This window comes from Petaurus breviceps, unplaced genomic scaffold (genome assembly GCF_028583685.1).
Source record: "Petaurus breviceps papuanus isolate PSGF00001 unplaced genomic scaffold, PetGlider_PUasm1.0 140, whole genome shotgun sequence".
NCBI classification, from domain to species: domain Eukaryota; kingdom Metazoa; phylum Chordata; class Mammalia; order Diprotodontia; family Petauridae; genus Petaurus; species Petaurus breviceps.
In genome coordinates, this window is record NW_027185698.1 from 1,248,586 (window position 1) to 1,392,764 (window position 144,179).

General features: G+C 37.2%; 3 protein-coding genes across 5 annotated transcripts in view; 1 reads left to right on the forward strand and 2 right to left on the reverse strand.

Moving 5' to 3' along the window:
• The window catches only part of KLHL5 (kelch like family member 5), a 149,741-nt gene extending 134,716 nt beyond the window's left edge, over window positions 1-15,025 (reverse strand). Inside the window, exon 1 of one of the 2 annotated variants that reach the window (XM_069068427.1) lies at window positions 14,810-15,025. The gene's annotated coding sequence lies outside the window, so the exon portion shown is untranslated. Of the gene's footprint in view, window positions 1-14,601; window positions 14,644-14,809 lie in introns of those variants that run through there. The other variant, XM_069068428.1, reaches the window with a different exon arrangement.
• Window positions 15,026-44,782: 29,757 nt separating this feature from the next.
• TMEM156 (transmembrane protein 156) lies at window positions 44,783-102,900 on the forward strand. Its single transcript, XM_069073530.1, has 6 exons — window positions 44,783-44,923; window positions 67,900-68,172; window positions 71,537-71,794; window positions 74,665-74,784; window positions 82,832-82,918; window positions 102,239-102,900. Exons 1-6 carry the CDS (start codon window positions 44,824-44,826, stop codon window positions 102,241-102,243), a joined length of 843 nt encoding a protein of 280 aa, XP_068929631.1. The 5' UTR covers window positions 44,783-44,823; the 3' UTR covers window positions 102,244-102,900.
• Window positions 102,901-116,467: 13,567 nt separating this feature from the next.
• The window catches only part of FAM114A1 (family with sequence similarity 114 member A1), a 73,858-nt gene continuing 46,146 nt past the window's right edge, over window positions 116,468-144,179 (reverse strand). The window contains exons 7-14 of one of the 2 annotated variants that reach the window (XM_069068475.1): window positions 141,687-141,839; window positions 136,561-136,684; window positions 131,715-131,797; window positions 128,844-129,005; window positions 127,372-127,511; window positions 124,832-124,904; window positions 120,385-120,438; window positions 116,468-117,893 (exon numbers count right to left, since the gene is read on the reverse strand). In XM_069068475.1, coding sequence (XP_068924576.1) covers window positions 117,792-117,893; window positions 120,385-120,438; window positions 124,832-124,904; window positions 127,372-127,511; window positions 128,844-129,005; window positions 131,715-131,797; window positions 136,561-136,684; window positions 141,687-141,839 — 891 coding nt within the window. In that variant the 3' untranslated portion in view covers window positions 116,468-117,791. The remainder of the gene's footprint in view (window positions 117,894-120,384; window positions 120,439-124,831; window positions 124,905-127,371; window positions 127,512-128,843; window positions 129,006-131,714; window positions 131,798-136,560; window positions 136,685-141,686; window positions 141,840-144,179) is intronic. The other variant, XM_069068483.1, reaches the window with a different exon arrangement.

Below are 144,179 nucleotides of genomic sequence, written 5' to 3' on the forward strand. Positions count from 1 at the left end.
AATAGTTTCCTGGTGGGGTTTCCTGATTCAGGTCTCGCCCCCACTCCAATTCATCCTCCATTCAGCCACTAAAGTGATTTTCTTAAAGTACAGGTCTGATCATGTCATGTACGCACCTCTCCCCACCCCCACCATATACATGTATATATATATATATACACACACATACACACATACTTACATCCACACACACACTCTGTCTCCATTTCTCTCTCCCCTCCAGTGGCTACCTATTGCCTTTAGAATCAAAGAAAAATTTTTCTGTTTGGCATTCAAAGCCCTTCATAATCTAGCCCCCTACCTTTCCAGTCTTCTTACCACTTACTCCCCAACACATACTCTTAGATCTAATGACACTGGCCTCCATGAACAAACACTCCATCTTTCATCTTTGGGCATTTTATCTGGCTGTCCTCTCTGCCTCCTCTATTCCACCTACTGACCTTCCTGGATTCCTTTAAGACTCAAGTAAAATCCTATTTTATACTTGAAGCCTTCCCCAACCCATCTTAATTCTACTACCTTCCCTCCATTAATTATTTCCTATTTTTCCTGTATCTAGCTTGCTTTGTATATATTTGTTTTCATGTTGTCTCCCCTATTAAACTGTAATCTACTTGAGGGAAGGGACTTTTTGTCTCTTTTTGTATCCCTAGCACTTAGTACAGTGCCTGGCACATTTAATAAATATTCATTGATTAAGACAGGAAAGAATTGTCAGCAAAACAAACTTTAACTCTAAAGGAGGGTCATAAAGTAGGATTAAAAAGAGATAAAAGTGTTAAAAAAAAAAGACATCAGGGAGAAAGCCATATGAGTATGAGTATAAAGAAATTATTTCAATTATAGATTATGCATTGACTAAATTCCTCCCTTTTCTCCACCCCATTAATTATAAGGAGAAGAGAAAAGAGAAGAAAAAGCACAAGAGGTTATAGCAGAGGGAAATAATCACAACAGTGAATGGGAAAAGGATGAACTCAATCATAAATAGGAAGAAGGAAGCAGAATGAATTAGAAAACATAATCCAGGGGATAGCTAGGTGGCACAGTGAATAGAGCACCGGCCCTGGAATCACAAGGACCTGAGTTCAAATCCGGCCTCAGACACTCAACACAAAAATTAGCTGTGTGACCTTGGGCAAGTCACTTAACCCCAATTGCCCTCCAAAAAGCAAAAAAAGAAAAGAAAACATAATCCAACAATATATTGTCTATAAGAAGTAGATTTTAAAACAAAGAACTACAAAGAGTTAAAATGAGATCATTTGCTCGTGGTTGGGACAAGCCAATATTATAGAACTGTAGTTCAGGAGAGAAATTAAGACTAGATACATAGATACACTAGATACTCTGGAAGTTATCTGTTATAGATATGAAGAGAGTGTAGAACAAAGCCTGAAGAAATATCCACACTAATGGAACAGAAGGTATAAGATCATCCATCAAAGAAGACTAAAGAAGTGGTCAGATAGGTAGAACAATTATTGGCAAGTAATGCCATTAAAGTCAAAGAGAAGTATCTAGCTGATGCAAATCAGCTGGCATTACCAACACTTATCTATCCTTATTCCAATAATACACTCAAAATATGCAAAAATATTTACTTAAAGGATTCTTGAAAGTAAAATTAATTCAAAATTACTTTCTCCTTAAATTATGGTATTGTGGAAAGGGTATCAAATCAGAAGTCTGGAGACCCAAGTTCCTATTCCTAGTCTGATTACAACTGGCTATATAACCTCAGGAAAGGTACAACTTCTATGGGCCTAATTTTGCTTAGAAACCACTCATAGTTCAAAAATTCTTTGATGTGGAGTCATGAATAGGATAAAATAACAAACTTGATAACTAAGTCTTCAACTGATAAAGTCAGTTCTTCACATTTTGAAAATTCTGCTTTCACTTTAAACATCATTTTAAAAGACTCATTGAAGCAGTTCTATTTTAGTCATTTTCCTATAATACCTCATTGAGTACTTCCTTGAAGCAAAAACAAAACAAAACAAAAACAAAAAAGCAAAACAACCTCATGTGACATTGTACGAAAAATTCTATACTATTATACTATTCTATACAATATTCTATACCTCTCTAATAACATGAGTAAAATATGTTTCATCATCTGTTCTCTGGGACCAAAATTGGTTCATTAAACTTGGGTTCAGCTGACTTTTAGTATTATGTGACATTCACTATATTTTTTTTTTTAATTTTTAAATGTTTATTTTTAAAAAGTTATCCATTAAATTTTAACCACAGTGCTTAAATGATATTATAGTTCAGAATAAACATGAATGTTACATTTTCTCACAATTGCCCAGGATAGCTATCTTCTCCTTATGAACTAAAAATCTCACCTGTAATAATGGATGATACTTTCATTTTTAGAGGTGACATAATGCAGAGAAATAATTCAGAGAAAAATGAAGTGTTCCTTCACTTTTTTTCTTAGAAAACATGCCCATGTCAATGGAAAATCAGAAAACAAAGGAGCAAAAAATTCATTTCTGCCCTCTGAGTTATCTACTTCTCCTCCCTCTTCTAGTGTTTGTATTCCTGCATTGTCTATACTTTTCTTAAAATGTAAAGTTCATCAGAATTACAGAAGCCAATTAGGGGTAGGGGTGGGAAAAGACACAAATGATAATAATAATAACCTCCTCAAAGTAAAATCCATTGTTCACACCATGAGGAGTGGGAGGACAATGGCAAAGTAGGGGAATACCAACTAGGATGATGATTGTACAGCAGAGACTTCATGTGTACTGAAACCATTATGGCAGCATGAAGACCTGGGAAGAACACTGAAATGCTAATGAACTGGATTCTGACAAGACCATTAATTATGTTAGCACTCCACTTTTTATAATACCTGAGTCCAAGAAAGAAACAGGGCAGCACAAGGTTATAGGCTAGCCCTATTAGAAACCTCCATAATGATCAGCATGACACAGGAGATGGAGGAATAAGCAGTACCACTTTATGTTCTGGCATCACAATCAATCAATTAACAAACATGCATTTAAAAATCACCTACACTAGAGCAAATCATAAATACTAATACTCTACCTGCTAGAAATGAAATGCTTCAGTGCTAGTACTTAAAAGGGGAAAACCCACAGGTACAACCGAAATAGATTGAAGACATGAGTATTTTCATTTTGTGTCAATATTATATCATAACAAACTTGGCAAATCTCACATTATATCTGACTTTTGATCAAAGGTATCTTTAACTCTAAGTCACCCTGAAGACCAATCATGAAAAGCATGAAAGGATGATCATGAAAAAATAACTTCATCCCTAAATTAGACAAAATAAGAAATGAAACTAAACTACCAAAACTTAAAATATTCACTTAACACAAAATTGAGAAATTACACCTAATAAGAGAAAGTTATTTTATTCACCTATGTAATAATTTGTAGAAAAAGAAACATGAAACAATAATAGCAGGTAGTGGCTTGTCCCTGGACCATTACTATTGAAATCCCATTGAAAAAATGACGAGAAGAATGAGATTATAGTTATAATGACAATGATAACATTCTCATCATCCGAGTAAATAAAACTCTACTTACAACGTCTGTAACTAACAGATCAGAGACATATTTCATTACATTGACTTCATTCTTACAGGCATAATATTATATTTCTTAAAATGTCTTAAGATTTAGATATCATTTGCTTTCTACTCTCTGAACCATTTGGTTAGAGTAGTGGTGTGATGTATGGGAAAGAGTGATAAATTTGGATTCAGCCAAGACCAGGGTTTAAATACTACTTCTGTTGCATACTAGCCCTGTGACTTCGGATAAGTCTCTTGGAATCAGTTTTCTAAGAGTAAAAATTTACAGAGCAGATGCTGACCTCCATTGGTAACAGAATTGGTACTTAATTGGGAGTTCCCTACAAGTCTGGTACAGAAATAAAGGCAATGATAATAAAGGCTGACACTTATACAGCACTTTAAAGATTACAAAACACCTTATAGACATTGTCCCATTTGATCTTCACAAAAATGAAGTCTTGTTCTGAGCTGGGCCTGATTCAGGCCAGTCTCCTGATGGTATAGTTTCAATATCAGAACAAAATAAGATATCTGTAAGTCATTCAACAGTTAACCAAAAGAGATTTTACTTAGCCATAACAGGAGGATATTCAACAAGAATAGGCACTGAGAAGACCTTGAGTTGATTCATCTGAGTAAAGCTGTCTTACTTAGGGTACCCATTGTGCCCTAGCAACCAAGAATCAGAATACCCCTGGAGTTCCTAATGTCTGCTTTGTCGTTAGGTGACTGTACTGTCTTAAAAAAAAAAAAAACATTTGTGGGAGTCAAGATGGAGGAGTAGAAACGACTTTGGCAGGGATCTGGCTTTCACCTCCTCCAATTCATGTAAAAGGTGACTCTAGACAAACTTTGGAGCTACAGAACCCACAAAATGACACAGACAAGCTAACCTCCCACTGAGGACAGACCGGCAGGCTGGCAGCAAGTGGCCAGCACAGCGCTCTCTGGGAGCCGACCCCAATCCTGCTGGAGGTCTTAGCCCCAGGGCAGCCTGACCAGCACTGGCTGGAGGGATTTCAGATCACCAGCAGCTGTGGTAGTTTCCAGAATTATCAACCCATAGATGCCAAGGACAAAGTGAGAGGTCAGGGCAGTGTGGACTTTGGGAACTTGGAATTCAGAGTGCCTCTGCTTTTACCCTTGGGGTGAGAAGTGGCTGAGGTACAGAAGCCTTGCAGCCTCCATCAGCCTTCACTTCAGCTCCTGGCCTGCAGAGTGTAGGGGGACCAAGCGACCAGTCTGAGGGGTAATTGCTCTTGCTTTAACCTGCTTGGATCTGGATTGTGGTCCAGGGTGGAGATCCTGGGGGGTGTGACCAGCTTGCCAGAGCATGTGGAGGCTTCAGAGAGGGCACCCAACTAATACCTTCGGCAGCTGAGAAAACCCCAGCATTTGGGATGAAGCTCCCCTGTCTGGTGGCAGAGTCCTACTGTAGCAAAAAGCTCAAAAGTCAAGTAACTGAGTGACAACACGAACAGGCAAAGGAAGAAAACCAAGCAGAGAAATCCAATTTTACACTCCTATTTTGGGGACAAAAAGGATTAAAGCATGGAACAGGAGGAAGACAGTAAAGTCAGAACTCCTGCACCAAAAGCTTCCAAGAAAAATATGAGCTGGTCACAGGCCATAGAGGAGCTTAAAAGGGATTTTGAAAACCAAATAAGAGAAGTGGGGGAAAAATTGGGAAGAGAAATGAGAATGATGCAAGAAAATCATGAAATAAGAGTCAACCTGACTGAAGAAAATAACACCTTAAAAAACAGACTAACTCAAATGGCAAGAGGCTCAAAAAGACAATGAGGAGAAGAATGCTTTAAAAAGCTGAATTTGCCAGATGGAAAAAGAATCTCAAAAACTCACTGAAGAGAATCATTCCTTCAGAATTAGACTGGAGCAAATGGAAGCTAGTGACTTTATGAGAAATCAAGATACTATTAAACAGATCCAAACAAATGAAAAAATAGAAGGCAATGTGAAATATCTCATTGGAAAAACCACTGACCTGGAAAATAGATCCAGGAGAAATAATTTAAAAATTACTGGGCTACCTGAACGTCATGATCAAAAAAAGAACCTAGAAATCATCCTTCAAGAAATTCTCAAAAAAAATTGTCCTGATGTTTTGGAACCAGAGGTCAAAATGGAGGCTGAAAGAATCCACTGATCACCTCCTGAAAAAGATCCCAAAAAGAAAACTCCCAGGAATATTATAGCCAGGTTCCAGAATTCCCAGATCAAGGAGAAAATATTACAAGCAGCCAGGAAGAAGCAATTTGAGTGTTGTGGAAACACAATCAGGATAACCCAGGATCTGGCAGCTTCTACACTGAGGGATCGAAGGGCTTGGAATATGATATTCTGGAGGGCAAAGGAGCTGGGATTAAAACCAATAATCACTTACCCAGAACTGAGTATCATGTTTCAGGGGAAAATATGGTCATTCAGTGGAATAGAGGACTTTCAAGCATTCTTGATGAAAAAACCAGAGTTGAATAGAATATTTGACATTCAGATACAAGAAGCATGAGAAGGCAAACAGGGAAAAGAAATCATAAGGAACTTATCAAAGTCTAACTATTTACATTCCTACATGGAAAAACAATAATTGTAACTTATGGAACTTTTCTCAGTATGAGAATAACTGAAGGGAATAGAAACGTGTGTTTGTGTGTGTATATATGTATATATATATATATGTCTATATAGGAGGGTATATGGGTATATGAATACATATGTGAATGTGTGTATATATGTGTACAGGTATACATAAACAAGAGGGCACAGGACCAGTTTAATGGGAAGGGATGATACTTAAAAGGTGAAACTAAGAGGTGAGAGAGGAATTGAGAGGAGATAGGGAGAGACAGATTGGGGTAAACTGTCTCTTATAGAAGAGGTAAGGGAAAATGGTTACAATGGAGGGGAAGAACAGGAAGTCAAAAGAGAATGGGTCAACCCTATTCTCATTGAATTTGGCTTAGGGAGGCAATGACATACACACTAAATAGGGTATCTCTCACCCTACAGGAGAGTAGGGGGGAAGGGGATGAGAGGGAGGATGATGGAAGGGCAGACAGGTTGGGTGGCAGTGGGGGAGGGAAGGTGGAAGCTCCCACCTTTGAAAAAGGACAGGATCAAAGTAGAGAATAGAACAAGTGGAAGGTGGGATAAGAGGGAGGGAAATATAGTCAGTCTTTTACAATATGTCTATTATGGGAACGTTTTGCATAGCTACACATGTACAACCTATATTGAATTGCTTATCTTCCCAGTAAGAGTGACAAAGGAGGAAAGGAATGAATCTGGAATTCAAAGTTTTAAAATCAATGTTTAAAATACACACACACACACACATACATACTATTATCAATATTATTTTTCATGTAACTGGGAAATAAGATATACAGGCACTGGGGCATAGAGATCCACCATGCCCTACTGGAAAGTAGGAGGGGATATGGGAGAAGATATGGGAGAGAGCAGATTGGAGGAGGGGATATCCCGTGGGATCGCTATTTTGGGGTGGTGGGTAGAGGAAAAACGGGGAGAAAATTTGTAACTCAAAATCTTGTGGAAATGAATGATGTAAACTAGAAGTTGATAAAGCATTTGATTAAAAAAAAAGAACCCATTCGTATCAGCCATGAATTTAGATTATCTAAATTCTACTGCCTTTACCTCATTGCTGAGGGTGAAAGTCCCCTGATACATATAGATAGTTAGAGCTCTGTTCTGTCATTCAATAAGAGGATAATTAGAAAGTCCTTTAAATAAGATATTCCAGGCAGAATCAGTGCCCAATTATTGATTTCTGAGGAAAATGACCTTCTATCTAAGCACAAAATTAGCCCTAATTATCTATATGTACCTTGATGGTATCTCCTCTAGTCTTTTAGTACTTTTGGTCTGTACCTGATGTCACTCATGAAATGTAGCACCAGACCTGCATATCACTGTGGGAATATCTGGAACCATCCAACATTTAGTAGGAATGAAAGACAACAAGACAATGATGGATATTAACAAGGATCCAGAGGCCCCAATTTTCCAAGTGGCACACTTGGATATTGTTGCAGATTTATTTAAGGTAGTTCTTAAAATGACTGAGATCTTGAAGGAGAAATGATGAAACCTCTAAAGATAATGTTTTAAGATGAGAAATTACCCCAAATCATAGAATTCATCAACACTGCAGATGTCACATGGAAAGCTTTGACAAATGATTACAGGCAATTTTTTTTATTATTCTAAAAGGTGTCAGAATGTCTGTGATGGGAAGATTTTTTATTTTCCTAGGTTAACTCTTGGTTCCAAACATCATCATTTTTTAATGTTTTCTAATTCTATAATAAAACCAATAATAAAGTACTGACAATCTTTAAAAAAAAAAAACCCAACAAGTGTTCTTAACAGGAAAAACAAACAAACCACAACAGACTCATGTGCTTGACAAAGTGATTATGACCTGGTGTTTTGGTGATAGCAGTGCTTTTTCTATGACAAAGAACCAATGTTAAGGGATAGCAGAATATGAATTGAGTTCCAAAACCTTAGAGAAAAGGATAGCTGAAGATAATAAACAGTATAATTACTTCTAAGTCATCAAGGAATAATGAAGTTTATAAAAAGTTTGGTGTGAGACCCAATTCAGCCAGATCAACCCAAGAACATTTAAAGATAAAACTTGAACAAGAATAGAAAAGAGAGTGGGGCAGTCAGGTAGCACGGTGAATAAGAGCACCGGCTCCAGTGTCGGGATGACCTGGGGATCAAATCCGGGGTCAGACACTTAGCACCCACCCAGAAACACCTGGCCGTGTAACCTTGAGCAAGTTACTTAACCCCAATTGCTTAGGGGCGGCCAGGTGGCTCAGTGAGTAAGAGCACTGGCTTGGTGTCCAGATGACCTGGGGATCAAATCTGGGCTCAGATACTTAGCACCACACCCAGAAATAACTGGCCGTGTAACCTTGAGCAAGTTACTTAACCCTGATTGCTTAAAAAAAAAATAGAAAAGAGAGAGAAAACTGAATTTACATTGATAACATCAGTATATTTGTACTCAAGTATTTTGTGTGTGTGTGTGTGCGTGCACGCATGGGCACATACCTGAAGAAGTAGAAATTGTGGTGCTAAAAAAGACTAAAAGATAGGAAGAATAGTTAGAACAAATCCATGTTAGAGGTGACATAACTTTGAAAGCATCAAGGGATCAAGTCTAAAGATACCTGAAAAAAAAGAGAATATACCAAATTTGAAAAAATTTTGAAGTAGTATTAGTACCTCCAAAAGACAACTGGGACATAAATAATTACTGACCCACATGTCTACTTTCTCACTTCTCCAAAAATTTTCATGAGAATGGGTTTACACACAAATCTAGGGTATCTATGAAGCAAACATGGGAAGAGAAAAGGCAGCTTTTTTGCAAATGATTATAACAGACTACATCCTCAGTGTTACACAACTGAAGAAAGCTATACAAGATAACAAACTCCCATCATATTTATTGTTTATTGATCATAAAGAAAAAAATTGGCTCAATACAGTAAAGTACAGGTTTAAAGGCTCTCCTCTAAGAAAGTATCTCCTTTGCACAATATTGGTGCTATCCTTGATTCCTCACTCTTCCTCAAACAACCCACCTAATCAGCTGCAAAATCTCAGTCATTTCTACTTTCCCATGTCTTACATCAGCTCTTTATCAACACAGCTACCACCCTAGTTTGGGCTCTCATCAGCTCTTACACAGACTACTTCAGTAGGCTAAGTGGCTTCTCTGCCTCATCTTTCTCCTGTCCAGTCCATCTTGCATACAGCTTCTAAAATGATTTTACTGAAGTATACATTACACCATGGATATCAAGTCCAAATAGAAATTGGGCCACTAAACCATATAGGATTCCTGTGGGGCCAGGTTGACTTAGAAAATTACAATAAACATTATCTATGTGTTATTGTGTTCTTACTTATATTGTTAAGTATTTCCCAAGTATAATTTAATATATCAGCAATAGTGAATGTTGTGGGCCACATGGAGCCTATGGCCTGTGAGAGGGAGAAGAGTAGGAAGGAAGGGTACACCTGATACCTCTGGGTTAGAGGATGTCACTCCCTTACATAAGAAATTTCAATGATTCTATTATCTCTAGGAACAAGTTCTCTTTTAAAGCTCTTCAATATATGACTAAGATTTATCGTTCCAACTTTATTCTACCTTACTCCCCTCCTTTCATTCCACAGGTCCAGCCAGACTGTCCATTGTGCTGTTTCTCACACTCCATCTTCCATCTCTACACCTTTCACTGGCTATTCTCCACAACTGGAATGAATTCTCTCTTTACCTCTGCCTCTTAGAAATCCTTTGTTTCCTTCCAAATTCTGCTCAAGGACTTTTTTCAACATGAAATCTTTCCTGATTCCCCCCCAGCAATCAGTGCCTACTATATGAAAAAGTTACTTTTTGCATTTGTCTATGCTGTACATATTTATTGTGTACCTGTCATCTCTCCCAATGGAAAATAAGTTTCTTGAAGGCTGTTTCATTTCTGATTTTTGTTCCACAGTGCCTCAAACAGAGTAGGCACTTAAAAATACTTGGAGATTGATTTACAAGTTGCAACAGATTGAATGACAGAGATAATACTGTTCAACAATCATCTTATCAGTATCATATAAGACATACAACAAGGAGCTATATGCTTTCCAAATATATTTCTCACAGTTATGGTGATTAGCTAGAACAGAGTATACATGTAAGAGCAGTCCTATAGATGTGCCTGCTTGCAAATGACACTGAAGTTATTTCATCAATCCCCAGAATACTCCAAAATCTCCTTAATAAAACCCACAACCACTTAAGAGTTCAGTCTGAACAATCTGAAGCTGGGCATGGAGGTTTATGCCTATAATCCCTGCTACTTGGTGGATAGTTTGAGTTTAGAACTGCAGTGGGGCTAAAGATAATAAAGTGGTCATCCTTGGGAGTTACAGGCTGCCAAGCTGCCTAAGGAGGAATGAACTGGCCCAGGTGAGGATGGAAGGAAAAAAAGAATGAAAGGAAGGAAGAAAAGAATGAAAGGAAGGAGGGAGGGTATGAACAGTCTATATATGCAACTGGATGATCAATGGGAAATATATCTTGAACAGGCACTACAGATTGGCAATGAGCTAGACCCCTGAAATAAATAGAACAAAGAGGGAGCTGGACTGCATTTGGGAAACTATGCTTTCAATGATCCCAAGCTGCTCACTAATACAAAAACATTAAAAAAAAAAAAACCACTCATAGTTTTCTGGGGATGCCATATGGTTATGAATTGGGGAACAACACAATTTCAAAACAATAAAAACTGTGGGTATCCAAAGGGTAATGAAGAGACATGGAATAACTGTAAATAGGTGCAGCATAATGACAACAAAAACTTGTTCACTAGAAGTGGAATAAAAAAATATATGATTTGTAAAGAACTAAGTTTGGTCATAAAGCAAGAGCAAAGGATAACAGATAGAAAGCCTGAATGAATTTTGTACTGGCAACCACAGAATGTTAGAAACCTAGAAAAATAAGTCTTTACCATGTTGAGATGAACCCCTATGGAACATTTATGGGTAAATGTGGGGAAAAGTCACAATGGAGGAGGTGTAGATAGATAAATTACAATCTACACTGTTGGCAAAAGTATTCATATCAGTTAAATCACAGATTCACTGAAGTATTTGAAGGTATTTCATAAAATAAATAAACTTAAAAAAAAGTGAAAGGTGAAAGAGCTCCTTTAAAGTTAATGCTTGAAAGCAATCATGCAGGTAATTCTTTTGTGGGCTTATTTATTCAATGGTTGAAAAGAGAAGGATTGCCATACTTGCTTGGTACTAGCTTAAAATTGTTCCTTTACCACTTTTTATCTCCACTGCTTAGTACAATGCCTGGCACATAGGTGGCACTTAATAAATGTTTATTGACTGTCCCCAAGTATGTCTGCAAAAGCTTTAGCTAAGGTGTGGCTAGGTGGCAAAGTGAATAGAGCACTGGTCCTGGAGTCAGGAGGACCTGAGTTCAAATGGGACAGGACACTTAACATTTATTAGCAGTGTGACCTCGGGCAAGTCACTTAACCCCAATTGCCCTGCCTTCCTCCCTCCAAAAAGCAAAAAAAAAAAGCTTTAGCTAAGATGTTACCATTTTAGTGATATCTTGAACTTGCAGATGTCAATTACAAAACATCTTTAATGTTGAAATTCCCCCTGTAGTAAATATATTCCCTACTCCTGGTAAGTGTGACTCTTCAAGAATCCCTCCTAAAGGACTCCTCTATCAGAGTCTCCTCCTTCTCCTCTGTAAGCTCTTCTTAATGTAAAAAAGCAATCTGGAATATTTAAAAGGGTTTGTTTTTTTTTTTTTCAGAATATAACACAAATTCTGATGTTTGATTCAACAGTCATTGTTTGTATTGCTATGATGTAGGCATAAAGAGGGAAAAAATGACAGTTCTTGCTTTCAAAGAGTTCAAAATCTACTGTGTACATACAAAGAATACAAATAAATACATACAAATAAATATGTTAGACTATAAGTACATGAGACAAATAGTATTCTGGGAAATTTGAGGAGGGAATGATCACTTCTAGTTAGAGAGATCAGGAAAGTCTTCACAGAGACTATCTGAACTATCTTGAAATATTTCAATAGCATGTATGTGTGTATGTATATGTATAAATACATATATAATATAGATACATATATGTAGGGGTATTATTAAGAGTAGGAAGGGTCAATTTATAGATGCAGGATTTTGTATATACAAATACACTGAGGTGGAGAGGCATGCCAAGATTAGTGAACAATGAGGTGATCTAGTTTGGCTACAACATACAGTTTGTGAAAGAAAGTACCACAAAATAAAGATGGGCAGGAAGACTGAACCAGTTTGTGCCAGCAGTCATTCATGTGTAGTGGTGATATAGAAAGCTACAAGAGTTGATACCACCAGGACAGAGTATAGAGAAAAAGACTAAGGACAAAGTCTTAGGGAGACAATTACAAATTACTTTTTTAAAAAAAAGTATTTAAAGTAATAATTGAAAAATATGTAAATCAGTTATACCAATGTTTCTTTCAAGTGTGACTTTAGCAGGGAAGTAGGGAGGAAGTGCAGAGGAGAAAACTGAGTAAGCTGTCAAAGGAATCTAGACACTAACCTCCCCTCTCTGTATCCACTAAAATAGGCTTTAGTTTCAAAGAGTTAGGGGTGGTGGTGATTTTTTTAAGGAGAGAAAAGTTAAGGGGTTCAGGAGAATGGGGAGACTAAGAGGTTGATACTTGAAAACCAATGATATGAAACTTTTTATATATATATATATATATATATATATGTGTGTGTGTGTGTGTGTGTGTGTGGATATAGACATAGATAAAGTTCTGGAAGTTTTCTGGTTAGTAACCATGTCCAGTTTTAAATTAAAAAAAAAAAGCCAATCGGCAACAGTATACATATAAACACATTAAGCTGTTTTTTCCTCCACTTTTAAAAATACATTGTTAATGTTCCCTAAAAACATACAACCTAATTGTATCACTTTGTCTACTGGAAGTATATCTCAAACAAAAATGAAATTCATCTGATCAAAAGTATTTCACATAATTAGAGTTTTCTAAATCACTTCACCCAATTAATGTGAATTTCAAAAACATGGTTTTTGCTCTTATCCTTAGCAAAGATCTATACAAGAAATAAAGGAAATACTGTTGTTTGCCCAATCCCTTAAATCTAATACTGCAAAAACAAAACCTAATTAATTTAGTCTCCACTGATGCATTTGTGCTGCCATGGGATTGGTGAAATCTGTTTAGCAAACCCTTTTCCCATCAGGGGGGTAGGGATGGGGCAAAGGGAAATCAAAAGGATGAAGTGTTTAATTAACTTAAAACAATATTTCAAAGTACTTTTTTACATACAAAATTGATATGCTAATTACAAATTGTTCAGATATTCATTAAAGCAGTCCTGTTAGCCACTACTAGTCAAGGTGCTAGCCTAACTCTGAAAGTAATATGTGAACTTTACTTATTAAATGAATTTTGACTTTCATTATTTTAGAGTACTTGTCCCCAAGTCCAGTTTCACTGTATTTAAAATATAAAAAACAAATCTTACATTTATAAAGAATTTTATCCAATAGGTGCCTAGAAACAAGAACTAATAATGTATTTGATTTTCTCCCAGAATAACTGAGAACAAAGTTATTCATCTGCTTAACAAAAAGTACCTAGCAGCTGCATGAAATAAAAATAGCAGTAGTGCAATTACAGCTAACTACTTCCCTTTATATTTTTCACTCCAAAATTATGTATTGAAAATTTTCTAAATACATTTCAAGTGTGCTGTAAGATACAAGGTACCTTAGAAAATAACCTTTTTGGGAGGGGAAGGAAATTGTTAAAAAGAAAAATGTTTAAAACTACTAAAAAGAAAAAAAGACATCCCATCTGTGCACAGGTGTCAGATTTTTTTTTTTTAACACAGTGCCTAGGTGTATAGGAGATGCTTAATAATTTTAGTTGCCTTGTGGAACGTGAAGAAACTGGGAAAGGGTTGCAGCTTTTTAAGAAGATATTTGTAAGGGCTGGGGGGAAGAGCCGGCAGCCCCCCTTCACCTTCAGTCCGGCAGCTGCCCGCGAGCGCTCACCGTATTCAACTTTGAGTAACTTGAGTGGACTTTCCAGAGCCCCAGCCCGCCCAGGGCAGGAGGATGCTTTGGACACTGGCTTTCTCCTCCCAGCAGGAGGTTTGCGTGACGATCTGGGGAGCCCCTGGCCCGGGAGGGGGGCGCGCGGAGAGAAGCTTAAGGGGTCTCCCGCCCGGTCCGCCCACGTGGAGTCCTTTCCCCGCAGCGAGCGCCCCCGCCTCGCCCCCTCCCGCCCGCCCCCGGGTCCGAATCTCTGGAGGGATGGAAGCTAAAGGCGTCCCGGATGCAGCTGCTGCAGCTGCTGCTGCCCCCGACGGGAGGCTGTCACACTTACCCCAAGTCCTGCTCCCGAGGCAGCAGGGGGACTGAAGAGGAGGGGGGCGGGGGAGGAGGAGCAGGGGGGGAGGGGGGTCAAGGAGGGAGAGGAGGAGGAGGGGAGAAGAGGAAGAGAGGAGGAGGAGGGGGAGGAGGAAGGAGAGGAGGGGGAGGAGTTAGGCAAGGGGATGCTGTTCCACCTCTCCTCAGGGCCCCCCCACACACACCTGGCCCGGGAGGGGAGGGTCCGGGGGCTGACTCCTCGACAACTCCTTCCTCTCCAGGAAGCCTAAGCCCCCGGGATGGGGGACAGTGGCGCCACCGCGGCACCCCCTCCCTCTCCTTTTCAGGCGGACCTCGCGGAGACCAGGGAGGGAACGCTATCAGCGGCCCAGAGGAGGGAGGGGGAGGGGCGAGGAATTCGGTCCCAGCAGAATGGGCCCCTCCCCACCCCCCCACCCCCGCCTGGCCCCTCCCTTATCCCGTCCCGGCCCCTCCCCCCTAGCCATGGCGCTCCGGTGGGGCGGGGCTGAGGGCTAGGCGCGAGGCCGGTTGTAGAGCGCGCGGGCGGCGTTCTGTTTACCCGTCAGGCCAACCGCCAGCGAAGGCGGTTTGCGGTGGCCTGGCAGAGGGGTGGGGGGAGTAGAGTTACAGGGGAGGGCGGAGGAGGGGACGTCACGCTCGAGGCCCCGCCCCTCTTGAACTAGCGCCCGTTTCTCCCCTCCCCCAAATCCATTTGGGTATTCCTAAGGGGGAGGGGCCGAAGCTGGAGGGAGAAGGGAGAGAGAGGACCGAAGGGCATGGGGCTAGGACTGGGAAGAAGCCTTCTGATTTCGCGATCACTAGTGCCTTCCCCCTACCCCCAGGTACACAGAGGAGAAAACCGAGGCCCAGGGAGGGGAAGGGACTGGTCCAAGGTCGCCAGGTAGCTAGTGGGCGGAGCGAGGATTGATTCCACGCGGATCCTGGAACTCGGAACCCAGCTGTTTCTCCACTGGCTCTCGGCTTTCCCCCCTCAATCGTCCATTTCCACTGAGGTCACCAAACAATAGCCTCTCTGTCCTAACTTCCATGGCACTGAACTTGGGCTTCTTGAATTTGTAATTAATTATGAAGTTCAGTTCAATTTTTATTAAGCAGCTGCTCAGTTGCAGGGCTCTTTGCTAAGTTCTAGAGCAAACCTTAGAAGTTAAGGTAAAGGACTGTCCCTGCCCTGGTGAAACACATCTGTGCTCTAGTAGCAACATGGTCATGGGCATGATTGTTTTTAGGAGGCTGGCATGAAAGGCAAAAAACAAAAACACCCGGATAGAAATAAGTCAAAGGTTACCTTATTTATTCTCTATATTCTTTTTGTGCTCTCTCAGGCACATCTTTGGCATCTTTATGATTAGTGTTTGCAAAATCAGGAAGTGCAGGCTCTTGTGCACATAACTCGAGGAAAGTCATTTCTAGACCTCATTTTACTAATTGATAAAATGAAGAAGTTGGACCAGATGAACAATAAATCCCTTCCAGCTCTACTCTGCTACTTTACTTCTATGCTGTCTATGAAATGAAGAGGTTGGACTAAAATATATCTTCTAGTTCCAAAGTCCCATGATCTGTGCTCACAAAGTTCCACGAAAGAGAAAATCAGCACTACCTATTGGAAATAACATTGAACCAGAAGTCGAAAGACCTGAGTTTTAGATTGGTTCTTCTGCCAGCTAGCTGTGTGAACTTAGGCAAACCTTCTTATCACTTCAGGCCTCCATTTCTTCATTTGTAAAATGATGGAGTTGCACTAGATGATTCCCAAGAGCTCTTCCAGTTCTAAGATTCTATGAACTGGCTTAGGTGTTCCTCAATGGGTCTTAAATACCAAAATCCCAATGCAAGCAGGTGAGCCAGGATATTTATTATTGAGTTACTCAAAATTCAGCCACGCCATTTAGTAGTGGCACCCTGGGTTCCTGAGCAGACCTGTTTCACTGTACTTGAGGAAATGGTCAAACAAGACTAAAACATGGAAACAACAAAACATAACTATTAACTGCTAGGAAACAACAATGGCAGATTGAGTGCTTTGGTGTGCTACCATTAGAAATTGGGGAGCCAATGGAACTAAGAATTGGAAAGCAGAACATGCTAGATTCTACAAAAAAAAAAGCTGCAGCTACAAAGTGAAAGTTATGCTATACTTGTGTGGTGTGAAAGACACTATTATGCATTTGTCTTTTTCTATCACACCTTATATACTCAGATGATTACTTCAGTTGCATCATTATTAAACACAAAGGATGGAGGTAAAAGATCACAGTTTTAATTGATATTACTTTTCAACCATATTATGATACTACTATTTAGCCTCAGTGTCAGTATGTGTATAGGACTAACTTCTATACTCAGAGGGATCAGGAATTTTATTGATAGGAATTCTCTCCAGCAATGCAGATTGAACCCATTCATGCTTCCCTCTCTTGTGCAATAGATTCTTGACCATATTCTTCCATTGGCACTCCACAGATGGTCTACCCAGTGTATCCACTATGTATCTTTCCATTGTCCTTTATGTTATTCACAACTTTTAATTCCTTAGGAATTGTAGTGTTCCAAGATTTGCAGTCAAAAATTGCTGCCAGGAGAATATCTGTTCTGAAAAGATTGGTCTTTGTGCTCCATTTCCCAAGTTCAATTTATCTTGCTCTCTCTCTTCTGGGCCATTCTGATTCCAGTTCGTTATCTATATGTAGTTCTCACCCAGATATTTGTATAGTAGTAATATACTAACCCATTAGACAGGCTATCTAACAACATATATAGTCTAAACAGTTGGCATTTTTATCCATTTAGTTTTCCTACAGGGATTGTAGGCTACTTTCTTCTCATTGATTTCTTCATTTTCCTCATTGAACAGGTCCTATAGTCGTCTAGGAATTGATGAAATGTGCAATAGTGGAAAAAATACTGTTCATGGAATGAAATATTCCATATTCAAATCCTACTTCCAATAACTTATCTCTGTGGCCTTGGGAATGTTACCTTTTTTAGGCCTCAGTTTACTCAAATATTGAGAATGAGGGGATTAGACTAGCTGACCTTTAAGGTCCCTTCCAGGTCTGGGTTGTGCTTAATAAGTGAATACCTTTTGAAATTAACTGGCTACAGGGAAGCTTGTGATTCCTTGTTAGAGGAGACCATTTTTGCTTTTTTGTAGTCAACATAAAATAAACAGCAGGATTTTGTATTCCCATCATCTTTCAGTCAAATGTACAACTGTAAAGATCTGGTCTGCTATCCTGCTGAAAATTCTTCATGAAAGCCTGTTTGTTCCCTTTTCATATTTTCATCAAGGATAACCTTCAAAAAGGACAATGATAAAAGCAAAAGAGTCTGATAAAAGTAGTTTGCCTCAGAATATGACACATAATTACATACTTTATACTTTAATATTCCAAGGATGTATGATTTTCTTGGTCTGCACCCCTTTGTAATAGGGGCTTCCTTTGAGGCAACTGCTTCTAGGAGGAAACATCTTCCAGATGTTCTCCTGCCCTGTAGGTGGGAATAGCTTCTTTTGATTGGCTGCATAGCTGAAACAGGCTGAATATTTTAAACTGCCAGATTGGGACAATTCTGCTCTCTTTCATACATATTCTTTCCCACTGTGTCCAGAGAGGGAAGATCATACAAAGTTCACCCACAGCATGGGTGTCATGAACCAAACCGAGAAGATACCTGCCCACCCCTCTTTTAGGCCTTCTGGCTTGGTATATATATTTCTATTGTTTCATTTGTCCTTCTTAGTGTCTTGGTGCAAGTGCCCATGGGACCTGAGAGTTTGAGCCTCAGAGATGGGTACCCAGGCAGGGTGTTGCAGCCAGCTAGCCCAGGAGGGTTGAAGCCCTGAGAAGTCAGGGAACCTGGAACTTAAGCCTAAGGGGGATTTTGGACTTAGAGCTGGGACTATGCTGTATAGGAAATGAGCTAAGCTATGAATTTAGTTCCTTTTCCCTCTCCAGAGACTGGGGTGATATGGGGATAGGAAAGGGAGATTATGCCTTCCATGTATTGTGGAGTATGTTGTATATTTTTTATTATGCCTTTGAAGTAAATATTTCTTTGTAAAAATGAATCCAATTAATAATTGTTAAATGGAACTAAAATGCAGCAGGGACCTACTCCTTACACTTGAGGGAGCACCATTAGAACCCCTGGAAGAGCCTAGACATCTCAAACCTTCTTAAGGGTACGGAGATGGGGGATGGATGAGAAGGAACACACCTTGATTCCAGGAAGAAGGGACACAAGGTAGTCTTAAGTTACACCTCATTAAATGTAGGTTGCAACCCTCAATATATAGCTCAGGAGATAATCATAAAGAGAGAGTTGCTGTGTGTAAAAACTCATCATCCTTTGGCCACCCTGGTGATGAGCCTCTCTGAACTTAGCTAGGCTTATCCTTAGATAATAGATACATTCTGTTGACAATCTCATAGTTAAATCCTTTGCATTTTGATAGGATATTTCAGAGCATGAACTGTACTGGCATAACTGTTAGGAATCCAGGTTCAACTTCCATCATAATGACTTATCATAACAGTGGATAAAAACCTTTATTATTCCATGGAATTTAAAGGGTCTGGAGAATATATTATCATATTTAAATAATTTTTATTTTTACACAGAAAGTATCATGTTCATGTAGTCATGTTGGATATATTGGAACATTAAGCAGATCAGCAAAAGTATCTGAAAAAAAAAGCAGCAAAGTCATATGTCTATCACAATTTGCCTGTTGAGATTGATAAGTGTGAATTCACTAGTTATACATAGAGAAAAATTAATATTTCTTATTATCTCCTCATAAATGAGGGAGTAAAAAGAAGCAATTGAATATAGCATGATACATTCATTTTTTGAAAATTCCCTATTTTTCAAAATTTTAAACCCAGATTCTGTTTGTGCTTCAGGTAGTAGGATAAATAAGATCATTGTTTTTTTTTTTTCATCAGTGCAGACCTGGATGTTAAATTATGGTTAGTTTATGAAGTTCATAGCTTCTACCTCCCACCCCCCAATCAGAAGTGGGGAATTTCACTATGAATACCATATGGCTTTTCATTGATGAATTGCCTTGTGCCTATTGCCCATGGCAAACCTTAAAATGTATGAAACAATGCCAAAGAAAAGTACAGAAAGTTCCCAATTTGTAAGTGGGTTTTGTTCCAAAAGTTTATTTCTTTGTATTGATAGTTACTCAGCTATAAGATATTATATCAGATATTCAGCAGAATATCAGATAGATATTCATCTACATCATAGGTTAAATAAGTAATTGTAAATAAACCTTGGAACCTTATCCCCATTTTAAATATTATTTATGAAAAATGCATTCCTGAATTATTTAAAACTTGGGATGCTAGAAATAGACTTCTCCTTCTCATTCCAAAAATAATAGAGAACCTCATCCCTGCTATCCTGATTTTAAAAAATGGGAGACTCCACACCTCTACTGATAGCATGAAAGGGGAAAAGGACCAACTTCTCCTACCATGAGCCTGGGATCAGAATGAGAATTTTTGCTACCCCTTTATATAGAACAAGACTTCCTAAATGACTCTGACTGGGGCTCCAAAAATGATGTCAGCATGATTCTAGGTTAACTTGAGAATTAATTATAAGGAAGTGTTCAAAAGTTGGAGAATGCTTGTATCACGAACTCTGAGTGTTCCAATAATTTTAATTTTTAATGATGTTGATTATGAATCTTTTTATGTGATTAAAGAGCTTTATTGACAGTTGGCAGAACTGGCAAACAGTACTGCCTCTTGGTGAATGGGTACTCTAACAAATAAATGGTTTGGCACTGGTCCCTTTGTCTTGTTTCCCAGACAAAAAATATGTAGAATATTGTTATATCAGTTTTATTTGCAAAATCTAAATCCTAAGAATTGAGGCCAGCTGAGGAAGGGTGCTACCATTTCCACTTCCTGCTTAGGATTTGATTTAGTAGGACCTTTCTCATTCAGATTCAACCTCCAAAAGACATTTACTCAGTATCTAGTTTATAGAGAATACTGTGTTAGCCACTAGAGAAGATACCTGTTTCTGCAATTCAAAAATATATGATTCCATCCATTTGGATACTCACTGATTCAGATTATAACATTTATACCCATAACAGATGGTTTAAAGAGTTACTACAGCAAAAAAAAAAAAAAAGGATTTGTGAATAATGAGCCTTTCTCAACTTAGCTAAACTGGTTTTTGGACAGTAGATATATAGTCTACTATCTGGACCTGTACTCATTAGAGTCTTTGCATCTTGGAAAAATCTTATCACAGTTTGTGCTCCAATAACATAAGTAACTCATATGTCAGTAGAATCTCTTGATCCCTCTCGTTTGACAGATAGACCGGATTCAGTCTTGATGACTCTTTTGATAATAATCTGTATAGATTTTATTTACTTCTACCAAAAGCTTACATTCTGGAAACATTAGAATCTGATTCATCCCCAACTTTCCCCCAAGGATGTTCAGTCCCCTTGCAAATATCTAACATTACCAATTCAGCACATATAACAAGTTTATTATATAAAACAGAGTACCAAAAGAAATCATATCTCAACAAGACAGACCCCCTCTGAAGCATATCTCGGATAAGACTGCATCAGTCCTAAACCCCTCTACCAACTCCTGCCAATGATTTGGGCTGTAGGGCAATGTGTTGATCCAGACTTATAAAGCTTTATTGTCCCAGGCAGTACAAACCATCTCAACCCCGAAGAGGTTCACAGGACCACTTATACCCTGTGATACATAAAGGCATTATTTTGTCCAAATCTTCCCTGAACTAACCCTTTTTCTCTCCCCCAAAAGCCTTTTCTTGTTCTTTTTTTTGTAAATTGTATTTTTTCCAGTTACATGTAAAGATAGTTTTCAGCATTCATTTTTATAAGATTTTGAGTTCCAAATTTTTCTCCTTCCCCCCCAAGACAGCAAGCAACGTGATATAGGTTATATATGTACAATCCATGTTAAACATATATCTACATTAGGTATGTTGTGAAAAAAGAATCAGAACAAAAGAGAAAAACCACAAGAAAGAAAAAAAAACCAAAATGTTAAAATAGCATGCTTTGATCTGCATTCAGACCCCATAGTTCTTTCTCTGGATATGGTTAGCATTTTCCATCATGAGTCTTTTGGAATTATCTTGGATCATTGTAAAGGCTGAGAAAAGCTAAGTCTATCATAATCATTATACAATGTTGCTATAACTGTGTACAATGTTTTACTGGTTCTACTCTCAGTTCACTCAGAATCAGTTCATGCAAGTTCAAAAGCCTTTTTTCTCAAGGACATCTATCCTAATATATGACCTCCCTTCCCAAACCCAGCATACAAATATTATGTAATTAAGTAATGCTAACATTAATTTTTTTGAAGTCAGGTTAATCCTTCTATACTCTAACTTCTTTTATCTCTTAGCAATAGGTATCATTCTTCTTCCCCATTTTTCTATTTTTAATCTCCTGAGTAGGTCCCAGTTTCCAGATAACCAAGTCAGGAATACTAAGCATGTAGTCATCGCTTACCAAGTAGTGGTGGTGAGGGTAGGGAACAGAACAGTCTTCACAGCTTCCCCAAGACCACTACCTGTGTAATCAAAATGTGTCCTTTGCTCAGAGCTGGTTCTTAACTCATCTTTAATCATTTGACCAAAATCATAGGTTGCTGTAAGGATCAAAAATAATATGTGTAAAATAGTATATTTAATTAAATACTTAAGGTTCTATAATTTCATAAGTGTAGCTACTTTGTCCACCAATGTAGATCCCAAATCCTTTATGCCTTAAGTCATTGAGAAATAATGTGTCTGAAAAAGCCACTCTGAATTTAGCTAGATTGGTGCTGAGATGATACAGGGACATAGTCAAAAAACCTCTGCCATAGGAGTACTTCTCCGAGCTTGTACTATGCTGTGTACTATGTTGGCATGGTTTTTATAAATGCAGGGCACCACAATGTGGGATCAGAAGAGAACTTTAGTGGGGCATTATGTATGTGATGAGGTACTAACCTATAGGAGTTCAGTCCTTTGAATGTTCACAATTTGCTCTGCTTGGTGCCAGCCAAGGAGAATCAAGGAGCTTGATTTGGGAAATGTGTAAGCATGCATAGGTATTCTATGACTGCTTCCTTTCTACTTACTACATGGTGAAGAAAAGCTTTTTAACTGGTTTCTGAATCTGAACTGAGGGTATATTAAAAAAAAAAAAAAAGCTGTAAATGAGAAAAGAGATAGGTTTCCTTTCCAGGCATTATCTCCCACTAAGGTTGCCATGAAGCAGGGTAGGAGTGGGAGGTAAGGTGGTGGTGCAGAGATCTGCATCATGTTTCATTCTTTCCTGCTAAGAGCAGGAAAGTATAGAAGCACATGAGACAAAACAGAACTTGTGAGCTTCAAACGACCAAAAGACACAATAAAAGTCCAAGAACTGGAGTCAATGGCAGAGTTTGATGGCAGCTGAGCCTATGAGGAACCAGTCCTGGGGAGAGACCAGTCCAGCAATGAATCTACCTGACCACCAAGATGCCATTCCCTGAAAGCAAGGGAGTATCTTATTTGTTTGTTATGCCTTACCTGAAAGTCATCTTAGTGGGATGAATGTTTTATAGCAACCAATATAAACTTGAGTTCACTCTCCCTAGGGAGTGAGAAATTATGGGAAAAGTATGCTTTGATTCAGGGGAATGTTTCTGTGATTTGGTTCTTGCTATATCTTCTCAGCAAATATATCTTTGTAAAAAGCTTATTGGGGGGGGAGGAGCCAAGATGGCGGAGTAGAAGCACAACCTTCCCGCAGCTCAGGCTTCCACCTTCCCCAATCCATGTAAAAAAGGGGACTCTAAACAAACTTTGGAGCTGCGGAACCCACAAAATGACACAGAGAAGCTAACCTCCCACTGAGGACAGCCCAGCAGGATGGCAGGAATCCAGCCCAGTGCTCTGGGAGCCGAGCCCAGCCCCACACCTAGGCTTTAGCCCCAGGGCAGGCCTGACCAGCCACAGGCCTGAGGCACTCCAGATCAGCAGCCGCAGTGGCTGTTTCCAGATTTGTCAACACATAGACACAAAGGACAAAGTGAGAGGTCAGTACAGTCTGGACTTTGGGACCCAGTAAGTGGGAGTGCATGGTTTTTACCCCCAGCGAAAAGCCGTTGAGACACCGGCACAGCCAGCCAGCACCACTGACGGCTTCAGCTCCTGGCCTGCATAGCTTAAGGGGACCAAGCACCAGTCTGAGGGGTAATCACTCTTTCTTTAACCTGCTTGGATCTGGATTGCAGTCTAGGGTGGAGGTTCTGGGGTGTGTGTCCAGCTTGCCAGAGCATGTAGAGACCTCAGAGAGGGCACCTATCTAATACCTCTGGCAGCTGAGAAAAACCCAGCATTTGGGACAAAAGCTCCCCTACTGTGGAGTCCTACTGTGGCAAAAAGCCCAAAAGTCAAGTAATTGAGTGGCAAAATGAACAGGCAAAAGAAACAAAGCAGACAGAAGATTCCAACAATACACTCCTATTTTGGGGACAAGAAGGAGCAAGGCATGGAACAGGAGGAAGACAGTGAAGTCAGAACTCCTGCACCAAAAGCTTCAAAGGAAAATATGAGCTGGTTACAGGCCATAGAGGACCTTAAGAAGCAGATAAGAGAAGTGGAGGAAAAATTGGGAAGAGAAATGAGAACAATGAAAGAAAATTATGAAATGAGAGTCAACAGCCTGACTGAGGAAAATAATACCTTAAAAAACAGACTGACTCAAATGGCAAAAGAGGCTCAAAAAGGCAATGAGGAGAAGAATGCCTTAAAAAATCGAATTTGCCAGATGGAAAGAGAATCTCAAAAGCCCAATGAGGAGAATCATTGCTTCAGAATTAGATTGGAGCAAATGGAAGCTAATGACTTTATGAGAAATCAAGATGCTGTTAAACAGATCCAAACAAATGAAAGAATAGAAGGCAAAGTGAAATATCTCATGGGAAAAACTACTGACCTGGAAAATAGATCCAGGAGAGAAAATTTTAAAATTATTGGACTACCTGAAAGCCATGACCAAAGTAAGAACCTAGAAATCATCCTCCAGGAAGTTCTCAAAGAAAACTCCCCTGATATTTTAGAACTGGAGGGCAAAATAGAGGTTGAAAGAATCCACAGATCACCTCCTGAAAAAGATCCCCAAAAGAAAACTCCTAGGAATATTATAGCCAGGTTCTGGAATTCCCAGATTAAGAAGAGAATATTACAAGCAGCCAGGAAAAAACAATTTGAATATTGTGGAAACACAATCAGGATAACCCAGGATCTGGCAGCTTCTACACTGAGGGATCGAAGGGCTTGGAATGTGATATTCCGGAGGTCAAGGGAGCTGGGATTAAAACCAAGAGTCACCTACCCAGCAAAACTGAGTATCATGTTTCAGGGGAAAATATGATCATTCAGTGGAATAGAGGACTTTCAAGCATTCTTGCTGAAAAAACCAGAGTTGAATAGAAAATTTGACATTCAGATACAAGAAGCAAGAGAAGCATGAGAAGGTAAACAGGGAAAAGCATGAGAAGGTAAACAGGGAAAAGAAATCATAAAGAACTTATCAAAGTTGAACTATTAACATTCCTACATGGAAAAACAATAATTGTAACTTATGAAACTTTTCTCAGTAGTTGAAGGGATTAGAAATATATATATATATATGTCTATATATGAGGGTATATGGGCATATAAATACATATGTGAATGCATGTATGTATGTTTACAGGCATACATAGATAGGGGGCACAGGACCAATTTAACAGGAAGGGATGATACTTAAAAGGTGAAATTAAGAGGTGAGAGGAATATAATGAGAGGAAATGGGGAGAGACAGATTGGGGTAAACTATCTCATACAGAAGAGGCAAGGGAAAATGGTTACAATGGAGGGGAAGAATAGGAAGGCAAAAGGGAATGGGTCAACCTTATTCCCATTGAATCCGGCTTGAGGAGGGAGTGAAATACACACTAAATAGGGTATCTCACCCTCCAGGAGAATAGGGGGGGAAAGGGGATGAGAAGGGGAATAATGGAAGAGAGGGCAGGCTGGGGGGGAGGGAAGTTGGAAGCACCCACTTTTGAAAAGGGACGGGATCAGAGTGGAGAGTGGATTGGGTGGGAGGTGGGATGGGAGGGAGGGAAGTGTAGTCAGTCTTTTACAATATATCTACTATGTTGTTGTTTTGCATTAGCCACACATGTACAACCTATACTGAACTGCTTGTCTTCCCAGTGGAGGTGGGTGACAGGGAAGGAAGGAAATGAATCTGGAATTGAAAGTTTTAAAATCAAATATTCAAATATATATATATATATATATGTACATATATATATGTGTATGTGTATATACATATATATGTATATACTATTATTAATACCATCTTATATGTATTTGGGAAATAAGATATATAGGCACTGAGGCATAGAGATCCACTGGAAAAGTCAAAAGGGGTATGGGAGAAAATATGGGAGAGAGCAGATTTGAGGAGGGGATATCCTGTGAGACTGCTATTTTGGGGCGGTGGGTGGGGGAAAAGCGGGGAGAAAATTTGTAACTCAAAATCTGGCCGAAACGAATGATGTAAATCAGAAGTTAATAAAGCATTTTTTAAGTAAAAAAAAAAGCTTATTGATATTAATTGGACATTAAGGATATCAACTGGTCAAAATTATATTGGGGGGGGGTGCTAATCACCAGTTAGATGATATTGAGAAGATACTAATTGGGCAATTGATATTGAGAGGAATATGTAGATTTAAGACAATAACAGAAGAATCACTTCAATCCTTTAGTTACCTCTACAATTCTAAGGGAGAGATATAGTTGAACTCTGGAGACCTAATTTGCCAGTGCAAGTTGAGCTGGTGTTGAAAGAGGGAGCCCTGAGCCTATACAAACTGCATATAAATTAGTTATTCATTATCTTAATATCTTTTTTCCTCACACATAGTCAGTCCTAAATAGATGTTTGTTAAATTGATTTGAGCTTTAGTTGACTTTAAAACAAGGAGAGTTGAATTATCAATAATTGTTATTTTCCTTTTATTGAAAATACTGCCTCTTAATTTATAGCCTAGTAGGCAAAACCTTTCCAATATCTGACCCATTTCTTAGTGATTCAGATGTTAAGTGGTAAGCCTCTGGCAAATTAAAAATTAGACCAGCACTTTACTGATGGTTTGTGACTCCTTGTAAAGAAGATATGAACTAAAAGATTTCCTAATCATACGTCTAGTTTTTTTCTCCATTTTATTAATTTTTAAAAAAATAAACACCCCTGTTTCCCCATTTAAATTATGGTCTATACTGTAGCTAAACTTAGCCCAATATGTTTGCTGGCCCCATTTGCATATAGTGGGAATGATTCATGGCTGAGTAACAAGCAGCTGACCTGAAATGGAAAGGCACTGGGTCAATAGGAGGTGTCACTCATGATACACATGCTAAAACAAAGAGCCACAGTCTAAACACCACACTGAAAAAAGAAATTTGGAGTAGAAAGTTTAATCCAACATTGAATCTTCCACCTAGCTAAGAAAAATCAAGAAATGCTATTACCCAGATCCTGTGTTTCAACTGTATCCAAACTTGATAGTCACTTTCCTTTGACAGAAGATTTTTAGTTAGTCAATAAGCATTTTTTAAATGCTTACTTATGTATCAGGCACTATGCTAAATTCTAAGATACAGAGAAAGGCAAAAGACAGTCCCTGCCCTCACAATTTTAATTTGACAAGAGGCAAACAACTACAAACAAACACAATACAGGATTAATTCAAGATAATCAATAGAGGGAAAGCATTATCATTAAATGCCATCAGAAAAAACTTCTTAAAGGCTTGAAGGATACTAGGAAAGCCATGAGACAGTGATTAAGAAGGAGGGCATTTCAGACATGGGGGACGACAGCCAGGGAAAATACCCTGAGCTGAGAGACAGTGACTTCCTTTGAGGAACAGCAAAGAGGCCAATGTCACTGGATCATAGAGTACTTTCAGTTTCCTCAACTATAAAATGGGGATAATAATAGCACCTACCTCTTTTGCAATTTTTTTGGTGGAGATCAAATTAGATAATATTTGCAAACTCCATAGCACAGTGCCTGGCACATAACAAAAGCTTAATAAACTCTTAGTCCCTTTCTTCCTCTTTCCCTCCCCCACTTGTGGAAGGGAGAAGAAGTAAGAAGACTAGAAGAGTAGGAGGGAGCCAGGTTGTAAAGGAATTTGAATGCCAAATGAATTTTACATTTGTTTATATTTATTAAATATCATATGTGCAATTTATATATAAAGTTGATGGGGAGCCATTGGCATTTATTGAATGGGAGGAGGGAGGTAAGAGGTGACACATTTAAATCTACACTTTAAGGAAGATTAATTTGACAATTCAGTCAAATTCAAGTCAGGACTGAAATGGGGATAAAATTGTGGCAGGGAAACCAATTAAAAGTTATTGTCCATGTGTGAGGGGTCAGGACCTGCACCAGGGTGGTGGCAGTGTCAGAGGCAAAAAAGGAGGATATAAAAGAGATGCTACAAAGGTAAAACTGACCAGATTTGACAACAGATTGGATATGGAATATAGGACAAAGAATCGAGGGTGACACCTAGGTTTTGGGCCTAGAAGATTAGGAGGATGGTGTCATCCTTAAGATGTATTTTGGGCTCTTTGATTGATTAGTTTAACTTAAATCTCAATTGGATTTATAAATTCATCAGAAAATGTGATAATTACCTTAATATGTTTGTAAGATTACATCTCTATTGTTAGAAGGATGCATTCTAAAGTCAAGTTAACTGTTGTTATTCAGAGATAAAGAGAATTATGAATCCCTAGGCCTCTAGACAGATGTAAATATATTCTCGTCTCTCAGGATGGATTTGAAGGTCATATCTGTCCAATTCCCAGGAGCCTGAGTAAACCAAAGGTATAGCCTCCATCAACTATATTCAGGCTCTGGCTCCTACCTGTCAGAAATAGTACGACTACTTACTTCTTTTCAGTTTCTACTGCCATTGGTCTGTCATTAAGGTCTGTCACTTCATTAAAATGTCCATTAAAACCAGAAGACTTTGTTAAGAGAAACTGTTCCCTGAGGATTTGTTAACCAAGGTATCATTATACGGTCAAAGTCAACCATTCCTGAGCATATAGCTTAAGGAATAATTAGGTTTGTGTTATTTTTCCAGTAATGCAAATATCCAGGCGGTTTGCTGATATATATTTAACAACTGGTTCTCTGAAAAAAATGTAACCATGACACATGTAACATGCTACTATACACATACTCCATAATCTCTTAACTCACTATAGCTCTCCAGGATTAAGAAATTGAGATTCCAAAACAGGTGGCAAATTCCTATGTATGATGGACTGTTGCTTCCCTCTCCATCACCTCTTGTTCTAATGGGGAGGAAATCTGTAGGATGGAAGGTCTTACCCCAGTGATGTTGCCATCACAACCACTCATGTTTAAGTTTAATCCATATTATTTTAAAGTTTAATCCATATTATTTAATGTTTCCATCACTTTCTAAGGCTATACAACCGACAAAATGATAAATCAAGTCCTGTTTTGTAGAATTTGCCAATTTCTGAGGTGTAAATATATTGAAATTTTGGTTATTGTTATCTGTCTTAAGCTGTCTCCAGCATAATCCTAGAAAATATCTCACCTTAGTTTTCTCATTTTCCAAAGTACTTCTCACAACAGTCTCATGCCATAGATAGCCAAGCATTTTTCCCATTTTATAGGTGAGGAAACAGAGACTCAGATACGTAAAATGATTTGACCCAAGTTTTCTTGACTCTGAGTTCAATATTCAACCACTATTCTAAGAATCCCACAAAATAAAATTCTTTTGGAGAAATCCCCTAAACAGGGAGGAGCAATTGTTAAGAATGAAATCCTGATGGTGTAAATAATAATAGTGAGGAAGAAAAGGGGATGCTAACAAAAGAGTTGTATGTAGATACACAGGGAACTAATTAACCATCTTTCATTTAAAGACATGCATAGAAGATGGAAGTAAGGGCAGGTAACGGAGGTTAAAAAAGTGAGTGGCATAGTCTTGTGAGAACAATGTCAGGAGCACTAAAGTTTAGAATAAATTAAGTCAAGAGAGAATAGTTAAAGATAACAAAAAGGACTTTAAAAAAATCTCTGTAGAGGATGAGGAAAATCCAAGAAGGGATAGCAACATCGCTGGGAGTAGACAGAACAATAATAACAAAAGCAGAACTATTTGACTGTTATTTTGTTTTGTTTTCTCTAATAATCTTTGGCTGAACCGAAGAGGAAGGATGGCAGAATTGTTTGAAAAGAGTAGGTCACTCATAGGAGGTGTAGTTAAAAGGAAACTTAGAAGTCATCTTGTTCAACTCTTTCATTTTAGAGATGTGGAAATAAATCCAGTGAAGTAAAATGATTTAATTAAGGTCATAGAGATAATAAGCACTTATTTTAAGCTTGTGCTACAAATGATCCTGGGTTTTTGCTTATGTATCTATTCATTTATTCAACGATATTTATTTGCAAACTAAAGTATATTACACTAATGGGTTTAGTAGGTTCTGGAAGAGAATAATGTGTGTGATGAAAGAGTTCAGAGTCTGAGTCTGAGATCAGAAAAGATCTTTATTCTTTCTCATGAGAAAGGGCCCCCTGCCCCTGTTGCTCAAATGGCATCTGCCAGGGAGAGAGCAACATGTAGAAGCAAGCCTATGGTTATGTAATCTTCTAACGCAGAAACCCAACCCCCAACTGGCCTTCACTCTCATTGGTGGGAAGGTCTGCTGTATCAGCAATGCCATATTCATAATGCCTATGGAGATTACAGATATGCTGATATAATTATCCATCACAAAATACATCATGCTTGCCATATGGGGGAATAAACTAGAAAATTTATTAAGATACCAAAAGACTGAGACCCAAAACCAGAAAGTGAAAGCCATCAGAGTAGTTATGACATTGGCACAGGTAGATAAAGTAGAAAGCACCCACATTTTTAAGCCTTTAAAACAGAACAGGCTACCTCAGGCAAAGGTCCTCCTCTCCCCACTCACAGCAACCACCCAGCGTCCGGGAAGCACGCTCCCAGCAGCTCCAGCCCCTGGCAGTCCTCAGCAGGAGTCCTTAGCAGAAATTCTGGCTAACTCAAAAAGGGCTTTGCGCTGCCGCTGCCTCTGCTGCTGCTGCCACCATCACCATCACCACCAGCCACCGCAGGAACTCTAGTTTTGCTTCCACTTCCTCTTGCTCCACCCCTTCCTGCTATGTCAGCAAGTCCAATGGAGCATGGAAGATCTTTAAATCCCATAACCCTTACATCTGCCCACAACCTAAATGCGGGAATCTATCTTAGAGTCAAAAGACACAGAAACATGTGGGTGTCCAATGCAAGGCCAAGAAAGCAGTTTTGTCCTTATTTGGCATATCTTGTGCTGAGGTGGCACTGTCACCATTGCTCTAAGTCCCAGATTCCTGTAAGGTCAAGTATCTTCTAAACTTAGGCCTACTAGATGCTGAAGCCACTCTAGATTTGATTTTTCAGAATGGGGAAACTTCACTGCAAGTTATCCCTCACAATAATAAATCTGGATGTCATAAAAGAGTTTCACTATCACTTTTTCAAATTCAGCAAATAAAAAAGATTGTCCCATTCATTTCCCCCTGCAATTTTTATGGAATTGTTACCTTTTTTCAAATCTTTCTTTCTGGGAAGGTTGGAATACTAGAACTGTATCGCACAAAGATATCATGTCAAATACAAATTAGAGTAGTGAGTTCCTGGTCTAGAAAAATCCAGGTCCAGAATATATCATAGTGGGGATTTTTTCTATGACCCTTTAGGCTTTAGAGGGTGGGATGGGGATGGGGCAATAAAAAAGTTGATCCACTTGAGCATGACCAAAATCTCTGTCTAAACTTCAGTAGAATAATTTTAGACCAATTATGCATTCTAACAGCAAGAGCAACAAATGCATCAATAGAATCATACAGCTGAAAGGTCCATTAGAAGTCATAGAGTCTAATCCCCTTCTTTCACAGATGCCCAGAGTGACCAAGTGACTTTTTCAAAGGGACACATCTAATGAGTGACAGAGCCAAGACTTAGAACCTAGGTCTACTGATTCTTTATACTAAATTAAGAGGGGATTCCTCAGAGAAAGAATATCAGGTAAGGAAGGAGAGTACCAAATAAAACTCACCTACTTCCTGGATTTTCCTAGGGCAAAACAATTCATTACCTACCTAGTAGAATATATGTTTACCCTTCTCTCCACTCCCGTACATGTAAACTCTGAGAGCAGAACCTGTTTTTAACTTTTTATCTTAGTATCTTCAGTACCTTACACATAATGACCTATTATAATGGATATTGAGTGAATTAAAAAACCCTATTTATTAAGCACTTACTGTATGCTAGGGCATTATACTAAGCTGGGGATATAAATGCAAAAATGAAAAAAGTCCCTGTCTTCAAGGAACTAGTATTCTAATGGGGGCTACAACACATATAGGGGAGTGCTATCCAGTGAGAAGCATTTAGGAAAGTTGCAGGGATAATGAGTGGAGCCTCATGGGAACAGGTTAACACATCCCCTTCAGTAGCAACAGTGGTATCACTTTGATTGTTATTCCAGAGCTGGAAAGTAGGAGAAAATATTGCAGAAAATATTCTAGCAGTGGCAAAGAACAAAGTTAATCATAGCTGGAACTGGTCTAGATATAGTGAGCCATGTGAGGCATTTGTCAATCAGGATAGTGGAGACCGAGGAAAGAAGTATTAGAATTGAAAGGTTAAGACCTTTAGGGCATATTCTCTGATGCTGGTGGCAGGGCAAGATGGTGCTGAGAAGGAAAGTGAATCTAACCCCTTGTACTTGATTTGCACCTAATTAATATTTATTGAACTGAATTTTCCATGGATAAATTACATAAACACATCACAATAAATTAAATATCTGATAACATGGTCATTACATGTCAAAGTGTGAATCGTCAAAAGATTGAGATTTATTGGGGGCAAGATAATGCAATAGTTAACTTCTATAAATCACAGAAAAGTTATCTCTTCACATTGTAGCCATATCACATTTAGATCCTAAAGTTACATAAAACTAGAAATTGTTTCATATGGAAAGCAATGAAAGACAAATTTGCATGTAAAAATTTAATAAGCTATTTTTAGTTTTTTTTAAGTCTCCATTATTTGTAGTTCTTATTGGATTTTCTACAAGAATTTTGTAAAGCAATGAAAATAGCATGAAATAATTTCCCTACTAGTCATAAATACAGCAAAATCAAACGTCTTCAATATAATTCAAGCAAAACACTGATTAAAATATTCGATCTAGAACTTTATGGTTTCTGATCACTAGAAAATCTTTATTCCCCCTCCCCCAAAAGGGCATGTGACTCATTTCAACTATCACAGAAGCAATATTAGAAACCATAAAATGTCACTTGATTTAAACCTAGATTAATAAAACATGAGACAATTGACCCATACTCAAAATTCCCATTCATTTTAATGGATACTTTATCAAATATAGAAATCAATCTGATGAAGTAAAAATTGCTGCAGATTTGGACCTTATACATCCTCAGAAAAAAACCTGAAAATTTATTAAAAACTAGGAAACTAGATATTTAAAATAAAACACCTCCTTATAAAATGGTGATACTCTCATGGTTAAATTTGTAGCCAAAAAAATAACTTTATTTATGTAATAGTATAAATGAATATATTGCTAATATTTTCTTAGACATTTAACACTGTACCATAGGATTTAAAGGTAGAAGTTTTAATTAGAGTGAGATGGCATCTAGTCCAATGCCTTAATTTTACTGAAAAGGAAATGGGCCCAGAGGAGTGATAAGACTCACTAGCCAAGACTGGAACGTAGATCCTGGTGTTATGTTAGAAAGAACATTGCCTCTGGAGTCAGAGAGCAGATTAAAAATACTACCTTTAGTGCTTATTACCCATATGACTTCCCTAAGCCTTTGTTTCCTCATCTTTAAGATGAGATGATCAGACTAGACGGCCTCTCAGGTTCCTTACAGCCCTAAGTCAATGATGCTCTGACTCCCAAGGTGATACTCTTTCCATTACTGCAAACCAATAGGTCGTCCTTTAAGGAGCTCTAAAGAGAACTAGGCTTAACCAGGTCCCTCAGTCCTGTGGGAGGGTTGTGACTGACCCCAAAGAAAATCAAGTCCTCTAACTTTGTCCCCACTCTAAAAATGCTCCATGGAAAGCTCTAAAACAAGACTTAGGTATTACACATGTCTAGGGTCCTCTGATTGGTGAGTTCCTCCAAGAGCCTCAGTTTGGAGGACGTGCCAAGGCCAGCCTTATATTCACTTTTTTTTCTCCCTCTACTGGCCCCACTCCTGACTCTGTATTTTTCCATACTCAGGCAGCTTTCTCATCCTGGAAGATCCTTATGCTCCTGCAGCCCCATCATCTGCATTAGTGAATTCCTCTGGAAACTTCAGTTTTGAAGAAGCACCCAGGCTACCCCATATTCATTCCTTTTCTCCACTCCTGGCTTCATTCAGGACTTTCTAAACATTTCCTCTATTTCTCCCTTACCTTCTCCCCCACTCTGCTTTTCTATAGTTATCTTCTCCCATTAGAATGTAAAACTTCTTGAGGGCTGGGACTTTCTTTTTACTTGGATTTCTATTCCCAGCACAATGCCATAATAAGCACTTGCTATGTTGACTTTTTGACTTGACATATAATATGGGTATTATGGGTATCAATTGGAGTGTGCTGATAAATATTTAGTCTGCATTATTAATATTCCCATATGACTTTCTTAAACCTAGACAATCAACAAAATAATAAATCAAGCTCTTATTTATAGCATTTCCTGATTTCTAAGGTTAAATGTTCATGCTGAAAATTTAGCAGTTGGTTCTCAGGTACCTGTTTTACCTTGGTTCTACCACATCCCTAGGTGTAGGACAGTTGTTTATTTTTTTCTACTACCAAAAGGCTTGTGATTATGAATCACATTAATACTAATGAGAACCAAATTACTAGTTAAAATATAATGAAAAATTATCAGCCAGGATCATCATATATTGGTGAGCATTAAAAATTTAATCTGAAGCACTAAATACAAATCAATAATAAAATTTTAATTTGCACTAGGTAGTTATTCTTGTGGAAGACATAAAGGAGAATGTTTTCCATTAATTTTAGGATCAATGTGTGATAAGCTAGTTAAATTGCCCCTTTAACTTTGCACTTAATTTGAACATCATTTCCATTCTTTCTGCTGGAGTCTCAAGTAAATGACTCATGACTCCAGATGGAAAAGATCTCACATTTCCTTGAGATTACTGTTCCTAAGCATTGGAAGCTAAATGAATGGGCAATATCAATGGTTTCCTAGGACATTATAACTAAAACTTGGAAGAACCCTGAATTGGCCATACTTCTTAACATTTAAGTGATTTCTTGTTTGGTGTTTGACCAAACTTGAGCTATCAAGAGAGTCTGGTGGGCTTGGCATTCACAGTTTTTCTTATTTTTTTTTAAATCAAAAGCTTTATTAACTTCTAGTTTGCATCACTCATTTCTGCAAGATTTTGAGTTACAAATTTTCTCCCTGTTTTTCCCCTATGCACCACCCCAAAATAGCGATCCCACTGGATATCCCCTCCTCCAATCTGCTGTCTCTCATATCTTCTCCAATACTCCCTCCTACTTTCCTGTAGGGTGCAGTGGATCTCTATGCCCTAGTGCCTCTATATCTTATTTTCCAGTTACATGAAAAATAATATTGATAATAGTATATATATATATATATATATATATATTTTTTTTTAAGCATTTGATTTTAAAACTTTGAATTCCAGATTCATTCCCTTCCTCCCTTGTCACCCATCATTACTGGGAAGATAAGTAATTCTATATAGGTTGTACATGTGTAGCTAAGCAAAACATTTCCATAGTAGACATATTGTAAAAGACTGACTATATTTCCCTCCCTCCTATCCCATCTCCCACTTCTTCTGTTCTTTACTTTGATCCTGTCCCTTTTCAAAATTGGGTGATTCCAACTTCTCTCCCCCTCCAGCCTTCCCTCCCTTCCATTCATCCTCCTTCTCATCCCCTTCCCCCCTACTCTCCTGTAGGGTGAGATACCCTATTTAGTGGGTATATCATTCCCTCCCTAAGCCAAATTCAATGAGAATAAGGTTTACCCATTCCCTTTTGTCTTCATGTTCTTCCCCTCCATTGTAACCATTTTCCCTTACCTCTTCCATATGAGATAGTTTACCCCATTCTGTCTCCCCCCATCTCTTCTCATTATATTCCTCTCTCACCTCTTAATTTCACCTTTTAAGTATCATCCCTTCCTATTAAATTGGTCCTGTGCCCTATATCTATATATACCTGTACATGTATATATATACATTCACATATGTATTAATACACCTATATACCCTCCTATATAGACATATATATGTATGTGTATATATATGTATATATATATACATATACATTTCTATTCCCTTCAATTATTCTCATACTGAGAAAAGTTTCATAAGTTACAACTATCATTTTTCCATGTAGGAATGTAAATAGTTCAAATTTGATACGTTCCTTATGATTTCTTTTCCCGGTTTACCTTCTCCTGCTTCTCTTGCTTCTTGTATCTGAATGTCAAACTTTCTATTCAACTCTGGTTTTTTCATCAAGAATTCTTGAAAGTCCTCTATTCCACTGAATGACCATATTTCCCCCTGAAACATGATACTCAGTTTTGCTGGGTAGGTGATTCTTGGTTTTAATCCCAGCTCCTTTGACCTCCGAAATATCATATACCAAGCCCTTCAATCCCTCACTATAGAAGCTGCCAGATCCTGTGTTATCCTGATTGTGTTTCCACAATATTCAAATTGCTTCTTCCTGGCTGTTTGTAATATTTTCTCCTTGATCTGGGAATTCTGGAACCTAGCTATAATATTCCTAGGAGTTTTCTTTTTGGGATTTTTTTCAGGAGGTGATCAGTGGATTCTTTAAACCTCTATTTTGCCCTCTGGTTCTAAAACATCAAGGGAATTTTCCTTGAGAACTTCTTGAAGGATGACTTCTAGGTTCTTTTTTTGATCATGGCTTTCATGTAGCCCAATAATTTTTAAATTATCTCTCCTGGATCTATTTTCCAGGTCAGAGGTTTTTCCAATGAAATATTTCACATTTCCTTCTATTTTTTCATTTGTTTGAATCTGTTTAATAATATTTTGATTTCTCATAAAGTCACTAGCTTCCATTTGCTTCAATCTAATTCTGAAGGAATGATTCTCTTCAGTGAGCTTTTGAGATTCTTTTTCCATCTGGCAAATTCAGCTTTTTAAGTTATTCTTCTCCTCATTGTCTTTTTGAGCCTCTTTTGCCATTTGAGTTAGTCAATTTTTTAAGGTGCTATTTTCCTCAGTCAGGCTGTTGACTCTTCTTTCATAATTTTCTTGCATCGTTCTCATTTCTCCTCCCAATTTTTCCTCCACTTCTCTGATTTGGTTTTCAAAATCCTTTTTAAGCTCCTCTATGGCCTGTAACCAGCTCATATTTTTCTTGGAAGCTTTTGGTGCAGGAGTTGTGACTTTGCTGTCTTCCTCTTTGTTACATGCTTTGATCCTTTTTGTCCCCAAAATAGGAGTGCAAAGTTGTATTGCTCTGCTTGGTTTGCTTCCTTTGCCTGTTCATGTTGCTACTCAATTACTTGACTTTTGAGCTTTTTGCTACAGTAGGACTCTGCCACCAGACAGGGGAGCTTCGTCCCAAATGCTGGGGTTTTCTCAGCTGCCGAAAGTATTAGTTGGGTGCCCTCTCTGAAGCCTCCACATGCTCTGGCAAGCTGGTCACACCCCCCAGGATCTCCACCCTAGACCACAATCCAGATCCAAGCAGGTTAAAACAAGAGTGATTACCCCTCAGACTGGTCACTTGGTCCCACTACAGTCTGCAGGCCAGGAGCTAAAACTGCCATGTAAAAGTGACTGCAAGGCCACTGCACCTTAGCTGCTTCTAGCCCCATGGGCAAAAGCCTACACACTCTGAATTCCCAGTTCCCAAAGTCCACACTGCACTGACCTCTCACTTTGTCCTTGGCATTTATGGGTTGATAATTCTGGAAACCACCACAGCTGCTAGTGATCTGAAGTCCCTCCAGCTGGTGGCTGGTCAGGCTGCTCTGGGACTAAGACCTCCTACTCGAGCAGGGTCTGGGGTCAGCTCCCAGAGCGCTGTGCTGTCCACTTGCTGCCGGCTTACCAGGCTGTCCTCAGTGGGAGGTTAGCTTGTCTGTGTCATTTTGTGGGTTCTGTAGCTCCAAAGTTTGTCTAGAGTCACCTTTTACATGAATTGGAAGAGGAAAGAGCCGGAGTCCTGCAGAAATCCTGTTTCTACTCTGCCATCTTGATTCTTGCCCCCCCACAGAGTTTACCTCTCTGATTTCTTCTTTGCTATCTCTTCTTCCTTCTTCTAGTCATTAACTGAGCATTCTTGGAAAATAAAGTATTACATTTTACTGTTGATAATGATCATAATTATCTGACAGTTATATAATAGAAAGAACTTTAAAGTTTTCGGAGTGCTTTACATATATTATTGGCTCTGATAACTGTGGGCAGCTAAATTTCACAATGGATAGAGTGCTAGGCCTGAAGTCAGAAAAAAAACTCATCTCAAATATGGCCTCAGACACTTAGTAACCAAGGCAAGTAATTTAACACTATTTGCTTCAGTCTCTCATCTGTAAAATGAGCTAGAGAAGGAAATGGCAAACAGGCCCAGTTTCTCTGCCAAGAAAACCCCAAATGGGGTCATGAAGAGTCAGACTGAAAAATAACAGCAGAATTGTGAGGTATATACTACAGGGATTATTCCCATTTAACATAAGAGGAAACTGAGGTGAAATGATGAGTCTAGGTCATATAACTAGCGAACATTAGAGTCAGGTTTGTAACCCCAATTTTTCTTGACTCTGGGGGTATATATTAACTCTTCTTTCTCTTATAGTCTCTCTTGGATGAATCTGGGCCCTAGAATTTTGAGCTTATATATGTGTTTATGTTCCAACAAAATCACTGTGATTGTATCTAGCCAAAATTATTCCTTAACAGTTCCCAAAATCTGGCCATAACATTCAGCTGAACCCCTTTGCTATGGTCTGACTACATAGTGGTGCAATCAGGAAAGAATTATTGGTCATCCTAATCATGCAGTAGTGAAGACTTGCTGAAAATGATTGACTCAACAGAAAACTCAGGCAAAACAGTTTTGCAGAGTAAGTTCTGCCACAAAATAAATAACATATAGAAATAGCCCTTCAAGGTAATAGTAGTTAACATTTGTTTAGCTTTTTAGAATCTCCACAGTGCTTTCCTAGTAACTTTAGGTTTATGAAACATGAATATTATTGTTCTCATTTTGCAGATGAGGAAGCAGATAATAAATAAATATTTATAATAATAAATTAATATTATTATTTTAAATAAATAATATTTATATTATTATAAATAAATATTTATAATAATAAATTAATATTATTATTTTAAATAAATAATATTTATATTATTATAAATAACTGTATAGTTAGTATAATAAGTGAAAGAATTGAACCTTGAACCAGGATCACTTCAAGCTAATAGATTTCTTGCTCTTAAACCCCAACAATCATAGTCAAGTGAGTAGTGCATGTGTACTTAATGTTCATTAAATATGACATATCTTGTTATAATGATCTTCGGACAACGAAGAAAAGTTAATCTCTAAACTAACTGAAGTGTGAAGCTGCAAAGAGAACAGAACAGTAATTTCCAACTTGGCATTAGTCTACATTTAAACTAGGTCCACAACTAGCAATTTGGGGCCTGGAGGAAAATCAATACCACATGAGTCCTTCAAATCAGCTTTGCAATTCATGATAAGAATATAATATTAGATGTAATTAAGACAAATTCAGTTGAGTGGGAGGGGCAATTGGCTATGAAAGTAGTTCACAAATGAGTGCTATTGACAATGTGCATGCCATCTGGTAGCTTTGTAACTAGATACTAGGTTCAGTTGTTTCAAGCTGTTGGAGTATGTGTACCATCAACATGTAAATATAGCAAACCAAATTTCATAGTTTAAAAATGTTATTTCAAGTATTTGCATTTTTTATATTTCTGTGCCCTAGGACAAATTGTCAATTGTCTCATCCTAATTTAGTAGCTAAAACTAAATAACCCAGTTCCAGAATTCACAAAAATAATTTTCAGTTCATATAATTTATACTTTGGTAAACTACAAGTATAATCTCATTTATATTCATACTTAACTCACTGCAGATGCCATTGTATAGAACTTACAAATTCTGTTCTCCCTTTGATTTCCATGATGCTGAGATTTTAAAAAATTTCCTCCTATATCCTTTATTTTTTGCATTCCATATCTTCTTTCTCTTCCTGATGGGGTGCTTGGGTGCCTGTGCTTGATCGCCAGTTTGTAAAATCACATCCAGTCCCAAAATCACATTTCTCCCTAGCCTCAAAACACTGTCTCAGCCAGTTTCTCTCTAGCTTAAGGGCAGCATACCCTAACAAAATACGTATCTCTCTTTCTGATACGGTGGCCAGCTGCACTTATAGAATTTAGCAGTTTGACTCAACTGTGTACTGGCTGAAGCAGCTGTGTACTGGGTCACACCTACCATATATATCCTAGACTCAATCACGTGTATATTCCCTAGCTCATTATACACATCCTAAATCCCTTGTTAGCTTGGAATATAAGTTTATTCCCAACATCTATCTTGCCTAACAAGACATTGATGGGGACCACCTGAATTTTCTCAGTCAGCCCTGACCGCTAGCTGACTTAGTGACATTTCAAGCCTAAAACCACACCTCCATGCAGTCCCCGCCTTGGGCTATTTCCTGGTAAATTCTGGGCAATATGCCTGCATAGTAGACATTCAAAGTGCATGTTCCTTTAAGAACTGACCACTTCTTAACTCCTCCCTAATCCCACCTTGACTCACCTACTTAGCATATTTGGCACAGGTTTCACTATAATTTATCCTATATAAACTTTAACTGTACCTCTCTAAGGTTGCAGGTTCCTTAAGAACTCTTGCCTGCTATAAAGTGTAATAATAAATCTTTTCCACCTTGACTTAGAGAATGCTTGCATCTGTGAATTCATTCCAGACTGCTTTCCAGGGACTCTGGTTACTGGACTTCCTGGACTCCCTGAACTCCCTGACTCCTTGACCCTGTGTCACGCCTACTTCTTAACTGAAAATCTCCCAAATACTCTGTCCTTGTATTTTCTGCCCTTCTTATTCTACATTCTTTTCTTTACTTGAAACCATAAGACAGTGTTAGTTCAGCATCACCTATATATTGATGTGTCAAAGATATATCTATAGTCTCGATTGACATTTCATCCAAGTTCCATTCCTATAACCCATCTGATGTGACACCACTTACTACTACATCATCAATTTAAATTTAATATGTCTAAAACTGAACTCATTATCATCCTTCCCAAATAACTTCCCTAACCATTAGTTCTCTCAGTCACTAATGTTTACATCTTTGACTTTCCTTCTCTATCATTTTCTATGTCCTATCAGTCAGAAAAATTGTCCACTTTTTCATCAAAATTTAACTTCAATACATTTCCCTACATCCCCAACACCATTACCAATGCCATCACATACCACTTCAGGCCTATAGTACTGCCAGTCTTCCAAATGACCTTCCTTTTTATAGTTTCCCCTTCTCTAGTATCTAATCATCCATCATCCATTGCTACCAGATGTTCTAAAAGTCCACTATCATTATAATACTTCCCTCCCTTAAAAATTTACTAGGTAGTGCAGTAGATAGAGCACTGACCCTGGAATTAGGAGGACCTGAGTTCAAATCTGGCCTCAGACACTTACTGGCTGTGTGACTCTGGTCAAGTCACTTAACCTTGATTGCCTCTAAAACCAAAACAAACCAACCAAAAAACCCCAAACAAAAAAACAAAACACACACACACACAAAATCCCCAAAACAAAACCCTGCAATGGCTTCTTTGTACAGGTTAAAAGTCCAAACTTGCCAAATCAACATTCAAAACTTTCAATAATTTGGTCCATCTATTTTTTTTTAAGCAATTGGGGTTAAGTAACTTGCCCAAGGTCACACGACCAGTTATTTCTGGGTGTGGTGCTAAGTATCTGAGCCCAGATTTGATCCCCAGGTCATCCTGACACTGGAGCCAGTGCTCTTACTCACTGAGCCACCTGGCCGCCCCTAAGAAATTGGGGTTAAGTAACTTGCTCAAGGTTACATGGCCAGGTGTTTCTGGGTGGGTGCTAAGTGTCTGAGCCCAGATTCGATCCCCAGGTCATCCTGACACTGGAGCTGGTGCTCTTACTCGCTGTGCTACCTGGCCGCCCTGGTCCATCTCTTTCTAGTTGTTCCTTTCTCTCAGCAGTCCCAAACATGAATCTTCTACTTTAATGAGGCTAATATCTCTCCTCGTTATACTCTGAACATGCTAATCTCCTGAGTGTGCCATAACCATCGTTTTTGCTTTTTCCTCAGCTATAATGTTCATTCCCCCTGCAACCTATCCAAATTTTACTCATCCTTTATAGCTTTGCTCAGCATCTACCTCTTTCATGAAGTTGTCCTCAGTCACTGAAACCTATAGGGGTTATCCTTTCTTTTTAATACTTATTGCCTGTAACACTCATTTGGATATTTATAATATAGCGATATATTATTTTTCATTGTTACTTAGAAGCTCATGACTTTAGTTAGTGCAAGTCAGTTGTAGTTGGACCTGGTGAACCCTGTATGAACTAATAAAATTAAAGACCCTGGAGAACTGGAACCAGGAATTTTAGCAAAGTTTGAAGTTCTTAAAATATCTTACCCCAAAATTGGTAACTAATAAATTCCAGAGCCTATAATTATGTGACTATTTTTATATCACAAGATTAAAGGCCAAGAGCTAACTGTCCATTGATAAAATATACATGACAAATATGTGAAGTTTAGAATTTAATATAACACTCATTCCTTTGGGATAGGGGTTCTTAACTTCTGTATTGTGTACTCTTTTGCTAGGCTAGTGAAACTATTTTAATCCCTTCTCAGAATAATGTTTTTAAATAAATAAAGCAAAATACATAAGATCACAAAGGAAAACAACAGATGCATAGTTATAATTATTTTTTTAAACCCGAGTTCATAGACCCCAGATTAACAACCCCTCCCTAGGGGTCAAGTATATTATTAGTCTCTTTGAAACAAGAGGATATTAATTTGTGTGTTTTTGTTAATGCTACTGGGAGGATTTAAATACACTAGCAGCCAATGTGAAGGCAACTTCTTGATTACTTTTCCTCAAATTCTAGTTGCTCAACTCTGGCTCCAATTTTTGTTTGTGTTTGGCCCCTTCCTGAGCTCTACTAGTAGCATTACTGCCATATTAGTGGGGAGGAATTTCACTGAAGTTTCAGATGTTTGTGAGCTAAGGGTAGAACAATTGGCTTTTCCTCACAGTCCTTTCTCCAGCACTTGCTGCTGGACCTTGCCTCTAGTTTGTCCAAGGTTCCCAGTAGCCTTACTATCCCTGTAGAGAAAGATTCCCACGGTTATTTCTCTCTTAACCCTCACATCTCTAATAATAATGTTAATAGCTGACGTTATATAGCTTTTTGAGGCTTGTAAAAGACTTTAGATATATCTGATTTGATTCTCAAACAATCCCAATAGGTTATATTATATTATATAGGTTGAGGTTTTTCCATTTTATAGATGAGGAAACTTGGGTGTAGAAAGACCACTGTTCCATGGTCACACAGCTAATAAGGGAGAGAGACATGCTTTGAGTCAATCTCTCCTGACTCCAGATCGAGTATTCCTCTCACCATACTGCATTCCATCCTTCTCTCATTGACCCTGGGCCCCTTAGTCTCCTAACTCTTCATTTCCCAAACAAGATTGCTGCCATCTCCCAGTCCATGTGCTTTATTCCAGCAGAAGAAGCCTTTTCTCCTTGATCACTATACACGGGCTGTTGTTGTTAGTCATTTTTCAGTCATATCTGACTCTTCATGATCCCACTACTGGAGTGGTTTGCCATTTCCTCCTCCAGCTCGTTTTATAGATGAGGAAACTGAGGCAAATTGGGTTAAGTGATATAACCAGGGTCACAGAGCTAGTAAGTGTCTGAGGCCAGATTTGAACTCAAGAAAATGAGTCTCCTTGACTCTAGGCTTGGTACTCTATCCTCTGTGCCACATATCTGCCCTACATGGACAGAGGGGAAAAAAGATACTGCTACCTTCTAGCCAGAAATCAAAAAGAAAGAAAATCAAATCTCCCAAAGAAATAAAGTCTCTACACTAAAATAATGTGAAGTACTATGAGATAAACATTGCCAAAGTCAAAATATTTGTTTTTACATATGCATTATTCACCATGCATTTTCCCCGCATTCTCATTTGTAGTCCATGAAGATGTATATGATTTCACTGTGCTTGTCATAATGAAAGATCTATCTTGAAATGAAACAGAAAATGTGAACTGTGTGATGATAACTACTTCATTTACAGGAATAATGGAATCCTAATTGTATTATATCCTAATCCTACTGTTACCATGTATACTTTGGCAAAATATCACTAAAATTCTGCTTGCCTCTTGAGTTTTTCTTACCACACTGTTTACTGGCTTCTGAACGTACTGTTTCCCGGATCATGCATGCTTCCTGGGACATTTGCAGGCATACATTACTTTCCCTTTGGCAACTAAAGAGTGGAATTATATTTCTCTACACAAATTGATAAACATGAGCAAACATCTGCAAAACAAGACAGGAACAAAACCCCTTGGCTATGTATTTATTTAAGGTTCACATTTAGATGTCTTGAAAGTGCTTATTAAAGGATAGTTTTCTTAATGAAAAAGCTACCCAGAAAAATGAAGTCTTACTTCAGAGCTTCTTTGTAACAACAAAAAAAAAGTCTTAGCCTCAAAAGGAAGTCTGAAGTATGTTACATTAACCACAAAAATGAAACAAACCAGGAAGAAACACACCACCGCTGCACTAGATGTGAGTTATTTCATGCCATGTGCTTGAATATGACAAAGCCAGCTCTCCTGAGGCTATTAGTGGTGATAATGATCATGTTCATTCTAGTTTTACCAGAGTATTTCAAGACATCCAAAAGTAAGTAATCAATTGAAATAAATGACCTTCCTTTTCTTGATACCAGTTAATGGCAAAAAGTATTTTTTTTTTACTCATGCAGCTTATAAAAATGGTTATGCAAGACATGCTCTAACAAAATGACATGAAGTTACAATCGATATATTATCAAATGAGCTAATCGGCATGAAGTGCTTTGCAAACCTTCAGTATTATATAAATGTTAGCAATATAGTATAGTAACATTAATATTATGGATCAATTATGTATTATATATTGATATGCATGAAAATTAAAAAAGAAAGTTTAAAGTAAATTTTCTAGTTTGTGAAAGAAAGTTCCTAGGAATCCTTTCCCACTTATTTTGTGCTTTAAAAGCTAGTTTTGTGTTATTGGGCTATGATATTTTATATAAAGAGATTTATTGGATGGAAAATGTTTCTGAACTTTCCATCCCCACAATAAAATGCTGCACATACACTTGATATGTACTGTCTAAATCACACCTAAATAATCTGTTGCTTTAGATGTTTGAGAAAAGTGACATTATTTATGTATTTTGGAAATGCTACTAAGATAATATATATATTTGACTGAAATAAATTTTTTAACATGAAAGAGAAACAGAACAAATAAAAAATTTGGATACAAAAAAGAATTGCAACATTATGATAATTAAAAAGTCCTTGATTGAGATCAAATTAATAGAAAAAAATATTAAAATTCTTTTTATGTGTGGTAGTAAAACAGAGAGAGATCCCCTGAATATTAGTAATTTCTTAATATTTGTTGCAAAATAGGACTTTAAGAAAGAGTACTTCTTTGTTACCTGAGTACATTTGATTAGTGCCCACTGAGAGTGGAAAAAAATTCCAAATATATAATGTTTTCAGTTGTGTCTGCATATTTCCAAAGCCACTAAATAAGAGATGAGATTGATCATAAGGATGCTTTTCTCTATATCACCCTATGTGAATAAATGAATCTTTCAGTTTTCTTTTTTTTATTTATTAATTCTTTAATTTATTAATTTGTTTCCTTTTAGTTTACAGGATTCAATTCCACAATTCCTTGAATTTCACATTTTGTCTCCCTCCCTTCTCTCCCGTTCCCCCCATGGCGGCTTATAATCAAGTATAGGATCTGTAAATACTTTCACATTATACAATGGTCAGGTTATAAGGATGGATTGTACCAGCTGGAATGAAAAATGGTAAAGAGGACATAAAATCAAAAAAGAGAACGAAAAAGATCAGGTATTTTGCTTCCACCTGGATATAAGTTTAGTTCTTTCTAGTTCTTTCTCTGGATGTATGTTTTTCTCTCCATCATGAGTCTTTTGGGATTGACTTATATCCCTGCATTGTTGAGAAGAGTCCAGTCTATCAAAGTTGGTCATCACACATACGTTGTGTCTGTAATTGTGTACAAATTTCTCCTGGTTCTACTCTTCTCACTCAGCATCAGTTCTTTTAAGCCTCTCCAGGTAAATATGAAGACTGTCTGCTCCCCGTTTCTTATAGAACAATAGTATTCCATAACATGCATATACCACAACTTGTTTAGCCATTCCCCAATTGATGGGTACCCCCTTAATTTCCAATTCTTTGCCACAACAAAAAGAGCTGCTATAAACATTTTTGTACATATGGGTCTTTCTCCCATTTCTATGATCTCTTTGGGATATAACCCTAGGAGTGGTATTGCTGGATCAAAGGGTATGAAAGAATTTATAGCCCTTTGGGCATAATTCCAGATTGCTCTCCAGAAAGGTTGGATCAGTTCACAACTCCACCAACAATGCATTAGTGTTCCAGTTTGCCCACATCCTCTCTAGCATTTGTCATTTTCCTGTTTTGTCATCTTAGCCAATCTGACTGGTGAGATGTGGTACCTCAGAGTTGTTTTGATTTGCATTTCTCTAATCAATAGTGAATTAGAGTATTTCTTCATGTGCTTATAGATAGCTTTAATTTCTTTCTCTGAAAACTGCTTGTTCATATCCTTTGACCATTTATCAATTGAATGACTTGTATTCTTATAAATTTGACTCATTTCTCTGTATATTTTAGAGATGAGTCCTTTGTCAGAGACATAGGTTGTAAAGATTCTTTCCCAATTTCCCACCTCCCTCTTAATCTTGGTTACATTGGCTTTATTTGTAGAGAAACATTTCAATTTCATGTAGTCAAAATTATCCATTTTACATTTTATAATATTCTCTAATTCCTGTTTCATCATAAAGTCATTCCCTCTCCACAAGTCTGATAGGTAAACTATTCCTTGTTTTAGCAGACTGCTTACAGTATCAACCTTTATACCTAGATCATGAACCCATTTAGACTTGATTTTGGTATATGGTGTTAGATAGTGGTCTATGTCCAGTTTCTGCCATACTATATTCCAGTTTTCCCAGCAGTTTTTGTCAAATAGTGAGTTCTTATCCCAAAAACCAGGGTCTGGGGGTTTATCAAACAATACATTACTGTAGTCGTTGACTTCTGAATCTTGTGTACCTAATCTATTCCATTGATCTACTCTTCTATTCCTCAGCCAGTACCAAGTAGTTTTTATGACTGCTGCTTTATAGTACAGATTGAAATCTGGTAAGGCTAGTCCACCTTCCCTAGCATTTCTTTTCATTAATTCCCTTGATATTCTGGACTGTTTATTCTTCCAAATGAATTTTGTTACTATTTTTTCTAACTCTATAAAGTAGTTTTTTGGTAAATTAATTGGTATGGCACTAAATATATAATTTAATTTAGGTAAAATTGTCATTTTTATTATATTAGCTCGACTCAGCCACGAGCAATTGATATTTTTCCAATTAGTTAGATCTGACTTTATTTGTGTGAAAAGTGTTTTGTAGTTATGATCATACAGGTCCTGGGTTTGTTTTGGCAGGTAGATTCCCAAATATTTTATAATGTCTACAGTAACTTTAAATAGGATTTCTCTTTCTACTTCTTGCTGTTGAATTTCATTGGAAATATATAGGAATGCCGAGGATTTATGTGGGTTTATTTTATATCCTGCAACGTTGCCAAATTTATTTATTGTCTCAAGCAGTTTTTTACTTGATTCTCTAGGATTCTCTAAGTATATCATCATATCATCTGCGAAGAGTGATAGCTTGGTCTCTTCTTTGCCTAACTTGATTCCTTTGATTTATTTTTCTTCTCTAATTGCTACTGCTAACATTTCTAGTACCAGATTGAATAAGAGGGGTGATAGTGGACACCCTTGTTTCACCCCTGATCTTACGGGAAATGCTTCTAGCTTCTCCCCATTACATATAATACTTGCTGATGGCTTTAAATAGATGCTACCTATTATTTTAAGGAAGGCTCCATTTATTCCTATACTTTCTAATGTTTTTAATGGGAATGGATGTTGTATTTTGTCAAAAGCTTTTTCTGCATCTATTGAGATGATCATGTGGTTTCTGCTAGTTTTATTGTTGATATGCTCAATTATACTGATGGTTTTCCAAATATTAAACCATCCTTGCATTCCTGGAATAAATCCTACCTGATCAAAGTGTATTATTCTTGGGATAAGTTGCTGTAGTCTTTTGGCTAGTATTTTATTTAGAATTTTTGCATCTATATTCATGAGGGAGATTGGTCTATAATTTTCTTTCTCTGTTTTATCTCTTCCTGATTTAGGTATCAGTACCATATTTGTGTCATAAAAAGAATTTGGTAGGACTCCTTATTCACTAATTTTCCCAAATAGTTTGTAGAATATTGGAATCAATTGTTCTTTAAATGTTTGATAGAATTCACTAGTGAATCCATCTGGCCCTGGAGATTTTTTCCTAGGGAGGTGACTGATGGCTTGTTCAATTTCTTTTTCTGAGATGGGATTATTTAAGTAATTTACTTCCTCTTCAGTTAATCTGGGCAACTTGTATGTTTCTAAATATTCATCCATTTCCCTAAGATTGTCAAATTTATGTGCATACAATTGGGAAAAATAATTCCTAATTATTGTTTTGATTTCCTCTTCATTGGAGGTAGATTCACCCTTTTCATTTTTGATACTCATAATTTGGTTTTCTTCTTTCTTTTTTTTTTATCATATTGACTAAGGGTCTATCAATTTTGTTGTTTTTTTCATAAAACTAGCTCTTGGTTTTATTTATTAGTTCAATAGTTTTCTTAATTTCAATTTTATTAATCTCTCCTTTAATCTTCAATATTTCTAGTTTAGTATTTAATTGGGGATTTCGAATTTGTTCTTTTTCTAGGTTTTTTAATTGCATGCCCAATTCGTTGAGCTCCCTTTTCTCTAATTTAATCATGTATGCACTCAGGGATATAAAACTTCCCCTAAGAACTGCCTTTAATGCATCCCACAGATTTTGGTATGTTGTCTCATTATTATCATTCTCTTGAATGAAATTACTGATTGTTTCTATAATTTCTTGTTTGACCCACTCACTCTTTAGGATCAAATTGTTTAATTTCCAGTTAGTTTTTAGTCTGTCTTTCCCTGGCCCTTTATTGCATATAATTTTTATTGCATCATGATCTGAGAAGGATGCATTTAATATTTCTGCCTTACTGCATAGAATTGTGAGGTTTTTATGCCCTAGAACATGGTCAATTTTTGAGTATGTGCCATGAACCGCTGAGAAGAAAGTATATTCCTTTTTATCCCCATTCAGTTTTCTCCAGAGATCTATCATACCTATCCTCTCTAAAATCCTGTTCACCTCCTTAACTTCTTCTTGTTTATTTTGAGGTTGGATTTATCAAGTTCAGATAGGGGGAGATTAAGGTCTCCCACTAGTATAGTTTTGCTATCTATTTCTTCCTCTAATTCCTTTACCTTCACGTCTAGGAATTTGGATGCTGCACCACTTGGTGTATATAAGTCAAGTAGTGATATTGCTTCATTCTCGATGGTGCCTTTTAACAGGATATAGTTTCCTTCCTTATATCTTTTAATTAGGCCAATTTTTGCATTTGCTTTATCTGAGATAAGGATTGCTACCCCTGCTTTTTTTTACTTTAGCTGAGGCATGATATATTTTACTCCAACCTTGTACCTTTACCTTGTGTGTATCCCTCTGTTTCAGATGTGTTTCTTGTAAACAGCATATTGTAGGATTATGATTTCTAATCCATTCTGCTATCCGTCTCCGTTTTATAGGAGAGTTCATTCCATTCACATTTACAGTTATGATTGTTATCTGTTTCTTTTCCTTCATCCTATTCCTGCCCCTGTTAATGTTCATATTTTCCCTCCCTTCTCCCTTCCCCCCCTTAATAGTTTTCCTTTTGACCACCGCCTCCCTCAATGTTCCCTTTTCGCCCCCCCTCTCTTTTCTTCCCCTTTTCCCCTTACTACTTCCCTCCCCACAAACTACTCCCACCCTCCTTTTGTAACCCTTTCCCCCTCCTACTGCCTGTAGGACATTGTTATACTTAATGAAGTATGCTATTTTTTCTTCGCATCAAGAATGACAGGAACAGATCTCATGCGAAGCTCCTCTCCCTCCCCTCTTTCCCTCTTAAATGATTCTTTTTGCATTCCTTCTCTATAGCGTCCTATGCTTAACTGATTGTTAATCCCTCCTTGTACCAGAACCAATGAGGGAAAAGCTCATATGCTTCCCAACACCCTCCCTTTTTTTCCTCTGCTATACAATTTTTATGCCTCTATAAGTGGCATAATTTACCCTTTTCCACTTCACCCCGTCCCTTTGTAGCCCTTAACATGATTTTTTAAAAATCATCACTTTGTATATTTTATACTCATACACTGTACTTGTCTCTTACCAGTTTGCTCTTATCAAATAGCAGGGTGTGTGTGTGTGTGTTCTCCTTGTTTACCTTTCTAAGTCACTGTTGCTTCTCATAATTGGAAGTTGAATTTTCCATTGAGTTCTGGCTTTTTTATCAAGAAGGTCTGGAACTCTGTTATATCATTGAATGACCATCTCTTTGCCTGGAAGAATATGCTCCGTCTCGCTGGGTATGTGATCCTTGGTTATAATCCGAGCTCTTTTGCCTTCCCGAAAATTGTATTCCACTGCCTCCGATCTTTCAATGTAGAGGCTGACAAATCCTGTGCAATCCTCACTGTGGACCCTCGATATTTGAATTGTTTCTTTCTGGCTGCTTGAAGTATTTTCTCTTTTATCTGGTAGTTCTGGAGTTTGGCCACAACATTTCGAGGATTTTTCAGTTTGGGATCTCTTACAGCAGGTATCTGGTGGATTCTCTCGATTTCTATTTTCCCCTCAGGTTCTAGTATCTCAGGGCAGTTTTCCTTAACAAGCTCTTGGAGAATGTTGTCCAGGCTCATTTTTTCATCATAATTTTCTGGTAGGCCTATGATTCTCAGATTATCTCTCCTGGATCTGTTTTCCAGGTCAGTTATTTTTTCTTTGAGGTATTTTACCTCTTTTTCTAATTTTTCATCTTTGTTGTTTTGCTTGGCTAATTCTTGGTTCCTCATAGAGTTATTTGTTTCTATTTGTTTAATTCTGGTTTTTAGCAAATCATTTTCCTTGGTTAATTTTTGAAGCTCCTTTTCTTTTTAGAGAGATGTTTTCCTCATTATAATGTTTTTCGAATTCTGCTATTTTCGATTTGAGAGAATTATTCATTTTGTCTTCTATCTCTCTCATTTTGCTTTCAAAGTTCCTTTTGATCTCATCTAGGAGAGCCTTCTGTGCTTGGGATCCATTCCCTGTTGAAGTTTCAGCTGTGGGTGTGGAGTCCACATTGTCTCCCTCTGAGGTTGGTTCCTCCCTCTGAGGATAGTAGGACTCCAGAGTCTTTGTCTTTGTAGTCTGCTTTCTACCCATTTTGTGGCAGGGTCCTAACCACGCCCTTCCTCTAGGATCCCAAGCCTTTACTGTAGAGGGTTTTGCCCTGGGCAATAGTTACTATATTTTCAGGGTCAGAGGGGGGCGGGTTTGGAGCAAGTGGGGTTCACTCTGTCATCCTCGTCTTTGGAGGTCCTGAAAGGGGCTTTTTTAAAAAAAGATTTCTGGGCTATGAAGTGGTAGCCCCAGGAGTGTTTGCTGTCCAGTACAGGGGCCCCTGTATTTGCTTCTTACCTTGCTCTTTCCAGTCCCAGCCCTTTGGTGATAGGCCTGGTAGTGGACCTTGTGGTTGGTGGGAAGACTTGCCCTCCGAGTTGATCAGGCCCCTTCCAGGCCTGAGTCTGCCGGCCACGCTGCACCTTCCCGGCCTGCGTCCGCCGTGCCGCCGCCGCACCTTCCTGCAATCTTTCAGTTTTCATTGGATTATTTGCAGTTGTGTTGACAGAGTATGAGACTGAACAAAGTATGTATTTAATGCTATTAAAAAACTGAGATGGGGGTGGCTAGGTGGCACAGTGAATAGAGCACCGGTCCTGGAGTCAGGAGGACCTGAGTTCAAATCCAGCCTCAGACACTTAACACTTAGTAGCCATGTGACCTTGGGCAAGTCACTTCACCCCAATTTCCCTGCCCTCCCTCCTCCAAAAAGCCAAAAAAAACCCCAAAATTGAGATGATATTATATAATAAGCATAATGAAAAGATGGATAACTCATTTCAGTTGTGAAATATTGTGAGCAGGATGGTAAAATATGAACAAGTTGACTTAATACATCAAGATTAGGGCATGATAATATTCATAGATCATAGAATTTAGAATTTAAAAACTTAAGTTAGTATCTAGCACATTTACAAATAATAACTGACATTTATATAGTTGTTTAAAGTGTACAAAATATATTCTATCCATTATCTTATTTGAGACTCATAGCAGTCTTGTGAGGTAAGTACTACAGTATTTTTGTTTGCACTTTATAGATGAGGAAACTGAAGCTCATTATTTTAACTGACTTGCTAATAGTCACATAGGTGATAAGTGTCAGAGATAGGCTTTCTATTCAGGTCTTTCTGACTCCAAGTCCAATTCTCTATTTACTTACTGCTGAGAAAGTTTAAGTACTTACTGAGCATCACACATTAAATATCAAAACTAGAATTTAAAACCAGATCCTCTCCCAAAGTAGTTTCTCTAGGTCTAAGGAAATCTCCTGCAAATACCTCAAACTCTAATGTGTATGGTGCAGTGAATGTTTTGGATTCAGGAAAACAGGCCTTAAAAGAGTTTAATTAACTCTTTGTCAATTTAGCATATTATTTTGGTTAGATTTTTCTCTGAGTCAATGACAAGAATGGTGCAAAAAAAAAAGTGTCATGTGAATGTAAGCTCCTTGAGGGTAGGCATCGTTTTGTTTTAATCTTTGTATTCCTATCCTCCAGTACAATGTCTAGCACATTGTAGTTGTTAAATAAATGCTTGTTGAATTGAATTGAACATGTAATTATGTTGCTATTTTGGGTAGTCAACTACACTTTGGCATAATATGTGGATTCAACTATCCATTTATTAGATAAATGACCAACTTTTCTCTTTGGGCTGTATATTTTTTTATTTCTGCATGACACAGATGTTAAGTAGGATACTTGATAAAAATCAATTTTGGCAAAGCATTCTTTGTGACACAGAAAAATCAAGATGAATAGTATAATTTGCAATCATGTTTATCCTGAAGCACCATAGTACATGCATTTTAACTTCTAATAAGCTTCTATATTAAACATTTTTGTTACTCCCCAAACCACTAACTAGAAAAATACTAGATTATAGTAAAATGATATAACATGGAAATTATTATATAATTGTGATAACACAGTAAAATTTTGTTTTTCTTTTAAGTTTCTCTATTTCTTTTTTAATTATTTAGTATTTTTTCTCCAATTACATGTAAAAACAAATTTCAACATTTGTTTTTAAAAATTTGAGTTCCAAATTCTCTTCTTCCCTTCTTACTGTCCTCATTAAGAAGACAAGCAATTTGATATAGGTTATACATGTGTAGTCATAGAAAACATTTTCATATTAGTCATATTGTAAAAGAAAACATACACCAAAAATCCCACCCCAAAATAAAGTTTTAAAAAGTATGCTTCATTCTGTATTCAGACTCTATCAGTTCTTTCTCTGGGGATGGATATCATTTTTCATCATAAGTACTTCAGAGTTGTCTTATTGTATTAGATCATTGTATTACTGAGAATAGCTAAGTCATTCATTGTTGATTATCTTAAGATATTGCTGTTACTGTGTGTAAAATTCTTCAGGTTCTACTCGTACTTTACATCAGTTCATGTAAGTCTTTCCAAGTTTTTCTGAGAGCATCTTGCTCATCATTTCTTTCCTTTTTTTCTTTTTGGAGGGCAATCGGGGTTAAGTGACTTGCTCAGGGTCACACGGCTAGTTTTTGTGTTAAGTGTCTGAGGCCGGATTCGAACTCAGGTCCTCCTGACTCCAGGGCCAGTGCTCTATTCACTGCACCACCTAGTCGTGCCACTCATCATTTCTTATCCCGCATTTTTTTCATATGGCTATGGACAGTTTTGATTACTTCATCTGAAAATTGACTGCATATCTTTTAATCATTTATCAATTGGGGAATGGCTTTTATTTTTTTTTATAAATTTGATTCATTTTTCTATTTATTTAAGAAATGAGGCCTTTATGAGAGAAACTTGCTTCAAAATTTTTTCACAGTTATGATTTGCTAATTGTATTTCCCTCCATCCTGTTTCCCACCCCCCATTTATTCTATTCTCTCTCTCTTTTCACTCTCTGCTTCCTTCAAAGTGTTTTGCTTCTGAGTACCACCTCCCTCAATCCATCCTCCCTTTTATCAGAACCTTCCACATCTTATCTTATGCCCTTCCCCTCTTACTTTCCTGTAGGGTAAGATGGTTTTTTATACCCAATTGAATGTGTGTGTTATTCCCTCTTTGAGCCAATTCTGATGAGAGTAAGGTTCAAACATTCCCCACACCTCCCCCTTCTTCTCCTGCACTGTAAAAACTCTCTCTTGCCTCTTTTATGTGAGATAATTTACCCCATTCTATCTCTCCCTCTCCCTTTCTCCCAGTGCATTCCTCTTTCTCACCCCTTAATTTTATTTTTAAGCTATCATCCTATCATATTCAACTCACACCTGTACCCTCTTTTTATATATACTCCTCACTGCCCTAACAGTGAAAAAGTTCCTAGGAGTTATAAGTATCATCTTCTCATGTAGGAATGTAAGTAGTTAACATTATTAAGTGCTTTATGATTTCTCTTTCCTGTTTGCCTTTTTATGCTTTTCTTTAGTCTTGTATTTGAAAGTCAAATTTTCTATTCAACTCTGGTTTTTTCATTAAAATTCTTGAAAGTCCTCTATCTCATTGAATATTTATTTTTCCCCATGAAGGATTACACTCTGTTTTTCTGGGTAGGTGGTTGTTGGTTTTAATTTTACTTCCTTTGCCCTCTAAAATATTATGTTCTAAGACCTCTGATCTTTTAACATAGGAGCTTCTAAATCTTGTGTTATCCTGACTGTGGCTCCATGATACTTGAATTACTTCTTTCTGGATGCTTACAACATTTTGTCCCTGACCTAGGAACTCTGGAATTTGGCTATAATATTCCTGGGGGTTTTCATTTGGGGGTCTCTTTTAGGAGGTGATTGGTAAGCTCTTTCCATTTCTATTTTACCCTCTGATTCTAGAATATCAGGACAGTTTTCCTTGATAATTTCTTGAAAGATGATGTCTAGGCTCTTTTTTTGATCATGGATTTCAGGAAGTCTAAAAAATTTTAAATTATCTCTCCTGGATCTGTTTTCCAGGTCAGTTGTTTTATCAATGAGATATTTTACATTGTCTTCTATTTTTTTCCTTCTTTTGGTTTTTAAAAAATTGTTTATTGATGCCTCTTAAAGTCATTAACTTCCGCTTGCTCAATACTAATTTTTTTCAAATGCTTTATTAACTTCTGATTTACATCATTCATTTCTGCCAGATTTTGAGTTACAAATTTTCTCCCCATTTTCCCCCTACCCACTGCCCCAAAATAGCAGTCCCACAGCATATCCCCTCCTCTAATCTGCTCTCTCCCATATTTTCTCCCATACCCCTTTCTACTTTTCCAGGGGATCTCTATGTCCCAGTGCCTGTATATCTTATTTCCCAATTACATGTAAAATAGTATTAATAATAGTATCTATATCTATATTTAAACATTTGATTTTAAAACTTTGAATTCAATTCATTCCCTTCCTCCCTTGTCACCCACCCTTACTGGGAAGATAAGCAGTTCAGTATAGGTTGTACATGTGTGGCTAATGCAAAACAATAACATAGTAGATATATTGTCAATACTAATTTTTAAGGAATTATTTTCTTCAGTGAACTTTTGTATTTCCTTTTCCATTTGGTCAATTCTACTTTTTAAGGAATTATTTTCTTCAGTAAATTTTTGTGTCTCTTTTTCCATGTGGCCAATTCTGCTCCTCAAACTATTCTCCTTGTCATTGTATTTTTGCTTTTAGCTCCAAAAATTAACTGTCAGTGTTTGAACAATGCCCACTTCCCTATACTAGCTGATCTGCTTATAGGTCTTCTTACTGGTAGAAGAAGCTGTTTATTCAGTTTTGAGGAAAATATTCTTTTAAAAATATATCTGTATTTAATTAAAGTTCACAAACCAGAGGAAATAGTTTCACTTCCAGTTCCTGAATGGCATTGACAAATGATACCACAGACAGTATCCCTGAACCAGTTTGTCCATTTACTTCAGTTTCTTTATAAATTTTTAAGAGTAAAATTGAAATATTGATCTGGGCTTATCAGCTTCCATTTCTTGTCCCATTTCACACCCTTTTCTATCTTGAATTTATTTATTTATTTTATCTTGGATTTATTTATTTATTTTTAGCTTTCAACATTCATTTCCACAAGATTTTGAGTTCCAAATTTTCTCCCCATCCTCACAACCTTTTCTGAAAATGGGACTGTAACAATCAGTGAAATAGAGGAAAACAGTAACAAAGGACTCAGAATACTACCAAATGATTAAACCTTTTTATATTTGAGTACTGATTTGTTATACTTCTTAATATCTAATTATCTATACCCAGTAGAGAATATGTCAACTGTAATGATAATTAATTAAAAAGTTTAGACAATAGAATGTATTTAATGGTCTGGATGATTTTCTGAACCTCCTATAGAAGAGTCATCCTCCCTTTCTCACTAGCAGTTTTAGTTCCATGCCAGTCCTCATTGTTTTATTGGGCACCTAGGTGGCACAGTAGATAGAACTCTGGAACTGGGGTCTGGAAAACTTGAGTTCAAATCTGACCTCAGACAATTACAAATTGTAATTTACTCTTGAGATTACTCTTCATGTTGCCCTGAGTAAGTTCCTTAGCCCTGTTTGTTTCACTTTCCTCACTTGCAAAATGAAGATAATATTAACAACTATCTCCCAGGGTTAGTATGAGGATAACAGTCAGATAATATTTGTAATACACTTCCCAAACCTTAAAGCTACCTTTACAAGCTAGCTATTAATATTATTAATAAATTCCAATAATGTTTGAGCTTTTGATATCTTATAACTAGTTGAATTAACTGGTGTAGCATAATATTTTTAAATTGAATTTTAATTTTTTAAAAAAAATTTATTTTTGCTTTTTTTGGAGGGGGGAAGGTAGGGCAATTGGGGTTAAGTGACTTGCCCAAGGTCACATGGCTAGTTTGTGTGTGTGTGTGTGTGTGTATGTGTGTGTGTGTTAAGTGCCTGAGACCAGATTTGAACTCAGGTCCTTCTGACTGGAGGGCCAGTGCTCTATTCACTGCACCACCTAGCCGCCCCTGAATTTAAATTTTTAAATTGAATATTGTATAAAGAATTAGAAAATAAAAGTCTCAGATAATAATTAACTTTGCTATAAGAACATATTTTGTACTTCCCAGTTAGCTGTGCTTTAAGCTCTTTATATTTTTAATCTTCATTATGTGATAGAGGATATTTCTAAACATGTGTTACAAAACAAAGAAATAAAAACCAATCTTGCCAAAGACTGCTATATGAGATGCATTTTTAACAGCCTCAGTATGGTAGACCATATCCTCTCACCCAGATGGCAGCAGAGCCAATTATTGCTTGTGATAATTTTTTAAAAATGATTGCTTCACTGCAGCTATAGAAGAGTGCCCAAAATGTGATTTGAAGGGTCCAACTGGGAAGGAAAAACTACTCACTTTAAAACAACATCACTATATTATGCCCAATAGGTTGTCATATAGTCTACCTTTGCAAAATGATGAATAGAACTTAAAAATTCATGTGTGCAAAAGGGGAAAGAAAGCAAAGATCTCTGAAGGAAACTCATCTCTATGAATATTTTTGGATCTTGAATTCTCATCACAAACCTATGGCTTATTGAAAATATCTGTTGGATGAAATCCAACTCCTATAGGACTTGTTTCCTAAAACATTTGGTTGTTTCCTTACCCATATATAATTCTCTCAACACTAGCCCTGAAAATTCTCTCTCTTTAGGGGTTTTATGGTTCCTAAAATATTTTATTTCCCTTTTTTTAAACAGGATGTACATTTCCCCTCTTCATGCCCCCTACTTGTCTTTCAAATACTGGCACATTCAGTTAGAAGTTTCCAAATCTGCTGGCATACACTTAAACTGCTTTTCCTTTATGTTCTGTTTATAAACCTCTCTCCCTTCAGGACTCCCAGGCTTCCAATCTGGTTTATGGCATCAGTGCATTTATCATCCACTATCCATGATCCCATGGATCGGTTTCTTTTTCACATAGTGCTTCCCTGGGATGTTTCACCTAATGGAGAGACAGAAAATGAAACTATGAAGACACAAGTTTGAGCTTTTGCCACTAGATTTGGAGTGAAGATTTGCTTTGGAGCCCATTGCTAATTATTTTCTAGGCTGACCAGGTGTGGTCTGAATGAGTCATAACTTGAGCACCCCACTTGATTAGCACAATGAATTTGTGGCCAAGTGGAAATGCATTCATATCAACACCTGTGAAAATCAGTAACTAAATAGTGGAGTTACTATATAATTTGGACAGTTCTGGCTTTAATTGCCAAATTACTGCCTTGTGCAATAAATGCCCATAAAGATAAAAGACATTTCAAAATTTTTTCCTAACAGCAATAGTAAAAATTTCTCACTAATGGTAATAGTCATAGTGAGGCTTCTCAATTATCTCTAAGATAACACTTGATCCCTTAGTCAGAATTTTACTCTCTCACCTTTGAAATAACATAATTCTTTTTTTTCAAGAAATCTTGTATAGTTCCTGACATGTACATAAGATACACCTTGTTGGCAAGTTTTGCTTTACTGAATCAAATGCTTTTTAAGATCAGTAAACAATAAACATACTGAGATAATGGTTGGCACATATTAAACCCTTAAAAAAGCTTATTGATTGACTGACATAGCACATATCATTAAGGTATGAAAACAGGAAATATACTTATTTATTTTTAAAGGAAAACATTTAATATTTAATCATAAAGTACATTATACAGAACACCAATAATTAAACTAATGTTTATAGATAGTCTGGGAATATGTAATTCTTAGCCTTAGCCTTTTCCCTACTCTGGCACCATTACTGCAGCAGCTAAAGAGAACTGACTGCAGTGTTGAGGATGAATTTATATATATTTATTTGTTTCATGGGTTGTCAGGGCCATGAATACATACTAAAATGGCTAGTCTACTGGTGTTGAGTCTCTATGTACCTTCCTAGGCTGGTCCTAAGAAAGTGGAGAGTCTAGTAATAGAGCTATACTTTAAACCTTTCTGGAACAATAGAACCAGCCAAGGCTTGCACTCTGCTGTCTTTCAAGAACCGTAAGGTCACCTCTGTGCCAGGATGAGACAATGGAAAACTGTTTTTAATTGAAAGTGAAAATGATTGTTTTGGACAGGAGTCACATAATATCTTTTTTTCTTTTTAACTTAATGTCCTTCATTTGGGTAGTCACTATATTCTAAGAAATACTGAGAAGAATATTGACAAGTTGCAGTCCAAGTTCTAGAGTATTTATGGGATATTTCATCTCAGTGAGGGAGGACTTAGGTACTTAGTTGACTATTATGTACCCATTAGGTACATAAATACCTGTTTATGGAAACAGGAATATGGTCTTATCCTATGCGCTGAATAATTGTATTAGAGAGGGAAGCACTCTGTGGGTATTTCTTTTCTAATTGAAGAGTAAAATCGAATATTTTTGTATTATCATGAGGCAAGCTCATAGTTAAAAATAAAGCATGTATCATCAGTTCTGGAAAGTCTATTATTTATTCAATTAGCAAGACAAGGAACAATGGCATTAAAAATCTCAATCATCCTCCTTAGTCACATGATAGCAAGAAATATTAAAGAAGTTGGAAATGGCATAAGATGAATAGTGTCAAAGGCAAAATGTAGAATGGCAAAGAATTATTGGTTTCTTTGCATGTATTTTAGGGACACATAAAACTCTGGACTGTAACATTCTATCGATGAATATTCCCATCTCTTTAACATGAACATTATCCCTGGAGATGAGTTGAGTTTTGGTTACCATTATTTTCTACAATAAGTAATAGACTATTCGAATTAGTTTTTGGTAATACGCTCAAATGTTTGTACCAGAGGATGAGGAGCTAGAAGAGATCTTTACACAGGTGTGTCCAGCGTGTTTGTGTTAGGTTGTACACGCAAAGGGTTCCTTTTGAGGTGAAGATTTATTGAACATACAAATATGTATTAGTTTTATGTCAGTTATAAAGGATATTGTTTTCAATAGTCAAACTAAAGAAACTAAGACTTAACTAAATAATTTTTAAGAATTACCAATCAGAGGCAGCTAGGCGGTGCAGTGAATAGAACACTGGCCCTGGAGTCAGAGGACCTGAGTTCAAATCTGGCCTGAGACACTTAATACAAAAACTAGCCATGTGACCTTGGGCAAGTTGCTTAACCCCTATTGCACTATCCACCCCCCTCCAACAAGCAAAACAAACAAACAAAAAGAATTACCAATCATCTTAAATGTAAACTCTAAAAAGGAGACAAAATACCATTTTTTTTTTGAGATGGAATGTGGTGGGGAAATACTTGCTTATGCACCTTAGAAATCAAACAGTCCAGTCTCTTTATTTGGCATACACGAGGAAAATGTGGCCCAAAGAAGTAGTATGGCTTAACCAAGATCACAAAATACTTGGTCTATTTTTATCATGATTATAGTTTCCCATTATAAAATCAAATATGAAATATTAAATGGAAAATAGAATGATTTGATGAGAGTGATGAAAAATAAAAACAAAATTAATATCTGTTATTAAGTACTTACATTTACTGCTGGTTAAAAATGCAAACTCAACAAATTTAAAAAAAAAACAACTACAGAGTCTGGATTTGTGTATAAATGGACAAAATAAAGATCTAGAGCTTTTATCAGAGCATAAGCTAAAAAAGACACAACTTGATGTTCTTATAAGTGTAAGGCTAGGAGCCATAAATGGGAGTATGTCTTGTAAGAAATGCAAAGTAATCTCTTCTACTGGATTCAACATTGCCTAGACTTTTAAAAAAGCTGTATTGTTCAATCTGAGCATGTGAGATAAGATATGGCAGCAAGACATACACAAGGACAGAACCAAGAGCCCTTGGTTCAATTCTTTTCCTGTAGCTGAGTCACCTTGATAAGGCTTATGAATAAACTAAAAGAGAGGTCACTTACCTCATAGTACTTAGCACTGCTGTGCTGGGACTCCCAAAAGGCTTGCAGTCACCTTTTGGTTATTCATGCTAATGGAATTGAACAGAAGGATGAATACTGCACAATTGTAGATAATGAAAAATCTTTTACTTGTTCCATTTGGAGGATGAATTAGTACTTACATTGTACTAATAATCTTTTAATTGCACAATGCCTTACCATTTTTGATTCTTATTTTTCCCCGGTTACATGTAAAAACAATTTTTGCCGTTCATTTTTAAAACTTTGAGTTCCAAATTTTCTCCCTTCCTCTCCCCCCATCTGCCATGTCCTGACCTTGTCATTGAAAAGGCAAACTATTCAATATAGGTTATATATAATGTAGTCATGCAAAACATATCTATTATAGTCATATTGTGAAAGAAAACACAGACCAACATAAAACCAACTCAAGAAAAATAAAGTTTAACAAAAGTATGCTTAAATCTGTATTCAGACACCATCAGTTCTTTCTATGGGGAAGGATAGCATTTTTCATCATAAGTCCTTCAGAACTGTCTTGGATTATTATTATATTCCTAAGAATAGCTAAGTCATTCACAACTGATCATCTTACAATATTGCTGTTACTTTGTACAGAGTATATTTCACTTTGCATCAGTCTGTGAAAGTTTTTCCAGGTTTTTCTGAGAGCATCCTGCTCATCATTTCTTATAGTACAATAGTATTCCATCGTAATCACAAATCACAACTTATTTAGCCATTCCCCAATTGATAGGCATCCCCTCAATTTCTAATTCTTTGCCCCCAGAAATGAGCTGTTATAAATATTTCAGAACATACAGGGCCTTCTCCTTTTTTTAAAAAAAATCTCTTTTGGGAAACAGACATAGTAGGGGTATTTTTAGTTCAAAGGATATGCATGATCTTATAGCCCTTTGGATATAGTTCCAAATTCCTCTACAGAGTGGTTAAATCAGTTCACAACTCCACCAACAATGCATTAATGTCTCATGTTTCCCACATCCCCTCCAACATTTGTCATTTACCTTTTCTGTGCTATTAACCAATCTAATAGGTATGAGGTAGTACATCAGAATTTTTTTATTTGCATTTCCCCAATCATGGTGAGTTAGAGTTTTTTTTTCCATATGGCTATAGATAGCTTTGATTACTTCATCTGAAAACTTTTCATATCTTTTGATCGTTTATCAGTTGGGGAATGGCTCTTATTTTTATAAATTTGACTCTGTTCTCTATATGTTTGATAAATGATTCCTTTATCAGAGAAACTCACTTCAAAATCCTTTTCACAGTTACTATTGTTAACTGTATTTCTCTTCATCCTATCCCCTCCCCCCACACTTATTTTATTCTCTCTTTCCTTTCACCCTGTCCCCCCTCAAAAGCATTTTGCTTCTGACTAGCCTCTCCCCAAATCTGCCCTTCCTTCTATCATCCTCCCCTTCTTGTGTCCTCTTCCCCTCCTAATTTCATATTGGGTAAGATATATTTCTATATCCAATTGTGTGTGTATATGTTATTCTCTCTTTGAACCAGTTCTGATAAGAGTAAGGTTTACACACTCTCCCTCACCTCCTCCTTCTTCCCCTCCAGTATAAAAAGCTATTTCTTATGTCTTTTATGTGAGGTAATTTATCCCATTCTACCTCTCCCTTTCTCTTTCTCCCAGTACATTCCTCTCTCACCCCTTAATTCTATTTTTTAGATATCATCCCTTCACATTTAACTCATATCTGTACCCTTTGTTTTATATATATATATACATATATATATATTCCTTCTAACTGTCCTAATAATGAGAAAGTTCTTAGGAGATATAAGTGTCATCTTCCCATGTAGGAATATAGTTTGACCTTATTAAGTGATTTCCCTTTTCTCTTTACTTTTTTATGCTTCTTTTGAGTCTTGTATATGAAAGTCAAATTTTCTATTGCTGGGTGATTGGTGGTTGTAATCCTAGCTCCTTTCCCCTCCAGAATATCATATTCCAAGGCTTCTGATCCTTTATACATGAATGCAGAAATTGCTAAGTCTTGTATTACCCTGACTATGGCTCCACAAATTTCAGGGATTTTATGTAGATATTTTCAGAGATATTTCTATGGACCTGTAAGTTTTCAGTTCTTCCACGGTGGTGTGATCTAAGGAGAGGTGTTTGCTGCTCTCTTGGCTTGTGCGCTGGTCTGTGAGTCACCATAAGTACTCTTTTCAGCCCTAGAACTGTCGGGAAGGTTCCCCCTTCACTGTGGCTGCAAGCTCTGCTGTGCTGTTGGTCCTCCTTACCCTGGGACTGCCACCTAGGACTGTGAATCAGATCTGAGTATGGGCAAAGCAACAGAGTCCTACCTCAGTGCTAGCAAAAGAGCCCCCTGTAATATTCTGATCAATTGTTCGACCCCCTTACCAGCTGTGGGTTGAGAATTTCAGAAGCAGCCACTGCTGCTGCTGATTCAGTCACTCCCAAAGTCTGCTCCTCATGTCCTGGGGCTGTGGCTGTGCTGGCATGACCTGCACTGGACTGTGCTCCACTCTCACCCACGTGTGACAGACCCTTCCTGCTGATCTTTGAAGCTGTCCTTGGTATCTGTGGGCTGAGAGATCTGGAAACTGCCACTGCTGCCAGTGATTCCGTTGCCTCAAGGTCTGCTCCAGTTTGCTAGAGTCCAGTCTGCACTGGTACCAGCCTGCTCTGAACCATGCTCCTCTATCACCTTGGTGCAACAGACCTTCCCTGCCGATCTTCCAAGTTGGCTTGTACTCTAAATTTTTTCATTCCAACTTTTTGTGGGTTTTACTGCTCTAGAATTTGTTTAGAGACATTTTAAAAAGGTATTTGGAGGGGTGTAGGGGAGAGCTCAGGAAAGTCACTGCCTTTATTCTGTCATTTTGGCTCCACCTCCCTGCCTTACCATTTTCAAAGTGCTTTTATATATATTCCCTTATTTTATCTTCACAGCAATTCTGTGAAGCAGAAAGGGAAAATGATATCCTTTCCAACTTATATATGAGGAAACTGAGGTTTAGAAAAGATGTGGCTTTATACCAAAGTCATACAATCACTGTTGAGATTTGAAGCAGCAAGCACCCTAGCATACCCAGGATGGCTGCTAGCACAAGTTCTTTGATCTACTTTTCTAAAGGAAAGCAACTCAAAAAGGGTTAACAACCTTACTTTAATCAATCAAACATATATCATTTACCTAGTTCAGGGAAAAAAAGTCAGCACCCTGAACTTCAGAGAATACAACCAGAAGGTACAAGAGAAAATAACACAATTTAGCAGGCAGGGCTTCTAGCTACCTGACCATTGCATCCATACCTAGTTAGTCACCAGAGAGAGAAGTACCAACATCTGGGTTTTCAAAGCTGGGGGCTCAATGGCTGCCCAGACTCTCATCTGGTCAAATCATACAACTCTTCCCACAAGTGAGCCCTAAAGCAAAACCTCACCTCAGAGCCCTCTCCAGGGTCAGAGAACATCACAACCCTCCTTACCCACTTGACTGCAAAGTAACAAAAGTTTTGCCTTCCTGAAAAACAAACCTCCCACCACAGGCTCCAGGTGAGCACAGGCAGCCTATTAGGGGGCAGAGTATGTTTTCAAATCAGGAAAGGTCCTCAAGTTCAGCTTAGGCTTATTAAGCGTTAGGGAAGATCTTCAAATTTCTTTTACCATTATAAGATTTTAACCTGGCACTTCTGACTCCCATCCATTGTACTTTTCTCCCACATTGTTCTACTTCCCATTAATTTGACTGTATCTAATATTTGGTTAGTTATATTCTCAGAGGCTGAAGAGACCTTGGAGATTTTCTAGTCAAACCTATAACTAAATGGGGATTCCCATAAGCCATCTAGAACAAATGTTCATATACTTTCTCCTAGAAGAACACCAGATTTTTTTTGTAGAATTGTTTTTTAAAGATCTCATCTCCATGTTGTATTTGTAAGGTGGATTTTCAGAACACAAGTGAAGGAAATCACATTTATTCCTAATAACTTTCATATTAGAAATTACACAAGATATTTTTTAAAATACAACCACAAAGATAACTCTGATCAATGAGCCTCTTATTATTGCAAAAAGAGTCATAAAACAAGGAGATATATTTTTGCCAAAGATGTTTGCCACATTCATGGGTGATACTCTGGACAAAGTCTACACAGAGGAGTACTTCCTATAAAAGAGATGTCCTTTGGATGTTTCTATTTGAGGATGATCTTATGATTTCAATAGTATATTATAGGGTCTTCTCAATGAAACCCATGCCAGGGAAAGACAAAGCTGAGAAAGAAAATAACCAATGTCCTTAATGTAAATGAACATAAAATTATTGAAAAAATATTAACAAATCAGCTAGAGTAACATATTAAAAATATACATTATGGCCAGGTTAGATCTATGCCATGAATGCAGAATTGGTTCATTATTAGGAAAACTATAAACATAACAGACTATATAAATATCAAGTATAAATATCACATGATTATACTTATAGATGCAGAAAAAAATTTTGACAAGATACAATACCAATTACTGTTAAAACATTATAAAACATAGAAAATGGAATTTTCCTTACTAAAACCAAGAGCTAAAATTGTATGTAATGGAGAAACACCAGAGCCCTTTCTAATATGAACAAAGGTAGTTCTATTAATGCTAGCTATAGAAACAGGGAAAGAAGAAACTGAAACAGGGGTAGCTAGGTGTCACAATGAATAGAGCACCAGTCCTAGAGTCAGGAGGACCTGAGTTCAAATCCGGCCTCAGTCACTTAACACTTACTAGCCATGTGACCTTGGACAAGTCACTTAACGCCAATTGCCCTCCAAAAAAAAGCAAAAAAAATTTTAAAAAGAAGAAATTGAAATAATAAGCATAAGCAAGAAGTAAGCAAAATTGTTGCTTTTTACAGATGACATGATAATTTTTGTAGAGAACTCAGAAGATTCAATTAAAACATTAATTGAAATAATTTCAGCAAAGTAGCAGTGTAATACTACATAAATCATCAACTTTTCTGTACATGATTGACAGAATTCCTCACGACAAGTTAGAAAGATTTATTCCATTCAAAACAACTGCAGAACATATAAGATACTTGAGAGTATACCTATCAACACATATGGGAACTACAAAACATTCTTTATAGTAATAAGACACACCTAAATGATTAGAGATGTTAATCACTTATCATTGGGTCATGCCAACACAATGAAAATGACAATGCTACTTAAATTAGTTTACCTATTCAATGTCATATTAATCAAACCATCAAAAGATTACTTTACAGAGTTTGAAAAAATAATAACAAAACTCATCTGGAGGAACACAAGATTAAGGCTCTCAAAGGCAATAATGAAAAACATTTAGGGAGGGAACCTAGCAGCACCATATCTTAAACTATTCTACAAAATATCAATCATCAAAACTATTTGATATGAATTAAAAAATTAAGGAGTTGGTCAGTGGAACAAATACAAAGCAAAAGAATCTAGTAACCTACTGTTCAATAAACCCAAAGATGCTCATCACTGGAGTAAGGATTTTATCCAACAGAAACTGCTATGAAAACTGGAAAGTAGAATGGAAGAAATAAAGTTTACATTACGATTTCATACAATATACCATAATAACTTTCAGATGAACCAATAACCTAGATCTAAAAGGTCACATTACATATGTGAATGAAGAAAATACCTGATACAACTTTAGGGGAAGCATTTGTAACCAGAGAAATGATAGAGGATGATAAAAGGTAAAATGGATAACTTTGACCTCATAAAATTGAGAAGCCTTTTGCACAAACAAAATTTAACTACAAAAATGTAGTTAAAATTAGAAAGGAAATAGGTAACTGGGGAAAAAATCTTTGCAACAAGTTTCTCTGATAAAAGTCAGATATTCATGATTTAAGAAACTGATTCAAAATATAACAAATATATAATATTCAAATATATAATATATAATAACAGTACCCAAACATCAATAGATAAATGGCCAAAGGATACGAATAGGTAATTCTCAAAGGAAGAAATCCAAGCTATCAAAAGCCATATAAAATGATCCAAATAACTAATAATCAGAGAACTGCAAATTAAAAACACATATGAGTTCCTCATTCACACCTATCTGGTTGTCAAAGTTTGTCAGCAAAAGAAATAATTAAGTAGAGTAAGTGCTGTCAGTCAATTTGAAAGATTTGCTACAGGTAAGCAGCAGTGTTTATAATCTGCCTGGTAATCAGTGAGAGTTAACTATATATTTATTTAGATGTCACACTCTCTGTATCTGTCAATACAAAAGAAATTTTCTTTCTTTTTTTTAATGCAGGAAATATTGTGGAACTATCCTGTCTTGATGTTAGTTTACTAAATAATTTCACTTATCCACTCCCTGAATTCAATATTTCTTTTGTGAGTTTCCTGCAACAAGGAAGGGAACATGAGGTTATTGTTCTGGGAATTTCTGCAGAGTACTTCCACTTTCATAATACGTCTAAGATCTGTCCATTAATTCCCGGTGAATTACAGCTGTATTCTTCATGTTTGGTGTGTGCATCCAAAGGAACTAAGGATTTTATTCATCAGGAATTAACAACAAAAGGTAACAACAAACTTAAATAAGAATGGAAAATGGAAAGAAAAGTGATCAATGGTAAATTATCCATTATGTTAAATATAAGTTAAAACAACAGAGATGAAAATAATTTCTATTTTAAGGACAAAAACACTAAGTCAATAAGTTAAATGCCAACTATCAGAAATAGACCTAACAATACAAATTCTGACCTTAGAACAGAATCTGACAATTGGAAGTTACCATAAAGACCATTTAAGTCAGTTTCCTGCTCAGGGAGGTATCAGGAGATTGTTCCCTGCAGGACTAAAAGGGGAAGAGAGATACAGGTCTCTGATGCTTCGGGAAGACTGCTAGGAATTTCTTCCCTTCCTTTTGCAACTGTGAGGTTATATACAAGGATGAGTGTTCATTTCTCTTCCATAAGAAGTAGTTAGGGTTATTAGAGAAGATGCAAAGGATGGATGCATGTGGCATTAGGGTGGCTTAAAGTTGGCATGGGTATTGTGAGTGCATTAGTCTGAAAGAAAAGGCAGAGGTTATGGTGAGTATGCATTTTGGCATGGGAACAGTGACCAGTGTGAGTGAATGTGGCATCATGATCCAATTTACGTAAGGTAAGGGTGTGAGTGAGAGGAGGCTAGGAACTTGAGCCCTTGGGAATGAAGTAGGGAGTGAGAAAGAATGAGTAGAAAGTGAAAGACTAAGTATAGAAGTGTGTGTGTGGGGGGGAAGTGGGGGGAATGTGGAGGCTGGGAGGATTTAGTACTAGAAGGTTTGTCATGGAACTGCTTTCCCTATATGATTATCATTGTGTTTGTGCATAGGTAGAATTTATAGCCTGATTGCCAGAGCACACTGTACACAGTATATATACTCTTTCCCTCTCCTTTTCCCTCTCCCTCTCCCTCTTTCTCTCCCTCTTCTTCTCCCTTTCCCTTTCCTCTCCCTTTCTCCCCTCCCCCCTCCCCCCTCTCTAACCCTCCCCTTCTCTATACACACACACAGACACACACACACACACACACACACACCCATTTATATACAAACACACAGAGTACAGAGTGAGTAATGATTAAGCCTGGAAGATCAGCCTTATAATGGTGCCATAAGTTATATGCACAATACAGTCCTGAAAAAGGTTGCTTCTCTAGTGACCCTAAGTTCTTTCCTTCCTAAGGGGCTTCAATCCACACTCTATCTGATGTAATTAAAAGGTCCGTGGGAGATGATGGAGGCCCTTGGAGAGCTTGAGTGGGATTGTTTGACTCTCTAGGACACAGGAAAAGTGTTTATTTACTCTTTAAAGTGGCCCCACTCAATCTCTAAGTAAAGGTATAGAGACACATTGGAGGAAAGTGAAATCATCTTGACTTTTTATGGGCTAAAATGTGAGTTCTTTGTGAGTTACTTTGTTTTGTTGCTGTTAAACAAAGCCTGTCCTATTTTCAGTGTTATCAAGAATACAGCCAAAACAATCTTCAAAGACACAGATGTGGCCATGTCATTCCCCTGCTCAGAAGCTTCCCTATTGACTCTTGGATTAAAATGAAGTATTTCAGCTTGAGATTTATGACTTTCCACAGTCTGGCTCCAACATGCATCTCCAGTTTTATTTTGCTTTATTCTATATTACTTCAGTTTCAGGGGAGCTAAGTGGTGCAGTGGATAGAGTGCCAGACCTGCAGTCAGGAAGACCTGCGTTTAAATTCAGCCTCAGACACTTAATACAAAAACTAGCCATGTGACCCTGGCCAAGTCACAACCCCAAACTGCCCTCCAAAAAGAAAAAAAAAGAATATGCAAGACAAAATAATTTAAAAATAAATAAATAAATCCAGCCTAGCCATGTGACCCTGGATAAATCACTTAACTCTGTTTGCCTCATTTTCCTCATCTGTAAAATGAGCTGTAGAAGGAAATGGCAAACCACTCCAGTATCTTTGACAAGAAAACCCCAAATGGGGTCATGGGAGTTAGATACGACTTAAACGACTGAACAGCAATCCAAACTGATTGAGCAGCACCTCTTCCTTGCTCTCAGCGTGCCATCTTCTGCCTCCTTGCATTGTCAGGCTGACCCTGAAGCCTCGGCATGTTCTACCTCCATATTTCTAAGTTTAAAAATCCTTAGCTTATTTCAAGGCTCAACTGAAGTACAGCCTTGTCAGTGGAGCTTTCTGATTCCCCCAGATGAAAATGTTCTCTTTCTCCTCAGGATTTTCCTAGAGCATTTTGTTTGGTTCTTTCCTCTGCCCTACTTTGTCTCAAATTTATTTCTGTATTGTGTTATCATACTTATCAGTGCATGAGCCATTGTCACTCAAGTAGAATAACTCAAAAATTTTTGTCTTTCTATTTCCAATACCCAGAGAGGCAGTGAAACTTACTGGACAAAGAATTGGCATCAGAATCAGCAAGACCTGTGCTCAAGTCCTTTTACTGACACATACTGGCTGTGTGACTCTTGGGCAAGTCGTTTGATCTCTCAGTGTCAGAGGGAATTTTAAGAATATAACTAGTTATAGATAAGTTGGCACTCTCTACTGGTGAAGGGAGTTTCCACCTCCAGGAATCCATGTGCTGACAACATCCTAGACCTAGTCTTCTTTATCTCCTCCCTGCCTTGGGTTAAATAAATGCCGTGAAGCAAATTGGACAGAGTCCCATGATATCAGGCCACTAGGCAGATTTTCAAGGTTGACTGGTCACAGATACTACTCTCCCTTCTTAAAAATGCAAAAAGCATTTCTTACCCCAGAGAACATCAGGCAAATATGGTCAATTGCTCTTTGAGGAAGGCCAATTCTGCTCCAATCCTACAACTTTATTTTATATGTCTTTATTATCTTTTCCTTCTATTCTTTCTCAATTGAATAATTTGAAAAAGTAAAATGAAAATAAAGACTTTATAATGGTCATAGTCCAGTAAAACAAATTCCCACATTGGCAATGTCCAAAAAATGTGTATTTCATTCGGTATTTTTGGAAATGAGTAGCATTTTTACCTTTCTTTGTATTCCAAGTGTTTAGCACAGTACCTGCCCCATGGTATCAAATAAGTTAGCATATGTAAAGCTCTTGGAAAACATCAATGTGTTATATAAGATAGGTGATGGTGGTAGTAGTAGTAGTAGTAGTAGTAGTAGTAGTAGTAGTAGTAGTAGCAGTAATAGTAGGAGCAGCAGCAGCAGTTGCAGTAGTAGTAAACACATAAGAAATGCTTATTGATTGATTGACCAACTGGTTGTACTATCTTAAAAGCTTAACCTCCTTTAGATAAATTTCCAGGGAAGATCATTTATTCAAACTTCTTTCTTAAGGAGAAATTAGGTTGTAGGAGTTTTCACATGTAAGTCCCTTGTAGAACATAATTCTATTCTCCTTCTAGCTTCTATAATGAATGACTCAATGGAAATGAAAGCTGAGAATTTTCTTCCACTTTATGTAATTTTCAACTTCACTGTGGTTCCTGTAATTGAAGACCTGGGAGGATATGACACTACTTGTGTAGTAAAACTCCACCTTACAAACTCAACTGCTGGAAAAGACCCAAGGAAGGCAACTTTGCTAAATAGTTCTCACAGAAGTGTGCAAAGCCTGAACAGCTGCAATCAGGTTTCTCTGCAACTTGAAATGGAGACAGGAAGTAAGTTTTCTAAGGGAATTAGAAGGAAACTTGGAGACATGGTTTGTAGTAATATTTAAATACAACTAAGAAATGAAAGTTCTCTCACCATTTTCCCATTAAAAGCCAAATATGAGAACAAATTCATGAATAAAAGAATAAGGCCTGAGATTGAATATTGCCTTCATTTCTTTTTTCCTTCAAAATAGACTTGCCTATGACACATGCATTAAACATAGGCAGAATGAGCCTTCTACCTGGTGTGATTAGAGGACTCTGGGAAAGTCCTTTTTGCCTAGACTTAAAGGAAAATATCCTTTCTCTTATATTATTGATGCTTGAAAGTCCTCCATTAGAGATTTGCTCCTTGTCTATACTGACTTCAATCTTTTGACCAACTTGAATTCCTTCTGTTGACACTGATACTTCATCTCGGCTGCTCCTGTCCATATCCTCCCATATAAACTGCACAGGGGTTTCCAGGGTGTTCTGGGGACCTCTTCCTAGATCCCTCCATGTAGAGATTGAGGGATCAGTGACCCATCTGTGCTGTCCATTGGTTGTCCTTATGCTTGCGGGACAGTAGTGAGGCCTTTACATGCTTTGCAGCTTTAATCTTTTGTAAACTAAAACCAGGCTCCATGACTTTTATTGTCCCTTCTCTATTAGAACGGAAGGTTATGGGGGCAGCTAGGTGTCTCAGTGAATAGAGCATGGGCCCTGGAGTCAGGAGGAACTGAGTTCAAATTTGTCCTCAGACACTTAACATAAAACTAGCCATGTGACCTTGAACAAGCCACTTAACCCCAACTGCCCCTCAAAAAAAAAAAAAAAGAAAAAAAGAATGGAAGGTTAGGATAATGGGTAATCCATTATTATACATGAAACACATGAGTGTATGTAACACATTAGTTGGAATTATTTGGGCTTCTAGTTTTCCTTCTCAACCAGCTGTGATCAGAGCATTGGAGGCATGAATGCGAGTTTGGATGAGGGGAAAGGAAGGAAAGATTTTTAAGCATGGGGCAACATTTGAGGAGGAAGGTAACAGGCTTGGGTGGGATACCACAATGGGCTTCCAGAGGGCACTGATTGCCATTGGGAGAAAGGTGCTGAGAGAATGAAGATATTACAAAGATACATTTTGGCTACTTTATATTGCCTACCTAATTTATATATTGCCTACCTAAGCAAAATGAGAAACCCTTTATTCTGGGGAAAAAACATGCTTTGCTTCATACAGAAAATGGTTTTATCTATCTAGGAAGTGCATCAGTCTTTTAAATTAGGAAGCAGTCAGAGAAGGCTGAAAGATCTAAGAGTTTGGAATATGGACATAAAAAAATTACATTTTTCAATGTACATTTATGTATAACAACATTGATTTTTGTGTTTTTCCAAAGCATAAGAAACAAAATAAGCCTTCCTATTGTTTCATATTTTGCTATAAAGAAAAAATGTATTTAACATTCCTGGAGGATCTATAAATTCTAAGCCTATATGGAGTGAAATGGTTGTCTACTTGTCTCCTTTGGCCCCATAACTCAGAAAGATAATAATGATTTACATAAAGGATTCCAGCATACTGGGAAAATATAAGTACATTTTTTCATGTTTTGAGAAAATATGTGCATAAATGAACTTTGGCTAGCCTCTGCTTAAGGGACTTGGCAATAAATATTCATTTTTTTAAATGGAAAAGTGAATTTAATCTGCAGAAATGGAGTTTTATCTATGAAACAAGGTACTTATTTTATTCTGTGCCCCTGTCCTGCCCAAAATTTAACACCTTGCATTGCCCAACCTTCAAATAGAATAGACAATGAAGTACTTGTCCTGGGGGGGGAATACTTGCTCCCATGGAAACAGAACTTTTTATAGTCTGGGAGTCTTTTCTCTTGGATCTTGAGATTTAACTCTACCCATATGATGTGTGTTGGGGCATCGAGGTGTCATAGTGAATAGAGCACTGGGCCTGGAGTCAGGAAGAGCTGAGTTCAAATATGATTTTAGAAACTTACTAGCTGTGCAAAGCTGGTTAAGTCACTTAACCCTGTTTGCCTTAACTTCCTCATCTGTAAAATGATGTACAGAAGGAAATGACAAACCACTTCAGTATCTTTACCAAGAAAACCCCAAATGGGGATCATGAAGAGTCATTACACAGCCAAACAAGAAGAACAAATATGATGTATGACATTGACATAATTGTAGCATTCAGAATTTAAGAGCAAAAACAGAGTGAATCCCTCCCCCATTTGGGGAAGCCATTTTCCCATAGACTGACTCATCAGTCTATTATCATTCTATTTTATTGGTTATATTACTTTATTTAAATACTAGAAATGTTTTTAGTACTTAGATACTAAAAATGTCATCATGTAAAGCTCAACAATAGAGTTTCCTGTCTTGAGAGCAGTATTTAGCATTTGCCTTATGATAATACTGTTCACATTAGGAATCTTACATTGGGGTTTCAATTCAATTCATTTCACATCTGTGAAGCACATACTATGTACTGGCCCCTGTGCTAAGTACTATGGATATGACAAAAACAAGGCAGTCCCTGCCCTCAAGGATTTTACATTTCTATTTCCAGTGAAAGAAATGATAGTAAAATTGAGTATTAAGTTCAAAGCAAATATAATCATAAACTTTTACAGGGAAAAAGAATATAGCTAGAGATCATCAGTTCCAGTTACTTCATTTTACAGATGAAAAAAATCTGGCATAGAAAGAATTTGCTGGAGATCACACCGCTAGTTGGTGGCAGAGTTGGGAATAGAGTTTTAATTTCTTCATTCCAGTACAACATATTAGTACTTCTTAGCTCTTGATTCATTTTACTGTGTTTAAACATATTTGTTTTCTAACCCCTTCCCTCCCAACAGATTCTACTTGTACCATGAGAATCACCTGGTATGTTTTAGTTTTATTAGTTTTCATATTTCTGATCATCTTCATTGTCCACAAAATATTCCGAGAAAACAGAAGAGTTCATATTTGGCAGAGTAAGTATTGAAAACTAAATCCAAATTATGCTAAAATTCACTGATTTTAGGAACTTAGTCTTTAGTCATGGATTTAATTTCTATTTCAATTTAAATCTAAATAGTATGACAGAAACTAGTTACAGACCAGCATCTCATATCATATACCAAGAAAAGGACAAAATGAGCACATCCAAGAGAGCATGGAATAGCTTACTTGTCAGATCTGTGGATAAGGGAAGATTTAGGACCAGACAAGATATTTAGAGCATAACAAAATGTAAAATGGACAATTTTGATTATATGAAATTAAAAAGGTTTTGCACAAACAAAACCAATGTAACAAAATTAGAAGGAAAGCAGAAAACTAGGTGAAATTTTTTATAGCAAGTATCTCTGATAAAGGCCTCTGTTCTCAAATATATAGAAAACTGAGTCAAATTTATAAGAATAAAGGTCATTCTCCAGTTGATAAATGCTCAAAGGATATGAACAGGCAGTTTTCAAAGGAATCAAAGCTATCATATGAAAAAATGCTCTAAATCACTATTGATTAGAGAAATGGAAATTAAACCAACTCTGAGGTACCACCTTGCTCTTATTAGACTAATATGACAAAAAAGGAAAACGAGAAATGTTGTGGGCAATGTTTGAAAACTGGGATACTAATGCATTGTTGGTAGGTTGTGAACTGATCTAACCATCCTAGAGAGAAATTTGGAATTATTCGCAAAGGGTCATAAAACTGTGCACATCCTTTGATTTGCATTGCTAGGTCTGTCTGTATCTCAAAGAGATAAGGGAAAGAACCTGTTTCTAAAAAAAATATTTATAGCAGTTCTTATTGTGATGGTTGAGAATTAAAAATAGAGGAGATGCGCATCAAATGAGGAATGACTGAACAAATTGTGGTATATGAGTACAATGGAATATTATTGTGCTATAAGATATGACAAGCAGGATGATTTCAGAAAAATCTGGAAAGATTTGCATGAACTAATACAAAGTGAAGTGAACAGAACCAGAACATTGTACACAATAACAGCAATATCGTACAATAAAGAATTATGAAAGACTTGGCTACTCTGATCAATACAATGATCCAAGATGATCCCAATTAAAAATGCTATCTGACCCCAAAGATAAAGCTAGGCATGCTATTTTTCCTTCCTTCCTTGCTTCCTTCCTTCCTTCCTTCCTTCCTTCCTTCCTTCCTTCCTTCCTTCCTTCCTTCCTTCCTTCCTTCCTTCCTTCCTTCCTTCTTTCCTTCCTTCCTCCCCTCTTTCCTTCCTTCCTTCCTATTCTTGCACAAAATGACTAATTTGGAAATATTTTACATGATTACACACATATAACCTATATCAGATTAAGGTTAGAATTTGGAACTCAGAACTTAAAGGTTAAAAATTATTTTTACATGCAATTAGGGAAAAAATAAAATATTATGCAAGAAAGCATGTAAATATAACCTACTATTAAAAATTAATCAATATGTCACTCTGAGCCAGCTTGAGATCATTCAGAATAAACTATGTAAGTTAAAATTAAAAAAAAATTAAAGGTAAAAATGTTTATGGCTTTGCCATAAATTTGTCCACAAGTAATGGGCAGGTATGGATTGTGATCGTGGAGGAGCTACTACCTGGGGAAAATTCATATTATGCCATATTATTTGATAATTAATATTACTCTGTAATCCTTCCTTTTTTCCCATTTGGTCAAAACCCCCTCTCTTAGCCTAGTTCCAAAGGAGAGCTTTCCCATTTAGAACTAAAGCTGGTTGAGGAATATGATTACTCCTAGTCCCTGGGGCATCTGCTCACTAACCTTCTTAAAGTGAAACAGCCCCCCTCCCCTTCTGTTTACCCTTTAAACTGAGAACCAACCCATGCTAGGCCTGACCCAAGGGCGACTCTGCTGTCCTTGAGTCTCCTTTTTCAAAGTTAGAAGTGATGGTCTCCAAGGGGGAGGCCAACAGTTGGGGGTGGGAGGTGGGAACCTCACTGAGATGGTTTATGGCTTTTTCCTAGTAGTTTTTTCTCCATTGTTGGAGAAAGTTGGCTCTTTTAAACCAATTAGCATTCCTTAATTGCCAGAAAGGGGCATGATCATACCTGAAGGTCAACCCACTTTCCCCCAGCTGGAAAACTAATTCTATCCCTTAAAAATTACTTAACTTTCAACTCATCTCATTTAAATATCTACCAATCAGGATTGTCCTGTCTTGGGGGGATGGCATTGGGGGGTCCAAATGGTGTACTGTTAGGTCAATCAGAAGGAAGACACACCTAGGTTAAAAAGACCCTGTAGACCCTCACTCTGGGTCTTTGGCCATGGAGAGAGAGACTACTGACCTATTTTATTGGTTACTGTTAGACTAGCTAATAAATTAACCATGCTCAGGTCCCTGGCTTATTGCTGAGGTGTTCATGGGTCACTGTTAACAAAACAATATCTTGCCCTGGAGAAGACTTTGCTTCAGTTTCATTTTAATGCTACATGCCATTTGTGAAATAACAGATCAGTTAGAGTCCTGTTGGTCAGACTGATAAAACCTGGACAGTTTACTATAGGTGATTTTTGGAAGTTTTCCCCAAATTTCTACCAAATTGGAGCTGTGTCAAAGCCACAGTGGGAAGCCTAAGGAGAACTAGACATATCAGTATGGATATGTGCTGCTTTCCTAAAAGCAGTTTCCAGAGTAAGAAAGGAAAAAAGAAAGGGAAATCTGTGGGCCCCAAAGCTTTGAAGGCAAATTCAATGACTTTGCCGTGTTATGTAGAGTTGGTTCTCACTCTAATTGTGTGGAAATGACATGGCAGATGTTGGGATCAGTTCTACTGTAGAAAAAGCATTGGATTTAAAAAAGGTCACGAATTCTTGTCGTAGACATAATCTCTAACATTTGAATATTAGTAATCACAGTAATCATAACCACTCTTAGTCTTCTTTTCCCCAGGCTCAATATCCCTATTTCCCTTAACTGATCTTTGAATGACATAGTTTCCTATTTCCTCGATTTCATTATTGCCATCCTAAGGATTTGCTTCCACTTGCCATCTTCTTCTTAACATGTGGCGTCCAGAACCGAACACTTCATATTTGGTAACAGCAATGCTGCCTTCTCTTTTGTGCTGTATTCTAAGCCTCTCCTAAAATTAGCTTTTGGGGGCTGCTGTGTTGTATGGTTGAGCCTACAATTCTCTAAAATCCCTAGAACTTTTTCACTCAAACTTTTATCTATCCTATTTCCCCCATTTTGTACTTACAAAGTTGATTTTTGGAACTAATATTTTTGTTAGTTATTTTTTTAATGATGCCCAGTGATAGACATAAGGACAAGGGAAGTAGGGGAAGCAGGCATTTTTAAAGCACCTACTTTATGCCAGGCGTTGTGTTAAAGGCATTATAAATATTTTCTCATTTGGTCCTCACAACAACCCTGGGAAGTAGATGCTTTATCCCATTTTTACAGTTGAGCAAACTGAGACAGACAGGTGATATGACTTGCCCAGATCACATTGTAATGACCAGGTTGCAGCACATAGCTGGTCTATCTGAGCACAGGTCTTCTTGACTCTATTCTCTGTATTTCCTAGATGCCTACATAAATAGACAAGTCTCCAAAAATATATCACACACAAATATTTTTATGTTAAGCTGTTTGGCCAAAGAGATCTGTTTGATAAATATTTCCTTGTATATCCATGACGATTTCATATTACATCTATATAGAAACTCAACTTACTCTGGCTCTCATTTATTGGCCAACAATAGATCCCAGTCCAAGCCCCACCTAGTGCTCATTGTTTGGGCCCCAATTGACTCAGAGTAAATGTAAATAGAAATTATTCCTGTTTGGTCAGAAACCCAGAGGGTCTTCCCCTCCCAGATTGATTTTTTTTTTTTGAGTAGGTAAGAGAAGCCATTCTTTGCTTCATTTCTTACCTAGCCTTAATCACTGAATGCATTGCTTCAGTCAAACTGAGACCTGGGAAAGACCTTAGCTTAAAAGCCCAGGGTCTCCCACTATATCAGGGCTATTTCCAGTCTTTCTGATTTTTATCTTGTGAGCAGGCCCTGGAAGAGAAAGTGAGGTTGGTGACTTTGCACAGTCCTCCTTCACTTAAACCCAATTCACTTGCAAGTCATACCATCACCTTCCTGATGCCATAGTCCTCTTGGAGAAATGACAAGGATTTTGCAGACTTCAAAAATTATCCTTAGAGTGGGTGGATTGCCCTGGGCCTTATAGTATCTAAAGATGATGTGTTAAGAGAAGCAAATGAATGAGAGAGAGGTGGTATGGGGCAACCTTCTAGCAGGGGTGGTGAACTTCAACCTTGAGGCCACAAGTGGCCCTCTAGGTCCTCGAGTACAGCCCTTTGATGGAATCCAAATTTCACAGAACAACACTTGAGGACCTAGAAAGCCACAGGTTCCCCAGAACTTAGAGTCAGAGGACCTGGGTTTGAAACTTGTCCATAATATTTACTACTTGTGTGATCTCAGGAAAGAAGCTGATCTTTTCTGGACCTCAGTTTTATTATCTATAAAATAAGAGAGTTGGACTAGATGGCTTCCAAGAATCTTCCAGCTCTAAATCTATGGTCCTGTAGCAATATAGAGGAGGGCAGCTAAGAGTAGCAGTGGATAGAGGGCTGTGCCTGAGGAAGAACAACCCTGGTTCAAATCCAGCCTGAGACACTTAGCTGTGTGACCCTGGGCAAGTCACTTAACCCTGTTTGCTTCAGTTTCCTCATCTATAAAATGAACTAGAGAAGAGAATGGCAAACCACTCCAGTACTTCTGTCAAGAAAACCCCAAAGGGAGCCACAAAGCATTGAACACAACTGAAAATTTTCTAAAAAACAACAACATAGCATTATGTTTGTGTTTTTATATGGATATATGCACATACGGTATCATTGTTATTAGATTCAACTCATTGTTTTAGCCTATACAAACTTTTTTGGGAGGTCCTGATTCCAGTGTCCATGTTAGCTATTCCTTCAACTTCATGTAATCTGAATATTTATTAAGCTTGCCATCTATGCTTTCATCCAATTAATTAATTATAGATGTTAAACAGCACAATTGCAAGGAATCAACATGATAAAATGACTAGAACATTGGGTCAGAAGTCAGGCAGACCTGACTTCCCATCCCACCTTATCCTAGTCAAATCATTTAACTTCTCACAACAACAGTTTCCACATCTACTGGGTTGTTGCAAGGCTCAAAAAAGTGCTCTGTAAGCATTAAAGCAATATATGAATGTCAATAATTATTTTTGTCCCTAGAACACTCCACAAAGGGACCTCCCTCCAAGTTGAATTATTTTAAGGGTATTTTTTTCTATGTGAGGGAATGAAATGTCCTTTACACATAATGAAAGATACATATGTATACACACAAACATACTTATATATGATATATTAATATATACACATATTATGTAGACATGTATGCAATGTACATGATATACATGTCCATGTGGTATGAGATATACATGATGTATACATATATGTGTGCATGTGTGGGTATATATATGTATTTCTATTATATATAAAGGGATACTTTACTCCTTTATTTGAGGAAAAACTTAATAATAATTCCATTTGGAGGGAAGTTCTGGTAGAGTGCACAAAAAATAAACTAACAACTGTCATATACATTTATGTATAAATTATGAAGACAAAGTGGTTTTGAGTAATTATTACTATTAAAGTTAACTAATTATTATTATTACTATTTTCGTCCTACCCCAGAACAAGAAGGTAGCCAAAACAAGAAAGATAAGAATCTTTTGAGGAGTATAACAATTCAATTCCATTCAACAAACATTTATTAAGTACTTACTTTGTTCAAGGTATTATTCTACATGTTAGAGATATAAAAAGAAAAAATGAAACATAATAGGCATATCTTATTATGCTTATGGTACTATATGCAAAGGCCTAGGCTAGCTATGATTGAATACTACTAATAGGGGAAATTTAAATCTGTTTAAAAACCAAATTGTGTTCTGTTTAAATTTCTTTCTTTCTTTCTTTTTTATTTTTTGGAGGACTGTTGGGGTTAAGTGACTTGCCCAAGGTCACATGGCTAGTAAGTGTGTCAAGTGTCTGAGGCTGGATTTGAATTCAGGTCCTTCTGACTTCAGGGCTGGTGCTCTATTCACTGCGCCACCTAGCCGCCCCTGTTTAAATTTCTAAAACATGTTTTATGGGGAAAGAGTGTCTGGTCTTGGTAAGAAAAAAAAGGTACGTCAGAAATTCGATGCAGAGATTGGATGGCAAAAATTGTGGAAGTCTTCAGCAATTACTAAAGATTGGCAGCAGAATGTAACATAAGACATACTGGAATAGAAAATTAGGAGTCCTGTTCTCTATACTGTGATTAATAGTTACGTATATAACTGTGGACAAGTCACTTCAGCTTTCTGAGTCTCAATTTCCTCATCTGTACAATGAGGTAATTGTACTATGTGATCTCTGAGGTCTTTCCCAGCTCTGAAATTTTGCGATTTTCAGAGATTATATGCCAATTTCATGTACCTTCTAGATGGGACAAAAGCCACTATCTCATGATTGGAAGGAGATCAACCCTGGGGAGTCACACTACCATTTGCATATTCATATGATATTTAAAATCTTTTTCTTTTAGTTTGAGCTAAGATGAGTAGAACAAGAAACTAGGTGGGGCAGAAAGCTGCATTCAGCACAAATCCAGTTTCTCCCTTGTGCATAAAAAGACTGAGCAGTACTGCGTAAGTACCCAATACTAGCTAGAAAAGTAAGAACATGAAATATAGGGCAAAGCATGTAAAGGCTTTTTTAGTCTAAGTTTATCTGAGACCCTTTCAATTCTAGATTCAAAAGCCTTGCATCCAACTTATGTTCCTTTGATTCTAAGATAAAATTTGGGGAAAACTGAAGATTGTTGTCTACCTGTCCCTAAGAGGATAGACTAGAATAGATGGTGTGATTGCAAATAGTTGAAAGCTCATGAAAAGATACCAGATTGTAAGTAATTTTTTGTATTCTGTTATATATAAAAGGAGGGAGTTGAATTAGCTTAATATTTCCCAACACGAGCTGTATTGTGTACCATTGAAATATCAAAATTCTCTGCTATAGACCCTATATAGAGGATAAGTAGAAAGAAAGAGGAACTCAGAGTGGGATTAGCAGGATGAACAGGGAGAAGAACAAGGAGGATTTTAAGTTTATAGGTTTTATCGGTAGGTACCTTTGATAGTAAAAGTTTTATGTACTGGTAAAAATTTGTTGTAGGTCAGTGCCATAGGAAACCCTGAACTAGGGAATCTGCAATGTCAAACCAATTCAGCAAATACCTGCTAAGCATTTATGTGCCAAACAATGTCCCTTACTGATCTAAGACTGTTTGATTCTAACTTGATCTAAATTGTGCCTCATTTTGTTTCCAGTTTTCTCTAAGACTCCAGAGAAGTAGTCATGATTAATTAATGTTTGGCTTCCTATCTAATAGTTTATTTAAAAATTTAATTACCTACAAGTATATATCATACACGCCTTGATTCATATGCCTAGACATCTACAAGAAATCTAGCAATTTGGTTCAGTCATAGACGCCACTGTCCAATTGGAAACCACTTTATGAATTGTACAGTGTCGAGGATGAAGTTAATGGCATCTGAATCAGGCCCAGTAGCTTGAATCTGAGACTACAGAGTAATGCCACCCATTTATTAGCTAGATTGATATTATTAGGTAACAGAACTATTAGGCATACTGAGCATAATAGCTAGAGGTCCTTATTAGATTGAACCTATCTATGTTCATTAGTGTTAGTCAAGAAAGCATTGATCTCAGAATGAATAAATGTTTGCAAATGAAAAATAATGTCTTAGGAGAGCACTGAATTTCAAGTTTCCCAGGTAATTATTATAGACTACCTATTTTCCCACATATTTGTTTGGGGGAAAAATATATATATGTGTGTGTGTATATATATATATATGTTTATGAATGTGTTTAGATATATCTCATTTAAATGCTTAGCAATTTCTTTCTTTGAACAGATTGTAGATATAAACCTACTTCCACTGTCTTAAAAGGAAATTATTCTGGGAAATCTAGAAGAGTGCTAAATACCCGTGTTATTTCAGGTGAGTACTACATTGCATATTAAGGAACCACTGCTAAATTAATTCTAAAGTTATCTCCAAAGATTAAACCATAAGAGTGAGAACTGATTAGAGACCTGAACTCATCTAAATTGGCCTCACATCTGGAAGAAAAAAGCTGTGGGCTTGTGAAATTTAGTTTAATTTGTCTAGCATGAGAGGACAGTTAAAATCAAAACTGCCTTCTTAAAAAATGGTAAGTTTGCTTAATTGGCAAGGAGAAGTTTATGTGAGTAGGCAGTAAGGAAAATGCAGTTAAGGAAGGAACTTCAGATTTATTTTTAAATGAGACAAGATACCATTACTTCTGAGAATTGTGAGAAGTAATTGTAGAGTGGGCATAGAATTCTTTAGATTCTCTATTAATGGAAGGCATCATTGTTTAGAGAGAGCTCGTAATAGCACCAATTAAAAAGTCTCCTCTGTCCTCTCCTAAGTGTCATTGTATTGGAATAAGAGGCACCTAATGAGAGTAAATGAGAGGCTGTCAGCACAGCCTCTGCTGCCTGGCTCTCCTCACAGCTCTTTGAACTAATTAGGAAGGTTCCTTCAGATCCACTGTCCACAGTCGTGACAGTCTAATGCAGAGGAAAGCTCTTCTGCATTTGGAGCCAGAGAACTATGGTTCCCATCCCAAATTTCCCACTTATTATCTGTGTTTCCCTAGGCAAATCACTTAACTTTCTTTGGGCCTCAGCTTCTCCATCTATAAAGTGATGGTGTTGGACTAGATCAAAGGTTATTTTTTTGGGGGGGGGTGTAGTATTTTATTTTTTTACATTACATGTAAAGATAGTTTTCAACATTCATTTTTTTTCAGTACTCTATTCACTGAGCTGCCTAGCTCAGTACCTAGCTGCCCCTACAACATTCATTTTTTAGAAGATTTTGAGTTCAAATTTTTTCTCTCTTCCTTTCTCTCCTTCTTCCTCCCCAAGACAGCAAGCAATTTCATATAGGTTATACACATGCAATCACATTAAACATATTTCCACATTAGTGATGTTGTGAAAGAAACATCAGAACAAAAGGAAAAAACCATGAAAGAAAAAAAACCCAAAAAAACAAAAAGTGAAAATAGTCTGTCTGCTTCGATCTGCATTCAGACTCCATAGTTCTTTCTCTAGATGTGGATAGCATTTCCCATCATGAATCTTTTGGAATTGTCTTGGATCATCATATTGCTGAGAAGAGCTAGGTCAATCATAGTTGATCATAGCATAATGTTGCTGTTACTGTGTACAATATTTTCCTGGTTCTGCTTACTTTGATCAGCATAGAGCAGAGATTCTTAGCCTTTTTTGTGGCATGGACCCCTTGAGCGGTTCTGGTGAAGTCTAGGGATGTTTTTAAAGGCATAAAATAAAAGCCATAGGGTTACAAATTAAACCAAATTAAAATTTAAAATATTGATACCAAATTTTTTTTTGGAGGGCAATTGGGGTTAAGTGACTTGCCCAAGATAACATGATTAGTTTTTGTGTTAAGTGTCTGAGGATGGATTTGAACTCAGGGCCTCCTGAATCCAGGGCTGGTGCTTTATTCACTGCACCACCTAGCTGCCCCTATTATCAAGTATTTTTTTTTTCAAATTCTTTATTAACTTCTGGTTTACATCATTCATTTCTGCCAGATTTTGAGTTACAAATTTCTCCCCATTTTCCCCTACCCACCTCTCCAAAATAGCGGTCCCACAGTATATCCCCTCCTCCAATCTGCTCTCTCCCATATCTTCTCCCATATCCCCTTCGACTTTTCCAGTAGGGCATGGTGGATCTCTATGCCCCATTACCTATATATCTTATTTCCCAATTACATGTAAAATAGTATTAAAAAAAAGTGTATATATATTTAAACATTTGATTTTAAAACTTTGAATTCCAGATTCATTCCCTTCCTCCCTTGTCACCCACCCTTACTGGGAAGATAAGCAATTCAATATAGGTTGTACATGTGTAGCTATGCAAAACATTACCCATAGTAGATATATTGTAAAAGACTGACTATATTTCCCTCCCTCCTATCCCACCTCCCACTTGTTCTATTCTCTACTTTGATCCTGTCCCTTTTCAAAAGTAGGTGCTTCCAACTTCCCTCCCCCCCAACTTGCCCTCCCTTCCATCATCCCCCCTCTCATGCCCTTCCCCTGTACTCTCTTGTAGGGTGAGATACCCTATTCAGTGTGTATGTCATTCCCTCCCTAAGCCAAATTCAATGAGAATAAGGTTGACCCATTGCCTTTTGCCTTCCTGTTCTTCTACTCCATTGTAACCATTTTCCCTTATTTCCCTCTTCTATATGAGATAGTTTACCCCATTCTGTCTCTCCCCATCTCCTCCCATTATATTCCTCTCTCACCTCTTAATTTCACCTTTTAAGTATCATCCCTTCCCATTAAATTGGTCCTGTGCTCTATAGCTATGTATACATATACACACACACACTCACATATGTATTCATATGCACATATACCCTCCTATATAGACATATCTATGTATGTGTGTGTGTGTATATATACACACACACATTTCTATTCCCTTCGATTATTCTCATACTGAGAAAAGTTTCATAAGTTACAATTATCATTTTTCCATGTAGGAATGTAAATAGTTCAACTTTGATAAGTTCCTTATGATTTCTTTTCCCTGTTTAGCTTCTCTTGATTCTTGTATCTGAATGTCAAATTTTCTATTCAACTCTGGCTTTTTCATCAAGAATACTTCAAAGTACTCTATTCCACTGAATGAATTTTCCCCTGAAACATGATACTCAGTTTTTCTGGGTAGGTGATTCTTGGTTTTAATCCCAGCTCCTTTGACATCTAGAATATCATATTCCAAGCCCTTCAATCCCTCAATGTAGAAGCTGCCAGATCCTGTGTTATCCTGATTGTGTTTCCACAATATTCAAATTGTTTTTTCCTGGCTGCTTGTAATATTCTCTCCTTGATCTGGGAATTCCAGAACCTGGCTATAATATTCCTAGGAGTTTTCTTTTTGGAATCTTTTTCAGGAGGTGATCAGTGGATTCTTTCAACCTCTATTTTGCCCTCTGGTTCTAAAACATCAGGGCAGTTTTCCTTGAGAATTTCTTGGAGGATGATTTCTAGGTTCTTTCTTTGATCATGGCTTTCAGGTAGTCCAATAATTTTTAAATTATCTCTCCTGGATCTATTTTCCAGGTCAGTGGTTTTTCCAATGAGATATTTCACATTGCCTTCTATTCTTTCATTTGTTTGGATCTGTTTAACAGCTTCTTGATTTCTCATGAAGTCACTAGCTTCCATTTGCTCCAGTCTAATTCTGAAGGAATGATTCTCCTCAGTGAGCTTTTGAGATTCTTTTTCCATCTGGCAAATTAGGCTTTTTAAGGCATTCTCTCTTTATTGCCTTTTTGAGCCTCTTTTGTCATTTGAGTTAGTATATTTTTTAAGGTGTTATTTTCCTCAGTCAGGCTGTTGACTCTCATTTCATAATTTTCTTACATAGTTCTCATTTCTCCTCCCAATTTTTCCTCCACTTCTCTTATTTGCTTCTTAAGGTCCTCTATGGCCTGTAACCAGCGTATATTTTTCTTTGGAGCTTTTGGTGCAGGAGTTCTGACTTCACTGTCTTCCTCCTGTTCCATACTTTGATCCTTTTTGTAGCCAAAATAGGAGTGTAAATTTGGGTTGCTCTGTTTATTTTGCTTCCTTTGCCTGCTCCTGATGCCACTCAATCACTTGACCCCTGGGATTTTTGCCACAGTAGGACTCTGCCACCAGACAGGCGATCTTCATCCCAAATGCTGAGGTTTTCTCAGCTGCCGAACATATTAGTTGGGTGCCCTCTCTGAAGCCTCCACACACTCTGGCAAGCTGGACACACACCCCAGGACCTCCACCCTAGACGGCAATCCAGATCTAAGCATGTTTAAGCAAGAGCAATTACTCCTCAGACTGGTTGCTTGGTCCACCTACATTCTGCAGGCCAGGAGCTGAAGCTACCATGTGGGGGTGGCTGCAGGACCAAGGAGGCTCAGTGGCTTCTTGCCCAGGGGCAAAGGCCAACCACACTCCCAACTACTGGATCCCAAAGTCCAAGCTTCACTGACCTCTTACTGTGTCCTTACCATCTATATGTTGATAATTCTGGAAACCGCCACAGCTACTGGTGATCTGGAGTCCCTCCAGCTGGTGGTTGGTCAGGCCTACCCTGGGACTAAGACCTCCAGCACACGCGGGGCTGGGCTTGGCTCCCAGAGTGCTGTGCTGGCGGCTTGCTGATGGCCTGCTGGGCTGTCCTCAGCGGGAGGTTAGGTTCTCTGTGTCATTTTGTGGGTTCTGTAGCTCCAAAGTTTGTCCTGAGTCCCCTTTCACATGTAGTGGGTGAGGTGGAAATCGGAGCCCCTAGGAAGTCCTGTTTCTACTCTGCCAAATTGACTTCACTCCCCTGTCTCTACTTGTTTACCAGGGTACATATCTATGAACCCTGGAAAAGAGGAAGATCTATTACCAAGTATTTTTAAAAACAAGTCCACAAACTCCATGTTAAAAAACTCTGGACTAAATGATGTCTAAAATCCTTCTATCTCTGTGAACTATGATCCTATAACTTTGCCATAAATTTCATTAAATCCATGCTTTTCAAGTGCTTACTATGAATAAGGCATTGCATTTATATCTAGGGAAAGTCCTGTATTTGATTATTAGAGGGCAGAAGAATTATGAATAAAATGACTTAAGTTTCTTATTTGCCTTCCCATATTTCTGTAACCTGAGAGAGGGAGAAAAGGAATTTCAAGTCTGGTCTGAAGGGGACTTTGGGTTCTTAATAGCTATAGAGTAGACAATAAGTTCTGACAGGTCTTACCAAGCTGCAAAGGTGGGTCTGACAACAGATTGTGCCTACTGTCTGAGAACCAGCCTAAGTTCATCACAATCAGTTTAGTCGGTAGATTATGAAGGCTCTGGGCAGTTCAAAGGGTGCCCTAAGTGGGGGATCCTGCATGGCCGAGTGGATAGAGTGCTAGGCTTGGAGAGAGGAAGACCTGAACTCAATTCCCTTTTCAGATATTTATATGCCTGACAGTTGGAAAGCTGTCCAAACCAAACCAAATCCAAACCCTCAACTGCATTTGTAGCTGCATCTGTATCTGTTTAGAGATTTGCAGGAGATTGCTACTTTCAAGTGAGACCAAGACACTTCTATTAGGCCTCCCAATTAGTATAGACTCACAGATTCTACTCTGCCCAGAGGAAAGAACATTAAACTGGGCCTAAAAAAGATCATACAAAGAGGCTAGCAGGAATGCTAGTAAGTGAAAAACAATTCCCCTACATTGAAAGAAGATTTATGAAGCTATTTATGAGAGGTGGCATCATGTAGTAGAAAGAGCACTGGCTACAGAGTCCAGAAGCCTAACTTGGAGGCACATGACCTTGAGTTTGAATCTGGACCCTGCTACTCATTACCTGTGTCACCCTGAGAACTCACAACCTCTCTGGGTTTCAGTTTCTTAATTTGTGAAGCTGGGAGTTAGCCTCAAAGCTCTCTAAAGTTCTTTCCTGCTCTTAATCCCATGATAGCTACCAAGAGCAGATGATCAGAGTACAGCAGTGATGGGAGAAGAGAGTGAGAGTTTAAGTAGTGCCCAGTTTGTGCCAGGCACCATGCTCAACACTTTGTACAAATATTGTCTTATTTGAGCCTCACAACAACCCTGGGAGTTGGGCATTATTATTATCTCCATTCACAGTTGAAGAAACTGAGGCAAATAGAGGTTAAGTGGCTTGTCCAGGGTCACATATCCACTAAATATTTGAGGCCAGATTTGAACTTGGGTCTTCCTGACTTCAGGTTCAGTGCTTTATCCTTTGTGCCATCACCTGCCTCAAGTGATAGATATGAGAAGGATGAATAAAAATTCTGTGGTGTGTGGATTTATAAAAACGGCACACCCAAAGTATAGTTAAGCATGGTGAAATTTATTAGTGGAGCTCTCTAGCTTGGGGAGTAAGGATGAAGGTGCTGAGGATATCATCTTATAACAGCTTGACCCATTTTATCTCAGTCACTTCTTTTTACAAATCTTAACTTGTGACATTTCAGCTTTCCTTGAAAAAAAGTCAATAGTTGCCCTGTCTTTCCAAGTGTTCATGGTAATTTAAGTTCAGAAGACCTGGCTAACTTCACAAAATATATTTACAAGTTCATTAATTTATCAGCAAAAGAACCTGTCTCAGCCAGCTTTTATTTTCCATAAATTTTACTAAAAATCTTCTAACTTTATCAGCATGTTCCTAATATCATTACTTATTGAGGTCTAATATTGTAGCCTTTTTATTTTTTTAATCAAGAATCTATTCAAGGCCTAACAGTGAAAGAACTTTAGTTCTACCTTGTTATTTATATCCCCTCAACATAAAGATTTTTTTCTGCATGTAAGTTGTTCTCTCTCTGAGAAATAAATGGAGAGGAAATAATACTTCCCTTGGGTGCCATCTTTGAGATTTCCCTATGTAATGATGGATTGGAGGTGTCTCTGGAAATGGGGAGGAAAAAAGAGTCACTATGCTCCTCTGGAGAATCAGTAACATGAGTGAAGGGCAGTTTGGAAAAAAGCCAAGATTGTATGTCATACCTCTGCAAAACAATTATATGTCAGTTCCAACTATACTTTTCAGAACCTTTCTATAGTGATTCTTGAATCATAAAGTAAACATCGACACAAATTCACACTGCATCATTCTTCATCCACCAAGTTAGTTTATTCATATTGGGAGCAAAAGAAAGAAATGTTGACTGAAAGAAAATAAACAGATTAGTAAGAACCCATTCTCCATGGTAAGAGAAGAGGGACTGAATGAATGGTCAATTTTCTGTATTCTTTTTTCCTTTGGAATACAAACACATACATCCTTCCCTGAAGGCTTGTGATCTATATTTCATCCAACTTACAGTTTATTTTGTCTTTGCTGATGTGATAAGTTTAAAATTTTGTTCACATATTGCACAAAAGGTGAATACTCCGTTTTAAGTTCCATGTGTGTAGGTGAGCATAAGTAGTTTGAATAATGCCTTGTTTTCCATTTTTATTAAAGTTTTCCATGCCTACAACCTGGTTTATTTTATGTGACTATAGAATAAGCTGCATGAATGATTTAATAAAGAAAGGTGTAGAAATAATGAATGAGTCCTATTCTATTGTACTATGGAAACCTGAATGCCTCATCATGGTGTGAAGGTGACCCTAGGTTCTCAACAGCTATGAGAGTAGACAATAAACTCTGAGAGGTCTTATCAAGATGGAAGGATGGTCATGACAACAGATTATGCCTATTGCCTGAGAAGCATTCTAAATAAATAGAGAAAAGCTCATCACTAGTAGGTTAATTGGTAGGTGCTGAATACTTTGGGCATGATAAAACAAAAATAAAAAATAGCTAACTGTTATATGGTTCTCTTTGGTTTCCATAGTTTTCAGTGATGGTAGTTGAGTAGTGGAAAAGGATACTCTAAGTGGGGGATCCTGCCTGCAGAATAAATAGGTTGCTAGACTTGGAATCATGAAGGCTTGGACTCAGTTCCTTCCTCAAACACTTAAGATGTTGGACAAGTCAGAACCTTTTGTTGGCTTTTGTTCCTCCTCTGTAAAATGAGGACTTTGGTCTAGATGGTTTATAAAGTGCCATAAAGCTCTAAATCATTTGATCAGTAAGTTACTATATTACTATATTAACCATTTCAAACTGGACATTTTCACTATAAATAAAATCAGAAGAAATAAAGAAGTTGAAACTAAATCATGGGTAGCTCATAAGTTCTTCTTGGAAAAGCAAATAAAGAGGGTTGGTAGAGAATTTCATTTTGTAACCAAACTCAATAAGAAAGGTGATTTTATGGAATACTTCATCACCTGGTGTAAAATAAACTATAGAATGCAGTATATTACCAACTATAACTTTCATGGAAGAAGTAGTGTAAAAGATATAATTTGGAAAATATATGATCAGAAAAGGAGTAATGGCAGTAATGTAGCAAAAACAAGAAATAAGAGAAGAAAGGCCTGAGAAATGCATGAGTAACCAGGGAATGTTCAGAGACACCAGCAGAAGGCCTGTGGTCTATTATTAGGTAGATCTTTCATAAAGGATTTATGAGAAGACGTATACAGGAGCTCACAGGATTAGAAAGTATGGCTAGATTCTACAATCTGCACAGAGGAAATAATCCCGTCAATGACATCTTCTCCATTGATGTACTTAAGTATTCAAAAATTCAACTGAATTAAAATATAAATGCTAGGTGGTCACAATAGTATTACTCTGCTAATTCAAGTCAAATATATTTTAAATGTTTGTTATCTGTATGACACTCTGGTAAGTATTGGTGATACAAAAAGTAAAAAATAACATGTTCCTTGCCCTCTACAAGTTTGCATTCTACTGGACAGGATACAAAATGTACAGAGATAAGTGTAATACAAGTTAGTGTGATTGTGGGGCAGATAAATCCAAAATGCTTTAGCAGATTTGAGGGAGAAAGAGAACACTTTTCCATTTTACAAAAAAAGTCAATTTGGTAATTTAACTCCAGAAATCTACCATATTTATTTCAAATATGCTAACTCTTTAGATTTGATTTATGTTATGAAACTATACTAGCAAATCTAGCCTAGGATGAATAAAATTCCCATGGAAACTAAAAAATTAGTAAAGAAAATTTTAAAATTAAATGGGTAAATTAATAAAAAAATTTATAAAGAAACTTATATAGCTTACTTAAAAAGAACTTAATTTGCAGATTCTTTTTTTTTTTGCCTTTTGGAGGGCAGTTGGGGTTAAGTAACTTGCCCAAGGCTATATGGCTAGTTTTTTGTGTGTGGGTGTTAAGTTTCTGAGGCCAGAACCAAACTTGGGTCCTCCTGACTCCTGGGCCGGGGCTTTACTCACTGCGCCACCTAGCCACCCCTAATTTGCAGTTTCTTAACAGGAACTTAATTTGACCCATTGTTAAGCATCTATTAAGCATCTATATGGCCAGGCACTGACAAGAAAAATACAAAAATTAAACCATATTAAGATACTTAATATACTTGTTTTGCTTCTACCTCTTTAGAATGGGCATGTAAAGTAGAAAGAAAAAACATATGAATTAGCAGAACCACTAGCTCATTTCAAGGTACCACATAAGTTTTCTGTAATTGGGTCATTGACCAGTACTACTGGGTTTGGACCCAGAAATTTTGGGGTCACCTAATTATACTTCAGCTAGGTAAATCACTTAAACTCTCTAGTTCCCAATTCCATCATCTTTAAAATGAAACAATAATACCTACACTATCTACTTCATAAGGTTGGTTGTTGTGGATAATATACTTGTAAACCAAAAAGCTCAATGTTCATAGGAGGTATGAAGGGGGAAGGGAAAGAAAGTTATATTTATAATCTGGAAATTTGTCATTTCCACACTGATAAAGTTCCAGTGTTCACACATATGCAGTAGCCAAGAGAGTCAGTAATGACTTTGGATACCACTAGTCCTTGGAGTTTAAAGGAAAAGTTATTTGGATGACACTAGTCCTAAGGAAAAAAAAAGAGACAGAAGGGAAGAAAGACAATAAAAGGGAAAAGAACTGGCATAGGTAGAGAAGAGAAATAGAGAAGGGCTAGAAAGATGAAGGGGACAAAAAAAAAACCCCAAGAGGTACATATGGCTGAGTATTAAGTGGTACTTGTAACATGTTGGTCGCCTATTCCTGTTATAGAATTTAGAGCAAAAAGTTCTTGCTTGTTCTCATCCATCTGGTACTGGAAATAGAAGGTGATCTAGTTTTCTTCTGAAAGGTTGGTTCTTGGCAACATGGATCCTAGCTACCAAGAATTAGAAACAGCACTAGACAAGTTGTCTTATGCCATGAATATGGGTGTGAACTAAAGCAAAGACAACTAAATTGCAGCGTGATACAGAATCACTAAATATCATGAACTAATATTTTAGAGTTGCCATTATCTGGACCCAAAATTGAGAGCAACAGTGTAAGGTTAGCATTTATTATATACTTGTAGCTGATATTTGAAAACAGGGATAGAACAGGTTTCAATTTCCTGCAGGAGGGAAGACAAATTACTGATGCCAGATGTCCTGCAAGCAGGCAACATGAAAATTGAATTTTTCACTTGCTTAACTATAATATTTATGACTCTTATAATTCAGATTCATATACATCAAACAGTCAAAGTTATAACCATCTGTTCTGGTAAGAGTGTATTCTAAAATAAGAGATCGGAGGGCTTCCTTTTTTTTTTTTTAAGGAAAACTTTGACTTTGATGAGTATTAGGTAGCTACAGACAACTGGTGGCAAGTGCATCTGCTAATTAAACTCTAAACTTTATATATTAGAAGAATGTATACTACTTTATTTGATCACCACACACCAGCGCGCCATTGGCAAATGGTAAATATAGAGTAGGAAAAACAATAGATATTTCAAGGATTTCCTATCATTGTCTTTATTCATACCACCCATTCAAAAGCAGAAAATATATGAAAGGTATGAGCAATTCATTAATTTCATTACTTCACTAAAGAGGACATTTTAAATGGGAATTTAATAGTAGCTTAATCATTGGTTCAGCCTACTGACTACTACAGATGTTTCCATTGGATAAATTGTTGAAGGAAATCCTTTACTAGAAGTTACTCTTCCACGGGAGACAAACAAATGAAAGTCAGATATTTTAACATTCTCATTTAATTTCCACACAATCTAGACTTGGAGCAGATGGATAGGTTTAGGATCACTGGTCACAGGACAGATGGAGCTTTGGGAATGGTAGGTGGTGAATTTGCATTGGCAAGTCAGATGATGGAAATCTGTCTTGTGATTCCATAATCTGTTCCTTTGCCCACAAAGTGCCACTTGCCATGGAATGTCTCTCTGAGTTGAATGAAAAGGTCAGAACTACACATTCATTTTGCTGTGGCTCAGCTGAATACTCATGTCAATCAAGAAAGATGTTAAGATTTGAGAGAGAATGGTTGCTATGGAATGGAAAATACCCATGTTGAAAGCTGGCTCTACAGCAAAGACTTTCAGCAGAATTGTTTAAAAAAAAAATTACAGTTCTAGTTTCCAAAGAGGTCTTGAATATATTATCCTTGACCAAAGAAATCTGTGGAGTTAACTTGAGCACCATCACTTTTGGAAAGGTGCTTATGTGAAAATTAAATACTTGAGAACCTTTCAAGGATTCCTTATAGACTTTCCTGATGCCCATTCCACTTCTTGCCCTACACCCACCCCTCCCTCGCCCCAACCTGAGCAACTGGGGAAAAGACAAAAAAAGATTAAATAGTAAGCAAAAGAACCCAGTGTCAAAAAAAAAGAGCTAATAATGTTTTTTACACACAGTGCATTTTATTTATCAAGATATTTTTTACATAAATTATGTTGTATTATCACAACAACTTGTATGGCCATGGAAACACCTGGGACATTAGTTCAAATCTGATCCTACTACATACTATTGGGGTGCCTTCAGGAAAGTCTTTAAATGTCTTCATCTGTAAAATGAGGGGGTTGGATTTTACCTAGATGATCTCTAAGGTTCTTTTCAGCTCCAAATATTATGATCTCCGCTGATGCCAGGGGGATTTAACTACATTTTACAGGTTCAAAAGTTAGAGATAGGAGAAAGAAAATGACCGTAAACTCTTTTCTCTTAAGTTTTAGTAATCTCTTCTTAAATTCACAAATCAGAAAAAAATAAGCTAATTACCAACAATAGAGGTGAGAAGATGGCACAGAAGAACTTAGTATGGCTGCAGTGATTGTATTTCCTTGTCTCTAACTCCTAAATCTTTTTTTTAACATTTTTTTTTTGGAGGGCAATTGGGGTTAAGTGACTTGCCCAAGGTCACATGGCTATTTTTTTGTGTTAAGTGTCTGAGGCCAGATCCAAACCCATGTCTTCTTGACTCCAGGGCCGGTGCTCTATTCACTGTGCCACCTAGCCGCCCCTAACTCCTAAATCTTTAAGAACAAGATGGGGAAAAAAAGGACAGGTATATTTATTCAATGGACATGACAATACTATATGATGAATTGAGACTAGAAACCAGAAGATCAGGTGCCATGGATTTCAATTCCTCTGAAAACAGGATTAAAAACAGAGAAAATAAAAATCTTACCAGTGGCAGTGACTGGGGCTTTATCTGAGAACATAATAGAAATGGAACCTTATTTTTAATCAAAGGCTTTGCTGCTGAGAAAGTAGTTTTGTCAGCTAAATTCAGACAGGTCAAGCAAAACAGTGCCTGAGACTGTTCCTTTTTTTCTAGTTCTTTGGAGCCCTCTGAAAAATTCAAAGAAATGTTTGATTCAGAGTCTTGGCCATTTCTATGTGAAGTCCTTGAATATTCTTGACTCTTTCTGTTGCCCAAAGAGAGGTATATTGGATTAGTGGTAGAGAATTAATGGTATTGGAGGATAAGGGTGCTTTTTTTTAAAAGCAATTTTTAGAGGAAACCTTATCACTCTAGACTTTTAAAAGAAATATGCTTATCTCACATATTCTCAAGAAAGGAATTAGAAAGGACAGCTCATATTTTGCTTTTTGTCAAACTTTGTACAATTTTAAATATTATCATATCTTCTATCTGGGAGCTGCAGCTCCCAGAATAGAGTGAGATGATACATCCCTTTTCTCTTGAGAGACATTGAGAATAATTTTAAAAAAACAAAACCTAAAGGTATATCAGGATATCTTTTGATTGTTTCCGTGTATGGATAATGATTCATATTTATAATTCAGGCTTAGCTTTGGTTTTGACAGGTGTCACTTTTCTTTCAAGTACTCTTCTGGTACTTGTAAACTTCACTAAATAATAATAACTGATAATTGTCTTATACTTTAAAAATTTCCAAAACACTTTAAATCTATGTAATAATAATAATAATAATAGCTAGCATTTACACAGCCATTAAGGTTTTCAAAATACTTTACAAATATCTCATTTGGTCTTCATAATCCTGGGAGGTGGGTACTGCTATCTGAAGCAGGATTTAGCATCCTGATTTCAGGCCCAGCAGCCTACGCACTACCTAGCTGCTAGCAAATGATTTAAACCTTCCAAAACAGGTGGTTTTATCCTATTTTTAAACATCTATAGATAGAGACATTAAAATCTCTCTCCTTTAGTAGTTTGCCCTAGTGTTTCATTACTTTTTAGGTTTTTTTTAGCCAAACTATCTGTCTAGCTTTACCTTAATACTATGGCTTCTCCTCCTCCTACTAATACCTTACATTTATATATGTGTGTGTGTGTGTGTGTCCTTGATAATGCTTCTTATAGTATTGCTTGAACATAAGATATTTTTGTTAATATACCACACCAATTACACCAACCACATCTTTTCAATGCCCTTTGGGTTCATTTGAAAGTTTAATTCTTCTGAGACTGTGGTATTTCAAAATTTGTAGCCATAGAACTATTAATGGAAGATTATCGAATTTAAAATGATATACTCTAGTGGCAGAAGGTATTTTGGAATCCTTGAAAGACTTGGGCATTTCCAAAATGTGACCAGTTTGCTCTCTTTCTTTAATTCGAATTTTTGACCCAGCTCATTGTCCATTTACAGTGCCTGCCCAAAATACATGTACTAATGAGCTCATTTAATGTATTGGGCTATATCCAGCTGCATCTCATAGTCCACATAATTACATATTTTTCAACTGAATTTTTTCCCAAGTTAGATTACTAGGTCAGCCTTTTTGAATGGTCTTAGTTTCCCAAAGAAGCCCTGAAGCAGTCTGAGACTCAATGCAAGCGGCACAATGTTATCTGTGAACATGAGCATCACTAGAACCTCATCACCCCTAGGTAATTCTTCCATTTGAACTTCATGCAGGCTATTCTCCATAATAGTGGAGAAATATCTTTAGTATCTCCCTGTTTTATGCTTGGCTTCATATCAATAAAGAATTCTTGACTAAAGTTACCTCTATGGTTATAAATTATCAAAGATAAGAAAATAGGAATACATGTCAGTTGTTACCAGTGACACATGACACTTGGTCTCTTTTTTGTATGTTGATACTTCCTAGTATCTTTTCTTATTATTTATTTATAATATTATATTATTTATAAATATCTTAATATTTAGGGAGGATCTTCCGTTTTTTGAAATATCTTGAAAAGTGATCAGAGTGACTTTAAAAGGAAAGAGGTAGAATTTTAGGATTATTGAAACATAAATTTAGAGCTATAAGGGACCTTAAAAGACTCATAGTACATTCCACATAGATGTGGAAACTGAGGCTGAGATTAATTGGGTTGCCCAAAGTAAGACAGGTAGTGACAGAGGCAGAATATAGGTTATAGGTCCTTTGGCTCCAAAAATAGTACTCTTTCCACAACGTGATGACACCTCTAATCCTATCAGTGGGTGACCTTCTGCAAGTTCTTTTGCATGAGTCTACTTCTGAGCCTTAAGGAAGAACATAATTACATGTAATTGTTATTCATTTTAATGTTTTCTTTTTTTGATGGTCTTAAAAAAATTTTTAGTTCCAAATTCTCTCTCTCCACTAATGGAAAAAGAATGGAAAAATGATGCTCATTATACATATGAAGTCATGCAAAACATATATCCACATTAGCTTTCTTGCAAAAAAAAAAAAGCAAGAAAAATGAAGAGATAAAAATAGGCTTGAATCTACATTCAAAGTCCATCAGTTCATGTGGAGATAGATAACATTTTTCATCTTGAATTCTTTGTAATTGTTAAGTTTTTCACAGTTGTTATCTTTACAATATTGCTGTTACTATGTATACTATTTTCCTGATTCTGTTCATCTTCACTTTGCATCAGTTCATATAAGTCTTCTGAGGTTTTTTTAAACCATCCCTTACATCATGTCTTAAAACACAGTAGTATTCAACCACAATCATATGCATAGCTTGTTCAGTCATTCCCTAATTAAAGCATATTCCACCAGTTTCTAATTGTTTGCCACCACAAAAAGAGCTTTTGCTATTCATTTTAGAATGTAAAGTATTTGAAGAAGGTAGGTGAAGCAATGGATAGAGAGTTGGATTTGTAATCAACAATACCTGAGTTCAAACCTTGCCTGAGACACTTGCTATGTGTCCCTAGGCAAGTCAACATAATGTTTCTTAGCCTCAGTTTCCTCTTCTAGAAAAGGGAGAAAATAATGGCAACTATTTTATAGGGTTGTTGTAAAAATCAAGTAAGAAAACTTGTGAGGCCTTTTGTAAACTTTAAAGGGCTAAATAATAGCTTATCTAGTGTAGTTGCTCTCTAGGCACTGTTTAGCAGGTCACAGAGGGTCTGGTGACCTTTTCCCTTTACTGTCCTTTCCTACCATTGTGGTTTACCCAGATTTCAGCTCTGAAGTGATATGGCTTCTCAATAAGAAAATAGGCTGGGAGGCGGGGGTGGGGAGGGTGGGGGGGGTAGAAGTAGGGGTGGGATGGGGTGGGGTAGGCTAGGTGGCTGCAGTGAATAGAACACTGGCCCTGGAGTCAGGAGGACCTGAGGTCAAATCCAGCCTCAGACACTTAACACTCACTAGCCATGTGACCTTGGGCAAGTCATTTAGCTCCAAATGGCCTGCCTTTCCACCTCCAAAAAAAGTAAGGAAATAGGCTCCCCAGTTCTCACATTCTTTGGCTCATGAACCTGCAACCCTGGCTACTTTGGGGACAGTTTTATCTTTGGCTCTAGTCTAGGGTTTCCCCAAAATGGAGGAGGGGAACAGAGTAAAATAGGTACCAATGCATCATATAAATCAGGTCTAGGACAGGTCATTTTATTCTCTCACAGAAAGCAATTATAAGCATGAGACTCATAGCATTCATTAATAGAACAATTTAAACAGGATTCAGAAATTTTATTTGTAGCCAGATTAAAATCTGCTGGAAATTGGCCTCATCAAGACAATGCAGTTTGGCATTTCTGCTAATTAGTCATTTCACATTTCATCCCTACTGAGCACAGTCTGATCAATTACCAAGCATGATCCAAGAATGACCTTTTCTGGTAGCTACTCTGTCTTCAATGCTGACTCTTCCCTTGGCTGACTTTCCCCAGTCTGCAACTGGCTACTCCAGTGGACACTGTGGTGACTATTTCTCTGGCCTCCTAGGAACTCCTGACCTCCTGAAACCCACAAGTTCACCTGGACTTGTCCCAAGAAGCTAGTTGGCACAGTGGACAGAGCTCTGGGCCTAGAGTCAGGAAGAGGAACCCTGAGGGGGCAGGTGGTGTCTTTGGTGCATCCATAGAGTTTTGGCTCTGCAGTGCATTAAAAGAGTTCTCTTCCTAAGCCAGAACCAGCCCCTCAGTCAAACCATGGCTACAAAGAGGCTTCCTAATTTCCATTTGTTGGATTGGAATCTGCAACTGCTCTGTATGGCCCACCAGCAAGGGCAGATCTGAGTATTCTTCCTCTACCACACTAGCTGTTTATTATTTTTATTGCTGTTGCTTTCATTGTCATTGCCATCACTGTCATCATTGTCATTATTTTTGGGATTATTTGCTTGACTTAAGGTGCTCTTGACCAATATGAATTAAAAGAGTTTTCTTCTGTAAACCAGGAGCAACCAAGCAGAGAGAGCCCTCCACTTTCACAGGGATAAAAGAAGCACTCTCTCCCATATCAGAACTACAACGTTTTTTCTACAGTGATTTGGAAAGATATACACAATGAGTGAATATTAATTTTTATTTTTCTCATTACCATAGTGAATGGGTAAAACCATGTATATTATAATACTTGAAGAATTTATGATCCTATCCCTGTGAATAATTCACTCCCCATACATGTAGCTATTTCCCAAGCTTATAATACAGTATAATGAGTTATTTTCCCCCACACCCAAGCAGCCAAAAAACAAACAAAGACTACCAGCAATGACTACCTTTCTGATGAAAGACTTCCCTAAATTTAATTAAGCTGGTTCTTAGAAAGACTGTCATGTGGCCTATCAAAAATATAACTAGAGTTTTTCAGACCTGAGCAAGCTTTGTAAGAGACACCAGAAGGCAAGCAAAATTCAATTGGTGTGTGTGTGTGTGTGTGTGATTTCCTATTTTAGCTAATTATTAGGTTAAACTAGATATTAAGCTCAGATGCTTCCATGCTGCTTTTATGAATCACAAATACCCCCTAAATTTCAGTGCTCAGTGGCACAGTCCTGGTTGCACTGCCCTAGTGACAGCTCTATGTTCAGTACTCAAAATGCTTCCAGATTCTATAGTTTGTGAGAAGCCAGGGTCACCTCCAGACCACTATGAGGTAATAGAGCAGCAGTATAGTGGAGAAGCGAAGCTATGCTTTACTCAAAATTACATTTGCCACGTGGTCAGGAGGCAAAAGGTAGTGACCTTGGAAAACCAGTTTCATATGAATTAGATGACGTGAAACAAAATCAATATTTCTTCAGACTGCCACAACTGATCGATAACTAATCTTTTCATTTGTTAAACTCTATGTGCCCCTAAAGACTTCAATTCATCCCTGGGTACTGTATCTCTGGTTGGAACCATCATTTTAGATTTTAAACTGCATGCTGATGGTTGCTTCTGTCAAAGAATAAGGAAGGGGGAGAGGATATGTAATATTCACTAAGGATTTATTTTTTAAAAAGTATTAAAAATAATTTACTAAGTTCTCCAATCTAGAAATCCAGATGAATGTATTCTGCATGTATTTGTATCTTGTGCTGCAGTCAGCAGGTTTCACGAGAGGATTTCTGTGGACCTCTATTCCCAAAATAGAAAGCAACCTTAAGGAGAGATCTATAGCCCATACTAGTAAGTTAGTTAAGTACCTCTGATTACAGGCTGCTTGATAGCTCAAGGGATTTATGTTAGGCCCACATCACTGAAAACAATAAAGTATCTAGTCTCAGAGCTTAAAAGGATCTGTCACTATGTTAAATCTAAATAAAAATTTTAAATAGAAAATCTGCACTATAATTTCAGCACTCTTTGGCCTGTCAGGTGAGCATGATTTGCTTCACATGGTAGAAAGTCTCTCGTTTAGGATTATGGGCAGATCGATTTTTCGTTCCCCAATTGTAGAAGAATGAAATCAGCTGTGGTCGGTTGTGAAGAGGATTTAATTATGGGGAGATAGATCCCTTACTCTTGTGTCGAGAGAAAAAAAAAAAGACCTAGAAGCAGATCTTTCTTTGTGTAATAAGGGCTGAGCCCAGCGTGTGACCAGTATAGCTACAGCCATAGGTTAAATATCTGGGTGCAAGAAGACAAAAACTCTGAGCAAATGTGGGCAAGGAATTATTCATTCAACTGAGCTTCAGTGGTTCAGGTGAAAGCCCTCGATAAAGAAATCTTGACATTTAGAAGTTTTGGGGGATGGGTGAGTCAAATGTCTTAGGAATGTCCAGAAATGAAGTTCTGCCAGAGGCTTAGAAATCCCTGGGCATGACTGAATCCAGGAGGCAGATGGTTCTTTTAGGGCAGACTTACAGGGTTCAAATACAATCTTGGGCAAGAATGAAAAATCTGGAACTGTCTCAATTAACAAGCCACCTTAGTTTAAAAAGTGATATAGGCAATTCCATTAAAGTCCTACTAAAAATCTGTAACATTTACAGGATAGATAATGCCAAAAGGAGGCATTGTATTTTGTACTTTATTAGACTCAAATGGAATGGATTGGAGTGTTTAGAGCTGGAAGGGACCCCAGAGATGACTTGTCTTTTGTAAACTGTCTTTTCTCTAAATGATCAAACCTTTTAAATATATTTTGGATGCACTCCAGTGGAAAGGAGATTGGACTTTCTGACTCTTTAGTAAAGTGATTTTGTTGATTAAATCTGAGGAGCCAAATACCAGCTTAGAAACTTTGGTTTGGGAACCAAGAAGGGGTTGGAGAAATTCATAAAATTACGGGAGTTTCTAGGGGAAGAAAATTTCTTAAGCACCTATTTGTTAACCATTATGAAGGCTGAAATGAGAAAAGAATAAGTGCTGGGAATATTGTCTGACTATCTCTTATTAAATTCTCAAAGACCTTTCATTAAACGAAGGGAGGGAAGAGGGTTTTTTTTTTTTTGTAGCCCTGTGATCTTGTGTAACCAAGGCAAGTGAAATAAAATTGAAGAGAACCAGGAGGTTAATCCCAATACTGAAGTCTCTAGACTACTAGTCTAAGCTTAGTAAATATATCTCTAAATTATATTTAATTATAATTACCAAATAAACTGTATATAATAAATGCTTTGTATAAATAATGTTTTCCTTATAATTGCCTTTCACAGGTTAACCTTTTGAGAAACTTGAAGGAGTAGACTGACTGCTTTGGACAATTTAGATCTTACTGTTTGGAAAATACCTGTGTTTTTTCTTTTTTGGAGAATATGCACCTTGCAAATATATTGTATCTTGCTTAGAATATACATGAAGGCAGTTAAAGAACTGAATGATCTGCTGAAAAAATATCTAAAGAATAACGATTGACCCTTAGGAAGAAGGGAATAGATATTTCTTCAGTAAGCTGAGTTGTGGAAAAGCTGACGAAATACAAGGAATGATAAGAGCATTTTTATTATCTTTATTTGTTAATCACAATACAGCTGATGGTGACCTGAAGATTTCAACTTTGAAGAATCAGAGATTTAATTGATAACATTCCAAGAAAGATCCATGATTCTGAGGTTTGTTTCTTCTCATAGCCTTGTGATACTGGTTTGTTAGTCTTCAAGAACAGTACAAATGCCTACTTCTGTGTTTAGGCTTCTGCAGATTGATGGAATGGAATTGTTCCTATTTGGCAAATTATTTATGGACTCATCTGTTGTTTATTTGTAAATCTATTTGCATTTCTAAATCTCATCAATTTGTCTAGATTCCTTTTGGGCATTGGGGATATTTAAAAACCCAAAAATGCCTACCAAAAATAAATTTAAATGAAATACCTTAACATTGGACTCAACTTCTATTCCTGGCAAAATTCTGCAATGCTAAAAACTAAAGGAATAGTTTGTTAGCATTTACAAAACGAAGCTGTGATCATTAAAAGGCAATATGACTTCTTCAAGACAGACTACCTCACTTCTGACACGTAGATGGTTAACAAATATTTTTTAAATTGAATCTCAGCCAATTAGTAAACATTTATTAAACATCTACTATGTGGTATGCATAGTGCTAAGCCCTGGGTTTACAAAGAAAGGTAAAAGACAAGTGCTGCTCTCAAGAAGTTCACAGTCTAATACGTGGGACAAAATGCAAACAACTACCTACAAACAAGTTATGTACTGGTGAAGTTGGACATTATCAATGGGAGGCACTAGAATTAATGGGCTGAAGGAAAGGCTTCCTGTAGAAGGTGGGATTTTATTTGGGACTTGAAGGAAGTTAAGGAATCTGGGAGGTAGAAATGAAGAGGGAGAGCATTTCAAGCATGGGAAGGCTGTGAAAATGCCTGGAGTTGGAGGACAGAATGCCTTGTTCAAGGAAGACCAAGGAGGTCAGTATCAATGGATTGAAGAATAGAGTATATAGAGTGTCAGAAAATTGGAAAGGTGGTGGTGGTGTGAAGGAGAAGGACAAGTATGAAGGGCTATAAATGTCAAGGGACTTTATATTTGATCTCAGAGTTTCAAGACTGATAATCATGGGAATGTCAAAGACATAATAAAGTTAGATCTCAACATATCATTTTATAAATTTTCTAATATTCTCCTTATGTACAGGATGGAGAGAGGTAGCTTAGATGACAGTATGATTAGGTGAATTCAAAACCACTGAATGATCAATTGGTGGCCATTGAGTTGATGTCCCCTTGGTGTTTTCTAGTGAAGTACTCCAAGGATCTGCCCTTGTTCCTGCATGTGACATTTTTATCAATAGCTTGGATGAAGGCACAGAAGGTATGCTTATCAAATTTGTAGCTGATACCATGATGGGAAGGATAGATAATGAATTGAATAATGACAATCAGGGTCCAGAAAGGTCTTGAGAGGCTCTCATTATGAGCCAAACCCAACAGCATGTAATTTAAGAGGCAAAAGAGCAAAGTACTTATACTTAGATTTTTAAAAAATCAACTTCAAAAGTATAGCATAGGGAAACACAGAGAGACATCAGTTTCTGGAGAAAAGAGATTTATTTTTAGTGGACTGCAAGCTCACTTTGCACAATCACCAAAACAACAGACAAACCAAATTCTGTGCCATGCTAGCTAGCTAACAAATGCCTGTAACAAGATTTGAACTCGGTTCTTCTTGAATCCAAGCTAATCTCTTTATCCACTGTGTAGTGCTCTTTGTTTTCTGTGGAAGGCAGTATGTTACAATGGAAAGAACATGGGCTCTGGAGACATAAGCACTGGGTTCAAAGACTGCTTGACATTTATTATGTGTGATGTTGGGCAAATCCCTTAATATTTCTCAGCCTCAGATTCATCATCAATAAAATGAAGAGATTGGACTAGCTGAACTCTGAGGTGCCTTCCAGCTCCACTCTATGATTATAGGGCTTTCTGAGGCAAAAACTAAGAGTAAGGGGGTGGAAGCTGAAGAGAAATAGGTTTCAGCTTGACAGTGGGAAAAACCTTGCTGACAAAAAGAACTGTTCAAAAGTTGGGCTGAGTCATAAGCTAGGGGGCTCTCCCTCCTCTCCAAACAGAGGCTGAGTCATAACTTTTTGAGGATGTGGAAAAAGGAGTTCTTGTTCACATAAATGCTGGACTAGATGGACTCTTGGGTCCCTTCCATCTCTGAATTTCTGTGAAACTACTAATGAGTAAAACTACAATCAAAGCCGAGTTATCCTTATGAGGTTGATACAGTGAATGTAGCGCTAGGCGAGGAGTCAGAAAGCTGTTGTTCAGCCATTTTTCAGTTGTGTCCAACTCTCCATGACCCCATTTGGGGTTTTCTTGGCAAAGATCCTGGATTAGTTTGCCATTTCCTTCTCCAGTTCATTTTAGAGATGAAGAAACCGAGATAGACAGGGTTAAGTGACTTGCCCAGGGTCACACAGCTAATATCTGGAAACAGATTTGAATTCAGGACGAAGAGTCTTTCTGAGTCCAGGTCTGACACTATCCACTGCACTAACCTAGCTGCCAGTCAGAAAGACTTGAATTCAAATTCGGCCTCAGATACATACTGGCTGTGTGACCCTGGGCAAGTCACTTAACCCTATCTACCTCAGTTTCCTCATCTGTAGAATAGGGATAATTATACCTATCTCCCAGGGTTGTTGTCAGGATCAAATGAGATATTTGTAAAAATATTTTGCAAATCTTAAAGTATGACATAGATGCTCACTATTGTTGTTATGATTATTACCCCATTATGATTCTAGCAATTCTCTTTCAACCATGCTGGACTTCTCCAGTTTTGCTTTCTAACCACTGATTTCTTGAAAATCTATCTCAAAAAAAATCTTTCTCCATCTTCCTCTCTTTTCTCCCAACTAGAACTGTTTTATAGACGACTTGCTGCAATATGTTTAAAGTTCTTGTGTTGTGGTTGTTTTTTCCAAACTGACAAATTGCTTTGAGTTTAGAGACCTGTTGTCAGAAATAATCCTTTCAGGAATTTGGCATTTGGAAAATGTAGTCATCAGTTTGTGTTCTTATAAGTAGTTTTTCATCTTCAAAGCAATCTATAAATGTTTATTCTCTTCCTACATGAAATTCATATTTGGAAAAAAAAATGGGTTTGCTTTAGGGGAAACATATGTTCAAAGGGTCTCAAAGCAATTATTTATTGCCTTTGTTTGAATCCTGCTCAACCTGGCTGTATGTGTTTGGCAAACCTTTCTTTATCTTTGGTTTACATAGATAGATGACTGTTTTTTTTTTAATTCCTTTAAGTTATTTTATTATAAAGGCATGTAAGGAAATTAAAAAAAAAACACAAACTGACTAGGATTAGAGGTAGGGAACAGAGAGAGATGTACAAAGAAGAGCTAGTCACTGGTTTTCCCCCATATAGGAAAGATGTCAGGCAGAAGGAAGGAAATGGATGAATAAGTGCATCAGCAAATAGTATTTCCCTTCAGTTCTATTTAAATACAGGCCATATTCACTTTTGTTTAGCACTGTTGCAAAGAAGTGTCCCACATAACAAAGGCCACATAATAGCAATATTTTGTTGACTTATATGGAAGCATATTTTACAAAACAACCTTTTTTAGTTCGACTGAATATATTGGAAAATAATATTTTTCCAGACTAAAACCTTTTCCATACTTTTCTCTTCAGGAAAATGTCAGTTTGGACATTTATCTCTCTAATATAGAAATACTTGGATTTATAATAATGTTAAATGGGAAAAAGATTGTTTCTGGCAGATATGTGCCTAAAATGCAGGGTATTTTATTTCTATTTTTTTCTTTGACACCAAGTTACAATGCCTCTTTACAACTACATACTTTCCTCAGCTATTGAAATAGGTTCTTTCTTCCAAGCACAAATCCCAGATAGAGATTGGCCCTGTGATTTCACTGGAATTCTTTGGTGAGCAAATTCCTTCTTCCAATACAAGTTGATGCCTTCTTTGAAATTTATAGTCTTAGGGAGTTGTCTAGAGCACCCAAGATTAAGAGACTGTCCTAAAAAAAAAAGAGATTGTCCTAAGGTTGCACAGATTGTTGTAATGGTAATTTGAAGACCCCTTTTTGTATTGGCAAGGAAGCAGGTACTTAGCACTTAAGTAACTAATCAAACCTCAGTGAAAGAAACAGAAGGTATGGACCCTTGTTCCTGATGTAACAGGAAAGGGGTTGGCTGAAAAAGGAAGTAGCTAATGCTGTGTATATAAGAAAAGCCCCAGAGAGGCACAGTCAGAATTTCTTGGGACCAGCATCTGGTGGCAGAGCAGCTACAGAAGAGAGAATTGAGAACTGAGCCAGAATTTCTTGAGAACTTGTGGTGATGGAGCTTCTTCCGAACAGGAGCCCAGGAGCTTAGGAACCCTGGTGACAGAGGGTCCCAGAAGCCTAGGAAAAGACTGAGGAAGCATGTCTGCGATGCAGGAACTTTGTCTGTTTGTGGCTTTGTTGAGTCTTGAATTCCCTGGAGCAGAAATTGTGAAGGATTTGAGATGGATTGGACCCTGTGAACTTCAGTGTGGAGCAGGACCTACCCAGAGAGTTGGGCAAGGAACTGGAGCTGTCTGCCATTGAACCCAGGTGACAGTCTAGTGAATCTAGGTAGAATCTGGGACCATGGAAGAGGATCCGGCGAATCTGAGAACAGGCCCCAAGTCAAGATGAAAAGACCTCTCCTTGGGTACTGAGTAAAGATGAAATTGTAGTTTACTAATGACCTAGGGGTGGAGGGTTTGTGTATTAATAATACTTAATAATTGATTGCTGAATAAGTGACTGATTGAGTTAACTTAAGTGTGCCCCATTAGTGGAAGACTTTGCCCCATGAGTGGAAGACTTTGACTATGGTACTTTGAAACTATATTGTGATTTTGCTTAGTAATTGATTGTTGAATAAGTGACTGATTGAGTTAACTTAAGTGTGCCCCATGAGTAGAAGACTTTGACTATTGTACTTTGAGTTGATTGTTCTTTGTTCTAAATATTGTGACCAGTTTGGTGAACACTATGTGGCCATTTTAATGATAAGCTGTTGTGAATTCTATATTGTGATTTTCTGTGATAAGCTGTAATATTGTGAATGCTGTACCTTGATTTTCTAGGGATGTTTTGTTTTGATTTGTTATGGAATGGAGTGTTCACTATACTGTATAATCAGAATCTTAAAAGTTGTTCACAGTAGCATTCTTCTGGAAAGTTTCTGTGCATAGCATTGCAATTGTCTATGTCAGAGGTAGGAGCTGAACCTTGGCTTTGAAGCCAGCTATCAACTACACCAGAGGTATCAATCATGGACCTATGCAGCCTGCAACACTGGAGTTTGGTCTGAACCAGATTAAGATGTAATTGGGAAATATTTCACACTATAAATAAAAATACAATAAAACAAAGATAACATTACATTTTTAAACTGTCAATGTAGAACCTACAGAGATCCTTATGTCTGGATTAGTGGTCCCCATTTCTTTTTGAGTTTGACATCATTGAACCACACTATGCTGCCAAACTGATATTCCTAAAACACTTCTCTGACAATCTTCACAATTCACACATCTACATCTGGAAAGGACCTCAGAAACTATTTGGTACAACTCTTCATTTTGTTGTTGTTTAGTTGTTTTAGTCATGGCCAACTCTTCAAGACCTTTTTGGGGATTTTCTTGGCAAAGATACTGAAATGGTTTGCCATTTCCTTCTTCAACTGAGTTTTAATAAGTTGGAGGAAACTGAGGCTCCATGATGTTAAATGACTTGTCAGATGCAAGTTTTAAACCCAGGTCCCTGACTCTAGAGCCAGGGAGAGTTCTTTCAACTGTATCATGATGTCATCTCTATCTTCAACAATATTCAATGGTTCCCTATTGCCTCTAGGATAAAATGTAAAACCCCATAGCCTGACATTTCAGGTCCCTTGCAATCAGGCTCTCATCTACCTTTTCACTCTTATTTCATATCACTGCCCTTCATACACTCTCTGTTCTAGTTCATCCTTCACCTCTATCTGTTTACACAGTTGATTTTCCATGTCTAGGATCCATTCTTGCCTCACTTCTTCTGCCTCTTGGAATCCCTAGGCTCATTCACATTCAGATTTATCTCCTACCCAAGAAAGACTTTTGCTAGATCCCCTAGTTGCTACCTCTCTCTTCCTTTTGAAATCATTATGTGTTATTTTATATATACTCATCAGCATAAATGTTGTTTCCCTCTAGTAGGATGTGAAATCTTCATGGGCAGGGATTATTTTGCTTTTGGTACTGCATCCCTATCCTTTAGTAAATGACTGGCACCTAATGCTCAATAAATGTTTAATTGAATTGAAGTAGAGGCATAACCACTTTTAGGATATCTTGAAAATGGTCATCTCTCTTTAAGTATGGGTAAGACTAGATGACCTGCTGAATGGAATTCAGTAAGTTTACATAAGTCTTCACACAGGGGTAGTAATTGGACCTGCGTATTTACTGGTCTAGGGGACTCCAAGGTGAGGCACCCCTCTCTACCAACACATATTGGTACCTTCTCTTTAATTGATATGAGAGAATTGCCTAGAGCACTAAGAGGTTAAACCACTTGCTCAGGGTCACACAGTCACTATGAGACTGAGGCAGGAACCCAGCCTTAATCTGCCTCTGGGACCAGCTCTTTATCTACTCTTCCCTGTCATTCTCCCTCTGTTTATCCAGTTCCTCATATTCATGGTTTCATATGGGGAGATGATATTCCATAACGTGCACATGTAATGATCTGTTTGGACAGTTGTTCCTATCTGGGCTGAAATGACTGTTAATGCCACGCGGAGTTCCATTTTGCTGAAGAGAACATTGGGCTGGGAAACAGCAGTCTTCCTCTTTTTTTTTTTAACTTTCAATGTCATTTTTATTTCAATTTCAATCTTATTGTATAACATTATGACTACTTTGAGGAAGAATTTAGATTGCACATCAACCCAAGATATGAAGGCCTTCAATGATGCTTTGAAAAGCAATGAATCTATTGAGTTATTTCATACTGTTTGGTGATTATCACTCCTGCTCAGTATTAATTCCCTGGTAATAACTGATCAACTGCAATATTAACAGTGATCTCAATAGGTGAAGATCAGTTGAGTAACAGACCGGGAGTATTTAAAAGCAAAGGTAAAGCTTCTCCAGGTTTGACTTCCCTTAAGAAAATGTGAAGTAGTCATTGCATTCCTCATTAGAGACAAATTAATTGGTTAAATGGCTTTAAACAGGAAAAAAAAATTTCAGATCCTTATGTTTGGTTAAAAACATTTAGTTCTCCTATTTTAATGGTCAGATCATAGTATCAGACACTATAAAATATATCAGCAGGGACTACTTTATTGTCACATTACCATCAAGGATGTAACCAGACCAGGTTAGTGCTATGTCTTTCATTGACATTGATGGAAACAGTGATGGGGCAATGGGACCTAGACCCCTAAAAAGCCCAGAACTTACCCACATGCAACCCAGCCCCTTAACTTTCCCCCACTGGAGGTTCATCTGAGGCATTTGGCCCATCCCAGCCTAACTATGACTCTCCAATGACTTAACTCCTTTCATTGTCTGCACCTGAACCATCCCAGGCTATATACCACTCCTTAATCCTATCCAGGTCTTCTCATAGTCTTTTCTGGCTCAGAGTCACTTAGAATCTAGCCTACTTCTATTGGAGTCACAAATAGAACTCACTACTTTGAAAAAAGGCTTGAGTGCTTGAATTCTTTTGAGGCAGACCCCATGTACCCTTGCATTTCAGGGTTCCCAGCACCTCAAACCACAACAACCCAAACTTTGACAAGCAATAAGAGGCTCACAGATGTTTCATGGGTTAAGAAAAATGCTAAACTCATTATGCTGTCTTGGCCCCAAATGGTGGAATCCATTTTATACTTTATTATAGAAAGCAAACGGTTTTGGCAATACTGGGTAAATTACAGACCCATTTTTGTACTTTGGCAAGGTTATTAGTATTCCAATTCATTATCTCCCAAGACTTTTCTCTACTTCCCATTTATTATTGCCCCTTGGAGTATAATGGAGCTGTTTGGCCAGAGTGAAGCCTTAAATTCATTCTACCCTGACACATTATTTGTGTCTACAATTTCATCATAAATTTCTAAAGAGAGACAGAAATTGCAGATGCAGGGATTCAAATTCCCTGGTGTTGAATTCATCAAAATGAACAGATTGTAAACTGCCCATTGGAAATATGATATGCAGCAATTCAGCATCATGTTAATACTTCATAGCCATGGTTCCTTACATTTATATGGCTTTTTTCTCCAGGAACTTTCTGAAATTGCTTCTGTAGTCATTATGTATCCCAGAACAGTCCACATTTAATAGAAAGATTATAACGGTTGGTTGGATATGTGTCTTTGAAGTCTTTTACATTTAGCTGTAGTTTAAAATGATTATTTCCCTTTTTGGGGTCATCTCTTCACCTGTAACACTTTTCTCTTTGGAATGGTTGTACCTTCTTGGGGAGGGCAAGGAAGTAAATCAGCAATGAAGGAAGTGGTTAGCTTTGTTTGACAAAAATTTTTGATGTAAGAGATAGCTAGAAAGGTAATAGAGACTGAAAATATGGTTTGTTTTCTATCAATTCTGGCCATAGGTTAAATGAAATGAAAGTCCATTCCAGCAATCATAGATTGAGAGACAATTCTATTTGATTGGAAACTCCCTGAGGGCAGGGATTGTTTTCTATTTTGTCTTGATATCTCTATGCCTCCAGGGCCTTATTCATTTTTTGGGTAAAGGGAGGTCCAGATCTATCATTTCATCAGTATGGGAATTCCCAGCACAGAAACTCTCTCCACCAATGTAGACTGGTAACTTTTCTTTAAATTATCTTAGTTCTGGAGCTGGAAGGGAGCCATCTATTCAAATTCCTTAATTTTACAAATGAAGAAACTGAAAGCCTGGGGAGTTCAGTGATTTTGCTCAAGTTAATGGAGGTAGGGTCAAAGTTGGGATTAGAATTCCTATCTTTTAATAAAGAGTGGGAGAAAAGACAAAGAGAAGCTGAATAAGAAAAAGGGAATCATGTAGATGAGTCAAAAAGTATAGAAGTAGATCAGAGGCTTATGAAAGAGAAATTTGGTAACATTTAGGAGAAAATGAAAAAAATATAAAGGAAAACAACCTCCAGGCCCACACACTAGTCCAATTTCTAATTTTTCTCCCAAATTGAAAGGGAAGCAAGATTAAGGAAATTTTAAAAAGATAGAAAAGTGTTGAAAGAAAGATTAGAAAGCAGAATTTGAAGAGTGAACTGTAGAAGGATAAGGAAAAGGTAATTGGCAAGACTAAAGTAAGGAAATGTAAGTGAAAAAATGAAAAGGCAAAGAAAATTGGTGGGTGGAGTACATTGGAGAAACCAACAGAAGATTAGTTCAGGCTGAAAAAAAAAAAGTGAGCTTTACTATGGGGACACTGAAACTAAGGAAATCAAGTTGACTGAAGTTGTCAAGTCATTAAAAGGTGATAATTGGTTGTAAATTCCTTAGGGTTATAATGGCTAAGGGTTGAGATGCAAACACCCCAAAGTATTTTTAAAGATCGAAAATCTCATGCATTATGGAGAATAGTTAATGGTGGAATGACTTGTATTGAGTGTGTAATATTTGTGTTTTTAAAATTCTACTATAGTTGAGTGTTTTCTATAGAGGTAGTATAGTATACCTGATCAAAAAGGGACTAAGTGTAGAGTTTGGGAAATAGATTATATGCCTGGTATTGAGGCATCATATTGTAGTGATAAGGGAACATGATATAGTAGTTATGAAGATAACTTCAATTATCTAGACACCTGGAGCTCTCTGCCAAAAATAGAGCAGCTAATAACTTCTTGACTTGACTTAATGATAATTTGACTTGGTGATAATTTCATCCTCCAAACGGTAGAGGAACTAACAAGGAGAAATTCTATTTTGTATCTCATTGTCATTAAAAGAGAGGAGATGATTGTTGCAATAAAAACTATGGGAACTCTGGGGAGAAATACCTGCTCCCTTCTGGAATCAGTGAAAAGAGAAAGAAGAAATCCATGTATACTCTCTCCAGCTTTAAAGGTCCTGACGTGAATGCTGGGTCAAGGAAGAGAATCTCAGGATTGCCCCGAGTGCCTCCACCTTGTACTTTGTGATATTTTATAAGAAATTCTCAAAAATATTCCTTTTCAGTATCTAATCCCTTTGAGAATAAGAAGAGACAGGTCTGTCAAATGAATCAGCAGTGACTATAGTGCTGACATAATCTTATTACTTTTTGTCTGATAGCTCATGGAGAGAAAAATGCTCTGTGATCTAGGTCAAGGTAAGTACATCTAAATGCAGAATGCAGGATTCAGTCCCTCTACACCCAGCCTCTGTGTCCAAATTGTTTTGATTATAGATGCTGATCATGTTACTGAAAGCACCATTGATAAAACTAACTACGCAGGTTATAGTCATTTATTGTAACAGAAAAAAGACCTGTGTAATTATGTAGAAGACAAATTGAACAGGGTATTTGAGGAATTCAAGAAAAAATGAAATAACAGCTCCTTTATTCAGCTTTGTTCAATAGATGTGGTACAGAATAAATTATAGAGAAATGGTCAAGTCAAATCAAGTCAACAAGCATTTATTAAGTGCCTAGTATGTACTAAGATAATAGGACTACAAGTACAAAGAGTCCTACTCCCAAAGAACTTACATTCTTAATGGGAATGGGTGGGGGTGGGGGACAGATCAACTATGGCATAGTACTTCTGGAAAAAAAACCAAATAAATCATTAACTGTGTGCTCCCCTTGCCCTGCCCCCACCATTTTGGTGAAATAATCTTAAGTATAATTGAGAGAAATGATTCCTGTCTGGTAAAACTTTTTTTCAAATCAACTCCCATGACATTCTGAACTTTGATCACCTAAAAGAGATGTGATGAAGTATAATTTTAGAATATAGAGAACTGCTTTTGATAGCGGGTTTTTAAAAGCCCATTTTCAGAAACAGATTAGTAAGCAATACTTAAAAAAAAGCATTTTGAGACCTAGTAGTAAAAAAGTAGACTATATATCTAAGAGTAACATTAAAGGGTCACATTTTCCATTACGGATCACTGATTTGACTATGGGAAGAAATACTTTCCTAAATGAAAGACCCATTTAAGTGTTATGTAGCACAGAGCTACTATTTGTGGAAATGTTTTTCAGGAAGTAAGAGGAACCATATCTTTATTTCAAATTTATTGTTAAGTTGCTCTGGGGTGTTGTGTCCAGGACTATCAGGGATGACCTCAAACAGAATATATTCCCTTTTGGTTCCAATACAAATTGAGTGTAGGGAATATAGAAAATAGCCATTGTTTATAAAATTCTGGGTACTTGGTGAGGGAGGGAAGGGCAATTGACTTCAAAATAGCCAGAGTGCAATCTGTAATACATAACCTATACCCCTAGTACTTTCCAAGCATGAGTGCCCCTTCTTTCACCCTTGAAAATTTGCTGCCAAAATAGTTCTTACTGGTAGAAAAATCCCTGCTACTCCACTTAGCTAAACACTTTATTCACATAAAATTGAGCGTAGGAACAGAACTTTCAGAGTTGGAAATGACCTTAGAGATCCCATAGTTCAACTCCCTTCTTTTACAGATGACAGTAAGTAGGCCTAGAGAGGTCCAAGTGACTGGTACAAGGTCACAAAAATAAGTGGCAAAGCTGGGATTTGAAACCAAGTCATCTGACCCCACACCCATTATACTATGCTGTTCAAAACATCTTTGTGAACTAGACCCAATAAAAATAGGTAGTTATATTGTCAGCAGGAGAGAATATTTCCATTGAGGTGCACTGCTTTAATACCCAGCCTGTGTTGAACTCTGCTCATTAAACCTGTAAATGTATGCACCAATACCCAAGAGGAATTTTCTTGAATACATTTTACTTTGAATTGGAAATACGCTGTTGAAGGTTTTCATTTAATAAGGGTAAAGTCAGAGCACATGAATAAATTTAGACAAGTGGAAATTTTGCATTAGATGCAAAGAAGAGACTGGCATCCTTGTTCAGTGTTGATGGCTCAGAGTAAAGTGAGCCAAACACATTTAAATCCAAGAAAGATTACTGAAGAAATAGAAAGTGCCAGAGGAATAAATCCAGGATATACCATTCAGTAACTGATTGTCAAAGTGTCAAAACCGAGATTGCCAAGATCTGCACCCTGAAAGTTACAGACTTGAAAGGCACAGAAAAACAGATAATTAGGAGCTGGCTGTGTGATTTCATTGGTAGAGAGGACTCCAAGTTGAAGAAATTCCCTTTGCCAGTGCAGGTTGGCACTTTCTCTGCAAGTTATAGTCATAGGGAATTGCTCAGGGCACTGAGATATCAAATGACTGGCCCAGAGTCACACAGCCAGGATGTGTCAAAGGTAGGACCTAAAAACAGGACTTCTCTCTATTTGCAATGCCTTGCCTCCTCTGCCTATTTAATAGTTACAATGACAAGAGAATCATAAAAAAAAAATAAGAATGTGTGGAGGGGTCCAGATCTGCTTCAGGGGATGGAATGCCTATGCCAATTACATCATGGATCTTTCAAAAAATAAATGACAAATGGAATGAAGGTAGTGTGATTGCTAAAAAGGATAGTTTGAGAAGCAATTACATTTTAAGTAATTCTTCACTTTGTAATCAAAATACATAAAACTGGATGCCTTTGATTGCTTGCCTATGGTCAGTAGGAATATATCTTAAAGTCAAACAGTTCTTTTAGAATGATACATCACTTTTGCAATTCCAAATAGATTTTTTTTCTTTTCTGCATATCAGGTATTTAGGTCACATTCGTTATTACTGATAAAAGTAGTTCTCAACTATGGGCTTGAAAATTGAAGTAAGTGAAATCTTGCTCTTGTTTACAAGTTCCTTTTCAAATTTTCATAATTTAATGTCTGTAAAGCTCTTTGGAGCTGCAATATCTTACATATAGCAAACATGATTCTGCATATATTCTTCTCTTGTTTGCATACTGAATGTTTTAAATTTACAAAAAGGCAGATACAAGGGTTTCATAGCCCTCCTACTATTCTCTAAAAAGTAAGTGAAACAAAGATTTAACCTCCCAGGCCTGTTTCATCATCTATAGAATAATAAGCCTACTTCAGAGGGTTTTGTGGTGCTCAAATGAGATAATATTTGTAAAACACATTGTAAATCTTCAAAGCACTACATAATGCAGGTTATTGAAATGGAAGTTTCCCACAGAAAAGCATGTTTTTCAGACCCTATGGCAACACTTCTTTATAGTTCCTTCTTTGGGGCTTTCCAGACTATCATACCCTTGATACATGAAATTCTGAGCAATAGGACACTATGCAACAGGGGTTTGTGAGGGTGGGAGTGTATGGGTGTGGGCTGGTGATACCTTACCGGAAAGATAAATAAAGGTATATGTGTGAACAAAGGGCTATGTAGCTCTGAGAACATCTGTAAACCAGCTGGCCTCATGTGGTACTTATTGAATTCACTCTTGTGATAATACTTTCTGGATTTTCAATACAGCCCAAGAGGAAAGAGAGTAGATGGAGTATGCAGTTACTATTGACATTGACGGTGATAGATAGGTTCATAGGTATGAGCAGCCATTTGCAGTGATGACTTGTGAAGGCCTCCCAACCTGCTTAAATATTATTTTACTTTTTTCCTCAATTACATGTAAAAACAATTATAAATATTGTTTTTTGAAAAAGAGTTTTGAGTTCCAAATTCTATCCTTCCCTTCATCTTTCCCTTGCACCCTCCTTGAGATGGTGAACACTCTGACATAGTTTCCTGAGGCTTTTACTTATTATTCAAGTCACATCATCTCCACATATAAATGAATTCATAAATGGATGCTTTAATTTCAAAGACCATGATACTGATATTGATTCAATTCATGTTTATTATGCACCTTTTTTTTGAGGTACTGTATTAAGCACAGGGGATAAAAAGCAAAGTAAGCAAAATAAGACATAGTCCCTACCCTCAAGGAGCTTACAGTCTGGTAAAGCTATGTTGTCATGCACTTATCAAATCAATTCAGACTTATTTAGTTATATAGCTGAAAAGCTAGAAATCTCTTCTTAGAGTAAAAAAAATCACTTAATAGCACCAAATTGATATATTACAAGTCAATTAGAAAAAAATATATAATGAACAAGAAACCAAGTATTAAATACATTCTCTATTTTCCTTACTTTTTAAATTTTTTGTAGAAATATTATTATTTTTCAGATTTATTAAATTATAGTAAAATGCAAATTGAAAGCTCTTTGCTTTATTGCAGATCTGATTACATCTCTTGAGTACATAGTTAGGCACAGTGTATATTGTCATAGAATTTTAGAACTCAATGGAAACTTAGAATTCATTTGGTTCAGGTATTCTTAGTCTGGGGTCTGTAAATTTTTTTTTAACATTTGATAACTGTTTCAATATCAAAATTGGTTTCCAATGTATTTTATTTTATGTATTTAAAAACATTCTGAGAATGGATCCACAGGCTTCACCAGACTGCTAGCAGAGTCCATGACACAAAAGAGGTTAAGAACCTATAATAATCTAGACTAACAACCTTATTTTTACAAATGAGAAACCTGAGATTTGGAAAAATTAAGTGAGTCACCCCAGGTTAAGCAACTGGCCGAGCTTGAATTCATGTCCCCTGTATTTTAGTACACTGGGTGCTTTTCCTCTATACCATACTTCCTTACTATCTAAGATGAAAATTTCATAAGATAGGTGTTTTCTACATCACAATTTTGTATAAAATTTAAGTTAAAATTTTTAAAAATTAATGCTTAAGAGAGTGGGAAATTTGAAACTATCTGTATTCAGGATTTAAAGAATTCAAGATCATGGGATCTCCTGACAGTGTGATTTACCAATTAAAGGATAGGAATTGCTTTTTATGAATAGAAATCTAGTCAAGCCAACACTATTTTGAATATATGTGCTGTTTCAGTTTAAATTAATATGAAGAAAATATTACTATTTGCAAAACAAAAAAAAAAGCTGTTCTAACAACCATATACATTAAGAGAAATGTCTTTAAACATTTATTTTCAGTACTGTCTGTGCAAAACTGCTGTAGTGTCCTCTGATGGGTCTTCTGGAGCCAGTTTTCTTTAAAGATATCCCCTTAGCCACAAACACTACAAGAATGTGGCCATGGCTTCCTTCTCCATGGTGATAGATTCTGGCAACCATCACTGCTCTTCTTTCAAACAATTGGTTTGGATATGTGAAATCTGCAGAACAGGAAGCAACAGCTGGAAAGCATCCTGGATGTATGTAGTACTATTGGCACCCTAATGAGGGAAGGAAAAAAAATGTGGTTGAAGAACTATTCTTAGAGTTGAATGTTGGCACCAGCCAGCCCTTTAAATTTGATTGCTCACCACCGTCTCCTCCCCCACATGATGCTTAATTAAATTTCCTCAATCATTTTGGAATATAAACGTAATCTAAGTACATCCTGTCTAACAGAGTCAACTCTTGATTATGAACTCTATCAGGGAGAAGGATTTCTACAAAATGGAAAAATAATTAATATAATCTTCTGGGATAGAGTTAAGGAATTACACCTTCACTAGCTTCTATACACAGCCTCTTCCTCCAGCAATCTAACTGGAAATCAAGGCAAGGAAGATACCTTAGTTTGCCAGCAACAAAGCAGATAATTAACTCATCTGAGGGGGAGATCTGGAGCAAAGTCCCTGAATGTCTTGGAAGTGCTGGACAGTACCATCCTCTCCATCCATAATTGTCTACTCTGTTTTCAATTAGGATACATTATAGCTCAAATTGCAAACCAGATTAATGTCCAGTGTCAGCCCAAGGAACACTTTATGAAAAAAAAAACCCTCAAACAACCCTAAAATAAAGTCCCTCCCAAACTCCAAATCTAAATACTTGAAATATGAATTCATCTTTGATTTCCTAAACTTTTTTTATTCCCAATTGATTTGTTTTATCATACTGTGAGTGCCTTTAAGGAATGGTAAGTAGGGAAGATTTTTTTAGTTTTCATTACCAAACTAAAAGCCAGTCAGTGCCTTAGCTTAGTCTAGGACATTAGCCACCTGCTAAAAAAATTACCTGCAATATACCTGGTAACTGACCCCAATATTGGCCACATTTCCCCTTCAAATCTGGTTTGTACAAAATCTGAATGTGGCCTTGAATTGGGCCCTTAGTGAAAGAAAATAAATGAAAGTAATAAAAAATAAGTGAGCAATGGGAACAAAAATAAATAAAACATTGCTTTGTGGATTGGGGAAAATTGTTTTAAAAATCCTTTCACTAAAAATAAATATTTTAATAGGGGAATTTGGCACAACTATTTTATACACCTTTCAAAGGAGGTCTCATTTCAGGTGGTGGTGAGGATTTGGGGGGAGTTTCTATTCAGACCAATATTGTATATATAATTCTAGATGGTACTATTCTAAATCTATCTGAGAACAACTCAACCTTTTGGAATCATAGAAATGTCTGAGCTGGAAAGAACTTTCAAAGTCTGACAATATTTTGCAGATGATATGGAAAATAATTAAGCATGATCTCCAGGAAACATGGCTATGTATGTGTAGGCAAATCTCCTGATTTATGATATGGCGATTTAAATATCCATAGAATATAGTGCCAACATATATATTCAGTGTTGCAGGGAGTATGTATATATGTGAATATATACACATATATACATATGTACACATGAACATATACATATATACACATTAAACATATACATATATGAGATATATTTTAAATATGCCCTCAATTTAATTATAACTGAGTTGAGAGGCAAGTGCATTTAGTGAAACGATAGGTAAATTTGGTAGTCAGGAAATATAGGGTCAAATTTGAACTCCTCTTACTTACTATGACCATGGATTTAATCTTTCTCTCTGAGTTCCCTTATCTCTAGATTGGGGATAAGAATATCTGTATCAGCAACTTCAAAGGGTAGTTCTGCAAACTTAAAAGCACTATATAAATGTAAACTATTATCTTATTAATGCCCTGTGGCTCTAGGCACTTGCCTATATAATAGCTCAAATTTTCCTCATTAGAACCTTGTTGGTTCCCTTTACCTACCACAGGTACAAAGCAGTATCCCACTAGGGTATTTCCAGAACTCTCTAGAACTCACTCCCATGAATGGTGAAAGGCTTTATCCTCTTGCACATCACAGCTTCTAGCAAGGTTGCAGATGACATTGGGGGTAACTTTAATTTAGTGACTCTGTTACAGGAGATTATAGTTAGGGTTTGGGCCAGAGAAGAGCAGGCCTCTTGAGTTTTGTGTACAGATAGACAAAGCTTGGCTACTGTATAATTTTTTTAAGCCAAAAGGCACCTGCCACATTTGCCAACCTAGACTGGACTTCACTGGCCAAGAGGACCCAGTGGGTGTGAAGAGGGAAAGGGTTCAGATTTTCAGTAGATCAATTCCAAGTTTCAGACTACCCATGGAAACCAGTAATTAAAGTGTTAAAATTGGTGTCAAACTTTACAGCAACACATTTAGAGCCATTTGATAAGCCTAAGGCAACAGTTGCAGAAATAAATGCAAGGCTGGCATTTTTCTTTGCACTCAGAAATCCTTGGAAATACAGGTATTGCTGATCTACTTCAAGATTTCTAGATATACACAAAAAAGGGCTGTTGCCGAGATAGTGGAGAATCACAGTACACTTTCTTCTTAAGAGAAAGGCATGGGAAATGTATCCTTCATACCTGCTTCTTTTCAAAGGCACTTTGTCAAGCCATCTCCAGGTGACAGTTAAAAGCTTACCTCTAACAAAACACTATTGATCATTGGGTTAAGGACCTCGGCCTTCTGGTTGCTCTGTGAAATCAAAACACAAATCAGGTAGATTGAAGTCTATACTGCTGGCCCAAACACTCAGATATTAGTGAGCAGAAATTAATTTGCTTTGTTAAAGGATCATTTGTGAACCATGGCTTGGTGAATTAAGAACAAGAGAGATCCTGAGACATCAAAGGAAAAATCATTCTAATGTCTCTCATCTACCTGATTAAAAAAAAAAAAGATCCTGGGATCAGAATCAGAAGATCCAGAATCTAGTCCAGCTCTGTCACTTACAAGTTATATGACCTCAGGTAAGACACAACATCTCTGGGCCTTTCTTCCCTGATCAGTAAAATGGGGCTACAAAGGAATGATCTGTTTATTTTACAGGCCTGTTGAAATGCTCAATTAAGAAATATAATAGCATGTTGAAAACTATATATGATTTAAGTTAATATTGTTCTTAGTCCTAATTTTATGATTTTTAATTAAGCATTTCCATTATAGACCTTCAAAAACTATATAGTTTATAAACTAATACACAATTTGACTCAGTCCAGCAGATATTGGTTTTTACACTCCCAAATATAGCACAAAGAGCTAATAGAACAGTACAGGGGATAGAATGAATAATTCATTCAATAAATATTTATGGAGTATATATTATATGTGAGGGTCCATGCTAGGCACAACACGCATGTAAAATTATGCAAGTATCTGCCTTCAAGACATTTATAATTTTGTTGAGGAATTTCTAATCTAGTAAGCAAATACTTGTTGGATGACTAATATTGACAGTATCCCTAATGTATATACATACATATGGTGTATACATACATATATATATATATAAAAGAATGAATTGGAAGATGATACTAGTAGCTTTAGGAGTGTGTTACTATACCCAAATAAAAGCCATTGCTTTCTGTGACAAGTCAAATTATATTGATTTGATTGTGAAAGGGTGGGTCATAGAATAAAGACAGGGATAGGGGCTGGACCTATGATGTGATTGGAAAGGAAGTTCCTTTCCTAGAGAAACTCCCTCTACTAACACATGTAATCAACTTCTCTGCAATTTACAATCTGAGAGAATTTCCCAGAGTGCCAAGAGGTGAAGTTATTTGATCATAGTAACAGCCAGTATGTGTCAGAGATGGGACTTGAACCCAGGTCCACGTTAACAAATTATGGAAAAAATGAAATGTTTGGTCATTTTCTCCCTTTTCTTCTTGCACTTCTCACCACCTTTGTTTATGAAGCCAAGTTATAGCTGTTGAATTAGATGTGCACTGCAAGGAATTAAAAGATGAGCATACTTGTGAGGGATAGATAGTAACCTTAAATAATGATGGCTATAGGATCATAGAGTGAGAAGGAGCCTCAGGGGCTACCTAACTCATTTCTTACATATGAGGAAGCTGAGGCAGGTTAACTGCTCAAGAACACAAAGGCAATAAGTATGAGAAACAGGATCTGAATCCAGGTTTTCTGGATCCAGAGTAAGTGTGTTCTTTCCATTATACCATGAAATATGAATAGATCTTCTTTGCTAAGATAGTGGCTTTCTTCTAAAGAGTCTAAAACACTTTCATTTGTCATCTTATCTATCTTTACACTGGCATAGGATTTATGAAGTGGCTATTATTTTTCTATTCGTGTGGAAGAAGGATCTGGATTCATAATTTCATTGGTGTAGGGGATTCCTAGATGAGAGAATTGTCTCTACTAAGGCAAATTGGCACTTTCTCTACAAGCTATAGGCTGGGAGCTATCCAAGGTGCTGAGAGCTATCCAGGGTACTGAAAGGTTACATGCCTTGCCCACAGTAATACAGCAGGTTTCAGAAGCTAGACTTGAACTCATTTCTTCCTGGCTCCAAGGTCAGCTCTCTGTCCACTACACCACAGGGTGGTTCACTGGAAAAAGAGGTAGCTCATTTGTCAGAAGACCTAGGTTTAATTCCTGGTTTTGTTTCTATGTGACCTTTGACAAGTCCCTTTCCCTCTTTGGACCTCAGTTTCCTCATCTATAAAATAAAGAGGTTGGACTAGGTAGCCTCTAAGGTCCTGTTGACCTTTGAAACTATTCTGTCATATGGAAACAGGATATTAGGTTCCTTAGGTTACATAGATATTGATGAGGCTGGGATTATAATAAGGATTCCCTCCCCCTTCCCTCAATCCAGTGCTTGCTATCCATCATCAATACCCACTATATGAAAAAGGGAAAATAACCTAAAGGGTTTTCCTTACTGCATCTGAGATGATAGTCACAAAATTTGCCCCAACAGAAGTAGCTTCACACAGCAGCCAGTTATAATTATTCCAATATAAGCAAAATAGCATATACTGCATATTATTTCTGGAGGTACTAAAATGGAGTCTGGGGAGAAACTCTTTTGAAATGTAATCCTTATTGTCAGTAACCAGAAAATCCATTATGATACTTGCTCTCGGTTTATTTATCAATAAGCTGCTGAAATATAATCAAAATGAGGGTAATAAAATGACATTGATTTTGAGAATGTACAAACAATCTGAAAGGAGTCTAGAGAGCAATATAAACCCATTAACTTCTGGTTTTGAATAATGGCCATATTTTAAGAGCTAGAAAAAACTCACAGAAATGATGAACTAAAATTCACGAATAATAGCTTTACAACACAAGTACCATTATACTGTGAGATGGTACTTTCATAGTAACCACTTTTTTAGATTTTTTCTTACTTAAAATATAAAACCCTCCAAAACTCTACCATCTTTTTCCAAAACCTTATTGCCCTATAATATTTTTAATAAACATTTTATTCAGGTATGGGAAAACTTATGAAACACTTAATTTTATGCATATAAAATACACAAAGATTCTATTGATCTATTATAACTATCCCACCCCAAAAGAATACAAGTTCCTCAAGGACAGAGACTCTTTCATTTTTGTATTTGTTTCCCCAAGGCCCAATGCAGCTCCTACTACATTGTAAGTATTTAATAAATACTTGTTGATTGGTTGATATGATGGCTAGAAAACTACAGAAGATGATAAATGGCTATTTGCCTAGTGGACTGTGAAACAATTTGCATAGGGTCATTAATAAACTGGGAAACATAAAGAATTGGTGAAAATAAAGAAACCAAACCAAGCATGACTATATAGTAATGAGGCTGGTTTTTTTTTTCCTGGGGGCTATAAACTTGTTCTAAAGGCAAATCCAAAGCAGAAGCAGCATAAAACATAGCAAAGAAAAGTATTTAAATGAAATAAAAAGTAAATTATATTAAAGAGGTATCCATGGACCTCAGACCATAGAATATCCTTACTTTGCAGATGAGGAAACTGAGCCCTGTGAGGTTAAATGATTTGCCCAATCACATACTTAGCTACAATAGTAGCCAAGCCAGAACCAGAATTCTGATCTCCTGACTCCCAATTCATTTCTTCTTATGAGTCTATATGTTGTCATGGAAAGAGATGAATTTGGAGACAAAATAAATCTGGATTCAGATCCCAGCCCTGACATTTGCCCATTATAGCAGTGACTTCAGGAAAGACAGTTAATTTCTCTAAACCTAATTTTCCTAATTTGCAAATATGATGTTTAGTGCTTATGTCACAGTGTTCTTGTGATGAAAGCACCTTGTAAACATAATATTATACAATATGAAGGATTACTACCTACCACACCACCACTCCAGCCTCATTACAGAAAAAACTACTAACCCAGTTTTTCTAAACTGCATTTTAGAGGTATTATTTGGTTAAATCTTGTTGAAGGGGCGGCCAGGTGATGCAGTGAGTAAGAGCGCCGGCCCCAGAGTCAGGAGACCTGGGATCAGTTCTGGGCTCAGATACTTAACATCCACACAAAATAACTGGCTGTGTAATCTTGAGCAAGTTACTTAACCCCAATTGGTTAGGGGAGGCCAGGTGGTGCAGTGAGTAAGAGTACCGGCCCCAGCATTGGGAGACCTGGGATCGATTCTGGCCTCAGATACTAGGCACCCACATGAAAAATAATTGGCCTTGTAACCTTGAGCAAGTTACTTAACCCCAATTGCTTTAAAAAATAAATCTTGTTGAAGACATAAATTTTGGTCTTGTGACCCCACCACTCCTCTCATTCCCTTTACAAATGCACCTCACTGTTTACATATCCACGATAAATCAGTGCCAGGCAGTAGGGTACTATCAAGAGAGAGCTGGTCTCAGAGTCAGGAAAGCCTAGTTTCAAGACCCAGCTCAAACATGTACTGGTGATGTGACTGGGTAAATCACTTATCCTCTCAGTGTCTCCAGGCAACTCTATAGGACTTTAAGTTGTAGGACAGTTGCATATTTATACTGGTGTGGGGGGCACGCTACTCTGACAACGTCACAGGACCACACCCTATTCCCCTCTCCCTATAAAAAATTATTACACTCTTACCCCAGTGGTGGTCAAAAAATCAGAAAACTTCTTAGATAAAGAGGCCACTTCATTACACATTGCACTGGTTAATCTGAAGGAAAAACAGGGGAGACCATTAGATTATTTTAAAGTTAATTTTAAAAAATAAAAATGCTGACATTATTATCTTAAAAAATAATAGATTTGGTCTTGCCATTGGAAATATTTTTTCTCACTTCATGTTCTTCATGGAGTTCTGGACAACTAGATAATGAGTTTACTATGAATGTTGGCTTATTTTAACACAAGCATTATGAAGATACATTTCGATTTAGAAATATTTTCCCCATTGAAATGGGGGAGAAGGTTGGTATATTCACTTGCTGATATTATTTGGGATGGGGATTAGAGTGGCAGGGATGAGTAAGGGATTCCCTTTTAATACCCTGTCCTATCATTCATAACAAAGAGCACTCTTCTGACTTGCATAAAACATGAGCATATTCCATAACTGATTTTTTTTTTACTGTATGCCCATTTTTTCCTTTCAAAGAAATCTCATTCTAGGAGAATAGGCTCCAGTCAGGGGAGGAGGCCCCTGAGCTAAGGCAGCAAGGTACCTTGGCGGTGAGACAAGAGGTACCATGTGCCAGGTGAGTCACATCACTGCCACTAACTTAACCATGATTTCTCTACAGATCCTAATGGAGAGAGCCAAGAACCTCAAGGCTACAAGCCCCAGGAAGAACAGACACCCTTTAGACTATTGGCTCTGCCTCCAGATCAGTCTCCATAGCCATCATCCAGGGAAGCATATCTTTGGGAGAACAAGAGAGCTATCCTCACCCACTACCACCCATGGGGCAGGCAAACCATCTTAGCCGAGACATCGAGGTACCTTAAGGGGGAGACAGGAATTCATACCTGCCAGGAAAGTCAAACCACCACTACCACCATCATCACTTTGACCACTACCTCCTCTTCCATCTAAATGGAAACAGCCCAGGACACTGAGTACAAGGACCCAGGGAAACCCCTCCTTATTCCTTTCTTCCTGCCAATACCACCATTCCTATGCCCAGGCAGGCTCCTTCCTGCATCTGTCATCCAGGGAAGCAAACCCTGTGACTTGGCAACTTCTTCTGTATGTGCCAAAGCACTCAGGGGACATACCTATGCAGATCCAGAAAAGAATGTTCTAGCACCAAAGTCCTTGGCACTGTCAAATGGCACAACACCAGAAACTAATGTGGTTTAATTAACATAAAAGATGCTAAGGAAATGTGTGAACCATCTGCTTTGCTACTGAAACCTAAGACCATTGGCCTTTCCATCTGACTTGCTGCTGCAACTTCATCCATGTGTTGCTCCCCCCATTGGAATGTGAGATCCAAAACTGTCTTAATTTTTTATTTGTATCCTCAGCAGTGCTTTACAAAGAGTAAGCTCTTAATAAATGCCTTTTCTTTAATTAATTCATCCAGTCATATAGGTAATTATGGGGTTTCTACACATGGTTATAACACTTATACACATTCTGAAGAGGGTGAGATGGTGGTTGCTGCCAAGGTAGAGGGTGTGCTGGCTGTGCATTTTCTAGAGGATCCATTCTGACTGCGTGTGGTATTTGTAGAGGCTTTCCCATGCTCCTGAAATGTGGAAGCTGATTGCTATCACAAAGGCAGTAGGAACTAAGACTTTCTAGTGATGGCTAGGAAACTAAGCCTTTGTCTCAGGATAGTCTAAGTTGAGGATTGGAAAGTTTGGGGAATTTTCAAGGAAGAGGAAAAGACAAAATTGCCCTGAACACATTCCTTGAGACAAAAAACTATTTCATTTATTTTGTTTTGGTATTTTCAGTGCCCAGCATAGTATCACAGTAAGCATTTAACAAATGATTGCTGACTTGATTTGACTGTTGTATATCCCTAGGAGAACATAAAAGTGAGAGCTGGGACCATGTCCTCTCTGTCTTTATCTTGAAACATGTAGCACATAAGAGACACTTAGTAAATACTGTTGAATTGAATTAAATTGTGAATGAAATGAACTGTCTTGGTGAATTGTAAAGGATGGATGAGGGACACTTCTACTATTGCTCTCAGACTAGCTTAAGACAATTTTTAGGTTCTTTTCTTTGGCTCTTGTGAATGTACCTAACTAATGATTGGCCAAGGATAATAGAATGGGGTTGATTCATCAACCAAGGATCTGGGAAGGTGAAAATCTGTGTACACTGATAGATTTTGTAAGAGTAAATTAAGAAAGTGGGTCCTTAAAGAATGCCTGCATTCCAAAGCATCTCATCTACTAAAAAAATAAGTGATGTCATAAATATGGCCCAGGTCACCTATCTTCTAAGATACTCCAAGTAATCTTGGTGTAATAACTCCTGGAAGGCAGCTATTACTTCTTATTTCCTTAATGCATTTCCTATGGAATTGCTCTAAGCATTTATTTTCACAGCAAAATGGAGATTTGTTGATATAGGATCTTAATTTTTATGAACCCTGAGATGGATGAGGATGGGAAAAACACAAAACTATTCAACTGAAAAAAAATATTAAAGTTATATTTACTTTGTAAGAACTTTTGCTTGGTCCTGGGCTGGTTTTTCCACTTCTTGCCCATGAAGAATTAGCTCTGCTACCTTATGAAGTTGTTCAATACAACGTGCAGTTACTTCAGCAAGACTTTCAATTGATAACATGTACACTTCCTGTAATGAAATAAACAAATAGCATAAATATTCACATGTGGAGCCTAAGAGGCTACTATTCATTTTGAGTCCAGGGACAACACAAAATAAACCTTGACACTTTGAATGATGAAGTTTTAGAAGTGACTGAATATTATCTGTTACGGTCTACTGAAATACCTTGAGAAATTGTAAAACTACTTACACGTAGAAATATCAGTAATTTGAATTAGAAATATTGCCCTCAGTGTTATCAAATTGAAATTTTTTTCACCTTAAAATATTTCTATTTCATGGCACTATCAAATGGTTCAACAATAGAATCTCATATGATTTTGTCAGAAGAAATGACATTAAAGAACTGGCATTACTGTCTGCTTTGCCACTGCAACCTAAAAATTACAGGACTTTTCCATCTGACTTGTGTTATCTCCCCTCTTATAATGCAAGCTCCTTGAACCCAGGGGCTGTCTTACTGGTCTACTTGTATCCCTAGCATTTTAGCATAATGTTTTGCATATAGTAAGTACTTAATAAATGCTTTATTCATTCTTCCACTTTTCAATAGCTTTGCAAGCTCATGGGTGTGAGTACTTGCTTCTCTATGGCGATTGCAATCCATCCATGCATCTTCATCCTCTGCATCCATGTCCTCTTGCAAAAATTTCATTGAATAAATTATTGCCTTCAATATTTAAGTATAGTATTAAATAATTATGGTGAATAAGAAGGTCGTTGAAGACTATGCTATATTATTTATTGTATATACATACAATATTGTACATATATTGACATACGTGATGTTTTATAACAATGTGTACACAAAATTGGATTTTTCCTTGAGGGTAAAGTTATTATGTCCCTAATGAAAAATGTTTTTCCTTTACAATTCTCATAAACCCATGAAGAAACTATCAAACTTATAAGAATCTGCAAATTGACTTACCCTAAGAAAGTTGTTATATATTCATGAAATTATGACAAACTTTCTTGGAATGGTAGAAAAAAGCAATGTTATCATAACTTAAAATAAGAAGTGATTCCAAGAATTGTTGTTGTTCAGTTGTTTATCAGTCATTTCCAACTCTTCATGATCCCATCTGGGTTTTTCTTGGCAAAGACACTGGTGTGGTTTGCTATTTCCTTCTCCAGTTCATTTTACAGATGAGGAAACTGAGGCAAACAGGGATAAGTGACTTGCCCAGAGTCACACAGCTAGTAAGTATTTGAGGCTGAATTTGAACTTAGAAAGAGGAGTCTTCCTGACTAAAGGCCCAGCATTCTATCCACTGTACCACCTAGCAGCCCAATAGAATAACACAATTGTTTGAAGGATAGAAAAGTTATTTTTACCTCTAATGTCTTGGTTTTCTTTTCTTCTCCTTTATTTTCATCTTCAGGGACTTTAGGATTTTCTTCTTCATCATCTAGAGTTTTCTCCACTGGTTGTTCTACCACATCACCTGATGTCACAGTTTGAGCTTCTTCCACCCAGTCATGAGCCTTTTTTCTAGCCTATAACCATCCCCACCCAAAGAAATATAATAATGGAGGATGATGAGCTGCTGTTAAATACAAAAAGGTAGACAACAATCCACTCAACCTAATTCTCCAACTCCTAGTCTAGAAGTCAGGTTGTAACAAACTGTTGGAAGCAGTCCTCAAGAGTACACACACTGTAGTCTTTTATCTCTTTAAAACAATGCTTGAAACTTTGTAAGAAAAGGTTTATTTCTTCTAAGGCTTCATTGTTTCCTAACATTTCCATAGCATAAGTTAATAAGTAGTATACAACTGGGAAGAATACTATGCTTCAAAAAGCACTGAAAGAAGTTAATAAAAATTCTATTTATTTTTAAAGAACTTTTATTCCCCTCTGGGCTGGCTCTTTGCTTCTTGCCCATGAAGAAATAATTCTGCTTTGTGGAGTTGTTTGATAAAATGTGCAAAATTTAAAAAAAAAGTGAACATGTCAAAGGAAGGAAATCAGAATGGAAAAAAATGGTCTGTAGAGACCCAAGAACTCATAAAACCCCCAGTTTTATGTTACATTGAGAAAACCATTTGTGACTTTAGCAGTTTAGACAACTCTCAGTTTGGAAGCTGCCCCTATTGATGCAGCCTGTGGGTGCTTGGAATTTAAATGACTTGCTCAGTATCACTCATCTGGTATGTGCCAGAAGCAGGAACAGAACCCAGATTTTTCTGCCTCCAAGGTCAATTCTCTATTAACAATGTCATGCTGCCTCTATAACTAAGATATAATAAAGTATAAATGATGAACACATCCAAGGAAGAAAAAAAAAGCAAATATGACCATTTTTTACTTTTCCTGGCCAAGCATTTTAAAAAATTAGTCCTTTAAAAAAAATCAAGCAGAAATTTAGCAATGGTCGCTACTAGAGAAAATGTCCTTATTGGACAGATCTCATGAAGCTGCTAATGTTTCATGAGTCTAATGATATATGTCTGAGAAGATGAACAATGGCACAGAGGCTTTTATACTCATGGACTTTCAAGGAGAGGGGAAAAATATTGTTGAAGTTCTAGGGCTCTCTAGGGCTAGATCACTCTTCCTTGGATTCTTGAAAGTTGACTAAACTAAGCCTGGCCTTAGCTACTCTCCCTCAACCCAACTCCAACCATCCCTTTGGGTAGAGAGTGTAGATGGAGGAGGAAATTTCTTGACTCTTTCAAGTCCCGGAGTTTCTAGAAGTAATGCCTGATGAAGAAATCACTGGTTTGCCATTTTTTCTCCTGATTTCCTTACTTGACTGAATGAAGGAAAGAATAAATAAATAAATGGAGGAAGGAAGAGAAAGAGAAAGAAAGGGAGAAGGAAGTGAGGAAGAAAGAAGGTAAATAAGAAGAGAAAAAAGGGAGGGAGGCAAGAAGGAAAGAAGGAAGGAAAAAAGAAATAAAGAAAATTATACAATTGGATTTGATAAATAGTTGGAATGGTAATGATGTAATATAAGAAAATATTAAATTTTCTTCAGATGTATCTACTCAGTAAAAAAGTTCCTCCGAAATGTTGTACTAAACCTCCAAGCAATTAAAATATTAACACAGAATGGAAGAGATGGAAGACACTTCAGAGTTAGTCTAGGCAGCACTGGTTTTGGTTTCAGGATGTCTTTTTACTCCAAAACTATGGAGGTCTGTCTCCACACTACTACCTCAAAGAGTTTTGTTTATGTGGATTATATCTACTGATATTTGCCATATTAGAAACTGACTGATAAATTTTAAAATATCAATTTGTTCATTTAAAGTAGCAACAATTAGCCCATTACATGTTAACATAAACAACATTTTAAAGAAAAATATGCTTTATAAAACAAAATATTTAGTTAGAAGAATGGCATTGTTTTACATATTTTTACATATCTTTTTAATGTCAGATTTAATGGAAGACTGCTGGATGCTCATATCTGTGAATTTAATCTGTTGTGTTGTATAGTTTTGAAGGAAGTATTTGAAGAATGTCCAGCCTTACACAGATATATTGTTGGAAAAGGGAGAAGTATCTTAGTAGACAAGTAATGTCTTAGCATTATTATAAAAATACTTTTGGCCTAGGGGACCCCCAGAATTCCTTAGGACCACACTTTAAAACTAGTGGTCTAGGTCAGAAGTGTCAAACAGTTACCTAGAACACTCCCCTCTTCAAATTAAAATGTAATGGGAATATGTAACAAAATAAATAAAAATACAATAGAACACATGAAATGTTAATATGTGGTTTTCCAAGGCAATGAGTTTTATTTTATTTTATAATTTATCTTATGTATTTCATTAAACATTTCCCAATGACACTTTAATTTGGTTCAGCTTGGGAGTTTTGTGGGCATTCAGGCCTGTACTTTGATACCTCTGATCTAGACCAACTCTCTAATCTTTTTAGAAGTGATGGAACAGACAGAGGCTTATCTAGGTTAAAAAAAAAACTCCAGGTCATAGAGTAAGTTAGGGGCAGTCAAGTATAGAAGTCAAGTCTAAAACTAAGGTCTCTGAATTCCCAGTCTGGTACTCTTTATCTAGAATACAAAGCAAATCCACAATATTCCATTATGTTTTTCCATTTAAATAGAACCTGATGAACTGCCCCACCCTCATATGATAAAATCAAGCTACTAATTTTTGGTTCCTTTTTTTTTTAAAGGATCTATGGAATATAACTAAAGTAAGATTTTTATTCAATATTATTTTGATATGACCAACCTTATTGAGTTTGTCAGGAGTTGCTGCAACATGTAATTCAAAGAGAAGTTCTGTTAGCATGCTAACAAATTCTCCCTTTTCATCTGCAAGTGGAAACAGAAAAAGGCAGAAATCAGGAACAGCTTACTATTCTCTTTTCTGAGTGCAGGGACTCCCTGTAACTTTATGTCAGGACAAAGGCAAATAAATTGGCATCTGCAACAACTTTCCCTCCTGCTGCTGGGTGAATTTTCCCTCTTTTGACTTTGAAGTGAGCAAAGCAATTTTCCCAGTGGAGCAGTAATGGATAGAAAATTATCACAGTTATGCTGCTGTTGGCTTTGCCTGTGGACTTTCCTAATAGCCTGGGAAATGTCCTTTTTCAGGGCTCTGTGACCTAGAAATGACTTAGTTGGCACATTAGGACATCATTATATCAGTCATATATGGAAGGCCTAGGGATTCCTTTTAAGGTGATATTTAAATTTTTCAAATTACATGCTTTTTCATAATCAACAACAACAAAAAATAAACAGTGGGGTCTTGTATTCCTTAGATTTCTCTTCCAATTGTCTAATGTTAAGGCTACAGTATACTAGAGAATAATAGGGCTGGGAAAAGCCTGCTTGCTCCCTATTAATACCCTAATAAAGGCTTTGTCTGCTGGGTGTGTAGATGAATCTCAAACCAATTTAATATGAATGGAAAAGTAGGCATATGGTCATTAGCTGTTGATGGTTTCTCAGTCTCATTTTTCAGTATTAAGGGAAGAAGCGTTTATATAGCACCTACCACATGACAGCCAATATAATAAGCACTTTTTAGAAATATTATTTCATTTCATCTTTACCAATAGCTCTTCAAGATAGGGGCTATTATTATCCCCAATTTACCATTGAGAAAACGGAGGCAAACAGAGGTTAAGTGACTTGCCTAGGGTCACACAGCTAATAAGTGCCTGATACTGGAGCTGAATTTAGGTCTTCCTGACTCCAGGTCCACAGATCTATCCATTGTGTCATCTAGTATTAACAAGGTCTATACGTTTTTCCACTCTTTTGTTGTCTTCCCTTCCTTAGATATTTAATGACTCAATCCTTTAATGCCTTCCTGATTATGTTTCCTCCAGCATGGATCTCCTATGTGTATAATTGGTTCAATCAGGATGCTTTTCTGGTTTTTATTACTATTAGTGCCATTCTTGCCTGTATTAGCATTGGGGGAGAGCGGGGGAGGGGAAGGGAGGTGGGACCTATTAGGGTAGAATCCACATGTACTGGCTCTACCATTCTTGATGGTGAAAACTGTTATAAAAGCCTTAGCAGATAATTTCCATTCTTCTTCCGTCATCTCCCTTCCTTTTTTAATGCTTCAATGATGTAGTAATGACATCATTGAGTTGGGTTTTCATAAAGCTTTCTTTAAACTAGTTTTGCCCTCTGCTGCTTGACCCCACTCCATAAAGTGACATTCCTTATTATCTTCTATCATCCTTTTTTAAGGGATTTTTACAAAAGGTCCTGATTCTAAACTGTTAGTATTTTTGGCTGTCAAGTGTTTACTGACTAAGGTGCTTTTTAGGCTCTTTGGGTCCTTCCAAATGTCCCTTTGGTTGATCACTTCCTCCTGAATATTGTTTCTTCACCAGACTTTCATGACCTGACTGACCACTCACTCCTCAGTTTCCTTTGCTGGTTCTTCATAAAGGTCACATCCACTAACCATGGTTGTCACCTAAAGCTCTGTCCTGAGCATTCTTTTCTTTGCTCTTTTATACTGTTTCACTCATGAGCTCCTAAGAGGTGATATTGATGGGATACCTGGGGTCTATGTCAATTTGTGAAACCAACTTGTAAAACCAGTCTGTTCAATTGTACCATGTTTCCCCAATAATAAGACACTGTCTTATTAATTTTTTGGACAGAAAAACACCAGAGGGCTTATTTTCAGGGGAGGGCTTATTTTAATGAACATTGACAGCAATTTTAATAAACAGGTAAATGTGAACAAAAAAATGTACCTTTATTCAATAAGCAAATCACTGGGGAAGAACAGGATGACATGCTCACTGCTGCAGTTCTGATTGGATGCAGCTCGGAGCGCGGCGTGCGTTTCACCCAGGGCGGGGAGGGGACGGTGCATACAGAGGGTATGTAGCGTGTAGCGCAGGGGATCACCTTCACTACAGTAGCAATCTCAATAGGGCTTATTTTCGGGGGAGGGCTTATTTTAGAGGAATCTTACACAGTAAGGGGAGGGCTTATTTTCGGGATAGATCTTATTATCGGGGAAACACGGGTAACTGCAATTTGTCCTTTCCCACCCTTGAGATCTGCCCCTTCTCCCTATCCTACACTCTACCTAGGCAACACCCTGTGACCCCTTTGTTCTTACTTAATCTCTTCACTTCTTCTGGGCCTGGCCCACACCCTCCTTTATCCTTGCCTTTTGTCTCCTTTGGCCTGGCCCAAATCTTATCTAAACTATCTATTCACATGCTCCTCTTGGTCAGCTCTGACAGTTGTCTATGCACTGAGGCCCCTCCAGTCTGGTCAGCCCTGACAATGGCAGCCCTACCCTTTAAATGTAAAAGCATGGTAAAAAACCTCTCACTTGCAGGTCCCCAAAAGACTCTTGCCCGCTTCTCATAGAATCGTAACAATAAACTTCTACAACTCTCACTCCAATTAAGCCTGAGACCTTGAATTCTTTCCAGACGATATTGCAGGTTTTCTGGTCTTAGATAAGATCAGAATTCCTGCTGAACCTATTGGGATCCCATCCCCCATCAATATGATAAGGAAAGGAGGATCCAAGAGAAGACAGTGCAGATGAAATGGCTAATTATAGGGTTGAGACTGTAAAGTCAGATCAGAATTAGTTGCCTGGGAAAGTAGTGAGGGGTAGAGAGACTGGAGATCTTGATTAGAGTCAAGAATAGGTTTAGGAGGGATGAGGCATAGGCAGAAATGGGATAATAGGAAGAAATGGCTTGACAGGATAAGTAGATAGGTAGATAGGATGTCAGATTTTCTAATTAAGGAATTGGAACACTAAAATCAGCATTGGAGCAGTAAAAATCAGCATGTGACCATCCCTTTGGGAGACTGAGGGAGAATGAAAGAATAGGTCATGGGATTTATGGCAACTGAGGAATTAGGAGACAAAAAGATTTGAGAGAGCATCAGTGTGAATTTTAAAGAATCTTAATATAAGGGCAGGAGGTAGGGAAGAGATGAAGATGGTGAGCCAAGTGCTGAACTCCTTTGAGAAAAGTGGGAGACTGACCTCAGTGTACAGCCATCTGTTGGTTAAGTCCTGTCAATTCTACCTAAAGATCCTTCACATTGGAATATTGTATTAATGCCCTAACTAGTCTCCTCCTTCCATGTTCTCTAGTCAACCCATCCTAGATGTTCTTAACAAAGTAGTTTTCTTATAACAATGCTCTATCATGTCATCTTCTTGTTCAGGGCCCTTCAATATCTTCCCATTGCTTACCAAAGTCCAAACATCATGACATTCAATACTCTCTAACATGTTGTTCAACCTACCAGTCTTACTTCCCACTGTTTTCCTTTATTCACCTAAATTTGTCTACTCTATTTCCTGAAGAGGCCTTTATCCATTGTTAATCAGTCTTTGATAACAGTATCAATTTTAGGCCATGGTAAGAGATACTACATTGTATTTATAGCATTAAAAAAAAAAAAGAATATTCTGCTTCTAAATGACTGTTCAAAAGAAATACCCATAGATCTACACTTCTGTGAGGGATAATTTGCAGTGAAGTTTCCCCATTCTGAAAAATCAAATCTAGAGTGGCTTCAGCATCCTCTAGGCCTAAGTTTAGAGGTCACCTGAACTTATAGGTATCTGGAACTTAGAGCAATGGAGACCCTCCCCAGTGCCACTTCAGCACAAGATATGCCAAATAAGGATAAAACTGCCTTCCTGGCCTTGCATTGGACACCCACATGTTTCCATGTCCTTTGTCTCCAAGATAGATTCTCCTGCTTAGGCTGTGGGCTGGCCTCCAGACCAATGAGAGTGAAGGCCGGTTGGGGAGATTGGGTTTCGGCATTAGAAGGTTATATAACCATGGGCTTGGTTCTACCCATTGTCTCTCTCTAGCAGATGCCATTTGAGCGACAAGGGCAGAGGCCCTTTCTCATGAGAAAGAATAAATAAACTTTTCTCTACTTTCCTAAGCAGTCTCCAAACTTATTTACTGTGCTGTTGCACATCTTTCTATAAGAGGAGCAATGGATTCTATTTCCATTAGATCATGAACTCCTTGGGTGAGAGACTTGGCTTTTGCTTCCTTTTGTATTTCCAAAGCTTAGCACAGTGTCTGGCACATAGTAGGTGCTTAATAATGCTTATTGACTGACTGGATGACTTGATACGTAAGTCTCTTCTGAGAAGTAGGATGGTTAAGGAAGTGCTAACTCTTTTAGGTCATTAGAGTGGCCGACATCTCACACAGTTCCATTACAATAAATGATAGAACCTTCATTAGTCTTGCATCATTAGAAATAGAGCAAAAAACTCATATAAGAACATCCTAATGCTTAAATGTATAGCTTAAATTTATCTTATAAAAAAATTCCACCTTTCCCCAAAGAAAATCCACTGAAAGACTCACCACTCCTAACACTAAGATTCCTCTATTTCCTTCTGTAATGCTCTTACAAATACAGGAAATTGGTGAGTAAACAGGATCATGTTCTTAAGGTTCCATTTATGGCACTCTTATCCTACTTCTGTTATTTAACACATCTGAAAGGTTATTTTTTAAAATCAATTTTACAAGTGGATACAATAGCTGTGTATCAGGTTATAAGTTGATATTTTTTTCTCTTACCTTTCTCCTCTTGATTCTCTTTACTCTCTGATTCCTTTGGTGTAAAGATGTCTTTAATAGAAATTAGATCATTTTTAAAGCTCTCCAGTTTCTCTCCATCAAGTGATGCTAAAAATGACTGAACCTGCAAACAAAATGAGTCAACTTAATGTCCATCTATACTGTTTCTCTTTCTTAATAAGTATCAGCTTCATTTCTCCTTCCTAAGTCTTATGTACTTGACACTCAGTTACTGCCATCAAGTAATTTAGTTAGTGGGAGGAAGTTAGGATTTGGGGAACAAATAAGATAGTTAAGTTAGGATTTTCAGTCATGAGGCTACCTACCATATAGTAAAAGACTACCGATATAACTTCTTATTTTAATTCAGGAACTTAAAATACACTTTACCTTTTCTACAAAACTGGGAAGGTTCAGGTCAACAGAAGATCTAAGACTATTGATTCAATCACCTGACAATAACACATAAATTACTAATAAGGCATTTTTTACCAGCTTCCTCTTTAACATTAGCCTCATCTGCATTTAATAGGTAGTTATTTTACAACCAAAGAGGAACTGTGAATAATGAAGCTTGAAAACAATCAGCAAGAAACACATTAACTGTTAGCTCTTCATCAGCTGGAATCAAATTTAATTGCAAGTCAATAGCTGAAAGCAAATCCATACTTTGGGATTTTTGCAACTAACTCTTTTTAAAATTATAATGCAAAGTCTTCATTTGTTTGAACAAATATCATACTTAAGTTGGGAGCAAACTAGCATACATTCACATTACCATCTATAAGTAGAATCACATTTTCAAAATGGTGTTTGTGATTTTTTTGAACATATACAAAAATAAGTTTAATATTGAGAGGCAGTAAGGTATAGTGGATAGAAAGTCAGTCTTGGAATCAGGAAGATCCAGGTTCCATTCCTGCCTCAAACATAGGCTGTGTGACTCTAGGCAAGCCATTTAACCTCACAAAACCTTTGGAGCAACTGTTTTAGAAGATAAATTTCAGATAAGGTACCAATTTGCATTGAAAGGAACTTCCAAAACCAAAGCAATCCCCGGTCCAGTCCAAAAACAAAAGTTTAAGATCAATGCATTAGGATATAACATTTTTAAGATCAAGAAAGAATTTAGTAATCCCCAATTCAAATTTCAAACTAGAAAACGGTGCCAGTTTTGTTCAATCCTGCCACTGAATTTCAACTGAAGAAATACTAAGTATGTAGTTATAATGTATAAGGTACTGCTCTGTTAGGGACTGGGAATACAAAGGTAAAAAAAAAAGTTCCTGTCCTCAGGGAGCTTACATTCTACTTACATTCATCCTAGTTTTGAGATAAATATACCTGGTATTAACTGGAAGGTCACTCAAGTTCTATGCTTTCTGAACTAAACACTACTTCCTTTCAATTCTTTGGATGTTTCTTGGGTTACAGGGATCTAACAACAGCTCCTTAAACTCCTTCTCCTTCGTCCATTCAGGGTGTCAGATATCATCTTTGTTTTCTACAGACAATCAACCCAAATCAACGAGGAAAGGTATAGTAGAAAGAGGCTTAGGGTTGTAGTGAGACAAAAATGGAATATAGGCTCTGTCACTTAATAGCTAGGTTAAGTTACATGAAAATATGAAAATTAACATCTCTGAGTCTATTTTGCAAATGAGGAATAATAATGTTCGCACTATGTACCTCACAGGATTGTGGCCAAAAAAAAACCCATTTTATAAACTTTAAAATTCTATATTTATGTCGATATAATATGAGCTATTATTATTTATTCATTCACTTGACAAACACTTTTTTGGAGTTTACTATGTGCAATGTGCTGTGGGGAAATATAAAATGATTTGTCATGGCTGTTAGTCCCTATAAAAATTAAACTCCTTAAAGTCAGGAATTAGTTTTCATTTTGTCTTTGTATCCCCAGTATGGAGCATAATGACTGGCAATATAGCAAGTTCTTAATGAATGTTTGCTAGATTGGACTAAGGATCTGACAGTTTAGTAAAGTGTTTGTGATCTTTATTTAAATCCAATTCATTCATCTATTTATTAACTTATTTATTCATTCATTTATGCAATAAATATTTCTTGAGAGCTTACTGTCTAGTAAAAGCTAGGTGCTATGGGGTACTCCTTGATTTTACAGATCTTACAGTTTAATTGAATAAACAAAGCAAAACACAAGATAGTTAAATAACAGGAATAAAATGATTATGTAAAACACCATTTTAGTAGTTATAATGAGGCAGTAGATGGTTAGGTGGCCAAGGAGTGGTATAGCCTTCTTTTACTGATCAGGCTGTTTCATTTATATTTCTAAATTTTTTAGGATTTAGGATTCCAAGTGCTACTGGAATCTTAGGGTCATTTGTCTTAGAATCAACAACTGTTGAAGACTATCAAGTTACTTGGAGCTGTTTCAGATGGAGCCTTGTAAACAAACAAGTGTAAAAGAACATAAATGAAGAGCAACATGAAATACATTGAGATGTTCCAACTTATATGTATAACGTTTTACAAAATATAAAGAGTAAACAGAACTGCTTTATAGAATCTCCCTCTTTTTGTAGGAATGTTAAAATGGCTACAAATATATAAAGGCCAATGTGGTATGATAGAAAGAATATCTAAGTAAGAAGTCAGAATATCCCAACAATGTAAGAGGAGGCAATGTGACAGCAAGAGCACTGGTTCTGGTCAGAGGACATGGGTCTAAATGTCACTTCTGACATTTGTGTGATCTTGGGCAAACCAGTTCATTTTCCTGGGCTTCCTCATCAGTATGATGAAGGACTTGGACCAAATGGCTCCTGAGGTTCCTGCCAACTCTCTATCTATGAACCTAAGAGAAATCCATTTCTGTGTGGGGTTATGAAGCCCTTCCCTGGCTGTGATCCATGCATCTCCAGTGAATGGAGCTAGAGTCAGAGGAAATAACTCCAGGAAAAAAGCTGCCTTTTGCCAACTTAATCTCAGACTGAGGCTTTCCTTTATGAGCTTCCCTGAAAGGAATGTAATCACTCTAGATAATATATGTAAAGATATTTTATATAACATATGTAAAATAGATTTTAAAATATAAGTAAATCTTAAAGTGCTATATAAATTCTAGCTATTATTTTATCACTAATAATATTTACTAATATGTTTACTAATATACTATTTATTACTACTATTAAATTAATTTTCTAGGTTCCTCTCTGTCACAAATTTGTATGTAGAGAAGAGCTCTAAAAAAAAAGGACAATAATATTGGATCTAGAGTCAAAAGACCTCAGTTCAAATGCTATATGTTAGCAATGTGACCTTGGGTAAGTCAATTAACCCTTTTGGGTCTCAATATTTTCTTTTTTTTGTAAAATGAGTAGATTAAACTAGATGATCTCAGAGGTCCCTTCCAGCTCCAAGTTCTATGATGCTATTAAGACTGGGAGGTTTTAGAGAAGGCAATAAATTATGTGGGAGAGACCTTGCCTTAGAATGTGAGCTCCCTGAAAGTAGGGATCATGTGTTTTATTTTCTCTGCATCCCAGTGCTTAGCACAGTCCCTGGATTATGTTCAGTCATTCAGTCATGTCTAACTCTTTGTGACCTCATGGACCATACCATGCCAGTACACTCCACGGATTTTTCTTGGCAAAGATACTGTAGCAGTTTGCCATTTCCTTCTCCAGCAGATTAAAACAAATGGAGGTGAAGTGACTTACCCAGGGTCACATAATTATTAAGCATCTAAGGCCAGACTTGAACTCAGGTCTTCTTCTTTTTTTTTTTTTTTGCTTTTAAATTTAGAAATTTATTCTATTTAAACCACAAGCTTTATAGAGTTTTATTTAAAAACAAAGCTAAAAAAAATCCCAACAAAAACCAAAATAAAATGAAACAGTGAAAAAATGACAATATCCAAAACTGGGACCCTTCCACTTTTTAAAAGCAAGAGCTCTGAGAGTTTAGTTTACCAACTGGAAGAACACTAACAAGACAAGAATTATGAATGGGGCAAAGGTGTCATTTCACAAACAGAACTTTGTGTAACTGAAAGAACCTTTCTGGGGCATAACTGTCCTTACAAGCAAATGGGGGGTGAGTGAGATGGGGGAGGGGAAAGACAGGAAAAAATGAAATTCCTTCTTGATTCCAGGTCCAGAACTCTATCTGAAGCAACTAGCTATTTCCATATACCTGGCATATAGTAGGTGTTTAATAAATGCACACTGGCTGACCTTGGTTGACTAAATGAACAGAGCAGATACTTGAATTAAGAACTATTCCTTCAAGAAATGTAAATCCTTTTCTTCCAGGTTCTTAGACCATCTTTATTATCACAGATGATATCAGATAGCACTCTCTAGTTCTTCATTAATAAGAGCTTTGTTTTCCTTAGTATACTATGGCCAACATGTTTGCAAATAGAAGAGAACCTGGTTCTCTTGCAGGATGGATTTTTCTATTATTTCTATTATTATTATCCATGTCTATTATCAGGTTTCTATTAGTCTGAGAAAACAGAAATGTAACCTGACTCTTCATGCCACAGGTATTTATTTCTAACACAACAGTGATGCCAATACTGATACAAGTGGCAAAACCAAATGTTTCTAAGACCTGCAGTCCCTTAGCAAAGCCTAAAAGGATGTGAAACTTCCTGTTTTATTGAATGTCAAAACACCGGTATAGGGAGCTGGGTGGTGCTCATGAGAACAGTCTTCAAGACGGCCCTTCATGCCTGCTTGACCATGTGTCATCTCCCAGAGAGCAAAGACCCGATCCTTAAATGATTGATCTTCCTCTGAGGAGCAGGAGTGGGGGGAGGGAGGGTGGCATGGCATAGAGGTGGGGGAGAGAAACTTTTTGCAACAACCCTTTCCCATCAAGTGCTGCTGGACATGGTGACATCTGTCTTGTTGCTGCCTCTTTAGGGGCCAGGTGTTGGCCTCAGAAGAAATAAAAATTGGAGAATATGGGTAAGCTGTGAGCATGGGTGGTTCATCATTGTCACTAACAGAGACAGTAACATAGAGACAAATGAGATTTTTAAAAAGAACTGATTCTGATGATAGAAATTCTGGTATCCTTAATGTTTAAGGGAAACATTTAAGCAATTTCTGGGATGATCTACATACCTTGATTTCGCTTTCATTAGAGAGAATTTCTAGGGCTTCCAGGTGTGACAAGCCTTGATATTCATCAAAAAGCATCCCGTAGTGTGCCGTTCTTTCTGCTGTGAGCTGCTGAGCCAATCTCTGCTTCTCTTTTTCTTTTGCTTCCCTTAACATCTGCAGAAATACACAATGGTTGCAAGCCCAATTGCTTATTTAAATATTCTCCTGCTTCCTCTGTCAAGAATTGAACTTGCATTTGGAGAGATTAAAGTTCTGGTTCCTCTGGCCTTTCTCAGAAGGATTCCTTTTTGTTTGCCTCTTTAATAAAATATTTAGGTTTTGTTCTATTTTTGATTTTCCATGTGGCCATTTGCAAATGTCTTTACTTTGTGATTATTCTTTTAAAAAATTCCTTTAGCTACAGCCTACAACTCTAAGCAATATTTTCATCACCAGGACTGGAATGCAAATGAAAACTCCAGCTTATAAATCTGTTTTTAAGATTCTTAAAAGATGGATTTCTTTCTCCAGAAATATGGTCATGACTGTATTTGTGACAATATTCTGTATTGATGTTTTCTGTTATTTTTTTATTGATAACATTATCAAATAAAAAGACAATAAAATAAACACAAGGATTGCAGGCAGTTTCAATATGCTATACTTCCTTTCTTTCCTCCTAAGCATGCTTTATTTGATTCCTCGTAAATTTATGAGAGTGTTAGGTTTATAGCTTTTATTCTACTACCCATGACTGATACTATAAAAACACCAGGCCCATCTCACACACAGATCACCAGGGGAAGAACTCTGCTTTTGTTGTTTATTTTATAACCAAGAAATAAAAAAAAAAGGCAACCCTAATCAGCTTTATTCCCTTTTATGTACACAAGGATAGTGGCCAGGATCCTTTCAGTGCACAGGTGATTCTTTCTCCCATCTGTCTTTGAGACCAAATTAGTGCCAGCTTTTTGACAGTTTTCCATCTAAACCAGTCTAGTTATTGCTGGGAATTCCTTTTAATTCCTTCAATATACCTTAGTATGACCACTGAGCTCTGAGCCTAAGTTGGAAAATGAACAAACAAAAAAGGAAGATAAATGGCTGCCCAGTTTTTCCAATCTTTCCCTCTACTGACTTCTACTTAACATATTAAACTTTAGAGAATAGTAGCCATAAGGGGAAAGGGGGTTGGGGAAGAAAAGTCAACTAAAAGGGGAAAACTAAGACCTTTATTTTGGGATGGTTTGTACCACTCAAAAGTGGGATACTTCAGCTTTGATAAAACAGTGCATCTGTGGCCTTATCAATGTAGGTATACCCCTCCAGCAGTGTGTATCATAATCTATCCATGTTTTCAATTCCTGTTTGTACCCATATCCTTCCAAAAAAAAATCCACAAGGAATCCATATAATGTGATAGGGACCTTCCTGTCATTTGATTGACATTGTATGCATATCAATGAATCTCCAATTGATAGCCAAAGCATATGAAAAGGCAGTTTTCAGAGTCAAGATGGTGGGGTAGAAACAGGACTTCCATGAGGCTTTGGCTCCCACCTCCCCCAATTCATGTAAAAAAATGACTCTAGACAAATTTGGAGCTACAGAACCCACAAAATGACACAGAGAAGCTAACTTCCTTCTGAGGACAGCCCAGCAGGCCGAAAGCAAGCAGCCGGCACAGTGCTCTGCGTGAGCCTGAGGTTTTAGCCTCAGGGCAGGCCTCACCAGCCACTGGCTGTAGGGACTTCAGATCACCAGCAGCTATAGCAGTTTCCAGAATTATCAACATCCTTTGCTAAGGACAAAGTGAGAGGTCAGTGGAGTGTGAACTTTGGGATCTGGTAGTTTGGGAGTGCAGTTGGCCTTTATCCCCTGGAGGGAGAAGCCATCAAGGTGCCGCGGCTGTGCAGCCACCACCACAAAGCAGCTTCAGCTCCTGGCCTGCAGATTGTAGGGGAACAATGCCACCAGTCTGAGGGGTAATCACTTTTGCTTTAACCTGCTTGGATCTGGATTGTGGTCTAGGGTGGAGGTCATGGGGTATGTAACCAGCTTGCCAGAGCATGTGGAGACTTCAGAGAGGGCACCCAACTAATACCTTCAGCAGCTTAAAAAACCCCAGCATTTAGGACAAAGCTCCCCTGTCTGTTAGCAGAGTCCTACTGTAGTAAAAAGCTCAAAAGTCAAGTAATTGAGAGGCAACATGAGCAAAAGAGGGAAGTAGAGCAAACAGAGGAATCCAACATTAGACTCCTATTTTGGGGACAAAAAGAGTCAAAGCACGGAACAGGAGGAAGACTGCGAAGTCAGAACTCCTGCATCAAAAGCTTTGAAGAAAAATATGAGCTGGTTACAGTCCATAGAGGACCTTAAGAAGGATTTTGAAAAGCAAATAAGAGAAGTGGAGGAAAAATTGGGAAGAAAAATGAGAACAATGCAAGAAAATTATGAAATGAGAGTCAACAACCTGACTGAAGAAAATAACACCTTAAAAAATAGACTAACTCA

What these genes read in the sequence shown, in the direction of transcription:
- TMEM156 (XM_069073530.1), top strand. Translation starts at nt 44,824, where the DNA reads ATGTGCTTGAATATGACAAAGCCAGCTCTCCTGAGGCTATTAGTGGTG. An exon ending in GTATTTCAAGACATCCAAAA is followed by an intron (nt 44,924 to 67,899) that starts GTAAGTAATCAA and finishes TTTTTAATGCAG; the next exon opens with GAAATATTGTGGAACTATCC. An exon ending in TCAGGAATTAACAACAAAAG is followed by an intron (nt 68,173 to 71,536) that starts GTAACAACAAAC and finishes TTCTCCTTCTAG; the next exon opens with CTTCTATAATGAATGACTCA.